A 114,731-nucleotide genomic window follows, 5' to 3' on the forward strand; every position below is an offset into this window, starting at 1 on the left:
AAGGCCTGGAGCAGACTGGTCATTTGAAATGATGACTCTGGCTGCTGCCTGGAGAGTGGACTATAGGAGCAGAGTGGAACAGGGGATTAGCCATCTAGGTGAGAGAGGAGGGCGGCTTGGACTCAGCGGTGCCTGGGGACTGGGAGAGGAGTGCATGGATCAGAGAGATTTTAGAGGGCGGGAGGTGGGGGAAGGAGGTCTACGAGAAGGAGGCCTCCAGGATGTCCCAGCTTTCTGGTGTGGGTGGCCGGCTGGATGGTGGTGGCCTTCATTGGAGTGGACAGCAACAAGGGGATGACTAGGCTTCATAGTGGGCTGCAAGGAGGGGGAGGCAGAGGTCAGGAGTTCAGTTTGCATGTACTAGATTGAGGGGCTTTGGGCAGGTTGAGTAGGCAGCTGGCTGTGTGGGTTGGGCTCAGAGCAGGCCTGGGCCCATGTGCTGACCTGCTGGCTCCAGCAGCACAGCCACCCTCCCAGGTCCCCAGGCTCAATCCTCAGCAACTGTAGCTGCTTTCTGTCCACCCCCTACCCACCTCTCACAGGATGGGCCAACTTATCCTCTTTATCTGTGACATGGGAACAATAATAGTGTCTCTCTCAGGGGTAGTTGTGAGCAGTAAGTGAATTAGGACACAAAAGATACTGAAAAGGCACTAATCACCGTTAGCTGCCTCCCTCCTCTCCCCACAATACAAACATGTTTCCAGCACCTTCCATGGACCAGGCTTGGTGCTAAGATATCTCTCAACAGCCCGGTCTTGAACTTGTCACACTCCTGCTCAAAATATCTTTAATGTTTCCCACCCAAAAGGCTGGCCACTTTCAGACCCTGCGCCAGCTGGTTCCCAGACCCTTCCCAGCCTCCCTCCCCATCACCCAGATGCCACCCCCTGCCCCAAACACACATCCCACTTCCCACCTTCTCCTTCTCAAGTGCTGTTCTTCTTTGCAGACACCTGCCCAGGACCCTTCTCCTAACCCCGTGGGAGGTGAGCCCCACTTCTCCAAATTTCTGCAGCACTTCCTTTATGCTCCTCTTCCGATCCCACCACTCCCAGGATTCACTGGGCTTCCTTTGACTCGTCTTGACTTCCCTTTCCCAAGGCATCAGCTCCCAGAACACAGCCAAGCACCCACATTTCATCATGGCGGTGTCCCAGTGCCTGGCATCGTGCCCAACCTGCCACAGGGCTCAGTCCATACTGAAATATGAAGGAAATAAACAGAACCTCGAATGTACCGTTTTCATGTGGATCCATCTTATCTTCCACAAAGGCCAGAAAGGCCAGAAGGTCACCCTGTCCTAAGGACAATAAACCCTTTCCCAGAAGCTGCTCTGTGAGACAAAGTCCAGCACAAGCAAACAGAGAGCAGTGAGGCCTCTGGGCCGCCTGGTCGTATCGGGGTCACTGCAGGCAGCATATCCCACCCTGGGCCACAGACTGGACTGACCAGGGGCCCTGTCTGCCCAGTGTGTTGTGGCTTGTGGGGGACAGGGAGGGTTTGGACATGAAATTAACTCTGTTCCTCTGTCATTACATGACGGGCTTGGGCTTTGGAGTCTGAAAGACCTGAGTCTGAATCTCTGTTTTGTCACTTGCTGTGGGGCCATTGTCCCAGGGGCACCATGAGGGCAAAGTTAGACAATAAAAGGCTTAGAGCAATGCGTGGCACATATTCAGCGCTCAATCATGAAAACATGTCATCATCGTCTTTATCTCCCCTTTACCCGCGGGCTTTCCTGCCCCGGGGGAAGGACGGTGAAGCTTACTTCTGTTCTTTCCACATCTGGTTGAGAAGGTTCAGAGAGATGAAGCTACTGAGCTAAAGCCTGGGTCACTTCCCCTGACGGCCCGGACCACGTCTGACAAGCTATTGCCATGGGCACGTCTAGCATCGTGGGCGTGCTTAGACGTCACCCACTTTTTAAGCCACCGTATCTGCCTCCCTGGCTAAAGCATGACTGAAAAGTTCGTTGATGTTTAAAAATTTTTGAAAGTAAATCCTAATGAAGTTTAGAAATCCATTTTTATTGACACATAATATTTTACATGTTTCTGGGATACCTGTGATATTTTGTTACATGCATAGAATGCGCAACGATCAAGTCGGGGTATCTGAGAAATCCATTTTTCACTGGGGCTCCTTGCCACATGTCACCATACCACCGGTGCTGCCCTCTGCCAGCCCCAGGATGAGCTTGCGCTGGCTGAGTGCACTTCTATGCCGAGTGGCACAGGCTGCAGTCTGGTTGGGAGTTCGCACAGCCCAGAGCTGGGCACCTCCCCAAGCAGAAAGCTTTCACTGCTGATGTTCAGTTTCCCAAATTGTAATATTTGCCTTCACCTTGTCTAATGTTTAATCCCTGTTTACCCAGCACTGTGTTGCTTAATGGTCTGAGGGAAGCGACAGGGCAGCAGGAGCCTGGAGACCATGGACGGTGCCATGGGGCTGCGGGTGCTGCTGTGCGTGTGTCTGGTGTCCCTCCTTGCCCTGCAGGCCATGCCTGCCCCAGGCCAGGCTTCAGGCAGGTCCAAGGGCAGTCAGGTATGTGGCTAAGCCCTGAGGGAAGAAACAGGCAGCTAAACCTGGATGGGGCCCGGGAGGGATGAAGGATCCCCACTGCAGAGGCCTGGGCCACCCCCGTCACCTCAACCTCCTCTGACTGGAGAGGTGACATCCCAGCAGCATCAGAGGATGGGGGGAGGCTGAGGGGCAGAGGGCGCAGTCCATGCTCCACCCCCCACCCCTGAACAGGTAGGCCACGGTCCCCTCAGCATTCCCACTCACACTTGCCCTGGTTTTGTTTTGCAGAAGCGACAGGCTGTGGACACAGTGAGTGAGAGTCTTGGCAAAGGGGTCTGTGATGGGGCCCTTATCACAGGCTTGCTCTTGTCCATCCCTCGGGGGTACCGCTCTGTCAGTGCCATGGGCAGAGGGAACTCCCGTGTCCTGGAAATGGGGGCTTGCTCCCTTGTCACCTCACACCCCACTTCACAGTCTCAGGCAGAAAGCAGGGGTCTTCCCAGGAGGTCTGCACTGTTCCTCCAGCATCTGGGCACCTTGCACCGGAGCTGGGTGCTGAGCCCCAGTATGACAGAGGGGTCCCTCACTGGCTCAGAGGGCCCTGTCCCAGCCATGGCTCCCTCACATCTCACTGTAGACTGTCGATGGAGTGTTCATCCGGACTTTGAAAGTCAACTGCAAAGTCACCTCTCGCTTCGCCCACTATGTCATCACCAGCCAAGTGGTCAACAGTGCTGACGAAGCCAGGGAAGTGGCCTTTGATGTGGAAATCCCCAAGACAGCCTTCATCAGTGACTTTGCCATGTATGTGCCCTGGCTGACTCCTACACCCGGTCCCAGAGGTGTCCATTCACTGGTCCCAGCCTAAGCCCATGGCTCAGAGCAGCCAGACAGTGCAGAGCGTCTCTGCATCTCCAGAGAGTCACAGACCAGCCCTGGCTCCGAGGGGAGGAAGAAGCCCTTTGGGTCTGATCTTGGCTCCCATCTTGGAGAGCAAGCTGGGTTCTCTGACAGCATGTTTTCAGCCCAGAACCCAAAAAGCAGAGGCCAGCATCTGAGGCCCCTCGCTCCTCTCTGTGACTGGGCTGCCCCCCAGGCCCCCCTGGCACACCGCTGTGGGCAGTGGAAGGCCGGTCAGGAGATGCCCTCCTAGGGGGACTCACACGGACAGGGCCTTGCCAGGGTCTAGGCTCAGCACACCCCCAGCACAAGGGGCCTGTGTGGCCCAGGAGCGGTACCTCCCCTGAGGCTGTTCTTCCTTCCCTGCAGCACAGCAGATGGAACTGCATTTGTCGGGGACATAAAGGACAAAGTGACTGCATGGAAGCAGTACAGGAAAGCAGCCATCTCAGGAGAGAATGCTGGCCTGGTCAGGTGAGTTCTGGGCCCTGCTGGCCTGGTCTCCAGGGCTGCCCTCCCCAGCCAGGATGGATGTGAGGCCTGCAAGGGGGCCCTGATGGGGAACAGACCCAGAATGACAGAAGAGTGAGCAAACTGCCCAGATGAAGATGCTGGCATGAGTGCACTGAACAAGGCTGGCGTGCAGTTGCCCTTTTTCCACACCTGCCTCGGGGACAGGTGGGCCCCATCCTTGGGCCCTGACCCTGACCTGCTCAGACAAGGGTGAGGGTCAAGGAAACCTCAGAGCAGCACTCAGGAGAAATTGTTTCTGAGGGTCATGCTTTAAGTGACAGGGCTCCACATGTCACTTACACTTTGCCTGTTTTGCCTGGCCTGTCCAGGGCCTCGGGGAGAAATATGGAGCAATTCACCATCCACATGACCGTCAGTCCTCAGAGCAAGGTCACATTTCAGCTGACCTATGAGGAGGTGCTGAAGCGAAGCCTTACACAGTACGAGATTGTCATCAAAGTCAAGCCCAAGCAGCTGGTGCATCATTTTCAGGTAGATCCGCAGGTCCCGGGGCAGGGCTCCTGCCTCTGTCTCTCCCTCACCATTGGTTCAGCACCCACCAGGCCTGTGAACACAGGGAAGGGGACTGACTCCTCAGGGTGAGCTCTGATGGGCTCTTCCGGGCAGGGAACTCCCTGAACCCTCAACTTCCTCCCCATCTCTGAGCCTCAGTTTGCTCATCTGCTAAATGGGGGATTTCTGTGGGGTCCCAGAACTGCCACAAGGATCACAAGAGATACTGAATGTCCAGGTAATGTGTAAGCCAGAAAGTCCTGAGCAGCCTGAGGGGCTGGAATCATCGCTGGCACCTGAGTAGTGGGCAAATTGAAGGGTGCAGGTATGGGTACCTCCATTGGGTAAATATTTTCAGACTGCCCACTGTATGTCAGGCCCTTTGCCGAGGGCTGGTTGGTCACTGCACACAGTGGGTAGCCAGGATACATGCTGGCTCTTGGCTGAGACTGGGTGATGGCCCAAATGGGAGCCCTGGTACAGAATTTGCTTCAATGATGCAGATCGACGTGGACATCTTTGAGCCCCAAGGCATCAGCAAGCTGGATGCCCAGGCCTCCTTCCTCCCCAAGGAACTGGCAGCCCAGACAATCAAGAAGTCCTTCTCAGGGAAAAAGGTATGTAGGATTGCAGGGGATAGTGGCGGACCCTCTAGGGGCTTCTCGGCCTGGCCCATCCCTTATGGAGTGTCCAGACTTAGCTTAGGGACTGTGCAGGGGCTGCAGGCTGCCCTCAGGATGGGAGAGGCAGGCATCACGTGGTAGATGTCCCTGGGGAACTCAGCACTCGTGATTCTCAGAGCAATTTAGCAGAGCCTCCATGCTGAGGTGGGGAAGGCGCCAGCTCTGGCTCCACCACACATGGCGGCATGGTCCAGAGTGAGTTGCTGGCTCGCTTGAGCCTCAGTTTCCTCTTTGCCTGCCTCAAGCACGGGAAAGAGTATTCAGGGAAGCATCCAGCACGTCAGCAAGCCTCAGGTGCTGTTGTGGATCGGACTCTAAGCTTCAGCTTTCTTGGAAACGTAATTAAGTTTGGAAAGGCCGTTGGCCTACCCAACGACTTGTCCCTTGCCCCCTGTTTGCAGGAATCCCAGAAGTCCCCTGCTTGCCACCACCCCAGGCTCCTGGAGGAATGTGGGTGGCTCGGCAAGTACCTGCTTCCTGATTGCCCTCAACCCCAGCCAGGAACACTTTATTTCCCACCTCGTTTATGTAGGGACTCGATAGCAATTCGTTTAAAAGAAGTATTTCTTACCGTTTAGGGGGGGTTCCTTTTAAAGAAAATGTGACACCTCAGGGTGTTAGCAAACATGCTTGCTTTCCGTGGGGAAAGGGGGTGGGTCTTTGTCTGCCTTCTTCTTTTTTTTTCTTTTTAATAGAGACAGAGTCTTGCTCTGTCGCCCAGGCTGGAGTACAGTGATGCGATCATAGATCACTGCAGCCTTAACCCCTCGGCTTAAGCCATCCTGCCTCAGCCTCCAAAGTAGCTGGCTACAGATGCACACCACCATGCCCAGCTAACTTTTTAATTGTTTGTAGAGATGAGGGTCTCGCTATATTGCCCAGGCTGGTCTTGAACTCCTGGCCTCAAGCGATGCTCCCTCCTTGGCCTCCCAAAGTGCTGGGATTACAGGCGTGAGCCACTGCCCTCAGCAAGGGCCCCTGCCTTCCTAACAATTCTTTTCAAGGCTTTTCTTTTCTTTCTTTATATTATTATTTTTTTTGATGAACCTGTCTCACTTTTATAACAAACAAAAATAAAAACAGAAAGTTCTTCAAAGAAAACATAGAGAGTACAGAAATATAGAAAGTATTGAGTAAAAACCATCCCTGGCTTCCCTGAGCACCAACACCAGCTCAGACCAGACCTCAGCGTCCATTCTCAGCACTTCCTTCTGGTCTTTGCTCTTGGTCAGCACAGGTGGGTTTTACTTTCCAGCGCAGTGTTGTAGCCTTGCTTTTTCACTCAACAGTTTGGGCTGACTGATGTCTCTCATGCTATCACGCTGCTCTTGTTTTGTTCTTATTTATGTACCCAAAGTGGTGATGCTAATTATAGAAAATCCCAATGATTCAGAAGCATATAAGCAATGGATCTTCTCTCCTGCCACCCGCAGGTGCGCTCTCAGCAGCTAGGCGAGTGGACACCAGACCCATTTCCGTGCCCACGCAAACATGCACACACACACACACACACTCTCACACATACACCTTCTTATGTTGTCTTTGCAAACATCCTGTTTGCAGCTGAACCAACCAGTAATGGTTCACGCCCCGATGGTTCTAGGGTCACGTGATTTTCCGCCCCACTGTGGCCCAGCAGCAGTCCTGCCCCACGTGCTCTACATCCTTGCTGAACGGGGACTTCAAGGTGACCTATGATGTCAATCGAGACGAGCTCTGCGACCTCCTGGTGAGCCTGAAGCTTCTGGCCCGACCCAGCGGACAGGCAAGGGATGCTTGTGAGAGAGACCTCGCTCATTCTCCTCTGTTTCAGGTGGCCAATAACCACTTTGCCCACTTCTTTGCCCCCCAAAACCTGACGAACATGAACAAGAACGTTGTTTTTGTGATTGACATCAGTGGCTCCATGCAAGGCCAGAAAGTGAAGCAGGTAAGCTGCAGCTTCAAACAGCTCGCCCAGCGGAAGCTTCTTCAGTCCTGCTGTTCACTCCGGGCCAGTTTTTCCGCCAAAGGCTGGTTTGGGCTTTATGCTGGGTGATTTGACAGGGAATCCCAGCAGTTAGGGGCTCTGGATTCAGCACGACTTCCTCACCGTGCAGCCTTGGGCAAGTGCATTCATCTCTCCTCAGTGGCAAAGATGGGAATAGTAACGGTGCCCGCAGGGTCATGGAACATCCCCATGGGGATGTGCTAGAAGAGGACACCTGTGCACAACAAGTGCTGGGGACAATTATGGCGGTCCCTGGAGAGGCGTCTTGTAGCAGGGCACAGGCCACTGACCACCGTGTTCTGACTGCCCTGTTTGTGGCGCAGTGAAACCACGGCAAGACAAGCAGAGTTCTAGAAGCACGGCCTCCTAGGGCCCTCTTTCTTAATCCTGCCCCTCCCAAACTCCTGATCATTTCTTTTCTCCACGCTGGCTGGGTCTCTTTGTCTTCCCCATCCCCCTCATCCACCCCAGGGCCTGGCAGGACACTCCTCCCTCAGGCCACCTGGCTGTCCTGTCCATCCTGTCCTGCTTATCCGCACTGTACATCTCTGAAATGAGCATCTGGAGTTGATGGAAGGTGCCATCCTGGGGCCACTCTGGGGCTCTGTTCCTCTACTAACTGTCCTGTCTTTGCAGACCAGGGAGGCGCTCCTTAAGATCCTAGGGGACATGCAACCAGGGGACTACTTTGACCTGGTCCTCTTTGGGACTCGAGTGCAGTCATGGAGGGGCTCACTGGTGCAAGCATCCGAGGCCAATCTGCGGGCAGCTCGAGACTTCGTGCAGCGCTTCACCCTGGATGAGGGTAAGTAAGGGTGGAGGGTCTCAGGCCACCTTGGTGTCACTTTTATCCCCTCAGAGTGAGGGCATACACTGATCTGCTTTTTCTCTTTTGCAGCCACAAACCTGAATGGAGGTTTGCTCCGGGGAATTGAGATCTTGAACAAAGCTCATGAAAGCCTCCCAGAACTCAGCAACCATGCCTCGATTCTCATCATGTTGACAGATGGCGATCCCACAGAGGGTAAGCACCTTGAGGGCTGCTTTAGGAGGTGATGATCTCCTTGTTACTAGAGGCATTCAAGCTGAAGTCGGAGACCCAACCATTGGAGATGCCATCAGGGGGCAGAAAAGCTCAGGGTAAATTCAAGCACTGGCCTAATAACACAGTTCAGACGACAAAGTCTGCAGGAGCTCCAAGGCATACCTCCTGCGAGTTGAGAAATTGGGGATGTTTCTGCATGCGTGACCTGTGCTGCACAGGGCCCAGGAGGAAGGGCAGGATTCCTAGATTGAGTTTAATGAACTATTCATCACTGATGCGTGCTGAGCACAGGACGAAGGTCTGAGACAAGATACGAAGGAAATGAGACATGTCTCTGCCCTCAAGGAGCCCAGCAGGGTCCACTGGGGGAGGCAGGCCCAGGAGCTGACGTTCTGCTGAGGGCCCTGAAAGAACAGGGTGTCATGGGGCTGTGCAACTACAGACAAGGGCAGGGTCTGGAAAGGCCTCCTGGAGGAGGTGACTTCTGAGTTCAGTCTGGAGAGAGGAGAGGGAACAGGAAGGGATCTCTGATGGAGGTGGCAGCTTGAGCAAAAGAAGGTGTGTGCACTGGCAGGGCCCTCCCAGGAACTGCAGGCATGAGCAGAAAGGGGGGAAACAAGGGTGGGAAGGGAAGCAAGGCCTTGCAGACTGCAGCAAGGAGCCTCGAGAGGGCTTAGAGCAGAATCAGGTCTGCCTGTGATGGCTCCTCATAGATGGGCAGGGTCTGCAAGGAGCTCCGTCAGCAGCTGTTGCAGTCCCCCAGGTAAGCCAGGAGGAGGCGATGCCTCAAGATGCCCATGGGGACTAGGAGTGGTCTGAGATGGGAGGCTTGCACCCCAGGGAGTGTTCCCCAGAGCCCCCTCGTGCGCCATATGCCTGCGGGCTGGCACCCTGTCACTGCCCAGGTATATGGCTGCAGGGGTGACGAACCGTTCCCAAATCCTCAAGAACATCCGTGAAGCCATACGGGGCAGGTTCCCACTCTACAACCTGGGCTTCGGCCACAATGTGGACTTTAACTTCCTGGAGGTCATGTCCATGGAGAACAACGGACGGGCCCAGAGAATCTACGAGGACCGTGACGCCACCCAGCAGCTGCAGGTCTCTACCCCCCAGCCCCCATGTACTGCCAACGGCATGCCACGGGGAGCCTAGCCGTGGTGGCCACTTGCCCATCAGCCTAGCAGAGCAGATAAAGCTCTGGCAGAGAGGTCAAATCTGCTGCGTGACCTCAAGCCAGTTACTTAACCTCTCTGAGCTTCAGATTCCTTCTCTCAGATGGGGATTCCTGACACCCCACTTTGTGGGCAGGCTTCCCATCGGGTGCGCAGGGTCCCAGTTCTGAGGCTGCACCTTCCGTCCCTGCAGGGTTTCTACAAGCAGGTGGCCAGACCCCTGCTGGTGGATGTGGAATTGCAGTACCCCGAGGATGCTGTCTTGGACCTCACCCAGCACCACCATAAACAGTACTACGAAGGCTCGGAGATTGTGGTGGCCGGGCGCATTGCTGACCACAAACTGGGCAGCTTCAAGGCCGATGTGCAGGCCCGTGGGGTAAACAGTGGGCCCTGGAGGGTGGAGAGACAAGGCAGCACCCAGAGGCTCCAAACCCACGCTGTCCCAGCACTGCCCACTCCCAGGGGCCTCTGTTTCCCCACAGGAGTGCCCCCATCCCCACCCATGCACCCCCATCAATCAGGCCTGAACACAGAGGCATCCTGGGGCTGGACAGGCTGGAATGGGGCCAACGTGCCCACGATTAGCGGCAGTTATCTGTTATTTCTCACATCATTCCCCTCCGGGTGAGAGAGCAAGAAGCCAGCCTCTCCCTTCTCACTTTACATCCATTTCCTGAACACCTACTGTGGACCAGGCTTTGTGCCATGGCATAGTGCTTGTGTGTGTGTGCATATGTGTGGTGGGAGGGGGGCACAGGCATGTGAGACCTGGAGCCCACCCCCCAGGGCACAGACTCGAGCCCCATAGTGTGACTGAAGGTTCGGAGCTCAGGTTTTGAGTGAGGAGAGCTGAGCTAGATCCTGACTCCACCCTGACCCGGCTGAGTGTCCTTGGCAAGTGGGAGGTCCAGTTCTCTGGGCCTCAGTTTCCTTTTGTATACCATGGGGGTATTACTGCACTAGAGTGTCGTGTGGAGTAAATGGAATAATTCATCTAACACCCTTATGCAGTGCCTGGTGCATAGGACGTCCTTGGGAGGTGGCACCCCCTGTTATTGTAACTGGAGAGAGAAAGCACCTTTGTGTGCTGTGGCAAGGTGAACGGTGCAGCCCCCCTGTAAGTTGCTGGGCATGTGGAGGAGCAGGTCGTGGTGGAAACGGCCGAGTACTTGCTGGCTCTCCCCAGGGAGGGTAACTCTATGAGCCCAGGGTCTGGTCCTTCCGTCCCAGGCGATCCGCAGGGCCTAGGCCAAGCCTGGCTTACAGAGGGTGCTCGGCAAGCATTTGTAGAAGGGATGAATGAATGAATGAATGAATGAGGATGAGGAGGACAGGCTCAGGAAAGCAGGTGATGCTCAGAAGGAATTTGCAGAGGGCAGATGATAATGGGGCCCCTCAGAGCCTCAAGCACCAGCCAAGGGCTGCACTTACCATTGCCTACACGGCCTCTGCCCCACTCACCTCCCAGGAGGGACAAGAATTCAGGACAACCTGCCTGGTGGATGAGGAAGAGATGAAGAAACTGCTCCAAGAGCGTGGCCACATGCTGGAGAACCATGTTGAGCGCCTCTGGGCCTACCTCACCATCCAAGAGCTGCTGGCCAAGCGGTACGGCCCCATGGAGCCCAGGGGGGTGCTGTCCACCCCAGAGTCCCCCCCTCGCTCAGATGGGAACAGAGAAGGGGTGGTTCTGGGCCTCTGAGGTTGCGAGTAGGTCAGATTTACTTTCCTCTGCTGCTTTGCTCACTGGGTTAATATCAACCAGTCGGTCAACAGTGTGTGCAGGCCGGGCAGGGACACAGGGCAGCCTGCTGTTCACCCCCGTGGGGGCTGCCCTGGGGGAGCTGCTGCTGCCGTGGGGCTGCCCTGGGGGAGCTGCTGCTGCCGTGGGGCTGCTGTGTCCAGACGCATTTAACCCTCACAATGTGTAGGGGAATTCCCTCATCATCCCCATTTCACAGACCAGCAAACTGAGGCTCAGCAAGTTTAGACCACTTGACCCAGATCTCAGAGCTATTAAATTCTCTGTGATCTCTGAGGCATACCCTTCAACCCTGCTGCATCTTCAGATTTTCTCTGTGGAAGGTCATTAAACCCTCAGGTCCCTGAGGTCACAGCCACCGAATGGGGCAGGTGCTTAACACACGGTTGTTGAATGAATGAATGAGTGGACGAACGGGTGAAAGGATGAGGGAGTGCAAATCCGTCATGGCCTGGGCGGTGAGGCTTGGAGCCGGCTTCCGTCTCGCTCACAGGATGAAGGTGGAGGGGGAGGAGAGGGCCAAGCTGTCGTCCCAGGCCCTGAAGATGTCGCTGGCCTATCAGTTTGTGACCCCGCTGACGTCCATGACCATCAGGGGCATGGCGGACCAGGATGGCCTGAAGCCTGTCATTGACAAGCCCCCAGAGGGTATGGGCAGCGGGAGACTGCAGAGGGGGAGACCACGGGCCAAAAACCTCCTGGGCTTTAATTCTTTTCCCTTTCTTTCCCTTCCAGATTCTCTGCCCTTGGGTGAGTTCTAAATGGCGTTGGTTTGGGGCGGGGCTTCGGTGGCCGGGCAGGTGCAGGGGCTCCAGCCCCCAGGCATGCAGCTCCCACTCCCACACCTTCCCTGACTCCACTCCTTCTTCAAAGGCTCTTCCCTCCCCTGGACACCCTTCTCCACTCGCCAGCGAACGCTTTGTGCCTCATGAGCCTTTGCTCAGCCTGAACCCCCAGCAGCCTCCCTGGGCCCTCCGCGTGGGGGTGCATGTCTGTGAGGAGGCGGGACCCTGGGGGAGGTCTGAGACCCCCAGGAGAAGGGCTGGGCCCAGGCCTGATGTGGACCGAGCTGCATGCCTTTTGTGTGGGGCACCGTGGGTGACACTGTCCTCTATGTCCTTGTCTTCTACAGAGATGCTGGGACACAGACGGAGTGAGTGGCAGTCATCCTGGCGACTCACATCTCTACCCCTTTCTACTCCGCACACTCCTGGCCTCCAGCCGTGTATTCCGTCCTGACCAAAGCCCCGAGGCTTCCTCCGTCCCTCACTGGGAGTCCTTAGGACAGCCCCCTGGACAGCCTGGCCTCCCCACCCAGGCCCCATGGGAGGATACAGAGGCGGGCCAGCCAGCTGCACTGGGCCAAACTTTTGTCCCTACATCCCAAGAGCCAGTCAAGGGCATGTGATGCTCAGTGGCCACCCTGCTCCTGTGGCCTGAGGCCAGCCCGTCTGGGAGGGAGGGGGCATCAGAAGAGGGGCCAGCAGGCTCCAGGGTAGACCTGGCCTTCCCTTCTAAATGCCATTCACTCTCGCCCACCAGCGTTCGTGCTGTCAGCCTCACAGCCTTCTCCTACGCACCCCAGCTCCAGTATCAATCAGTTGCCCGACAAAGTGACTGGTGGTGAGTCCTTGGGAGGGTCTGAGGGATGCCCCTGCTCGGCACCTGCCTAGTTGAACCCTTGCCCCTGGCCAGCCCCATCTACCCAATGCCCAATCTAATGGACTCCATGCTGTGCCCCCAGTGGACACTGACCCCCACTTCATCATCCACGTGCCCCAGAAAGAGGACACCCTGTGCTTCAACATCAATGAGGAGCCTGGTGTGATCCTGAGCCTGGTACAGGACCCCGACACAGGTACGGTGGCCGTCATGCCTCCGCCAGACAGAGCAGGGCCCAGGCTCTTCTGCCTGTGACATCCAGCCACAGACGGACTGTGGCCAAGGCCTCCATTGCCCACTCCTGTGCACCGTCCACCTGGCTGGGCTCCACCTGCCGCTTCTCACCTACCTTCCTGGCTGGCCCCTACACAGGGCTGGCTTCAGCAGCGTGTGACCCGTGCAGGCGTACAGGGGCTATTCTTGGAAGGGCCTCGAAGTGGGTTTAACGCTCTTCTGTTGCCTTTTGAAACCCTTAACGATTTGTTAGGAAGAGGCCCTTCATTTTTATTTCCTACTAGGTCCTACAGATTGCGCAGCAGTGCTGCTCCAGCTTCCCCTACACACGGCTGGACAGGGCCTCAAAGTCCCTCTCTCCCGGCAGTGCCCTGGTGACCGGGAATGACTCTCTCTCCACCACACGCCCCCTTCCCCCTCCTCTCTCCCTCCCCGCAGTCCAGTCAGTCAGTCAGCACATGCTTGTTGAGCACCCGCTGGGGCTGGGGGTGCAGTGGGAACCAAGACAGGCTTGCTCCTGCAGAGCTTGGGGAAGGCAGAAGGCGAACAGTGAGCACCTTCTGAGGGGGTCATCTCAGGGCTGTGCTGGGACAGTGAGGGCGGGGAGGGGCTGCTGGGCCGGTCAGGTCAGGGGAGGCCCTACTGTGAGCCCATCCCTGTGTAAGGGACTCAGGCCACAGAGAAGGGGCAGCCCCAGGTCTGGTCCTCAGGGAGGCAAGACCACTGTCCGGGCCCGGAACCGAGGGCTCAGTATGGGAGGCTTAGCGTGGCAGGAGAGGTGGAGCAGAAAGGGGGGTGGAGTCTTGAAGGCCCCACAAGAGGCAAGACACTCAAAGATGGAGTGGCATGGGTTGGAGTGGCACGGGTCGTGCCTCCCAGGAAGGAGGCACGGCTGGCAGGCCTCTCCCTGACCCGGACGGCTCCTCGCCCCACTGCAGGCTTCTCAGTGAATGGGCAGCTCATTGGCAACAAGGCCAGGAGCCCTGGGCAGCATGAGGGCACGTACTTCGGACGGCTGGGCATTGCAAACCCCGCAACGGACTTTCAGCTGGAAGTGACTCCTCAGAACATTACGCTGAACCCAGGCTCGGGAGGGCCCGTGTTCTCCTGGAGGGACCAGGCTGCGCTGCGGCAGGATGGGTAACCGCCGGGGCTGGGAGGGGAGGCAGGGGGAGGCGTGACACGGGCTGAGGGCTCGCTGCCTGAGCCTGCAGGGCTCCGGCCCCTGAGCCACGTTGGCGGTTGACAGCCACGTGGCCTGTGCAGACACATCCATTTCCCTTGGCTCCTGGACATGTGCTCTGGGCCCAGCTGCCTGTGCTCACATGACATCCTGCCCTCAGTGCCACCCCACCTCTACCAGACAAAGCCAGCTCATCCTCACAGGCCCGGCATAAAGGCCACCTCTTCCCTGAAGCCCTCTCTTCCTCTGCTGAACAGAGTTCTCTGGGCTGCCCCTGTGGCACCTGTCATAGTCTTCCTTGTGCTTTTTCCTTCCTTCGCTCATTCAATCATTCAACAAACTGCCGAGCACCAGAGCCTGATGCTGGGTAGCTGAGCTTTAGGACGAGGTGGACAGAGTTGGGTGTAGAAGACACAGGTTACCAGTGGGAGTCAGAATACAGACTCTGATGTCAGGCTGAAATCTAAGTCCTGGCTCCACTGCTTACCAGCTGTGCCACTTTGGGCAGGTTACTTAACTTCTCTGAGCCTTGGTCCTCACAAGGTCAGAGTGAGAACTGAATGATGCAGTTTGCATAGGAGGGCCTAGCACCAGGCCTGGCTCACTGTAAGGGTCCCATAAACAACAGCAACATGTGGGGAGGAGCATGGAGGTGGTAACAGCCCACCACCTGGGAGTGAAGACCACGGGGGGAGGGGACTGGACATAACAGCTGGGGCCTGGAGCACGAGAGCAGCTGAATGGAGAGGGAAGCAGTGCAGCCACACCTGCCCTCATGACCACCTGGCCCCGCAGGGTGGTGGTGACCATCAACAAGAAGAGGAACCTCGTGGTGTCCCTAGACAACGGGGCCACCTTTGAGGTCGTCCTGCACCGAGTGTGGAAGGACAGTGCGGTCCACCAGGATTTCTTGGGCTTCTACGTGCTGGATAGTCACCGGATGTCTGCCCGGACACATGGGCTGCTGGGTACGGCTGCCAGGCGAGCAGAGTTGTGGGGCAGGGTGTTGAAGCCAGTCGACTCGTGGGTCCTGGGGCTGCGGGGCAGCTTTGCAACTGGGCACCAAGACAGGCACACCCCCAATGTGGCCTCCAAGGCTCAGAACTCCAAAGACGGGTTGTCTTGCTTGGTAAGGATCTTGTCCCTCAAAAAGGCTGCGATCAAACACGCAGTGAAACAAAAGCTTAAGTGAGTCCGGGAGCAGGTGCAAGGAGAGGTCCTAATAGCAAACAGAAAGGTCCAGAAGGTTCCCAGGGACCTTGTGAGTGGGGTGGGTCCTTGGCCACAGTGCTCCTATGTGGCCTTCCTATGGACACTGCTCTCCATGGGCACCTGCCCCTCAAACCTGTCTCCCCAGCCAGATCCCTTTGAAATTGGTTATAAAAGACGGGAGGTAGAACCACCTGGAAATATATCTGCTTCTCTACAGCAAGTGAACTAAAGGTAGCTTTTTTTTTTTTTTTTTTTTGAGACAGAGTCTTGCTTTGTTGCCCGGGCTAGAGTGAGTGCCATGGCGTCAGCCTAGCTCACAGCAACCTCAAACTCCTGGGCTCAAGCAATCCTACTGCCTCAGCCTCCCGAGTAGCTGGGACTACAGGCATGCACCACCATGCCCGGCTAATTTTTTTTTTTTTTTGTATATATATATATTTTAGTTGGCCAGATAATTTCTTTCTATTTTCAGTAGAGACGGGGTCTCGCTCTTGCTCAGGCTGGTCTTGAACTCCTGACCTTGAGCGATCCACCCGCCTCGGCCTCCCAGAGTGCTAGGATTACAGGCGTGAGCCACCGCGCCCGGCCTAAAGGTAGCTTTTGATGCCAGGACTTACAAGAATTAATCAAGCCCTTGAAAAAAGTATTCAAGCAGCTCCGTAAACCCCTGGTGAGCACCTACTGAGTGTAAGCTCCAGGTGGTAACTGCTGCCTCCAATGTGTCTTTCCAGGGCAATTCTTCCACCCCTTTAGCTTTGAAGTGTTGGACCTCCACCCAGGCTCCGACCCCACAAAGCCAGATGCCACCGTGGTGGTGAAGAACCGCCAGCTGACGGTCACCAGGTGGGCGGTGCTCCCCAGCATTTCTGCCCTGGGCTGCTTTGCAGTTGCTTTCGGTGGTCTGGGCCTTCCTCCAGATGTCACACGGGTGGGGCGATTTTCCTGGGAGGTGCCACCCTGCAGGTTCCAAAGAGTGACCCCAGTTAACTTGTCTTTCCCCAGGGGCTTGCAAAAAGACTACAGCAAGGACCCCCGGCATGGGGCCGAAGTGTCCTGCTGGTTCATCCACAACAATGGGGCTGGACTGATCGATGGCGTTCACACCGACTATATTGTCCCTGATATCTTCTGAGCCCTCTAGCCGGCACACCTGTCTTCCCCTGGGACCATTGCAGGGGAGGACAGTGTCCTGACCTGCTGCCCAGGCTACACCTCCCTGACCAACCTGGTCCCGTGTCAAGCACCCCATGACTTCCATTAAAGAGAGACTGTGTCCGCCCCAGAGCTGGCTGCTTTCTGGGAGGGAGGATGGTAGGGAGGCAGCTCAAGACACTGCCCCTCAGAAGGGCTTAGGGGTCACAGCGAACTGAGGGATGGGAGAAGCAGGTTGGAGGCTGGGAGAGGAGCCCACGCCAGCTCTGTCCCCTGAGTGCCCCCTGCACACAGCTCCCCGCTAGGCCCAGGAACCAGTGGACACTGGCAGCATGAACAGCCACAGCTGACCCAGCGCTGCCTGTAGCCAGGCATTGTTTTAGGCACCTCACCTGAATTCAGTAAGTCTGTGCTCCCAACAACCCTAGGGGGCACATTCATCATGCCCATTTACAGCTGAGGAAACTGAGTTGGGTAGTTTTTCCAAAATTACTCAGCTAGCAAGTGGCAGAGCAGGGGTTTGAACCCGTACTGTCTGATGTCAGCATCTGTGCACTTAACCACCCCCATATGAATACTCCAGTCAGCTGGGGGGCTGATGGTCAAAGCCTGTTGGGACTTGGTTCCGAATATTCCAAAGTATCACTTAAAATGAACATGGGACCAGCCTGAGCAAGAGCGAGACCCCACCTCTACTAAAAATAGAAAGAAATCATATGGACAGCTAAAAATATATATAGAAAAAATTAGCCGGGCATGGTGGCTCATGCCTGTAGTCCCAGCTACTTGGGAGGCTGAGGCAGAAGGATTGCTTGAGCTCAGGAGTTTGAGGTTGCTGTGAGCTAGGCTGACGCCACGGCACTCACTCTAGCCTGGGCAACAGAGTGAGACTCTGTCTCAAAAAAAAAAAAAAAAAAAAAATGAACATGGGAAAGAACTGTTATAGGTGGATCAGGCTCCTGAAGAAGTCCCACCAAGAGTGGGAGGTTGCACTGTTGGGGTCAGGGCCTCTCCCTCAGTCCCAGTTCCCTGCTGGACTTTGCAACCTCTGACAGCCAGGCTGGCACTTTCCAGAGGCAGTGACTGTAAGTTTGAGGGACCAGGAACGGTACCCCTCCGTCTTCTCATGAGAATGCCTGGAACTGCCCCACTGGGGCTCCTTCCCTTGGCTTGGCCTTGGGGCCCAGTTAAAATGCAACATCACAGGGAGAACCCCCACTTTGGGGAGGTGGGTAGGCCTCCACACACTCCTTTCCACAGGCTTTCTGCTTTTGCTCTGCTGGCTTCTGCCCAGTGTCCCCTACCAATGAGGTCCACAGGGCCCAAACCAGATGAGGCCTGGCTTTGAGGGCCCAAATCAATAACACAAATGCCGAGCTCAAAGGCTGCCCCAGGCCTGGGGCCTCATCTTCCCCTCCTGTAGAATAAAAGTGAGATGAACCTGAAGATCTCTTAGATTCCTTCTAGTTCTAAATTTTTCAAGATGACTCTGGTTCCCTTCAAGTCCCCGGTCCTCCCTTGGGGCTCTAGACAGCTTCAGAATCCCTACTTCGTGTTGTCCCTCTCCCCAGACTCCACACACTTGGGGAGGAGGCTGCAGTCTGGGTGCAGGAGGATGGGAGCAGCTCTGCTGGCAGCTGCAGGCCCGTGAGGAGGGGCCATCGGGCAACACCAGGCAGCAGCCAATGAGCAACAGCCTCGGCCACCCAGCGGTCAGCGGCTACAAGTGCTGAAAATGACCATGTGCACGGGACGTCCCAGGAGCCAGGAAACAATAAGACTGCAGCTCTGAGGGGTCGTCTCCCCACATCCAGGTGTCGGCACCTGCTGGGTTTGGCCCCGTCAGCCTGGGCTTGGCGCATGCTGCAGTGGGGATTGGCACGAGGGTTCAGGAGGCCTGAGGGAGACAGGCACCGCCCAGCCAGCTCACGCCCAGGCAGCGGCCTCTCGGCAGCTGCATCTGTCACTCGGGCATCGTTTCCCTGACTTGGCAACTCTCTGTCATTGCTCTGTGGCTTCTTCCTCTTCTAACCACGAGTCCACACTGTCCTCGTGGCTGCCACTGCCTCATGACTTCTGCTTTCTGCCCTGTTTCTCTGCTCCCAGAGCTTTCAGCCGAGGCCGTGGCACAGTCCGTAAGTTAGCTGTCCTGGGCCCAGGCATCTTCGTCCACTCTGTTCAGTAGTGGCCCACCCAGGGGAGGGTCACAGGGTCAGCTTTGCTCAGAGAAGCCATGGGTGTGGTGCGCATGTGGCAGCGGCCCTGGAGGGCTGGGAACTGGTGTGGCTCTGGGAAGACAGAGGGGAACGTGACATGGCTTAGCCTTCCAGGAGCTCTGGGTCCAGAGGGGGCAGTCAGAGGTGAGCTCCGAAACCTCAACATATTAATACAACGACAAAGCAGGCCCTTGGGGGCTTGGGGCTAGGAGCAGGGCTGCCCCCTTGTCCATAGGGAACAGAGGAGGAAGGTGGCTGGAGGGGAGGCCCTGTGCCCAGAGAAGGGGAGGGCACGCCAGTTGGCGGAGAGCACGTTCAGAAGAGCCAGGTGGAGCCAGATCACAGAGAGCTGGGCCCGCAGGACTTGGGGTGTGCCCTTTCCCTGGGGCCCTGGGAGCCACAGCAGCCCCAGTGTTGTGAGCCCAGTGAGGGGCTCAGTTGCAGAGGTCCGAGTCTGAAGGTGATGGGTCTGGTTTTGCGCCCTGGCTGCCTTGAAAAGGGAGAGGCTGAGATCTAGGGGGCCAGACCAGAGGCTGTATCAATGGCAGGGACAAGAGGCGACAGTGCTGAGATACCGTTTGCTCTGAAGGCAGCTCCACACCTGTCTCCATCACCCACACCAGGGAGTCCCAGGGCCCAATGTCAGCACACAGTTTCTGCTCTCCTGAGGGCCTCCGTGTTCCCCCGTCAGGAGTGAAGCCCCAGTGCTGTTGCCGGTGACCACCGGCCCTCTTCAGACACACATCTGGGGACTGTAACCCCGCCCATGCCTGGCTTCCCGGAGGAGCTTCCCGCCCCCGCCCCTCCCATTCCCACTCAGGTCGCTGACCCTGCTTGGAAAACACCAGGCCAGCTCATATAAGGAGTGTGGGCCTGGTCTGTGTGCTCAGCAATGGCATCTGCTTGGTGGCCCTGCCTGGTCTTGGCTCTGCTCTCTGGCTTGGCAGCCTCTGGCTTCCCAAGAAGCCCCTTCCGGCTGCTGGGGGTGAGTCTGCCCCTCTTCACCCTCTGGGCCTCAGTGTCCAGCGGGCATTGGGGTGAGAGGAGGCAGAGGGCTGGGCAGTGAGAGCACTGGGCTCAGCCAAAGCCTATAGTAACCTGCCGTCTAACCCTGGCCAAGGCTCTTAAAACTCCCTGAGCCTCGGTTTCCCTACCTGTCAAATGAGCAATGCACTGGGAACCGCTCACCTCCCTGAGGGCTGTGAAGGTCCTAGTCTTAGGCGAGTGCAGAGGCCTCTACAACATGCTGAGTTGAGCCCTGCAGGGTGTGGTGGGGGTGTTCTGGGAGGAGGTTGGGGGGCCAGGGAAAGGCAGAATGAGGGACAGAATGAGGTGGGTATGTGGGGCATAGAGAGGGCTCTGGGTTCAGGTCTCCCTGCCCTGTTTCCCCGGGTAACCTGGAGAACTGCCCCTCTCTGGACCTCAGTTTCCCCGTCTGTTCAGAGTCCTTCCTGCTCTGACATGTGGCTCTGGGAGGGCCCTCAAGCGTGTGTGGAGGGGGGCGCTGCTGAACCCTGGTCCCAGACCACAGCCTGCTCCCAGGCCATGTGGCCTTGGCCTTCGCCTAACTCCTGTTTGTTTTTATCTTTGCAGAAACGGAGCCTCCCGGAAGGGGTAAGGACTTTCTCTGGGAAAGGGGCCAGCTGGGGCAGGGGAGGATGGAGCTGGTTGCCCAATTGCTGAAGGTGTGGGCCATAATAACAGGTCCCTCACAACTGGCAGACTGGCTCACAGCCCCCTGCCCCAGCAGACTCCTGCACGACACAAGACCCCTGGGAAAGAGCACCGCACAACTGCGGCCCCTCCCACCTCATGGGCCCCCACCATCATGGGATGCAGCCCAGGAGGGCCCCACCAGGCATCCCTTCCTTCCACAAACACCGAGCACCTGTTGGCACCTGGCCCTGTGTGCAGGGCTGAGAACACAGTGGAGCGGTGCCTGTCACCCTCACAAAGCACCTTTATACCCCTGTTTAACCCAGACATCTGCTAAAGCCCTCTCAGTCCAACACCACTGTGGGAAGGAGGGTGTCCAGGAACCCCTTAGCGCAGGAAATAAGTCCCTGTTTGGGAGACAGACTCTGGCAATTATCGAAGGACACGGGAGCCTGCTGGGGTATGTGTGGAGGGGAGGGTGGGGTGTGCGTGAGGGAGTGTGGGGTGTGCGTGAGGGAATGTGGTGTGTGCGTGAGGGAGTGTGGGGTATGTGTGAGGGAATGTGGGGTGTGCGTGAGGGAGTGTGGGGTGTGTGTGAGGGAGGGTGGGCTGTGTGTGAGGGAGTGTGGGGTGTGTGCGTGAGGGAGTGTGGGGTGTGTGTGAGGGAGTGTGGGGTGTGTGCGTGAGGGAGTGTGGGGTGTGCGTGAGGGAGTGTGGGGTGTGCGTGAGGGAATGTGGGGTGTGTGTGTGAGGGAGTGTGGGGTGTGCGTGAGGGAGTGTGGGGTGTGTGCGTGAGGGAGTGTGGGGTGTGTGTGAGGGAGGGTGGGCTGTGCGTGAGGGAGTGTGGGGTGTGCGTGAGGGAATGTGGTGTGTGCGTGAGGGAGTGTGGGGTGTGCGTGAGGGAGTGTGGGGTATGTGTGAGGGAATGTGGGGTGTGCGTGAGGGAGTGCGGGGTGTGTGTGAGGGAGGGTGGGCTGTGTGTGAGGGAGTGTGGGGTGTGTGCGTGAGGGAATGTGGGGTGTGTGCGTGAGGGAGGGTGGGGTGTGCGTGAGGGAATGTGGGGTGTGCGTGAGGGAGTGTGGGGTGTGTGTGAGGGAGGGTGGGCTGTGTGTGAGGGAGTGTGGGGTGTGTGCGTGAGGGAATGTGGGGTGTGTGTGTGAGGGAGTGTGGGATGTGTGCGTGAGGGAGGGTGGGGTGTGTGTGTGAGGGAGTGTGGGATGTGTGCGTGAGGGAGGGTGGGGTGTGCGTGAGGGAATGTGGGGTGTGCGTGAGGGAGTGCGGGGTGTGTGTGAGGGAGGGTGGGCTGTGTGTGAGGGAGTGTGGGGTGTGTGCGTGAGGGAATGTGGGGTGTGTGTGTGAGGGAGTGTGGGATGTGTGCGTGAGGGAGTGTGGGGTGTGCGTGAGGGAATGTGGTGTGTGCATGAGGGAGTGTGGGGTGTGCGTGAGGGAATGTGGGGTGTGCGTGAGGGAGGGTGGGGTGTGTGTTAGGGAGGGTGGGGTGTGTGTGAGGGAGGGTGGGGTGTGTGCGTGAGGGAATGTGGGGTGTGTGTGTGAGGGAGTGTGGGATGTGTGCGTGAGGGAGGGTGGGGTGTGTGCGTGAGGGAGTGTGGGATGTGTGCGTGAGGGAGTGTGGGATGTGTGCGTGAGGGAGTGTGGGGTGTGTGCGTGAGGGAATGTGGGGTGTGTGTGTGAGGGAGTGTGGGGTGTGTGCGTGAGGGAGGGTGGGGTGTGCGTGAGGGAATGTGGTGTGTGCGTGAGGGAGTGTGGGGTGTGCGTGAGGGAATGTGGTGTGTGCGTGAGGGAATGTGGGGTGTGCGTGAGGGAGTGTGGGGTGTGTGTGAGGGAGTGTGGGGTGTGTGCGTGAGGGAATGTGGGGTGTGTGTGTGAGGGAGTGTGGGATGTGTGCGTGAGGGAGGGTGGGGTGTGTGTGTGAGGGAGTGTGGGATGTGTGCGTGAGGGAGGGTGGGGTGTGCGTGAGGGAATGTGGGGTGTGCGTGAGGGAGTGCGGGGTGTGTGTGAGGGAGGGTGGGCTGTGTGTGAGGGAGTGTGGGGTGTGTGCGTGAGGGAATGTGGGGTGTGTGCGTGAGGGAGTGTGGGATGTGTGCGTGAGGGAGTGTGGGGTGTGCGTGAGGGAATGTGGGGTGTGCGTGAGGGAGGGTGGGGTGTGTGTGAGGGAGGGTGGGGTGTGTGTGAGGGAGGGTGGGGTGTGCGTGAGGGAATGTGGGGTGTGCGTGAGGGAATGTGGGGTGTGCGTGAGGGAGTGTGGGGTTTATGTGACGAAAGGTGGGGTGTGTGTGAGGGAGCGTGGGGTGTGAAGGATGAACAGGAAGAGCCAGGGGCGAGTGTTCCGGGGCAAACCTGGGCATGGTTGGAGCTCCGGAGACGGGAGTGGGTAGGACAGGTCTCACCGGCTGCAGCTGTGTGTAAACAGATCGCAAAGCAGAGCTAGCACCAGAGTGATGGTGGCCCACTGAATGTGGGACTGGGAGGACGACAGGGGCCTCAGAACCTGCACAGGAGAGTTTGGAAGGGAGGACAGGTTGCAGACCTGGTTCCCCAGTGACCCTGCCTGGCTGACCCCTGCCCACTCTCCCCCAGGTGGTTGATGGCATCGAGGTCTACAGCACCAAAATCAACAGCAAGGTGACCTCCCGCTTTGCTCACAATGTCGTCACCACAAGAGCCGTCAACCGTGCAGACGTGGCCAAGGAGGTTTCCTTTGACGTGGACCTGCCCAAGACAGCCTTCATCACGAACTTCACCTTGTGGGTGCCACCATGGCTGCTGGCTCTGGGCTTGGAGGGCAGGGTCTGGCCCGGTGTGACCCCCACGCCCCACAAACTCTGTTTCCCTGCAGGACTATTGATGGCATTACCTACCCTGGGACCGTCAAGGAGAAGGAAGTCGCCAAGAAGCAGTATGAAAAGGCTGTGTCCCAGGGCAAGACAGCCGGTTTGGTCAAGTAAGTGCAGACCCCCAGGCCTCTGGAGAACATCTGGGTTTCAAGGGCATTCAGACCCGTGAACAAGAACAGCTATTATTATTGTTATAGCAAACTGTGCCCTATTTACATTGTCCCATGTAGAGCTGGAGAATGGTTAGGGGTTTCCCTAACCAAAGGTCTGGGACTTGAACCCAGGGCAGAGGAAGGGGGGCTCATGCAGTCTTTGGGGTTCACCGTCTTGCTCCTGGTTCAGGGCCTCCGGGAGGAAGCTGGAGAAGTTCACCGTCTCGGTCAACGTGGCTGCGGGCAGCAAGGTCACCTTTGAGCTGACCTACGAGGAGCTGCTGAAGAGGCACAAGGGCAAGTACGAGATGTACCTCAAGGTCCAGCCCAAGCAACTGGTCAAACACTTTGAGGTAATCCGTGCTCCTGCAGCTCCTGCACCAACTTCAGGGGTGCAGGAAAGAACCCAGGGGCAGACTCAGACCAGGGTCAATGACAGAAAGTTCTGGCCCCTGGCTTGGCTGAGGAGGCTTGGAGGAATCACAGCAGGTGGGGCCGAAAGGAGGAGGCTGGGCTGGACTTGACAGACCCAGATCTGGGGCTGGGCCCCCCAGGGCAATACCACAGGCTGCCTCTGCCGTGCTCATAACTGAGTACATGGGCATCTCACCACTGAAAGCCAAAGGCAATGCCTTAGTGGTAGAATCTGGCAGGTGGTGGAAACACTCTGGAATTGGGACACCCTCTACAAGCCCTGTGGTCATTTCCTGGTGGGAGATCCCTCAGCACTGCCCTAGAGGGTCCCTGCATCATCACAGACGCGCCTCAGTCCTGTGGGACTTGTCCTGGAGGCTGGCCTCTGCACTGCCACTGAGTGACATCACCTCCCTTTGGCTGTTCCAGATCAACGTGGACATCTTCGAGCCCCAGGGCATCAGCACGCTGGATGCCAAGGCCTCGTTCATCACCAATGACCTCCTGGGCAGTGCCCTCACCAAGTCCTTCTCAGGGAAAAAGGTGGTGTAGACGCCCCTCAGCCCGGGGTCAGGGCAGGAACGCTGGCGCCGGCAGCACAGGCCGTAGCCCACAATGGCTGAGGCAAGCGTGTGCGTGTTGGGTGGGGGGAGGGCAGTCTGCAGCCATCGCCTTCCTCCTGGCCCACTTGGGTCCAGAGTGAGGATGCTGCGGGGGGCTGCTGATGACCTGCCAGAGGAACTGGGGCCTCGGCTGTGCTGGGGCACAGGGGGACAATCCCACCTTGGGAAGTGGACAGGGCAGGGGTTATCGTTCCTGTTTTACAGGTTAGGAGACCAAGGCCAGAAAGAGTCATTCAGATCTACTGACTCCACACGAGGGGCGAAAGCTTAAACAGAACTCACTCTTGGGGCTGGGTGGTTGGCTCCAGTCCCTGAGGCCCCCAGCTATTCCAGGGACCCCATTGACAGTGGACGGCAGATGAACAAATGTTTATATAAAGAACACACCTTGGGGCCGGGCGTGGTGGCTCACGCCTGTAATCCTAGCACTCTGGGAGGCCGAGGCGGGTGGATCGCTCAAGGTCAGGAGTTCAAGACCAGCCTGAGCAAGAGTGAGACCCCGTCTCTACTAAAAATAGAAAGAAATTATATGGACAACTAAAATATATATATATACATATATATACACACACACAAAAAAAAAATTAGCCGGGCATGGTGGCGCATGCCTGTAGTCCCAGCTACTCGGGAGGCTGAGGCAGTAGGATCGCTTAAGTCCAGGAGTCTGAGGTTGCTGTGAGCTAGACTGACGCCACGGCACTCACTCTAGCCTGGGCAACAAAGCGAGACTCTGTCTCAAAAAAAATAAAAAAAATAAAAATAAATAAAGAACACACCTTGGACATTCAGTACTTCAGAGCTCGGCCCGAGGAGCACGCACTGAAGGCTGCTGGCTTCTGCAGGGCCCACCCGAGGGCTCCCCCAGGCTGAGGTCTGCCTAAGGGCAGGCCCAGGCCAAGCTGAGCAAGGTCCTCCATCTCTGTCCCTCAGGGCCACGTGTCCTTCAAGCCCAGCTTAGACCAACAGCGTTCATGCCCAAACTGCACAGACTCCCTCCTCAATGGAGATTTCACCATCACCTACGACGTGAACAGAGAGTCTCCGGCCAGCGTACAGGTACCCGGGCTGGCCAAATCATCATCATGGTGGTTGGGCGAGGGCTGGTGTGGGGCAGGGCTGCAGCCACATCTAGTGACATCACCCTTGATCCTCAGCCCAAGGCTGAGTTTTCCTATGTGACATGGGACAGCCAATGGCCCAGAGCCTTTGTACAGCAGCCCCTCGAGGGTGGGAAAGGGACATCTTTTGCCCAGACTGGTGAATGTCTGGCTTTTATCTGCAAGAGCAGTCAATGTGGTATTGCTAAAGGGACACGGCCTCCGTTGCTCTCCCCACTTTGCAGATAGTCAACGGCTACTTCGTGCACTTCTTTGCACCTCAAGGCCTCCCAGTGGTGCCCAAGAACGTGGTCTTCGTGATTGATGTCAGTGGCTCCATGGCTGGCCGGAAAATCCAGCAGGTACCTCCTTAGTGCAAGTGGCAGAGCCGGGGGTTGTGGAATGGGGGAAGAAGAGATTTTTTGTTAGGTAGAAAAAGCTGATATTTGCAGTGAATGAGGAGAAAGGGTAAAAGAAGGCTCAAGGCCTCTGCCCACTTGTGTGGCAAGCCTCAGCTCAGCCTGCGGACGCAGGGCACGGGCTCCACCGCTCTCTGCCGCTGCTTCTCCCACTCCTTGTCTGTTAGTCAGTCTCTCTCTTCCCCAGACAAGAGATGCCCTCCTCAAAATCTTGGACGATATGAAGGAAGAGGACTACCTGAATTTCATCCTGTTCACTGGCGATGTGACCACCTGGAGAGAGCATTTAGTCCAAGCCACTGCTGAGAACCTGCAGGAGGCCAGGGCGTTCGTGAAGACCATTGAGGAAAGAGGAAGTAAGAGCAGAGGAGTGTGGATGGGCCTCCTTGCAGCTCCCCTCTCTGCCCTGCGCAGCCTGGTTCCCTCCTCCTCATGGGCCTGCTGGTCTCAGGCCCAGCAGAACCGAGCTGGGAGGAGAGGTGGGAGTCGGCAATCCTCAGGCTTGAAGACAGGCTACTGGGTGGCTTCTCTGTGGTCCAGGGAAACCCATTCTTTTTGTTTCTAACCCATAATCCTGGTGCCCAGAAAGTCCCAGCAAGCTAAAGCCACAGCAAACCCTTCTTGGCCCCATTTCTTAGGGAAAATCATCTACACCAGTCCTATCTCCTCCCAGCGAGAGGGGCTGGGAGTCCACTGGACTGTTTTCCAAATTGCATTTACAATCACCACGTGCTTTCACCCCCATTTGAAAGTGAAAGTCCTGTGTGTGTTCACGCACTGATCCATGCAGTCCGGGCTTGCTGAAGCCGACGGGGTCCTTGGGCACGTGGGCAAGGCCTGCAGTCCTGGCCTCCTCCACCCCAGCCTCCCCGCACACTGGCACCCTGAGGACACCCTCACAGTGCTGTTTGTGTCCCAGTGACCAACCTCAACGATGGGCTGCTGAGGGGCATCGGTATGTTGAACGAGGCCCGGGAGAATCACAGAGTCCCAGAGAGGAGCACCTCCATTGTCATCATGCTGACTGACGGGGAAGCCAATACTGGTGAGGAGGGCGTGTGTAGCTCTGCACTGGAGCAGGGCACCTGGCCGCTGCTCCTACCACTGTAGCTGGCTCACTGGAAAACCTTGGGCAGCTCTTCCCAGGGTCCCCCATGGCCTGTGAACCCTTCGAGGGCAGGGCCCTGCCTCCCTCTGCCAAGGCACCCCACCATCTGCCCTGCCAAGGGCCTGTGGCCCTGACTCCCCCAACTCTGCATGTGCAGGGGTCAGCTCTCTCCAGACAGAGCTGGGCTAGCCAGTCCCCAGGGCTCTGGCTGGAGTGTGAATACCCCCTTCTCCTACAGGTGTGACAAATCCTGAAAAAATCCAAGAGAACGTGCGAAATGCCATCAAGGGCAAGTTCCCCTTGTATAACCTGGGCTTTGGCAACAATCTGAATTATAACTTGCTGGACGCGATGGCCCTGGAGAACCATGGGTTTGCCCGACGCATTTATGAGGATTCCGATGCCGATTTGCAGTTGCAGGTATGCCTTGTCTCGCACACTTCCAGGAATGAGAAGCTCATTGCGTCCTCAGGCAGCTGTTTCACCATGTGACAATTTCAGTTATTAGGAAGAGCTTCCTCTTGTGTTGAAATCTACTCTAACTACCCCTTATCCATCAACAATAGTTCTGATTTTGTCCTCAGGCCACACAGAACAGCCCTGCTTCTTCAGTAGGATCGTCACATCAAATGCAGGACATATGGTTAACTATGAATGTCTGATAAACAGTGAATTCTTTTTCAGTGTAAGCATGCCCCAAATATTGCATAGGACATTTTGTTAGTTTCCTGGGGTTGCTATAGCAAAGTACCACAGCCTGAGTGGCTTCAACAACAGAAATGTATTGTCTCCTAGTTCAGGAGGCTGGAAGTCCAAGATCAATGTGTCAGTGGGTTGGTTTCTTCTGAGGGTACATAAAAGGCCTGGAACGGAAGGAAGTGCTCTAGGCCTCCTTCCTTGGCTTGTCGATGGTCATCTTCTCCCTGTGTCTTCCCACATCTTCCCTCTGTGTGTCTGTGTCCAAGTTCCCCTTTTTATAACGACACCCGTCATCTTGGATTAGGGCTCCCCTAATGACTTTATTTTGGATACTCTATCTCCAAAAAAGGTTAAATTTTAGGGGTACACAATTCAACTCATAACAGATAAACTAAAAAAATATTCGTTGTTTATGACATTCAATTTGACAGGACGTCCCATCATTTTGTTTGCTGAATCTGGCAGGTAGCGGCACCTCCACCTCTGCAGGGCCCCCACGCCTTCCCCTGTCCGTCTCCTGATGGCTGCTCTCCCGCCCACATCGCCTTCTGCTCTGCCTCTCTCCCTTTCCTCCTTGCTTTCGTTCCAACAGACGTTGCATAAATACTTTCTATGTGCCAAGAACTCTGTTTTTTCTTTCTATTCTCCCTAGTGTCTACCTAGGGTAGGTGGGGGGCAGGGAGGGCTCCTGCAGACTGCAGGGCACAGTCAGGGCGGCCAGGCAGAAGCGAAAATCAGGAGCCAGGACTGGCCCAGCCTGGGGGACTGACGACGTGCTGCGGCATCAGTGGGAGCCCACCCACCCCAGCCTCTCCGTGCCTGCCCTGGGGCCTGACATGACCCGTCCCCTCCCCACCATCTGAACTCCAGGGCTTCTATGAGGAGGTGGCCAACCCACTGCTGACAGGCGTGGAGGTGCAGTACCCTGAGAATGCCATCCTGGACCTCACCCAGAACAGTTACCAGCACTTCTATGATGGCTCTGAGATCGTGGTGTCCGGGCGCCTGGCGGACGAGCACCTGAACAGCTTTAAGGCCGATGTGAAGGGCCATGGGGTGAGCGGGGCTGGGGCCTGGAAGTGTGCTGGGCCAGGGGACCAGCACCAATAGGGCTCCAGCCTCTTGGCTGACAGCCCAGGAGTGGTGGCCCCGAACCTGGCCCACCTGGCTCCAGGCCTCCAGCCTCTGACCTCCTCCCATCCCTGCCCCAGGCCATCAACGACCTGACCTTCACGGAGGAGGTGGACGTGAAGGAGGTGGAGAAGGCCCTGCAGGAGCGGGATTACATTTTTGGGAATTACATCGAGCGGCTATGGGCCTACCTCACCATTGAGCAGCTGCTGGAGAAACGGTGAGCTGGGCCCCACCCTGCCCCAGCGCCCACCTGTGCCTGCACCTGTGCTGGCTGTGCTCTGAGGGAGCCCGACAGGAGGTAGACACGGCCACACCCCAGGGAAGGGCGCCCCCGCACCTAGTCCCAGCTGTCCTACCCTCTTCTTGGCCCAGCCCCGGGAACTGTTTGCAGAGCCATCGGTAAGGAACCCTGTGTCCCCGCTCCCTAGCTGTCAAGGCGCAAGTGGGCCAGCACGCAGCCTGGGAGTGCCTCGAGGGCAGGGAGGGCCTCAGCACCCTGCTCCCCCACCCAGCTCGGCCCAGGGATGGCAAGGCGGGGCGGAACTGAGGGCTGGAACCCCAGCTCCCAGCTCCCCGAGGGCAGAGCCGCGCCCTCTGGAGAGGGCAGTGTCAGTGTTCACTGAGGTGGGATAAACTATAAAGCCCCCGCATGGGATCTGGCTCTCGGCATGCAGACGCTGTCACGAGTGACTACTGTAGCTCCGTATATTTCATAGGTGGGGAAACTAAGGCCTAGGGAAGAAGCAGGGCTTGAACCAGTCTTTTCTGAGCGCCGGTGGGCTCCACCCGGGGGGCCCCCACAATAGGAGAGGTGGAGGCGGGGCCGTGGCCGCCCCTGGGGCTCCTGGTTTGGTTCTGGGAGCCAGTGCAGGGGAGGCAGGCAGGGAGCTGTTCTCTGGGCTGACCCTCCTGACCTGCCCTCGTCACAGCAAGAACGCCCACGGCGAGGAGAAGGAGAAGCTCACAGCCCAAGCCCTGGACCTGTCCCTCAAGTACCACTTTGTGACTCCGCTGACCTCCATGGTGGTGACCAAGCCCGAGGACAATGAGGACATCGCCGACAAACCCGGGGAAGGTGGGCACCGGGAGTAGAAGCCAGAACCTGGAGGCCTGCCCTAGGACCCTGGGCCCCGGCTGCCCAGCAGAGGAGTGGGCCAGGCATGGGGAGAACCAGACCTGCCAAAGAGGGGCAGGTCCAGGGGCACCTGAAGAAAAACTGGCCAAGGGCTGGGGAAGGTTGTCTGGAGAGAACGAAGCCGTCAGCACGGACAGTGGGGCATGGGGTGAATAGAAGCCACTGCATCTCTTGAAGGGATGTGAGTAAGGGGGCACAATGCCCCGGGGCCATTTCAAGGAAGAGGGCTTAGGCTGCAGCATGGAAGGGCTTAGGTAGACAAGAGGAAGCACTTCCAACCTGGAACAGGCAACCAGGCACCTGGGGATTGTGAGAGGATGAGGCCCTGAGAGCTGGAGGCTGGGACCCAGTCTCCTCAGCCAGACCCCAGACCACCCTACTCAACAGGGGTCCCAAATGCCCACTGCAGCTGGGCACAGGGCACGTGCAGAGTTTGGTGTGGGGAGCCACAGGGGGCAAGGAGCAGCTCTAGGCCAGGCCAGACCTCTGGCTTGCAGGAGCTCCTGCTTCCAGGGGCACAGCTGGCTGCCGGGAGGCTGGTTGGCCAGGCAGCAAGCCCTGGGCCCTGCTCAGGCCACTGCATTGGCCCTGACACCAGTAGTCTGTGGCTTCTAACTCATTTCTCCTCTTTCTCCCTCTCGACACCTGCAGATGCAGAAGGTAAGCTGGAGCCAGTCGTTGGGGGGCATCATGGAGGAGAGACGCAAGGGCACCGAGGAGGCCTTTCCAAGCCAGCTGGGACAGCCAGCCTGGGGGGCCTCAGGACACCCAGGCTCAGGTCCAGCTCCACTGCTCAGCCATGACTCTGCCCCTCTCTGGGCCTCAGAGCCCTTGTCAGCTGATTGGGGGTGGCTTCCCCTGCCCAAGGAAAGACTATCAGTATGAGAGTGTTCTGTGACCTGCACATCAGCCTCTAACCCCACAGCGACCCTCCAAGAGGGTCCTTTTACCATTCCCACTTTACAGTGAGGAAACTGAGGCACAGAGCGGTTAAGTCTATTTGCTCAAGGACTTAGTAGGTGGCTGAGCTGGGGCGTAGGCCAGGACCCATGCTAGGGATTACTGGGGATCACAGTGCTTGTACCCCCCTAAAATTGGAACATCATTCCCAAAAGCCCCCACCACCGGGCAGGGCCTCCCCAGTCTCTGTTGGCCTGACCCACCTCCCTCTATAAGGGGAGCTCATTTGGATGGGGTCGTCACTTTCCCCCCAGAACAGCCCTGACAAATGTACTGGCACATGTGTGTGCATGTGTAGGCATGTATGTACATACATGTGCCTGTGTGTGCATGTGCATGTGAGTGGGTGTTTTACTACCATGGAGCAATAGTCAGCTGTGAGCCTCACTCACCCCAACTGGGGGGTGGGGAGTCAAGGGTTGGGGGCAGATGTCTGCTGTGAGCATTACTCAAGAGAGAGAAGCTGATGACTTAATGGCTTGCCTCTTAGCTACATCAATATGCCCTACCTCTAGCATGTAAATTACACTCCTATTGCCACCGGCCCTATAAAGAAGTTCCCTGAGCATTGCCCCCATTTCTGAAGCCTAAGCTTTGGGGTCACATCTCCACCTCTATCTGCCGGAGTTGGAGCCCCACTGGGGACTGGACTGGTAGCCCTAGTACAGGCAGAAGACACAGGGTTGGGGGAGGGAATCCCTAGAGCCTGCTCACGACTGCCCTTTGGCTTCTTTTAGACACCCCTGTCACCCCCTCCGGAGCCTTCCTGAGTGAGTACATGCTGGCCGCTGCAGCCCTCCCTGCTCATGGCCCAGAGCTTGACCCTGTCTCGTTCCCGTCTGTGGTCTTTCCTGAATCAGCACTCTGGGACAGGCAGAGGGACAATGTATCCTGAGGAAATTGGGGGTGGAGAGGGGCGAGAGCATTAGGGAGAGGAAGGGGAGGGGTGTGAGCCAAACCCTGGGTGGGGGTCCTGGCACCTCCCTAGGGCTGCTTGCTTAGCTCAGCCCTCTCCCCCTTTGCAGCCCAAGTCAGCTACCTGCATCCTCAAAGGCCCTACTACTACGGTGAGTTCCCTGGCTCCTCCTGGGGGCAAGGGAACTGTCCTGGGCACAGTGCTCCTGCCTGTCTAGGAGTCCAGCCCATGGGGCCCCGGAGGCTGGGGAGGCCCCAGGTGTAGTAAGAGGTCCCAGGAGCCAGCCCCTTTTCTGATGTGCCCCTAGTGGATGGGGACCCCCATTTCATCATCCAAGTTCCTGAGAAAGATGATGCCCTCTGCTTCAACATTGATGAAGACCCAGGCACGGTGCTACGCCTCATTCGGGACCCGGACACAGGTGGGGGCTGCAGGCTAGGGCTGGGGCCAGGGGTTATTCCTGAGAGAGCCTGGAGCCCCAAGGGGGCACATGGATCAGGTCTTCACTATGCCCAGGAACTCATCCATCTTCATATACAGAGCACTCCCTGGGGTGGGAGCTGCCCAGCGCCATAGGCTAAGTCCCCATGTGCCAGTGCTATTGGAGAAATGGTTAGGGTGAATGGGCAGCCTGGGCCTGGGGGTAGGACCCAAAGTGTGTCTGGGGAATAGTATTTCTCTGAACACCACTCCCTGGCCGAGGCAAAAGACAGATCCACAGTGTCCCAGCAGGATCCAAACCTAGATTGTTTAGGAACAGACAGGGTTGGGCTTTGAAGTCCTGGTCTCTCCTTGGGGTTCCCACTCTGCTTCCTCTCAGCAGATCTGGTTGAAGGGGAAGGCACACCCCAAAAGGCCAGCCTGGACTCAGAACTTCTCACTGGTCTCTCTCCCTGCCCGACTCTCTCGCAGGCCTCACAGTTAATGGGCAGATCATTGGCGACAAGAGAGGCAGCCCTGACTCTGAGACCAGAAAGACTTACTTTGGAAAACTGGGCATTACCAACACTCAGATGGACCTCCAGATTGAGGTGACAACGGAGAAGATCACCTTGTGGAGTGGAGCTGTGCCCAGCACTTTCAGCTGGCTGGACACAGTCACCATCACACAGAATGGGTAACATCCCCTACTAGGTCCACAAGGGCTGCCACAGCCTGAGTGTCTAAGGAGGCTCTTGAGGGATTTGAACAAATCCCAGGAAAGACTGGTTGCCTCAGAGTTCAGTCCCAGGCTACAGGGGAGGGTGAACAATCTCTGGGGCCCTGTCAGAGCCAGAATGGCAGCTGGACAGCTCACAGGCCTGAGCTTGAGGGAAGGGCTGGTTGGGGGAGAGCACTAGGTGGTGATAACAAGAATCCCCTTTGGCATCTCCCATGGCTGAACTGTGAGTCCTCAAACTCCCCGGCCTCTCCTGTGTCTTCAGATGCCCCGGAGCCCAGTGACAGGGCAGGAGTGCTACTCCCATTGAGGCCCACAGAGGGGTGGGACCTGCCTGAGGTCACACAGGACAGCAGTGACTGAGCTGGGGCTGGACCCAGGCTTCTGGACTGCTGCTTACTAAGGAGCAAGGATCCACTCAGTGGAGACATACACAACACGCATGAGGCATCCTCTTTCCAATGCTCCTGAGATAGTTTCTGGAGTCCATGGGCTCTCGGGTGCCATGTGCAGGGGAGGCCCTACCAAGACGCCCTTGATTCACATGCTCAGTGTCATGGCCACTGGGCCCCACAGCCACCTGCTGACCTCCTCTTCTCTCGTAGGCTGTCCGTGACCATCAACAGGAAGAAGAATATGGTGGTCTCCTTTGGAGATGGGGTTACCTTTGTGGTCGTCCTGCACCAAGTGTGGAAGAAACATCCTGTCCACCAGGACTTTCTAGGCTTCTATGTCATGGACAGTCACCGGATGTCAGCACAGACACATGGGCTGCTGGGTATGGAATGTTCAGACTGCAGGCTGTTCAGGCCAGATAGCAGCATGGGAAAGACATGCACAAGGCCTCCTTAGGCACTCTGTACCCAGCTCATGACACCCCATTCAGCCTTTGCATCAACCCTGAAAGGTCAGTGGCTGGGTTACCCATGGCAATGGCCAGGGGCTGACAGTGTGAACATTTTCATTCCCAGGGCAATTCTTCCACCCCTTTGACTTTGAAGTGTCTGACATCCACCCAGGCTCTGACCCCACAAAGCCAGATGCCACCATGGTGGTGAAGAACCATCGGCTGACTGTCACCAGGTGAGAGGGTCCCTCTGACACCCTCACTCTGCCCAGGCACATTTTCCTGGTGGGCTCTTGTCTTCTATGGGGTACTCTTATTTCCATTTGAGGGAAAAGCCTAAGCTTGGCCTCATGAGAAGAGAAATCATATGATTTCATTCTGGACCAAAGAATTCTGGGCTCTTAGAATTGCCAACTTCACACCCTTTTTCAACCTCAGGTCAATGGCCACAGCAGCCATTTTGCCCACCCTGTGTATTACAGCCTCTCTCTTCTTTCCCCCAGGGGCTCCCAGAAAGACTACAGAAAGGATGCCAGCGTCGGCACGAAGGTCGCCTGCTGGTTCGTCCACAACAATGGGGAAGGGCTGATTGATGGTGTCCATACTGACTACATTGTCCCCAACCTGTTTTGAGTAGACACATCAGCTCTTGTTGAAATGCGTTTCCTGCATCTGCAACAGGGGTGCAGAATGGGCCCTGTGGGAGGGGCTGAGACAATAAAGCCCAGATTGGAAACCAGAGAGCTACCAGCCTCTACATGCCTTCATGAGCCTCTGCTCCAGGGAATAGCTGGGATCCTAGACAGCCCAAAGGAGGGGAAGGCTGGTGGGAAGCCAACTTCTTGGGCCTCTCAACTGACACAGCTAAGAGACAGATTTGGTTAGAGGTGGCATTATGGGGAGTCAAATATATGATAGTTTGGGAAAGGAAAATCAAGAATTGACTTTGGAGCAAAGGGGCTCTGAGAAGTCAGGAAGGATTGAGTACATTTCAGTGTTCAGGAAGGTCGTAAGGAAAGTAAAGAGATGTGGCTCAAAAGCTCTTATCAGGACCTTCAGAAGTAGAAAGTGCTCTAGGGAAGCCACAGCCCTAAGTGAGGATGTCATTCACCCCTCCATCTATGCACCCACTCATCCATCCATCCTACTATCCAACCATTCCTTCAACCATCCATCCATCCATCCATTCACCCACCCAGCCACCCATTCACCATCTGACCATCTGTTCACCCACTCATCCATCCATCCATCTATCCATCTGTCCATCTATTTGTCCATCCCTCCACCATCTATCCATCCATCCATCCACCTATCCATCCTACCATCCATCCATCTCTTCAGTCATCTGTCCCTCCATCCTTCCATCCATCCACCCACCCACCCAGCCACCCATTCATCTCCAACCATGCTTTTACCTACCCATCCATCCTACTATCTATCCATCCTTTCAACCATTTGTCTGTTCATCCATCCATCCATCCATTCATCCACCCATCTATTGATTCAGGAGATGAACACAATACCCTGGGCCAGGATCTGGGAGCACACAGCTTAGTAATCCAGTTCCTATGTTCATGAGTGCCCAAGTTTGCCTTGATCTGGGCCAGGCATCTCTGGAATCCTCCAATTTCAACTCATGGTGACCACTTGCTCTAACCTTCCAATGAATCTTGATAGGGTAGGGGATCAGAGAGAGATTCCTGGAGAAGGGGCTCTGAGAGATCTTCAGCCTGACCAACCCTCTCCCACCTGGACAACTGCAACTGCCCCTTCCTATGTCTCCTTGCCTCCCTTACTGCCTTCCAGAGAGAGCTTTCCACAGAGCAGAACTGATCACCACTCCTTGCCTAAATCCCTACAAATGACATCTTCCATCGATTGCTCTAGGGACCAAGACAAAAGTCCTTCCTATGGCCTCTCCAGCTCCCCTCACACACCAGGAGCACCCCTCACTTTCTGGGTTCCAGACACACAGGCTGCTTCCACTGTGCAAACGTGACTGACCCCTCCTGCCCTCCTGTTCTCTCTGCCTGAGGGGCTGAGGGGCTGCTGGGCAGGGGTTACCCCATTGAAGGAAGCAGTGGAAGCTTTGATGGCAGAGCAGGGGGCACAATAAGGCTGGAGGAGGCTGGAATCAGACTGGGGAGCGCCATGAATGTCAGTGGGCAGGGGTGGTGGCATAAAGCCATGGTCACTAGAAAGTTGTCCTACGTCCCACTCCAGGGGCCCCACAGCCTCTCCCTTCTGCTGGAGCCAGAACTATAGTTTTCTGGGGTCCACACTGGCCAGGGGCCTGGAGAGGGGATTGGAGGGCAGGAAGGGTGGTCCAGGAGGAAATATTTCTCATCAGAGAAGACCCTCAGGTGGCTACAGGATACTACTGGGGGATCAGTGGCTCTTACTGCTCTAGGAAGCCACTTGAGATGTGGCTCCTGTCTTGAAGGCACCCATGGCCTCAGGGTGAATGTGGCAGGGGTATGGGCTGGACTGGCTAAAAGGGCCTAGGCCAGTGAGGGGACGCCCCAGAGTGGGCAGGCCCCGCCATCTCATTCAATCCTGGGCTGGCTGAGGAGCCACATAGCTTTCAGCCAGTCATCTTGAGGTCAGTTTTCTCATCTGTGAAATGGGGAGAATGGCCCTGCTGACGGAGGGTGTGCAACGGCATCCTCAGTACAGTTTCTGGTCCCGCTGAAGTGCCTATCTCTGCCCTGCAGCTCCAGGTAGCAGCCATGCCACGCAGGTTGGGAGAAAGGCAAGAAGAGGTCCCCAGCCAAAATCCTGTCCCCTCTCCCCCACACAGGCAGGGAGGCCCTTCATGCAGGCAAAAACCAGGTGGACTCTGTCCTCTCCCAGTCCCACATCAATACTAGCTCTGCCTGTCCCTGCCTGCAACCTGGCTTCTAGGACAGGGGCCATGCTGTGTGGTGAGGTGTGCACGGCCCGCTTGGCCTGGCCCTCCCTCTCCCTCCACCTCATCCAGCAGCCCCTCCTTCCTTCACTGTCCCTGAACTCAGCACAGTGTCCTGGCTCTAGGCCTGGGAACATGCTGTTCCTGCCACCTGGTGTCCTTGCCCTCCTTTTCCACTGAGCTAACTTCTCTTCTTTCTTCAAACTCATCCCCAACAATACCACCTCCACAATACTAGCCTTCCCTGATGGCCCCTGTCTCCCTCCAGGCTTCTGCAGCACCGGGTCATTTTCTGGGTGGCAGCTGTCACAATAGGCACTGTACCTGTCATGTGCCCAGTGTACCCACAGCACCCCCAGGGCCTGGCTCAAGCAGGTGCTGGAAAGCACTTGGTGGACAAAAGAGTGAAGAGCACGGATCGACTTAGGCTGTTGGCAGGGAGTACCCGGCCCTCGGTGCTGGCAGGGCCAGAAAGTCAAGCGTGACTCCTCTGCTGTTGCACAAAGCCTGCAGCCCGGACCAGCTGGCCGTGTCCCAGAGGGGTGAGCTTGGGGTGGGCACTCCTCTCTGTATGTCACAGCTAGCCCCACAGCAAATCCCCGCTGAGGCTCTGGCCTGCGGGCCTCTGAACAACCTTCACAAAGTGACTCAGCCTGAGACTCCCACTTGCCAAGGAGGCTTGATGGGGAAGCAGCAGTGCAGGGAGCAGTGTTTCTGTGTGTTGGGAAAAACTGCTGCTGGAGACCCCTCCCACTGGCCTGTCCTCTGACCCTTCTAGAAAGACCCACTAGGCAAACACCCTCCATAGCTGGGAAAGAACATTTCCCTGATGATCTAGTCTGTTTCCTCTTAGCAAGCAAATGAGCTCATTTTCTGCTTTACCTTGGCTGCCAGGAAGCTCACAGCAAAGCTTCGTGCTCAATCACCACTGCAGCTTCCCCTACCTTGTTGTCTCTGATTTAACTGTCCTCCTGCTTGGCTCTTTTCTTTCATTCTCATACCCATGGATTTTGGTTTTATTCTCTTTATGGTTTTATTCTCTTTATGCTTTGTATTTGTAAGCCACAGACTTGTGTCCTTTTTTTTTTTTTTTTTACAAGAAGGAGGAGTAATAATACATTTTTTAAGTATGCTTTGCCTGTGCAGAAGCTGGGTGGAATCTTTGGGGTGCCTAACCCTGTGGCATGAACAGGAGAGGAGACATCATAGGATTTAGAGTTGAGGACTCAGATCACCCCTATCACACTAGAGGTTCCTGGGAACAGGCCCTTGTTCCCCTCTTGGGACGGGGGACTTGTCTCTGTGTCTCCTTTGCCTTCTAGTGCTGGCTTTTGTACCAGGCAGTGAGCAGACAGGCCTGTTCCTGAGCACAGGTGTGGAAATCAAATTGTGTAAGCAAATTCCATTGCAAAGGGGCCCAAAAGCTCCCTGAGAAAGTCAGGGAGTTGGACTACAAAGGATTCTCACCCAGTTCACTCTTTTTTTTTTTTGAGTCAAAACTGGTTTTCACAGTCCCAGTGACCATAAAGCAGACTGGACCTCTGTTCCTGGAGAATGTTCTCCAGCCCTAGGCCCCTAGCTGGGAGCTGGAGTGACATATTACATAAGTGGTTTAATCTCAGTTTCCCTGTTTGTAAAGAGGAGTGATTGGACGGAGAGCTCTGCATGGACCTTGCTGGCCACAGGCCCTTGAGAGCTGACCATGGAAGATTCCATGTTCCACGATGCTAAGTGTTCAGGATGCGATTCTGAGGCCCTGGGATTCGGCCAGAGAGAACCAGAGACGCCCACTCCCTGTGCTCGCACCCCCTTTCTTTATTTGTAATGAGGGGGAATCCCTTCCCCCATCGTGGTCCAGGCCCACAGGCAACCCTGCATTTGCAGGGTGGCAGCCAAGTGTACATAGCAGGCACAGCTCCTGTCACCAGAACTACAGCTCCACAGTCCAGCAAGAAACCTCTGTTCCTGGGGGCCCCACCTGGTAATCCACCTTGAGCTCTCTGGGATGGAAAGACAGACAGACAAGTGGTCAGTAAATCTTAGCTGTGGTGGGAAGAGAGGAGGACAGCTAGGGACAGGAATGTAGAGGCTGCCGAGTCCCAGTGTCCCTCTAGAAGTCCTTCCAGCACAGGCCAACAATGCCCAGTCACCCAGAGGGTATGGCCTCCAGAGTCCAGGGCTCTGAGAGTTTGGGGTGTGAATAGGAAAAGGTTCCTACTGTCCCCAACCAATGTTAGTGCTCTCGGGCCGGCATGTTTTCTGCGGGTCTGAGTTGGCCACTCTTTGTGGGGTCCCTGAGAGCTGGCCTAGACATGTCTAAGACATTAGCCTTCCACCTGTTTCTAGTTCCCGGGCAAGGACAGAAAGAGTGGGGTCCTGCAGAGCCAGCTCCTGGCCTCTCCATCCCCACCCTGCCCCAGCCAGGCTCAGCGGCCTGCCTGCGCTGAGTCACCTCGTAGCAGAGTAGTCACTGCCGTGAACCCTCAGGGTGCGTCTGCTGTCGTCTGACGCTTCTGGGGATCCCCAGAGCACCTCCTGGTAGAACTGGCCTGAGGTACAAAGGGCGGGTCAGCAAGCCATAAGGACAGCCCGGGAGGCGTGCAGGGCAGGGACGCTGCCTGTTCCCGGGCAGAAGTGGCTTCTGAGGACCCCCTGACCCTGGGCCATGGGCAGAGTACCGAGGGTCCCGCTGACGTGGCTGGAGAAGCGGTCAGTGTCGCGCAGAAGGACCCGGAGCCCCTCCCCAGGGCCATCCCAGGACAACAGGCCAACGGTCACTTTGTCTGGGCCGCCGAGCAGCAGGAGACCCATCTTGTCCATGGTCATCTTCAGGCTGCGGAGAAACCCAGCATCCTGGGCAGGAAGGCGGGGACGCCTGCACGGGCGCCAGCAGTCGGGGGCGGTGGGCTGGCCTCCCTTCTCGTCAGGACGCCAGTGTGGCCTTGGGGGGGAGTCCCTTCAATCTTTTGGGTTTCAGTTTCCTCAATGGTAAGACATGACCAAAATCAACTTGATGATATCTGGTTTCCCCAGCATTATTTATAATATTAAATAATTATTCCTTTCCCTCTGGTTTTCTTAAATTTGGCTTCTCACGAATTAGTTTTATGTGATTTAGGGGGTTTCTCTGATGACTCTATCCCTTTTGCTTTTAGGGCTGGTGCCACTTTCTTTTGGTGGCTGGTATTTAATCGTGTGTTTCAATGTCTAGAGGGTAAGTCTCTTCTCATTCTGTCTCCTCGTTTGTTACAATAATCTTTGAGATTCTTGCCTTTTTGGTTTTCTCATGAATCTTTAAGCACATTGAATAAGACCCTGCTGTTAACCTGAAGTTAATTGAAATGGAATCGCCCTGAACGTACGCTGTCCTGTTGATTCAATTCAAACTAGAGATGTGGTCTATTTTTATTTATATCTTCTATAGCCCATGCAAGTATTGGGACCTTCTATCACTACAATTCATAGGATTCTTCATTGCATTTTCTCGGCATAGATGTGCTACTGATTTTTGGGAATCTATCAGATAACAAGAAACGTCGAGACCTTGAAGCGATTGGGAAGGTTCTCAGATGACCTTGCATTTGCTGGGTGTGCATTCGTTGGTTGAAGGGAGACGAGTCCCCGCCAAAGGGCCCAGTGGGGTGACAATGGACAAGGCTCTTCACACTTGGGAAAGACAGGCTATGGCACTGGCTGGGGGCTGGGAGGGCACTGCCTGCAGAGGGCCAGGCTCTGCAGACCCTCCCCGAGGCCCCTGCTGATTTCTGGAGCTGGAGAGCCGCCCCTGAAAGGCCCACAGTGGGGCAGCCACGCCACCCAGAAGAGGTCACCTTCTGCCTCCACTACCCAGCGGCTGCCCAGTATTTGAGGCCAGCTGGACTTGTCCCTCCTCACCAGAGCTCCAAGAGTATGTGAGGACAACATTTATAACCTGCCCTGTGGACAGTGTTCTCGGGCTTCTCACTGTGGGGTACCAGCAGGCACCACATCACCTACCTGGTGGCGCAGGGCTCCCCAGCTCCACTCCCTCACTGGGATCCCCCGGCCTTCTGGCTGTGGGCTGGGATGGTTATCCCTAGTTATTAGTGCGGAAGCTGAGGCTCACAGGGGCTGGGTGGCCTAACCAGGGCCACCCAGGATTCACAGCAGAGCCAGCTCCTACCCACACTGTCTCCTGCACGGGATAGTGACCCAGGCCAACTGTGAGGGGCAGCAGGTCCCCAGAACAGCTCCTCAGTGCTGTGTAGAGCCGTAGGGGTACAGGGCTTCTGCATTTCTGGCCCTCCTGCGAGTGTGGCCACTGGGCCTGTGGCCTCAGGCCACCCGTCAGCACATCATCAGCCAACGAGGCCTGCAGGGTCACCCTCCCCCCCGGGGGCCTCCAGAGTGGGGCTTACCCGGGCATCACCGAGAACAGCGTCTCCTTCCACTTGTACACAGAGTTTCTTCGGTTCCGAGTGACCACTACGTGCTCAGGGGACACATGAACCTGCAGCTGGGGGTTCTTGAAGGTCACCTTGATCCATGAGAACCCAGCCGCCTTCTCCTCATACTGGCCAGTCACCTCAAGCCCTGAGAGGGCAGGACCAGGGAGGTCAAAGCTGTGGCCCCAGCCAGGGCTGGTCACTGTCCTCACAGGGAGCCCTCCCTGAGTCCATCCCTGGAGTTCCGCACCAGCTGCCTCCTCAGGGGACAACCCTTCCTCAGCATTCCTTCCCACTGGGCGCCCGGCCCCACAATCTCTGCACTCATCCTTCATCGCATGTGGCTTTGGAGGGGCCCCCAGCCCTCCGTGACAGCCACCCTCAGATGAGACCTCTGGGAAGGGAGGTCTGGTCTCAAGTCAACAGCTTTCGTGACTCCCCCATGGTGTGCCTGGCTCTGAGCTAGAGGCCGGGGCCAAGGGTGAGACAGAGAATTGACGCTCCTGCCCTCAGGGGAAGGCAGCCTGGGGGATGAAGTGGGGGACCGTGTGGATCTGGGAGGAGCAGGGCCGCCGTGGCCGTCCCGTGGCTGTGTGGTTCTGCATGGCGCTGCGGAGCACCTCCGCATCTGACCCGCCACCTCAGCTCAACCAGTGAGGCCCTTCCCGGAGTGAAGGGGCAAGGCCCGACAGGCGCACACACCTCCGCCTGCCCTTCCCCTCGTCCACACCCTCTGGGGTCCCATCTCTCGGGGCTCTGTGCTCGGCGGGCACCAATCCCTCCGTCTAGAACATCCTTACCCCTTCCTCTGTCATCTGCCAAGGCCCTGCCACTCCTGCGTGAGCCCACGCAGCTCCCCTCACCCCCAGGCAGCCCTGGCCTGCTCCCCGGGGCTCACTTATCTGCACCCGGGCCACCCGGACCCGCACGTGCGGCGCCCAGTGACAGGCCTGCAGCGTGGCTGCGTGAATGCCAGTGTCAGGGCATGAGGGCGTGACTGTGCCATGATCGGGGATGGGCCTGCCCGGGGCCAGGTCTGTCCACGCTGTGCGTGTCTCTGTGGGCGGGTAGTGAGCAGCTGTGAGTGGTCTCTGGGTCTCTCGAGGTGGACGAAGGGTGGGCATGTCTCACCTTGGTCAGGGTCTGAGAGCAGGTTCATCGGCCCCCGAGAGTGCTTGAAGTCCACACAGAGCTGCTCCACGCTCTGCCCAGGCAGCGGCAGGATGGCGGAAGGAGCCTGGATGGGGGCTGGGACAGCGGTGCATGGCTCCTGGGGCAGGGAGAGTGGGCTGGGGGACAAGGGTGGGGACGGGGGCTGAGGGGGTTGGCAACTTACCTGGGTCTGGGGCTGTTGTGGTTGTTTCTAAAAGAAGAAAAAGTCTGGGTTTAGGCTGCCCTCCCTGGGGGCAGGAGGGCTGAGGGGTGGAGTGGTGGATGGGTGCCGGGGCTCCCTCTCCGCTTCAACACTGTGACGGGTTCATAGACACCTCCAGGGCTCTCCCCTCCCAGGGTCGCCCCATTAGGACAAGAAGCTACTCCAGGGGCTCTGGCCTGGGGGACACCTTTGATTTTTATATCCACACCACGTGACGTAGCTCGTCCAGGATTTGAGGCGGCTGATGGCGCTGAAGCAGGCGTCAGTGCAGCAACGTCGGGAAACAAACGGGGAGAAGGCAGTAAGCGTTCAGAACAAGCACGTCCTCCAGCCGGCCCTGCCACCTGCCGCCCGCCAGGCGCCAGCCCCTCCAACCCCGCCACACACACACCCCACCTAGAATAGCCTCCGCTGCGGAGATTTTCAACCAGAAGAGCACGCTATCAGGGCAAACGCCGAGGAGACAGGCCTAGCCTGGCTCTGCGGCTGTGTCTGAGTACAGACTTGGGGATCAGACACAGTTCGAGGGGCCACAGTTGGCTTTGTGAATGGAGGAAGCCCTCCCTTTCTAGAAGGTTTCATCATGAGTCAGCCTCCAGAGTATAGTGAATCCTATTCAGTGAAAATAAAGGAGAAGTAAAGTCCTGCTTTGTGGAGGGGATGTCTGAAGTCCACAAGCTGGGTGGGGGAGGAGGTGGCTGGGAGGAAAGGTGGGCGACGACTGCCCCGAACAGCCCCACCGTGAGCCCTCTTGGTTGGTGCCTGCCCCTCCAGGGGCCAGGGGCCCCTCTGTACAGGAGTGTGGGAGAGGCTGCTCTGTCAAGGCTTGTGGCCTGCCCACCCAGGGACAGCTGGAAGAGCTCACACTGTGTGGTGGGGTGCAGGAGAGCTCATACCCGGGAGACGACATGCCAAGGACCAGGCAGAGGGGTGGCTGGTGGAGAGCTGGGAGGGCGAGGGCAGCCCCCCGGGAAATGCTGCTCCCTCGTGCCCTGGATCGGGCCGACCCACGATCACTCAGCATCATGCCACACAGCCACTTCTCTTGCCAGGCCTGGGGCTTCATGCTTTATCTCACCCTACTCTGTGGGGGGTTCGGTGATCGCGGTAAGGAAACCAAGGCCCTCAGCAGGCCAGGAAGTGGCTTACAGAATGCCAAGGTTGGTAGTGCATCTTCCCAGTTTGCAAGAGCAAAATCAGGAGCATGCGGAGGTCCCGGAGGTCCCGGGAGTCCACGCATCTTTGAGGAGGTGTGAAATCCAAACCCGAAACTCGGCGGGATGCCAGAAACTCCACCTTTGGAAAAATTGACACATTCGGAATTCTCTGAGGCAGTGGGCGGGTCCTCACAGCCAGGGGTCAGGACCCTGCCCCCCGGGGTGGGATGTGGAGAGGGCAGGCGGCTCCCCTCTCCCACGCCGGGAGACAACGATGCTGGAGCACCAGTGGGCCCCCCCTGCGGTACCCCTCAAACTACCTTGTGCACTCCATCTTCTTCTATGGGCAAGGGAAGGCTCTGCAGGGCTGACTCCTAATCAGACACACCTGAACTTAAGTTCCAGGCCTGTCACCAGCCAGGTGAGCCAGGCCAGGCACTCCCCCTCCACAGCCAGGGGCCGAGGTCCCGTCAATCTCCCTCCCACGCCCTCCTCCTTTCCCACCTGTTATTCTGGACTGGCGACCTCCTATGACATGAGATCGGAAGCGAGTGTGACCTGGAAATCAGTGAGACCTGGGTTTGCTTCTTGGACCCAGCTTTCTCGGGGGCGGGGGAGGGGGGAATGGGGATTGTGTCCCTAGTGTCAGGGGTAGGGCCTGAGGGGCAGCCAATACGTGAATGAACAGGTGACTAAATGCACCACGTGCTTGGTCAGATGCCATCTCCTGGCAGTAAGGCTGGGCTGGAGAGGCCTGGGGCAGACCTGGGCCCTGGATAGTGACCTCAGGGGGCTGGTTCCCTAGGCCCTGTGTCAATGGACCACCACATAGCCCAGCTTTTGAAGATATTTGGCCTTTACCTGAGTGGACGTTCTTGTGTCTATTTTCTGGATAAAACAAAGAGAGAAAGAGAGAGAAAGGAGAGAGAGAGAGAGATTATCAGGGTGGTTTTGATCAATTTGAAATGCTTATGCTTAATCCTGCTTCCCAACCCCAGAACTACACAGTGCAGTGAATTTGGGGAGCCAGGAGACCTGGCCTCAGTTTTCTCATCAGTGAAATGGGACGGGTCTTGGGGGCTCCTGGGAGTCTGAGGATGGCAGGGTCGGGGCCTTGGCTGGCTGCAGGGGATGGCACGGGGAGAATGCTGGGTCCAGCCCTGCCGTCTGGGAGGCTGGGATCCCAGCCTCCACCCACCGTCTTCCGCGGGTTTCTCAGCAACTTGAGACTGTTCTTGGCCTTCGGGTTTGGTGACCACCATAGATGTGAGAGGAGTAACGAAGCTGTAGCGCAGCGATAAGTTGAGAGCTCGGGTCTCGAGGGCCTGCCGTTCGGCATCTGACGCGGAAACACTGTAGGGTGAGGACATCGGAGCTCAGGAGGTTGCTGGACGCCAGAACAGGTTCTCCTTCCCAACCAGCCCCTTCTGGGAGGTCCCCTGGGGGAGTCAGGAGCTCAGACACGACGTCAAACCATCCTCTCTTCATGTCTAGGGGATGCCTCATGCCAGCCGTGCCTGCCCCACCAGTGACAGGTGTGGTGTGTGTCCTGCAGAAGTGGCCCATGAGGGCTGGGGCCACTGTCACCTTTGCTCTAGCAGTTGCTGGATAGTCAGGTACGCCCAGAGTCTCTCCATGAAGTTGTGGAAGATATACTTGGGGCTCTGGAACTCCTCCTCCTGCTCTGCCACGCTGGACTCGGTTTGGAAGGTGATGTTCTGTGTATGCTGAAAAGAGGGGCCCAGTCGGGGCAGGAGCAGTGAGGGCCTGGCGTCTGCACCTGGCCTGGCACTTCCGGCTCTTCTGTGATTGGAGCTGGGGCAGGTCCCAGGCACTGACTGTGAGGACTGCACTTCCTTTGAGTAGAGTGGGGGGTAGAGAGGGAGTTTGGGGGTGCAAGGGGCTCCGTCACAGAGCCACCAAGGATGAGCAGGAGGTGGAGATAAAAGGGAGCAAACCACCCCGGGTGCAACAAGGCAAGGGCAGGAGCTCAGATTAGCTGACCCTTGGGAGAGAGGGAAACGAGGATGGGGTCAGAACCCAGATCAGAGCAGGAGCGGCAGCAGGAAGGCTTTGCAAGTGCAATGCGGAGCAGGAGGGGTCCCCAGATACTGCCCACCCTTACCTCAAAGATGGGGCAAAGGCACAGAGAGGGAAGGGCCTTCCCCAGCGGTCAGTGGCAGAGTTGAGACTAGAACTCAGGTGTCATGGCTCTGGGGTTGGGGCCCCAACTACCCCAACAACCGTCCCCTGCCTGAGTTAGCCCCTCTGCTGGGGCTGGTCACTGGGGGACAATGACAGGGAAGCATGTGCCCCAGCTCTGTGTGGACTGGCTGCTTCCACCCCCAGGGAATGGCCTGTGGTCACAGGCTGACCCAGCTCGCAGCCTGGGAAATGGGCTCTGAGGCCAAAGGACCCCCAAGCCTCTCTTGCCGGAGCTCTCCTGGCAGCCGAGAGACCTTTCTACAATGTGGATCAGATCCTGCCCCGGCTGGCACCAGCCGCCTCTGTCTCTCGCCCAGGGCACACCTGGGCAGGTACCTGGGCTACCTGCATGGATTTTGCCCTGTCCACATGTACAGCTATTTATTTGATGTTTTTCTTTAAATTAACTTTAAATAGACTAGTGCTTTTTACTTGGCCTTATCTCAAGTAATATCTGTGAAATCTTAGGTCTGAGGTTTGAGTCATATTTTTTAAAATACACATTAAAATAAATATATAACTACTAAAACAAAGACACGTCTGTCTGTGAACTACCCTGAGTCACCTTGGGTTCCACTCTTCGGGAATGTGTGGCCTCCAAGCTAGTATCAGCTGCCAACACATACGGAATTTTTACCAGGTTAATATCTGGACCAGATATTAATCACACAGGGACTTTATGAGGTGGGCATGTGACTTACTCCCATTTTTACACAGGAGGAAACTGAGGCACAGGGAGGTTAAGTGACTTCTCCAAGTCTCACCTCTGGGCTGGGTTTGAAGCCAGGAGGCTGCCTGTGCCGGCAGTCATGGCACTTGGCCACTTCTCCCGACACAAGGACCTGGGCCCCTGACACCCACTGCCACTCTCCCCACATGTGCTGCCCTCCTGCCACACAAGCCCAGAACATTCCTCCCTCGCTCCACCATCCGGGGTCTGCCCTCCTCCTTCTTATCCCTCAGTCTCAGCTGAGCCTCCACCAGGAAGCCCTCCCTGGTCCCCCGGCCAGGTTGGGGCCCCTGGCACTGCTCTCCTGAGTCCCCGGGTCAGATCCGGCCTGTAGCTCCTTGTTTGTGTGAGGATGAGCCAGGGCTGTCTCTCCCCTGAGCACAGGGCGAGGTCAGCCTCGCTCATCACTGTCTCCCCAGGACCTGGCACAGGGCGGGTGCTCAGTTTCCCTTTGTGGAATGACAGGGGCTGACTAGCAGGAGGCAGAGAAGGCTGGGCCAGGACGGGGCGCCGTGTGGTGAGCGGGGTTTGGGACCCTGCTGCAGTGGGGCCCGGGGCAAGTGGCCTGCTGTGTTGGAGCTCAGTCTGCTCATCTGTGAAATGGGAGCAGCCCCCCTTGCCTGAGTGCAACCTCCGAGGGCAGCAGGAGATGACAATTGGGAAGGAATGTCTGCTGTCCCCTTGTGCTCACAGGTGCACAGACTGAGTGCCGAGTGCCTGCCTATTCTGGTCACAGCACAGGTGGTCTCATGAGAATCACTACTTTGTCTCATTGAATCTCTGCGGTGAACCCAGGCAATGGGGACTGGCGCCCTCCACAGGCGGCAGAGGGAAAACCCGAGGCTCAGGGCACTGAGATGAGGAGCTTGGTGCGTCTGTGATTGGAACCCGGCTGCTCTGGCTGCAGAGGGGGTGGCTGCCCCAGCTGCCCTTCCCCTCCAGGATGGCTTGGCCACACTCACCGTCTGCCCGCTGACTCTGGCTGACAGCACATCAGGGCTCTGGTCCCGGAGCTTCCCAGCCACCACCATCTCCGAGCCCTTGAAGAAGAGCCGGAAGTTTTCCCGCGTGACCTCGTCCACGGCATTGCTCGGGTACTCGAAGGCCACTGCCGTCAACAGTGGGTTGGCCACCTCCTGGTAGAAGTCCTGCAGGGCAAGGGGGTGTCACGAGGGCCAGGCTGGAGTCTTTCCAGCGCTCTGTGCAGTCCGCCCCAGGCACTCTGGCACCTGCAGCTGCAGGGCCGAGTCCGAGTCCTCATAGATGCGCCGAGCCAGGCCGCCGTTGTCCAACGCCAGCTTCTCCAGGAAGGCGTAGCTGACGTGGAAGCCGAAGCCCAGGCAGAAGACGTTATACCGGCCACCTATGGCTTCCCGCACATTCTCCTGGATCCTTGCAGGGTTGATCTCCCCTGGATCCGTGGGTTTGGGAAGAGGGTGAGAAAATAGTGATTTGCTCAATGGATATTTCTGGAACCTCAGAGCCAGAGGGGCCTCAGCAGCCCCACTCCCTGCCCCAGGTCCCACAGCAAGCCCAGGTGCAGGCTAAGCTGCTCCCCGGCACAGTGTGCCCTGGAGGTGCCGGCAGTGCCCTCACCCTCGGTGGGGTCGCCGTCAGTGAGCAGGATGATGAGGGAGACGCTCCCGCTGGGCAGCAGCTCGTCCCGGTTGCTGCTGTCCAGCAGCTGCACGGCCATCTGCATCGCGTCGTTGATGTTGGTCCCTGAGGGGCACACGCTGTCAAGGTGGCTCCCAGCCAGGTGCCCGGAAGCCCCCACTGCAGGGCCGCAGAGGCACTCACCTCCGAAGGCCTGGATGTCGGAAGCGAAGCTCCTGGCCTCATTCACGTTCTCCACTGAAGCTGGCACCAGGGCCGGCTTCCACTGGGCTGCTCTCCCGCTGAACACAATGAGGTTGAACTGGTCTTTGGAGCTGAGGTCATCCAGGATCTTGATTAGGGCTTCCCGGGTCTGGTCAGGGGGAGAGGAGAAGGAGCTCAGAGGGGTTTCTTGAGGGCTCATGTGACCTTGGGCTGGCAGCCCTGGACTCCTGTCTGGGGTGGGGACGTGGTGTATGCTCTGGGGGCAGAGGCTGCCCCATGCTCTGGCCAACCTTGGCCCCTGGAATCCCCTACCCAGGAGGATGCAGGTCTGCTTGCTGGACCATAGCCGATGGTGCAAGAGGCCTAGAAGTTTTCAGGGCCCTGTCCTGGCCCAGGGGACCCACCTGCTGGATTTTCCTGCCGCTCATGGAGCCGCTCTTGTCAATGACGAAGACCACGTTCTTGGGCATTGTGGACAGGCCCTCGGGAGCAAAGTAGTGCACAAAGTAGCCGTTCTCAATCTGCGGCCAGAGTGAGACCACACCCAGGTGATCAGAGCTGCAGCCCTGCCTTGCCTGGTCCAGCCTCCTGGCCCCAAATCCTTGGGCTTCTATGCTCCCCTTGTTCCAACCCCCCATCTCCATCCCACTGCTAGTCTCCCCAAATCCTCTCCATATTTCAGGGCTCAGCCCAGCCCCTCTCCCACAGAAGCTTTCTTTGCTCACGCACAGCTCACTAGAATGCTCCCCACAACTTTATCTCCTATTTGTTTTGGTATTTGAGGCAGCTTATCCTAAAAGGTTCAGACACAATAAACCTGACATCCATCATAAGAGGGAAGACTTAACAAACAAGGAGTAAAAGGGAAGCATAATAACGTCAGAAAATAATATGAAAGAAACTACTGCAGTTGAGCACAAAACTAAGCTGTGAGCCTCCTGGCAGCAAAGGTAAAGAGGGAAACCCCACAGAGAAGCTCTTCATAGAGACAAACTTTTCTGCCTCTGAAAAGGATAGTTTCAGGGACAACACAATGAAACTGCTTGTTTTCTATCTGTGCCAGGCCCTGGTGCACACTGCTAAGCAAGAGTGGTTATTTTCCTCTGCTAGACTACCCAAGCTCATACCCTTGAGGGTGGACAGATTTCCAGGTTGCCCCGCTCTTTCCTGGAATCTACCCACCTGAATGGAGCCCCCTGAGTGAGTCCGGTTCACATCATAGCGGATGATAAGGCTGCCATCCAGGACTGTGTCCTGCAGCTTTGGGGTCTTTTGCTTCTGGGAGAGCGCTGGCTTAAACAGGATGTGAGCCTGGAGGAACAACCGGGCTGAAGTTGGGAGGTGCAGCAAGGCCAAGCCAACACCACCATCTACCCCGTCTGTATACTGGGAAGTCCCAATTCCGGGATGCAGCCTTGGGTCAACGTTCCAGGGAACTTTCTCTCAGGCTGAGCTATCGATGTCCTGCTTCCATGCAGGGGAGAGGGTGTGAGAGAGAGTGCCCTGTTCCTAGAGCTGTGCAAGCAGAGGCTGGGCTCAGGCCGTGTGGGATCCAGCTATCTCCTCCTCTCCACCGGGTCCTAGGGCCCTCACATCAGTCTACTCTCCAGGTCCTTCCCCCACAGATCTCAGTGCTCATGCGGGGACCCACTGTCCTTCTCAAAGGCCTTGCCAGATGACAGCACAGACACAGAGATCCCAGAAGCCCCTCCAGCTCAGAGAATCTCCCCAACTGTCCTTCTGTCTGGAAATCCAGGCTCAGGGCTGGACTGAAGCCAGGGTCCTTGGCACGCCACCTGCTGACCATGGCAGGCCCACCTTGGTCGCGTTCTGTGAGATGGTGAGGGCATCTACCAGCTCGTTGGTCACAAAGGTGCTCTCTGTCTCCAGAAAGCTGATGCCCTGCGGCTCGAAGATGTGAATGTCCATCTGGAGGCAAGATGTGGGCACCGGGTCAGCTGGGAGACTGGGCTGGGACTCACAGGAAGCTCAGGGGCGGGGAGGGGTTGCCCTCAGCAGGGAAAGGGTCACCCAGGAGGCCTCCCAGGAAGAGGTTGCGCCAGGTACCTGCAGATGCTTGACGGGCTGCTGGGGCTGCACTTTCAGCAGCAGCTCATACACCCCCAGATGCCGCCTGAGCAGCTCCTCGTACACCAGCTCGAACGTGACCTTGGCAGAGGGAGCCACGCTGACCGACACCTGGAACTGCTCCGTCTTTCTCCCGGTGGCCCTGGGAGAGGAGGGCGTCAGGCCTGCCCCTCCAGGCCAGATGGGGTGAGGCTGCTGGAGGTGGGAGCAAGGCCAAGGGCCGAGGCAGGGTGGCTCTGTCTACACCACCCGCCACGCCACCCCGTCTCTCCCCACCGCTCACTTGACGAGGCCGGCGCTCTTGCCCTGGGCCACCGCCGCGCTGTACTGCTCCTGGGCTGCAGCCTTCTCTTTGATGTTCCCTGGGTAGGTCACGCCGTCGATGACCCTGGGGGCAGGAGAGCCTGGTGGGAGGGGGCCGCTCCACTGCCGGGCACAGGGCGAGGGCGGGGCCTCCAGAGTGCGCCAGGCCTCACCTCCCGAGGCGTGCGCAGTATCAGTGATGTGGAGGAGGGAGGCCGCGGAAGGCAGGGCTGGGCTGACTTCTGCTCTCCCTTTACCTGCCCAGGCCGGCCCCACATCCCCACTTGCCCCTTCCCCGTCCCAGACCGGTCCCAGAGCTGCCAGTTAATCACCAGCAGGAGCTTTCTGAGCTTGTGCCCAGCCCTGTGTCCAGCCCCGTGGGGCCAGGACTGAGGAGGGAGACACAGGCTGAAGGCTCTGACCCCAGTCCCCTGCGCTGTCTGCATCCTCCCCCCGCACAAGGCAGGCACTCTGGGGGGGCGGATCTCTCTGGAAGTAGGTTTTGGACAACTGGTGGTTGGGATTCCTGGGGGTGTGGACGGGCTCCCACCTTCCATCGTAGGGGCTGAGAAAGAACTGCCTGAGCTGTTTCTCTGGAAGGACAATGACTTCTCCAGAACCCCCTTATGGGGTGAGTAGGGCCGCGCCTGGTAAACATACGCCTGCTTCCTTGGGGTGGCACAAAGGGATGGGAACGTGCAGGCTGGGTGGGAGGGGGCGCAGCCAGGACGCCGGGACCCCACGGCCCCCCTCCCTGACCTTCCTGGTTATTGTTTAACTCTGGGCCAGGAGCGGGGCCGGTGAGTGGGCAGCGGGGCCGGTGAGTGGGCAGCGGGGCCGGTGAGTGGGCAGCGGGGCCGGTGAGTGGGGAGCGGGGCCGGTGAGTGGGGAGCGGGGCCGGTGAGTGGGCAGCGGGGCCGGTGAGTGGGCAGCGGGGCCGGTGAGTGGGCAGCGGGGCCGGTGAGTGGGGAGCGGGGCCGGTGAGTGGGGAGCGGGGCCGGTGAGTGGGCAGCGGGGCCGGTGAGTGGGCAGCGGGGCCGGTGAGTGGGCAGCGGGGCCGGTGAGTGGGCAGCGGGGCCGGTGAGTGGGCAGCGGGGCCGGTGAGTGGGCAGCGGGGCCGGTGAGTGGGGAGCGGGGCCGGTGAGTGGGCAGCGGGGCCGGTGAGTGGGCAGCGGGGCCGGTGAGTGGGCAGCGGGGCCGGTGAGTGGGCAGCGGGGCCGGTGAGTGGGCAGCGGGGCCGGTGAGTGGGGAGCGGGGCCGGTGAGTGGGGAGCGGGGCCGGTGAGTGGGGAGCGGGGCCGGTGAGTGGGCAGCGGGGCCGGTGAGTGGGCAGCGGGGCCGGTGAGTGGGCAGCGGGGCCGGTGAGTGGGCAGCGGGGCCGGTGAGTGGGCAGCGGGGCTGGTGAGTGGGCAGCGGGGCTGGTGAGTGGGGAGCAGGGCTCCCCGTCCCGGGGGGACAGTTCCCGGTACCTGGGGCTCCTGGCCAGGTCAGGGAGCAGGAACACCGCCCTCTGCTTCCCTGTCTGCTGCAGCAACAGGGTCTGGGTTCAGAGAGGGGTGGTGACAGTGCTGGGCTCCAGGCAGATGCCATGGCAACCTACCAGCCCTGGCACCCATGCCGAAGCCGGCACAGCCAGCGAGGCTCACGGGGCACATTGGGCAGCACAGACCTGGGCTCTGGGGTGGGGAGTGTGGGGGCTGCTCTGGAGTGGGGGACAGGTAGGGAGGGAGGGAGGAACCAGCTACAGGGACCCCAGCCCTCTATGGCAGTTCGGCCGTTTCCCAGAGGCCCCAGGGTACACTGGGGACCCCACCTAAGAGACACTTCCTCTCTGCCCTGCCACTGCCCTGCTGTTTCTGGGAGCAGCCTCTCCCCTGTCCTCAATCACAGCCTCTCCCGGGGGGCAGGGACAGACATTCAGCAAACATTGCAAAAGCGAGTCAGCAGAGGACAGAGTGAGTAAGGATCATCACTGGCTCAGGGTCCACAGAAACCCCAGGCCGAGCAGAAACACCCTCTGTGGCACCCCAGTCTGGGGCAGCCAAGGAGGACCCCTCCTCAGGGTGACTCTCCGTTGTGGGGCAGTCCAGGGGGTTAGGATGTTTTCCATATTCTGAGCTGGAATCTGCTTTTTGGTGACTTGCTCCTGCCTGTCTCCTCGCAGGCACAGACGCAGAGGCGTCACGGTTCTCCGCCGGCTGCCTGGGCAGCACTTGGGGACGGCGGATGCAGACAGGGAGGCGTCTCTGCGAACCGACGGTTCCTTGGCAAAGCTGAAGACGCACCCTGCACGCCTCCCTTCAGGAAGGGGGAAGATGGGGCGCAGAGCAGACGGGGTCGCCGCGCTGGGGGAGAGGATGAGGACGCGGGTGGGGGGCACCTACATGGAGAAGTTGGTGATGAAAGCTTTCTTGGGCAGCTCCATCTGGAAGGTGGCCTCCTGCACAGTGTCGGCCCTGTTGACCACCCGGCTGGTGACGACCGTGTGGGAAAACCGGGATGAGACCTTGGAGTCTACGGTGAGGCTGTAGACGTCGATGTCATTCTGCAGCAGCGAGGGAGAAGGGGTCGGAGTTTCATCGCTGCCCCAGCTCAGGGCAACACTCTTCACGCGTAGACCAAGCCCTGCCTCCAGCCCAGCTAAGCCCCGGACCCGGCCTCAGGCGGAACCCAGCCAGGCAGTCACACATTGTGATCTAGGGGGGCCCACAGTGTCCCTTGGAGAACAAGCACGCAGTGGGTGGTGAAACCTGAGCCCCAGTGTCTGGAGGGGATGTCACACTCATCCTTTGGGCAGAGGCGAGGGCCCTGGTGGGGCCAGGGAGCTTTGTGCGCAGGCTGAGCCCTGCCCAGGGGAGGGCAGTGAACAGGTCCTTTGATTTCCGGAGGCTGTGGCCTCCATGTAAACTGGGGCAAACAGCTCCTGCCAGTCCCCTGCCAGGGGCTGTGGGAACTGGGAGAACCTGGAGGTAGGTGAGGGGCCAGACTCTACGAGCCGGGACTCTTCCTCTTTGTGCCTTTCCCCCGCAGCGCACCCTCCCCCAGTTCTGCCACTCACATGCCCTTTGCCCCAAGGTCTGTGGTCCCCTGGAGGAAGGACATATGTGCACCCACGCAGAGCCTTACACACCGCTGACCTGCCCACACATGCAATGCTCGTGTATGCACCGTTGTCTAGCTGCACACCCGGTTTAGCACAGAGGTGCTGAGTGGCTTGTTTATGTGGTCGAGTGTTTGCTCTGCGCCCGGCATTGTGCTAAGCACTTTATAGGTGTTATGGGTTTGATTTCACGACAATGCTCTGAATAGGTTCATTATTACCCTGTTTTACAGATGAAGAAACCGAGACATAGCATAAATAACTTCCCCGAGGTCCCTCAGCCAGGAGCCATAGAACTGGGCTCAAAACCGGATTTCCTCATCTGTAAAATGGAAAAACAGGATCACCCCTTTTATTAAGTGGGAGGATACCTGTAAGGCCCTTGGGCGGTGCCTGGTGGATGGTCAGCACCTTTCCTTTGCACACACACACAGACACGCCTGCACGCACGGAAGCTCTCCCCCACTTCCCAGACACGTTCTCTTGTTCCCCAGCTCACGCCGCCTGCGCACAGGCACCCGTGGACGCCAGCTACCTTCTGGGCAGTGTTGGTCTGGAGGACAGCCAGCAGCCAGAGCAGGACCAGCATGAAGCCGCAGGTGTGGACAGTGGCTGGGGGCTTCATTGTGGCTCCGGTGGCCACCAGGCTGCTTCTGAACGGAAGAGCAAGTGGGGAATGAATTAGTAACTTGCTTCTGCCCCGCCCCTGCGGGGGCAGGTTCTGAGAAATTGGGATCTTTAAGCCAAAAACTGCAGTGGCCTCAGATAAGCAGGTAAATGACGAGTGTCCGTGAACCTTGGCTGGGGGCAGGAACATCTACTGAGGAAAGGCAGGCTCAGGCTGGACTTGGGTACTGGCACCCCTTCTGAAGGATCCAGAACCTTTCCAGCCTTCACACCAATCATTCCATCACAGAGGGGGCAACCGTGAAGATGCCAGCCTGCTGGGAAACAGGGATGGCGGGGAAGACTAGGGCTACAGGGCCAGCCCAAGTGGCATCCCGGAGAAGGGGGGCCTTGGCAGCCAGCGGAGTGTGACTGGGCAGTGGGGGACCCGGAAGGCATCCAGAGGCCCTTAGAGGTGTCTGCATGGGGTAAGATCTACTGGGGCCAAGGCAGGATAGATATGCCTCATTTCTGGAGTCCAGGGGCCCCCAAAACAAGACCTGCAATTTGACAATACAAAGTGAGAGTTATAAAGATACTCCGTCCTGTGGCCCAGAAGTCTTGATGCAGGGAATGTACTGACAGGAAAGCATGGAACAGAAGAGAGAGCTAACGGCACGAAGAGCTCCTGATGGGGCGATTGGGTATGGAGGTCAGTTGTGCCAAGGGTGCCTGTGGATCACTGCTTGAGAGAGGGCAGAATGCCATTGTCATGACTGGCGTGACATGCCACAGCTCAGACCCATGGGAGTGCTGGAGTGCTGCCCAAGGGCCTGGGTGAAGGTCTCGGTGACATTTTAAAAAATAAAGTTGCATTTAATAAAGTTGACACATTCCTTTTGTAACAAACAGTAAGAGAGGCCGGGCTCGGTGGCTCATGCCTGTAATCCTAGCACTCTGGGAAGCCGAGGTGGGTGGATTGTTTGAGCTCAGGAGTTCGAGACCAGCCTGAGCAAGTGCGAGACCCCCGTCTCTACTAAAAAATAGAAATTAGCTGGACAACTAAAAATATAGAAAAAATGAGCCAGGCATGGTGGCGCATGCCTGTAGTCCCAGCTACTCGAGAGGCCGAGGCAGGAGGATCACTTGAGTCCAGGAGTTTGAGGTTGCTGTGAGCTAGGTTGACACCATGCTAACCCGGACAAGAGTGAGACTCTGTCTCAAAAACAAACAGACAAACAAAAAAACCAAACAAACAGTAAGAGCATGAATAAATTGTAGGCACTCTGCAGCTGGCACCCGTGTTCCCTGGTGGCTCTGACAAGGCCAGCTCCTGAGTCTGTGGCCACAGATGGGTAAAGATGAGTCATAAAGTGTGGCCAAGTGCCAAGTCGTGGGTCTGGGAAGGAGGATCGCTCAGTGACACCAGCCTTGGGGAGGGCCAGTCACCATGGGGGCCGACACGGGGCTGGGAGGCAGTGGGTGGCTTCCAGAGGCTGGGGAAGGGCTTTCTCCATCAGCCCTGTCTCCATCAGAGCCGGCAGCATCTGGCCCTGGGGAAGGGCACCATAGACTCTGGAGCTATAATATTTCTATGGCTGCAAGTAAATGTCCCCCTTCCTTGGCATGACTATGGCCAGAGGTCTCATCTCTGTGCTCACCTATACTGCTCACCCTTTGGCTGTGGATATGACTGGGACTACACAGGGACACACGCCTTCTGTATCTGGGGAAAGAGCCTCCCCAGGGTGCCCAGTGAGCAGGCCCAGGCCCTTCCTCACAGAAGTCTGCTCCCCTGGGGCACAGGCCATGGGCCCGGCCAGAGCTATATAAGGCCAGGCTGGCCAGGGCCGTGGGAAAGGCTCTGAACAGTCAGCTCCATCTGCCCCCCGGGATAGGCAGGCCTCAGCCCCGAGCCAGGCTCTGCGAGCCCAGGTCCTGCCAGTCCAGAAATGAGCCACTGCCACCGTTAGCATGTCCATGGTCTTGTCATCACACTGGAGCAAGTTCTGAATCTTACAGTTCCACGCACACAGGGGACACAGGACTGAAGAGGGGCGATCACACTGGCCAAGAATCTGGCACTCCCATGCCCCAGGCAGCATGGTGGGGGCAGGCTTGCCCTGCTATTTGGAAGAGGCAGCGGTAGCTCAGGGAGCTGCCTGCCCCTGGCCAGAGAGGAACCTCGATCTGGCTTTGTCTTGGAGGGGGCGCAGCTGTTAAGAAGGCAGCGAGAACAAGGGTGCAGGGGAGGGAGCTTTGAGGTCCCCAGGTGCTGCAGAGCCTTGGGGTCCTTGGAAGAAACTGAATGGCTAGTGTAGAAGGCAGAGGAGGATCGAACCCCAAACCCGACCTGCTCCACCCTGAGCAGTGTCACTGTGGCCTGGTTATGGGATAGGCTCCAGCTCAACTCCCTGTCACATAGGAGAAACTGAGGCTCAGCAAAGAGTCTGGTCTGAGACACACAGTTCAGCACCGGGTCTCCGCGTCCTAGGCTCCTTCTGGCATGTGGCATGGCCATGATAGCACCTGTGCTATCCCCTGGGGCCCTCCCAAACACCTGGGGAAAGGTACAGGACATGTTCCACACCCCACCCTTCCTCCCGCTCCCCTGTAGATAGTGGCCTTGGCCAGTGACCAACCGACACGCTCGAAAGGCTGGGGCCACTCGGGCATCCTCTTTATTGGTGCTGGAGCAGAGCAGGAGGGGAGGGTGGCAGCCCAGAGACGGCGGGGGAGAAGGGGTGTTCTGGCATAAAAAAAGAGTTCTTGGGAAAGGCTGCTGTGTCTAGGTGCTTGGGTGGCGAGGGGCGTGGCACGCACTTCTCAGCCAAAGACACTCTTGGCGGGTCCTGCTTTCGGCTTCTCGAAGACAGTCTCTGTGCCCGTGCGGGAGCGGCTGAACACCGACGGGGCGGCCGAGCCAGCTTGCTCTGCGGGAGGAGGCACAGTCAGCGGCCCGGGCTGGCTTCCGGGGAGGGGAGGCCCCTTGTGTCACGAGCACCCTCTCCTGAGCCCAGGAACTCTGGACTCTCAGAAAAGGACCCCTAACCCCCTCCCCCGACCACTGACACACATCTGTGCCCCAACCCCCAGCCCCAGCGGACCGCAGGACACTTACCACACTCCCGCATGACCTGGTAGGTCTTGGACTTGATCTCCTGGTTCTTGGCCAGGCTCCCTCGGGCCCCCTTCAGGTCCTCCTCCTTCACAGGGGGGCGCTTCTTCTTGATGGGGGCTTCCTGAGTGTCAGCCTTGGAGACCCCAGAGTCCTATCTTACCACTGGAGGCCTTGAGGCGGGGACCCCTTTCCTACCTCTGCGCCTTGGCCAAGACCCCTCTTCTCTGCTCACTGAACTCAGGCTGATTCAAGGCCTCACTCCTCTTCCAGGAAGTCTTCCCGACTACACCCCACCCCTGTGTCTCCCAGCTCTCTTGGTCTGAATTGTCCATCTGCCCTTCCCCCCAGACTGGGAGCCCCTGGGGGTAGTGGCCGCTGTGCCTCACACGGATCTGCCTGAGCTTGGCTGGGCACAGTGGGCAAAGGGGAAGGGACTGGCTTCAAGGGTGGGCAGTCCTAGGGAACTTGGTCAGTTCCAAGACCTGCTCACTGGGTGGCAGGGGGTCCCTTAGGGATTGCCCCTCTCCCAAAAAAGTGCCAGTGTTTACTTTGTTTTTGGGGGGTGAAAATAAGGTAGACTGGGACCAGATGCCCACCAAATTACAGTTGAAAGTCAGCACCTCCCCATGACAGGAGGGGACAACCCTTCCCCCCAGGCAGGCTGATCTGTCGGTTCCTCCCGTGCTCACCCTACTCCTCAACCCCAGGCGCCTGTGGGTCTGTGGCCTTATTCCTTCTAAGCCCTGGGGGCAGGTGCAGGGATTCCTTCCCTCGCTGGGGAATACCCGGGCACAGAGCTGCGCACCCACAGGCACAGCCTCATGTGTCTACACACACACAGATGCAGCCTTGTGTGCAAACGCAGAGACAGATACGGCCTCGTATACAAACAGAGACAGATACAGCCTCATGTACATCCATATTCACACACACCTCGTGTACACAGATAGCTGCATGTGTACGTACATACATACACAGATACAGCTTCATGTGTACACACCCACAGAGACAGATACAGCCTTATGTACACACCCACACACACAGGGTGCATGACTGCAGAGGCCAAAGCTACAGATGTGCATAACTGTACATGCTGAGCTCTACAAGCAGCCCCCTCACACACACACAAAGCACAAGCAGAGATCTATGTAAGCCCTACACGTATTTCTCCCCATCCCTCCTAACAAACCACAGAATAGCACCAAAGCCGTGCTGAACAGCGGTTCCTCAGGGCATCCTCCCTGAGCCCCGGCCCCCCGGGGGCTGCAAAGCCTCCTGTTCATGCCTGGAGCTCGGCTCAACACACAGCTGCCAGCACTGACAGTGTCCAGGTCCCAACCTCCACTCCCTCTGGCACCAGCAGGGCCCAGGCTGGGCCCTCCTACCTGGGACATGGCGAGTGCTGGCTCTGCAAAGGCGCCTCTCCGGCAGGCAGTGGCTGGTGAGGAGATCTGAGCGGGCCCAGCCCTCCGGAGCTTATATAGCCTGCCTGCCCGTCCTGGGACGTCACTCCCCCTGCCCCGACAGGCTCCCTGATGATTCAGGTCCGCACAGCCGTTGGCTTCAGAGTTTATTCTCGGAGATGAGAGGGGCTCTCTGAGCACTGCTGCCTGGGACAGCTGCTTTACTTGCAGGCGGGAGGTGCTGGCCCTGGTGGGACTTGCTGTGTGCGTGTGTGTTTACGGATGTGGGTTCTGGAATGTGTGGCAGTCTGAACCGTTGGTCTGCAAGGGCTCATCGCAGGGTGTGGGGTGTCCCTGAGGAAGGGGAGGGCCCTAGCCCATTGGACCGCTCCGCTCAGAGGTTGTTTTTCTTTCTCTTCCACCCCTTCCCCTGGATTCCAGTAGAAAGAGATTTTCCATCCTTGCAGGCAGCAGAGCAGGAGCTTCCTGTATTTGTCGCTAGGAAGCATTTGCTCAGGACGATGAGCTGACTGGGCCCTCACAGCTAACTCAGCGAGGGGCTACCATTGGTTTATAGGTGGGGAAACTGAGGCCAAGGGGAGCTGCCCATGTTTTTGCTGGGGCCCTTTTTCCACTGTTGGGCTCCCAGTGTAAGTTTAGCAAAGGGACAAAGCGAGGCTGGGGGGGGTAAGGGGCCCAGGAAGGACCGGGGAGGACGCCATGCTCGATGGCGAGGCGCCAGTGAGAGGAAGGCAGGGAAGTCTGGGGCACGGAGCCTCTGACTGAGGTGAGGCCACTGAAGGGGGACCGGCCAGCAGGACAGGATAAGTTGCTGAAAGAGGGAGGGGGAGAGTGAAGCCCACGCCCGGTATTGAGTTGTGAAGACAAGAACAGGCCCGAAGCCTCCCCCAAAAGGTCACTTAGCTCTCCTCTGCTAGAAGCTTCTATACCCCATCCTCGCAGGGGGAAGATCCCCCGGGGCCCAGGGCAGGTCGCTAAGCCTGGGGTGGGTGTGGGGAGTGATGTGGGTAGGAGGTCAGGGCCCCGTCAGATTAGACATACCAAGCTCCTTTCAGTTTGTGATGGAGATTATTTTTATCCTTGAAGGCTTAAGGCAGATGGAACCCAACCAGGTGCTGACATTTGGTTATCCCAAATGCCACTCCACTGCTGTCATACCTCGGAGCCCACCCCCACCCCTCCACCTCCAGCCCGGTGCCAGGAGCCCGTGTGAGGACTGCCAGGCTCAATGCGAGATGAGTGCTGACACGAGGAATGCCCAGGAATCTGAATGCAGGCCAAGGGCAGGCTGGGCTCCGTGAGGGCCCTTCCACCAGCTCCAGGGGCACCACAGATGGCAAGGGATGCCGTGGCGCTGCCCCACAGCTGGCTCCACCCAGGGGGCACCTGCCTTCCAGCCCTGTGGCCTCAGGGACACGGATGTTCACTCCTTTCTCCCAACTCAACTCCCGCAGGAGGGGACTAGCTTTAAGTCTTATTAGCGAGGAAGTGGAAACGGCAAGAGCACGCCTGGTTTCTGCCCTCAGCACAGCTTGGCTCCCACCTCTGCCACGAGGCTACGTAAGGTTCATTCTCACTCTGCTTCCTGGGAAGAACCTTCTAATTCACTGGGAAAATTTTTCTGACCCCACTATGCTGTTTCAATTTCAGAGAACACACAACCAACAACCACAAAAGTGATGGTTTTTTTTTTTTTTTAAAAACCGTAATAAGATGTCAAACTTTATTGTAAACCACTTTACAACGCAAGTACATCATCTTCCCTTTCATTTCAAAAATGTGTTCCCATAATCGTAACACCCCCACTGGATGGCAGCTGAAGTGGCCATGGTTTTGCTCACATAGGTCTGACTTCTAATTAACTTCATGAAAAAAAAAATCAAATTTAAAGCAACCAAACGAACCAACCCACCCAGGAGCTCAAGGTACTCACGGTAACATGGCAGACCACAAGTCCCTGACCAAAAAAGCAAAGCCCCTCAGAGCTACCAATGCTTCACCAGTGAAACAGAGAGCTATGCACTCTTAGCTGCAAGCATGTGAAACTTTAAGAGCCAGCCCCACACTCCACAACGTGGCTGCCCTGGCTGGTGGGAAGCTCCCGGAGCTGCCTGTCTCGGCCTGGCTGCAAGACGGCCAGTGAGCCGCAGTCTGGAGAGCAGAGCGGGCTGCCGGCCGGGCACTGCTGCCCCCAGGTTCCGGGACAGCCACTGGATGTGGACTCGGGGCTGTAGCTTACACACCTACTCTGCCTAAGGAAGTTAAAACTTGGATTTGAGCCTTTTTTATATTTTCCCTGAAGAAAGGGGCACGACAGGTGACATTAACCTATGACTCTCTGTTGCCAGGGCAGGCCCAAGTTAAAGCCTGAGGCAGGAGGCCACTGGCGCGGCCGGGGCTGAGGAGCCACAGACCTTACCTTGCATGTGTTTCTGCTGAGCGGACTAAGCAGCCACCAGCACTGCGATTTCACTGACATTCCCCCCACACCCCTTGTCCACGTCCCTCTGACAACAACGGGAAAGAACAGCAACGACTGCCTCTTCTGCTCAGATATGACAGTTCTACCTCATCAGCTTATTTCCATTAGTTACAGGAAACTTGCTCATGACCTTGGCTTTCCAAGTTTCCATCACCGGTGGCTTGGCCAAGGTCCGGATTTGGACAAATCATAGATAGCACACAGTGTCCAGTCGGCGTCCCGTCATTTCTCACACACGGTGACGCAAGCCACGTGGCTAGGTGAAGAGCTGCACCTCGTAAGGCACCTTGGAGCAGGTGGTGAGGAAACTCATCCCTGGGAGGGAGGGCAGCTCAGGAGGAAGTCCCGCCCGCAGCCCTCTCACGCTTCGTGGGACGAGGCGCCACACAAGAGCCCCCAGTGACTGCAGGAGGCACTCCTGGGGATGCAGAATCTCGTGTGTATGTGTGTGCGTGCGTGTGTGCGTGTGTTCACACACGGGAGGAGGGGAAGGCCAAACGCAGGGGCCACACTGTCCAGCCCCACACACTAAGGGGTCCCCTGTGCTCAGACGCGCCGTCAGATCGCCATTCCTGGGTAGCCGGCTACACAGCTGCAGCTCAGAGACTAAAGCCCTTTCTGAAAACCAGGATGCAGGGAAAAACCATCGCTCACCAGCTACCTCTGTCCCCCAAACCCACTGCTCAGCAGGAACTGGGAAGAGCCTTCAGATGAGACCGCCCGAGGTCTACATAACCCAGAGTTTTCACCTTTCACAAGGTGAAAATTACCGCTCTCTCACCCCTGCTCTCTTTTGGAAATGTTAGGAGCCCAAGACTGAAAATGAAGCTCCAATTCTGTGCTCCAGGAAGGTGGAAGAAACAGCTGCAGGGACAGGCTGTTCAAACAAAAGAGGAGCGGAGGAATTAGAACTGAGCCAGGATGCCACGAGGAAGATGCCAGTCCTGGTCATCCCGAACTCGACTCGTATGGCCTCCTGGCTCCAGCCACTCTTCCCCACGAGGGGACTGACCGGCAGGGAAAGACTCACCACCACAGCTGGAGGCGAGAAGAGAGTAAACGTGAACAGGAGCAATGCGGACGGAGATGACTCCAGTCTCAGCCGCCGTCTGGCCTGCCCCTCCTCTTGCCCCAGGCCCACACTGGCAGGGTCGCCTCCTATGCACAGCTATGCTGCCCGCTCCTCTCAGCCCCCTGGCTCTGCACTCCTGGAGGAAGATGGGCTGTAATGCCTCCTGCCCCCGGCTTGCCCGAAGTCCAGGACAGGAGGGCCTGTGAGAGGCAGAGGACAGCCCCAGGGTGGCTGGTTTAACAGCTGGGCTTACATGCCACCATTCAGATCCCGTGTGTTTAAGTAAAACATGTTTTTCTGTAGGTCTCAAAGAAGGCTCTGAGTGGCTGGCGTGGCCTCCCCTGCACTTGTCTCACTAAGGCCCGGGCTGCCTCCCTTCCAGCTTGTACCTTAGCAGTGGTTTCCTGTTTCTAAACATCCATGTCTGCCTGTGGGTTGACAAACCACTGGGCAGCTCCTTCCCCAGCAGGGAAATCGCCGGGGTCAGCCCATTCCACTGCCACTCGGCAAACTCCCAAAGCCACGGGGGCCTAGGGCCATGCTGAGGAGTGGGGCCATCCCCCAAGGGACACAGACTAGAGGCACCTCCTCCTGCCTGTGGGTGTAGAGAGCGAGCTCTCTCCCACGTACCCACCCAGCCACCTCACAGCTTTGGAGGGGGTGAAAACCAGCATCCCTGCCAGGCCGACATCCTCCAGACCGCTGTGCAACGTGAGTAGACGACAGGCACCAGGGCCGCCTGAGAGGAGGCTCCTGGACGTGGGCCCAGGGCTGGCTCTGAAGGCTGCGGCAGCAGGGCTAGGAGGCCGACACTGTTTTAACTAGAGATCTGGAGGCTCTGCAGAGAGGCAGGGAACACACGGGAGAGTGGCAGAGACAGAGAGGACACAAAGAACTCTCAGGTTCCTTTCTCGGTCAAGTTTCACCAAGACCTCTAACCTGCCAGCAGACAGACCAAAGAGCTCATGGGCCCTGGGCGGCGCCCGTCCCATTCCACATCTTGTCCAGACCAGCTGCCCCGTGCTCAGGCCTGATTCCCTCCCTCCCGAGGACATGTGCCTTCTATGGTAGGACACCATCCAGCAACATCCCAAGCGAAAACTCCCAGATTTTTCCTCCCACCAGCTCACACCCCATGAAAGGCAAACAAACCCATTTCTTTGGGGATTAAAAAGAGTTTTTAAATACAATAGTATGAAAATATAACTTAAAAATATAAAAGTCAAACAGCATACGGAAGACTTAAAAATCTCTGTTTTGCCCATTAGTCCCAAAGGTACTTTGTAGGAAATAAACACATACTCAAAAACCAGTAACACGGCCACAGCTCATAAAACCGGCTCCAAAAATCAATAGTTACAAAAGCCATTTTGAGTAAGAAAGCATTCCGGTTCTGACTTGGTCAATGAGTGACTTTTAGCCCCAAACGCGTCACGTGCTCACACTGCCCGCAGCCTGGCGAAAGGACCCGCCCGCCGTCTGAGTGTGCCTGCTTCCTTCCACCTGGCCACCCAGTCGGACACAGGGCAGGGCCTCAAGGTCCCTTACAACACTGCTCAGGACAACAACAAACAAACAAAACTCCTCGCTTGCATATTTGGTCGGTGTTTGTAGTGCAACTGAGTGGGGGACCTCAGCCCCTGGCCCCGCAGGCGCTGGCTCCTCTTCCCTCTTGGCAGGTCACAGTAGTCTGGGGGCGGGTAGAGTGGGCAGAGAGCAAGGAGTGGAGGTAGAAGAGGAGGGGCAGAGAGAGGAGGGAAGGAACGACGCTGCAGACCTGGTGGCCGGTGGGCCCCGCCCGTCACCCCCAGCAGGGGACTGTGTCATACAGGCAGCCCAAAGCGGTGCTTCTTTTTCTTCACAGGCTTGAGGGGGGTCAGTCTGCGGAGATCCTCCTCCACGTCCGACTCCTCCATCTCGTCGTCGGCCGAGATCAGGATCTGAGGCCGTGCAGAGGCAGGGTCTGAGTCACCACCTGCAGGCCTTCCGCATCCGCCCCACCCAGACCCTGTCCCCTCAGGGAGGCGAGTGTCTTTAGAAGAGGGGGAGGCCCCTTACACAATGAGACACGCGGGCCCAGCACAGACCACATTCGCTCCAAGGACAGTCACGGGCTACTGAAACCTGTGCCGTGTCAACAGGCCCCGCTTCCTCCACTAACGCTCCCCACTTTTCCATCCAACCTCCAGCAGGAACCAAACCCCGATCAGAGCAACCTCAGCAGGGACCTGCAGCCTAACGTTCTCCTGGGGAAAAAAGCTCAGTCTGGGCACATGGAGTCCCAGGCCCTTCAAGTTGCCTTAAATACAGCAGAAGCAAAGCCTCTTCCAGAAGGAAAAGAAAACATCTGTGAGGCACACACAAGTGGGGCTTCCAGAGCTTCGGAGTGGCTGCTGTGAACCAACCTCGTACCTTCTGAGGACAAAGGGGAGCACTTCACTTTTCTGAGCCCCGAATGACTTGGCTGTGCAGCTGGGTCACCTCGGACAGACACGTTCATTCCAGACACCCGCCAGGACGCCTGCCTGGCTCCTCAGACCTCTGAGCACCAGGGAGAGACTGGCACGGCCATGTAGGGACAAGAGGTCCAAGGCCCACCTGCGCAGGGGAAGCAGCTCCTTCAGGCGTATGGTGTGACCGCCTCTCTCGGGCTGTCCCCTCGCAGGGCTTCCTGCCTCCAGTCAAGCCCTGACTGGCACAAGCACGGCCCATTGCTCTGCCTGGATCACAAAGCACCTTGCCCATCCAGCTCCGACTCTGCCTGTCCTCACTTCTCGTCACTTGTCCCGTATTCTGGAACACACGCCACACTGGCCACAGTGAATTTCACGCTATTACCTAGACACTAAATCATGAGACCATCAACGAGCTGGTTCTGCCTATGGCACTGTCTGTCATTCACCTAACGCTCACCAAACTCTCACGTCACAGGCCCTGGCCACATTCTAGGGACACGCCCCTAGAGAAGACACGGGCTTATCCTCTGTCCTACCCATCTCTCGTCTTCCACAGCTCCCTCCAGACTGCCAGCATCCCCCCGAGTTCTGCTTGCTTCTGTCCCAGAGTGTTTCGCCTGCACCTCACCTGCAAGTCTCAAGGCCTCTTGGGGGAAGACGTCAGTCTCAGCCACTTCTGTAGCTGCCACCCGCAGCACAGGGCTCAGCACACCGCGGGGACTCCCCAGGGCCTCCCACGAGTGGGCCCCGCCTCACCCTGCGGCATGCAGGTGTGGAGTGAGTACTGCGGGCTGGCCGAGGCTGCTGTGTGTGACCAGCATCCTCCCCTGAGCTCCAAGCTTAGGAGACCGGAAAACCAGGGGAGACGAGCTTCCTCCTGTGAAGTCTGGCTACTCCTATGTTTTAGAAGTTTCCAGCTGGCTTAGCCAACACTTCCCTTGCTCTTTAGTGGTGGGCAGGGACTCAAACACCTTAATGCTTGAAGGTCAACCATCAGGCCCGTAAGGGGCCTTGCCAGCTCCCCTGGAACGAGGCAGCCACTCTGCGCCTGTCCTTCTCCACTGGCAGAGGGACTGTTGGGAGCAAGCCGGCCCCACGGGGCAGCAGAAGCAGTCCCAGCTGGGCGGGAGCGGTCCCTGCCCTTGGCTGTTCTCTGGCTCAGACTCTCCCCCCCCACCCCCACCCCGACTGGCACCATGACTCAGCACTCGAGTGAAGACCAGGGACCTCCACGGGCCAGGGGTGGGATGGCTCAGGCCCCAAAGAGCTAGGGAGGCCCCTACCTCAGACTCAGACTCCTCGTGGGACGCGGCCCGCCGGTAGCGGACCTTGCTCCCATTCCTCGAGTCCTGGTTGGCTCCCCTTTCTTCTAGCTTAGCTTTCGTCTTCCCTTTTCTCATGAGGAAATTGTCCACTACCCAAAACATCAAAGCCTGTGGGGAAGAAGAGTGCAGGTTACTCCGGGAGAAACCACTCTGCAGAGCAGAGCAGCCCTCAGTCCGCCTGTCCCCACGCCCCTTCCAGAGTAGAAATTCCAGACTACGGACAGGAAAACCTCACCTAGCCTCCCACTATCTCCTGGACGCTTACAGATTCCCAATCTCTGTTTTCTTTCCTTCAGTTTTCTTATCAGAGAATGGGCAAGAAGCTGCGTGCCCTAGTCACTCCGAGGGGTTTTGCTGAGCTAAAGGACGGGACAGCCTGTCTTGGGCCTGAAACCCAGGTCTCTGACACCTGCGCTGGGGCCCTCCCCACAGACCCTGCGCGGCGGCTGGCACTCTCGCCATCATCTGCCTGTCCCAGGCTCCTTCACCATCTCTTCTCACGATTTCTAACTTCTAGCCATGTGTCCACGAGTTTCTTTTTGAGATCTGTGCTCTGGAATAAAGGACTGGGTACATTGGAAATGATCCTTATCTACAAGCTGGTGCTGTACAGGGGATGGGACTCTCTGGTGGGAGGTCCCCCAGGAGGCAGGACAAGACAAAGTTCCCAGGACCCTCCATCGCGCGCAGGAGCCCTGGAGCGGGGACCTGCCTCTTGAGAAAACAATCCCACCATTTCCAGGTCTGGGATGGGGGCTGGAGGTGGCAAATGGTCACAAAGAACGACCTGAGGGCTATAAGGTGAGTTTTCTCTCAGACTCAGAGCGCTGGAAAGGAACCCTGGAAGGCAGGGCACAAACTGGGGTAAAAATGCAACATGGCACTGACGTTGACAAAGAAGGGGACGATCAGCATGACGATGGCCAGTTTCAAGTCTGGGTTTTCAATGGGATTCAACAGGGCCACCTGTGAAGAGAAGTGGACTCAGTGAGGCGGGGAGAGGCCACCAAGAGAGCGCGGGGTGGGGTGGAGGTGGCTATGCCCCTGGGCCCCTAGAGGGAGCTTAGCTTAGACACTGCCCGGAGCCTGGTGGGAGCAGCACCTCTACCTAGTGCTGCACGGCCCCCCAGATGGGACTGTCGACGAGGGACCCCTTGGGGACCACACTGAGCAGCTGGTGCTCTCCCAGCCTTCCCCTTGGTATGGACTTGCGAAGTGCAGTAGGCTTACAGCCACCAAGCCAGGGCAAAGCAGTGCCCCCCGAGAGCGGAGTGTGGGCTTACGGGGCGTTGGAGGGGTGAACTCAGTGGACACTCATTAGACTGCAGCAATGAGGTGCCAGACCGCTTTCCAACAGAAATCCTGCACCCCAACCACCCCAAAAGACAACAGCTCTGAAAAGCCTTAGCTTATTTTCTTAAAAAAATAAAACCCAGCCACAAATAAAACCAAAGGGAGGCCAAGATCTGAGCCAATTGCTCTTGAAGGCTTTGGCTTGTTTCGTGTGGGTGTGCAGAGATGAGCCATGGAGGCTTATCTGCACAGCGCTGGGGCTGGGGGTAGAGGCCAGGGCTTCAGGATGTTGGTGGGCACAAATCCTGGAAACTGCCTGTGGCACCAAATGGCTCAGTGAAACCATTAGCAAAGGCAGGCATGTGAGGAGGTCATTTGCCACTGCAGAAACATTTATAGTTGCGAGGCCTGAAACTAGCATCAGATGGTAAGCAAGGCGAGGGCAGGCACTGCATTTCATTAGCTTTGTATATCCCAAGGCTTATGCTAGAGCAGACATTTATATGAATGAAGTGGATGGAGGCTAAGTCAAAGAATGACAAGTTAATGCTCTTACGAGTAGCTGCCATAGCAGACCAAATTCAGGGTACGTTCATGGAGTTAAAACAAACAACTGTGGTTTTCCACTAAGGTTGGGGTGTGTGGGGGATGGGGAAGTGCCGTGTGCTTAGCTCAGCAGGGAGAGGCCAAAGCAGGGCGAGAGGCAAACCTTTTTCCACTGAAGTATTAACAGGATGATGAAGACGACAGATTTTTCAAAAATCATGATCACGATGTAAAGAGCGCACTGCCCGACCCAGGCTCCACACTGCAGAGGGTCTCCTGCAGGGACAGGCGGTGCTCAGTCACAGGGGACCCGGCATCTGGCTGAAACACCCCCCTCGCCCACGGCTCCTGAGCCTTCACACCCCCACCCGCACCCCAGAACCCTGGCTCGAAGGGTGCTTCATGAGCCCCCAGAGCGCTAAAAATGACCTCACCCCTAACAGATAAATGCAGTGTTCTAAATAAAATCAGGAATTCATTTGAAGATACCAAAATGGTCTTTCTTTCAAGAGATTCTAAGATGGAATTAAAAAGCACTAAAGTTAGTAAGTGCTCATTGCTAGAGCCCAGAAAAGCTGCTCTGTCTGCCTGTTGGCAGCAGAGGCTGTGTGAAGCAAGACTGCTATTATTGTCCGCTGTTGATTTTTCCAGTGACTGTGCTGCTGCCCCTCCTTTCCTCCGTCCGAGAGTGGACTGACCTCTGTGGATGATGAAGGCAGCGTCAACCTCTCTGTGTGTCTCCCACCTTCCCACCTCCCACCCATACCCCTCTCGCTGGCCGTCCCTGATGCCCTTGCACTGAGAGCAGAAATCTCATTCTGGACGAACTCAGATTCCTACTGCCTAGTGTGGATCACCCCAAACACCCTGGCCAGGGACGAGGAAGAGAAGAGAAGCCCTTAGGGCAAGGAGGTGGGAGTGATGGGCCCAGGCCTGGCTCTGACAAAGGCTCAACTGTGATCCCTTCAGTCACCAAGCTTGAGAACCGAGGAACCCCACAGTACAAGCTGGGGACACTCAGGCCCTGCGGTGCCTCCAGAATGATTCAAAAGGTACTCAAAGGACAGGGACCAGCCCCTGCAGGGAATGATCCTGAGACACGCAGAACCCTGGGGTGGGCCTGGGAGCAGGGGAGACACAGGGGAGAGTGGAGTGTGGAGGAGGCTGCCTGGGGCTCCCCCTGGAAGCTCTGTTAGGATGGCCAGAAGAGGGGATAGAGGGTAACGTTTCAGGGGAGGCAAAGGCCCTAATCTAGGCTGTGAGAAGAGAATTTGGCTCAAAGAGAAATCTCCAGCTTCTCATTTGGTTCTACTGTTTCTGTAGCAATCCTGTTCAGGCGCCCAGGCGGGGGGCCCCCAGCCCGTCCGAGCCTGCCAGCTGCACACAATGCAAGCACAAGTGAATGCCATTATGCAACTGTAATGGACAAAACACCAGGCCATTCCCTTTTCTGGAAAAGCCCGGGAGAAGCGTGGCAGAAAGCATGCAGAAACACGAGTCGCCTCTTCTGAGGTCTTCCTTTCTACTTTCACTTACGGGACAAGAGATGTTTGAGCCAAAAAAACATTTCAGAAGCACAACCCCTCCTTGATAGACTGCTAATGGGGTTTTGCAATCCTTTCAGTAAATCGCCTGACCTTATTGAGAAAAGTTCTCAAAAACAACAGATGAAAGTATTTGTGAAAAGCCATTAAGAATGAAAATAGTTAGATAGGAAGCGCTACTAGGAAATCTCTCCGATGGGGCCTGGTGTGTTTCGGAGGCCGCAGAACACGTGGCAACACTTATTTACTACCGAAAGGACGTCTGCGGGCTCAGTGTGCTCACTCCATCTGCTCTTAAAGTGACTGACAAAAGAGGAAACTGCTTTTCCTCCTGTCTGCCTCATGTTGCTCCAATGTTCTCAGTTTTTTGCCGCATAACTTAGCTGCAGCTGCTTCTTTTCTCATTTAGATGCTAAAATAAAATTCAGAAACATGGCGAAGAAAGAAAAAAAGCATCTGTAACCCCACTCTGGGGCATCATGTCCTCTGGTGCACCCGGATGGCGGCCACGGTGGGGTGAGTGCACGTGTGCCAGCGTATTTCCTGACTCCTGTGTCCTGGGAGTCTCTCAAACGCTCCCCAGGGCCTCGTCGTTACAGGGCAGACACGGTGGACCGGGTTGGTATGCCCTGCTTCTTACCGCAGTGGACAACCTCAGGCACATGCGTGTGTTGCTGGTGTTGAATTATTTCTGCAGAATAGGGGCCAAAAGGAGGGAACATATCTGTGCTGAGAGGCTTCTAGAAAGCGTTTGGACAGGGACGGGTGGCAAAGCCCAGGAAGCACCGTGCCCATGGGGCACAGACCTTTTCCCTTCTGCATGGGAAGGAGGGGCCTGGTCATCAGACTGCGGACACTGGATCCAGTCTTGCCCCCCAGGGCTGTGTGGCTGATTTCCCCGAGTCCCACGCTCTTGTTAGCAAGCTCATGACCTTCTTTTCTAGGACGAAGGGAAGCTACCTGGAAAATAAGCCCCTCCTCTTCATTTAGCTGAGAGAGCTGTGGGGCAAACATCAGCGGTCCCTAACCTTTTTGGCACCAAGGACCAGTTTCATAGAAGACAATTTTTCCATGGACAGGGCAGGGTGGGTGAGGTGGGGGAGCTCTGCGGCCCAGTCCTAACAGGCCTTGGACTGATTCCAGCCCACAGCCTGGGGGCTGGGGGATGCAGGCCTACAGGGAATTACTGCCTCAAATAGATGAGCAGGTTAACAGTTCTGGGAGGTGGAATAACATCCCTGCAAAGAAGCCTACATCTGAATCCTTGGAGTACGCGAATGTGTAATGCTACATAGCAAAGAGGGAATTGTGGCTGCAAATGGAATTGAGGTTGCTCATCAGCTGATTTTAAGATAGGAAAAGTATCTAGAGTGTCCAGGTGGGGCCACAGGACACTTTAAAGTGGCAGGAGGCAGCGGGAGGGCAGAGCAATGCGATGTGTGGCTGCTGTGGAGACAGAGGAAGGGGCCACAAGCCAAGGCGTGCGGGCGGCCTCCCGAGGCTGCAGAGTGCAGAAACGGTCTCCCAGGGCCTCCAGAAGCCATCCCTACTGGCACCTGCAGTTTACCCAGTGAGACCCATGTTGGATTCTGAACGATAGAACTATAAGGTAATCAATTTGTGTTGTTTTGAGCCATGAAGTTTGTGGTAGTTTGTTACAGAGCAATAGAAAATGACAGAAATTGTCAGAAATAGAAAATGACAGGTGGCAGGCAGATCCACCTCAGCACTGGCCAGCTACCGTCGAGCTGATCCTTTCTCAAAGGGGTCTCGACAGCAAAGGAGTAGTTATGAGCACTGTTCCTGGAGGTGGTGGAGGGCTCGGGTGTCCCTGCGCAGCTGGCACGAGGCTCCCCTAACCACGCACTGGGTGAGCTCCTGCGTCACTTAACTATGCTGGGTGCCTGCTCTATAAACGAAGATGCTGCTGCGCTGGTCCACACGTGCTGTGGTCCATTTCTGTCCTGCAAGCTGAGGAGCGGATGACTCGGAGCTTCTGAAAAGCTTTCCCTGGAGCCACAGGAGGCACACGCTGTGTGCTGGACACTATCTTAAGTCAGTGACTCATCAGGCATCAAGTAACGGGACTAAGAAAAGCCCTCCCTGAGTTCATCTCCCCTCAACGGAGACAAACAATTACTTAACATTTCTAGAAATACCCAAGGCATTCACAGCCAGCCCCACAAATTGGCTCCCCTTTTAAACTGTCAGGCCCTTGTGAATCTTTAGCGATCTAGGAGTGAGTGGCCCTTGGGCCCAGGGCTGTGAGCTCTCTGGTAGGCGTGACCAGGAAAGGAGAGAGGGGATCCAGAATTCCATCCGCACTCCCTCTCTCTTGTCTCGTGTGCCCCTCTCGTGGCAAAGGCTCCACTGATGCTGCTCCAACTGGGAGGGGGAGCTCCTGCCTGCAGACAGTGGGGCCAGCTGTGAAGGTGGGAAAGAGCCGATGTTACCCCTTAAGCCTGTCCCAAAACCCCAGAGGGCAGTGAGGGCCTGAAGAGGCACCTCTCACCAGCAGCCCCTGCGGAGGCCACATCCAGCTGTTTCTCACACTCAGAGCCAGCGCCAAGGCAGCTTCCTACCTAAGCTGTCTCCCAATGGGGTCTGAGATGGGAGTGGGTCACAGCCCGGTCAGCATCCACAAGTCATCTGTTCCGAGCCGTGTCTCTGAGTGAGGATGAACCTCGTGTCCCTGGTGACTGTACATGCCAGATTCTGGGCTGGGCATGAGCCTGCAGTTGGGAGACAGTACGGCAACCTGGTCCCCGAGGGGATGCACCTGCCAGCACTGGCTGTGTGAGCTCTATTCTGCCAGCAGAATGGCCCGGTGATGGGACAAGCACAAATGTGCAGCAATGAGAGGGGCGGAGCTTTGCACCTCTACACAATGAGAGTTGTCCCCATCTCTCTAATGTGGTGGGCAGGTGCTGTGGGCTCTATGGGAAGCCTGGCAGAATGACGTGGCCTTGTGGCCCTGTGGGTGGGACCACTGGTGCCCTCTGGTGGAAGGGGCAAATGTCTGGCCTCCTTCCAAGTCTAGCGTCTCCTGGCTCCTGCCACCTTCCCAGTCACAGATGACAGCCTCAGCAGTGAGGCGGGCACCCACGCCCACAGGAGGGTGTGCTCAGGCCCCAGAACCAGCCTCACCAGCAGCCCCACCACCAGCTGGAGACAGCTGCCAGCTCCTGAGCCTTTTCTGGAACCCTGTGTCTGGTGGGCTGCACAGGGCAAGGAGCAGACCTCCCAGCAGTCCCACCGCGCCCTGTCCAACGTCCACGGCACGTTACCGTATTCGCCAAAGCGCAGGGACTCCCACTGCTGCCACTCCACCAGCACGCTGACGGCACGCACGCCCACGTAGATGAGCAGCATGCCCACAGTGGCGTCCAGGAGGAAGTTGATGAGGTACCTGTGGGCAGAGGGTGCACCAGCACTGTCAGCGTCGTGCCTGCTGAGGCCGGAGGTCAAGGCTGACGCAGTGTGGCCTGGAGGGGCTGACCGGCCCGGCGCTTGCTCGAGCTTGTTCGGGGCTGGCCGAGTTAAGGTGCCCGTGCAGCTCTCCTGCCCCTCAGCTCATTGGGAGTCAAATGACTTGACGGAGGGGTGGAAATGGGGCAAAGGAACTTAAAAACCCTCAAGTGTGCCTGCCAGGCAAAGGTTCAACGCAAGACAGAGTACCTGGAAGCAGCCAAGGAAATCAACAGGAAAACAGAACATAACTGGGACAAACAGACCCATCCTACATTCTGTCCACGCCCTGACAGTGTGGCTCACGCGAGGCCACCAGCAATGCTGCTGCACTGGAGCACTGCAGGAGAAGGCTCTCTGGGGGCTCTAGACAAAGGGGGCAGGGCCACGTGGCCCTCACTCACTCCACCTGGAGTCCGGTGCAAGTAATATTTTTATACTTTGGAAAGAGAGCTTTATTCCCCTTAGGAAAAGGCAAGATGGTGGGAGGAAGGAGAGGAAGAGGGCCCGAAGGGAATGCCCACACTGACCACCTGTCCTTGCGGTCTGTCTCCATCTGTCTGACAGAAACCTTTCCCCTCACAGCCGTCCTCTCCCAAGGGCCTTGCACCCAGATCCAGCGGAGCTCCACCCTGCGGTAGAGGTCACTGGGCCAGGTACTGACCCTCTGTGCCACCACATGGCTCCGAGATCCTCGCAGGTAAGCTTCAGGACACAAGACCTGACCACGGCAGCTTTCGAGTTGCTGAGGCTTGAGGCATTTGATGAAGCCCGGCCTCGGCCGTGTGCACAGCACGCTCTAGGGTCAGAGCAGCGCGAGAATCTCTGTGCAGAGGGAGGGGGCCGCATGTCTCCTGCCTGCCCTTCCTCTTCAAAATCACAAGGGGTCACTCTCAGACCAGAGATGGCGGGAACAGCAACAGCTTCCAAGGCAATTTCTCCTCTGGCCCGAGGTTACACTGCTCTGACACTTAACTGGTGTCCAGAGCTTCTCGCACCTGAGTTCTCACACCTGAGACCCATCCAGAAAATGAGGACATGGACACCGGAGGTACATATATGCCTTACATTCATTCACTCACTCCCCGAATATTTACTGAGCCTGCTGTGTGCCGGGCCCTGGCAGTAAAGAAAGTCCTGTGCTCTGTACTTAAAACAAGTGAGACCGGCAGGCAGCAGAGCACCATGGGTGCTGAAGCCAGACTGGTGGGGCCCATCACCCCTGAGCCATGCGACCCTGCAGTTATATAGAACCTCTCTGTGCTTCAGATGGGGATAATCAAAGTATCTATAATATACGGCTGGGCTGCTATGAGGATGAAAGGAGACAGGAGACGGGGCCGGGATGAAGTGTGAGCCTCCTTTGCCATTCCATCTGCTCAGAGCAGAATTGTTCAGCAAGGACGACAGCATATCGTGGCCAGACTAAGGTTGCAGACAGATGGCTCTGGGGGCTGTGTGGAAGGCACAGTGCAGTGAGAGGGCAGAAGAACCCCTGGCCTCTAGGTCAAAGAGGTCAAGAATGGTCAACAACAGTTCCGACCCTGAGTGGCTGACACCAAAGAGAAGCCCTGTGTGTCCTGGTTCCAGCACACTTGCAGGGTGTTACCTTTCCTTGCCAGGGGCTGCTTGGAAACTGGGAGACAAAAAGGCAACATAAAATCAAAGGACAGAACTTGGATTGATCAGCAGAAAGCCAATGCGTGGATCATGTGTCACCATGCAAAGCCCTGTGAGCCAACTGACAGTTGTCTGTGAGCTCAGACAGCGTGCACAGGTGATCTCTCAGAGGAACACAGAAGAGAAAGGGGAGCACCTCTCCCCAAGCTAGAGGGAGCAGGACCAGCAGCGAAAGCAAGGCCAGACTACATTTTGAATGGAGGGGTGAGTGATGTTTGCAATGTTTGTACTCAAATGCGAACCACTTACAGTGAACAAGGGTCCTCTTCAGTGAGATCTGCTAGGTATACATTTGCAAAGTGGATGAACAGCATTCCTATGGCTTGTTTGGAAGTGTCTAAAAACCTGTACAAAATAGAACCAGCACTTGTTATCTGCCTGACAGGAGGGTACTATGCAATTTGGGGAAAATGAGACATCTGAAACAGGAAAAAAGCTGCCAGGGAGACCCCAACCTTCCAATTACTAGTCACCTCTTCCTGGGGCCTTCAGTACTAACTCAGGCCTGGCATTTCAGCCAACTTTCAAAACCTTCAGTAACACTGCCTTTGAAATCCCTAAAAGGCCACTTGTTTTTATTCTTTTGGAGACAGAGTCACCCTGTCACCCTGGCTAGAGTACACTGGTGTCATCATAGCTCACTGCAACGTCAAACTCCTGGGCTCAAGCAATCCTCCTCCCTCAGCCTCCTGAGTAGCTGGGATTACCGGTTTGCACCATCACACCTGGCTAATTTTTCTATTTTTTTGGTAGAGACAGGGTCTTACTCTTGCTCAGGCTGATCTCAAACTCTTGACCTCAAGCAATCCTCCCACCTCTGCCTCTCAGAGTGCTGGGATTACAGGCATGAGACACCCCGCCCAGTCAGGCCACTATTAATCATATTCAAAATACATGTTTTTAATTTTTCATTTTGTAACTTCAAAATAAAATGCTAGATCACAGCTTTGCAATGAAGCCCAAGGTGCCCCCTATTTTAAAGAGCCCCCATTTGACTTCACTCACAGTGAGCTAAACTATTTGCAGGATTAACAAGATTTGCACAAATCCAGTGTTAGAGGTGGATCCCTAAACAAATTCCAGCTGCTGCCATTTAAACAATGGGCTAGATTAGGGGTATGCAAACTTTTTCTGTAAAGGGCCAGAGTCAATATTTTAGGTGCTGCGGGCCATATGTGTCCTATCTCAACTGCTCAACGCTGCCATCGGAGCTGGAGCATGAAAACGGCCATAGACACGGCTATTCCAGTAATACAGATTGGCCTGCAGGCTGCAGTGTGGGCTAGGTGACAGGCGTTTCAAAAAAGAAAAAACAAGGGTGTTAATCTTTGGGACACCCTGTCACCCCATCCATGTGGCAGGAGCATGGTGGTGACGGTGTGTGCCTTCAGACTCTTTTCTGCCACACTCATGTCTGACGTGGCCACTCACGTCTGTGGCCAAGGCACCTCTTGATTGTGGCCGCCTCTCTTGGCCTCCCAGTTGGGCATCAGCCCCAGGCTCTCAGGACCGGAACCAACTATGGAGATTATCCAGATCAGCTCTGTAACCAAGGCTAGAAAATCATTCCCTAAACTCATGGGAGAGGAGGAGTTACCAAAGGACAATGTGTAAGACACAGAGAGCCCCAAATCTAGGTCTTCACCAAGTCCCTCCCCAGAGCTGAGGTGGGAGTCACACATTCTAAAGTTAAATACCTAGACTTAAACCAATTGGGAAAAATAAAAGTAAAAATTAGCGACATTTGACAGTAATGCATTTAAGAAGAAGCAAGAACACGCTTAAATTTTTATGAAGTAACCTTTTATCACTGCAGTTTATTGAAGTTTCCTTTGAAGGAGAAGGGATATTTTGCTAGGGCAGATGCCAGCCTACCGAGGCAGCTTCTTGTGGACACTGTGCTGTGTTGAAATGCTATTTCCTTCCAGGTGATTTATTTTCTTGGAGTTTTACCTTTGGAACCTACACCTGAAGCTGTACCACAATTTTACAAAGGAGAAACTGCCAGTGCAGGATCGTCCTACGTGAAATAAATATATGCTTGATAAATATCTCAAAATATAGATAAGAAATACACATATTTGGTCTCTGCTCTGTTTCCTGGTATGGTGCTCCTAAACCCCCCCCACCCCGTGATTTCCTGAGTGACAGGGGTGCTCGGAGCACGCTTTGTTCTAATATTTGGTCTTTGACCCCAGTTCCTGACACAGAGCACCTAAATAAACCCCCTGGAACTTCCTGGGTGACAGGAGCCTTTTGTTCAAATGAGGTGACTCTTAGTGGGCTCCTGGACAGCTTCAGCATGGGCTGGTCACCAGAAAGACCAAGTCATGATGAGAAGCTTGGAACTTTCAGTCCACTCCCACCCTCCAGGGAGGAGAGAGGGCCCAGAGACGGAGTTAATGATCAATCGCGCCTACGCAATGATGCCTCCATAAAAATCCCTCCACTACAGGGCGCAGGGAGTTTCTGAGCTGGTGAACACATCCACACACTGGGGCCCCAGATCCTGCACCTGGGACCCTTCCTGACCTCGGCCTTTGTACCTCTTCATCTAGCTGCTCATCTTTACCCTTTATGACAAACCAGCAAATGTAAATAAAGGTTTCCCTGAGTTCTGTAAGCCATTCTAGCAAATTACTGAACCTGAGGGGGGCTGTGGGAGCCCCCAACTTTGGAGCCAAGTTGGGCAGAAGTGTGGACTGTGACTGGCATCTGAAGTTGGGGGCAGTCTTGTGGGGCTGAGCCCTTAACATGTGAGGGCTATACTAAGTCCAGGTAGTATCAGAATTGAATTAAATTATGGGACACCCTGTTGGTATCTGGAGAGAGAGAAAATTGGTTGGTGTGGGGAAAAAAAATCCCATACGTTTGGTATGAGAAGTGCTGTGAGTAGAGAAACAGTTTTCCTTTATCTTAGGACCTCGAAAGACTAGTTTTAGGGAGAGGAGTATTTTCATGGCATGGCTGGCTGATCTCCAAATTTAGATTGCCTTCTGCTTACACACACAGACTACAGAATCCAAGAATTCAAACCTAATCTAACAACAGGCAGATACAGATGCAGGAGCCTGCAGCAGGGACTCTCTGTGTTACCTTCTATCTTTCAACAGTGGAAGCAGAGTGATCATAAAATAAAGGCAGGGATCAAAAGTTATCTGAAGAAATAGAAGTGCTTTATATTATCCATAGTTCCTAATGATTAACTTGACTAAGGGATCCTAGACACGTTACACATCATTTCTCATATTCCATCCCCTCCCCACTCCAATACCACCCCAGATAATCCCCAACATTGTCAAAAGCATCCCAGGAATGAGTTAATACGTAAATACATACCATATCCTCCACGGACGTCTTTCATGCTTTGGTTCTCTGAAGCGTTTGACTGAAAGACAAGACAGACACAGTGGTTTTCCAAAGCAACAACATAAAGCAAAGTGCATGTAACAAGTAGGGCTACCAGTCTACTCACTGTCCACCTAAGTTAAGGTACTTTCTCTTTCAACATGTGATAATATACAATACACCCACTGAGGCCCTATACTGCTGATGACAGTATGGACACTTCAGAACTGGACACTCAGGAAGAATGACTCCTCACAGCCTGTGACAAGGCCCACTCATACAAGCACTGGTAACAGCAAGGTGGAATGTAGCTGCTTCCAACTTCAGGATTTGTTCTGTTCAAGGATAAATCCATCCAGCCACCCAAATATTTACGAAGTGCCTACCCTAAGCCAAGCACTAAGGACATAATGGTAAAGTCAGTTGTCTAGCAACTAGGGGGACAGACACTTAAGCACATAGTGTGGTAAGTGCTAGAGAAGAGGGAAGTCTGAGGCAGAATGATGGGACAAGGGAAGGATGGCCAACTCCACCTGCCTGGAGGAGGGCAGCAGTCAGGACAGGTTTCCCTGCTGGGAGATGGGCAAGCCAGGCCCTGAAGGCCGGCAAACAGACCATGATTGGAGGGGATGGGGAGAAGACACATTCTGGGCGGAGTAAGCACCACAACTTCCTTAATAGGTACAGGGAAGTAGCAGGGCAGAGTGTTTGGCATAATTCAGTTTGGCTTCAACACAGCAGGTAACAAGGGAGCGTTCTGTGGGAAAGGCAGGTAACAGGGTGACAAATTGAACAGGTGCCAAAGAGGAAGGGGATGAAATGCTGGGCGAAGGAGTCTGGAATGAATCCTGTAGGAAAGGAAAAGCCAGGGAAGAGTTCTAAGCAGAGTCACAGACGTGTTGAACTGTGTTGTAGAAAGGCAGCTCTGTTAATTGAGTAGATGATGGATTTCTGGGGGTGGACAGGACCAAGGAAGGACACTGGCTACGGCCACTAGGTAGCGGTGCTCCCGCGATGGAACAGTCAGCAGGAGTGGGGCGCTCATTTAGCAGCAACCTGCTTGGCCTCAGAAGGCCAAGGACTCGCCAGTTTGACACCTGTACCTTGGGTCTGCAGACACAAAACCGACTTGAATGAGAGGAAATACAAAGACTTGAAGCTACACATCCTCCATTGAAGGCTTGCACAATGATTCTGTCTACTATAACAAGCACTGGGAGTGTTGCCTGTAGGATGTTTTCCCACACAACAGTGCTAAGGAGGACACAGACAGCGACAAGCCCACAGAGGATGCCTCGTTACTACTGGTAGCAGGCAAGAACCAACTTCTGGCAGAGTTCCAAACTGCCAATGAGGGTGCAGGTGGAGAAGGGAGAGAGGGAGGGAGGAAATGGTACCCAAAGCAATAAACCTCACTCTGAATAAATACAGGCAGCCTGCACTTTGCAAAGCAAGGGCTGCCTCTACAAAGAATTGAAATAGCAAGTCTGGTATATAGGGAGACATGTTGATAGAGACCAAAAAGCAGGTGGAATTGTAAGGAGGTCTGTCATTTCGTTGACACATTGCAGATCCAAGACATCAACAAGGCCAAAGAATCTAGAGTTGAGGCCAAGAGGTTCTGCTCACCCGAATAGCTCTCAAAGGCAAGAGGCTCCTTCCCAGGCGTATGCCAAGTCTCCCTCGGGGCAGGAGGCTCAGGAGGGAGACATGGAGGAAACTGGGGCAAGACAAAACCACCTGGAGGGAAAGCCTCCAGTCAGAGCCAGAGCCGCTTCATGCTCATTTGTTCCTCTGCTTCAGGGGAATCTGTCCCCAGCAGTATAAAAGACATCAAACATATCCTGAGGACCTCATTCCTAGGAGATACATGCCAAAGTAACAGACTGCCTGCAATTTACTTTCAAGTGGTTTAGAGGGAAAATTATACATTATATATTATAATTATATATGGCAAATATATTATAAATGGTATAATTATAATACAATATAATTATATGTCTATTGTTATAATCATACTATATTAATATGATATACAGTGAGAGAGAGAGAAGCAAATGTGGCATTATGGACTCAACTGTGCCCCCCAAACTCGTACGTTGAAGTCCTAACCCTCAGTACCTCAGAGTGTGACTGTATTTGGAGACGGGGCCTTTAAAGAGGTAATTAAGGGTAAATGAGGTAGTATCGGCCCTAATCTAATGCTACGGGTACCCTTCTAAGAGGAGTTAGGACACAGGGTGTGAGTGCACCAACAAAAGGCCACGTGAGAACACAACCTGCAAGCCAAGAGAGAAGCCTCAGAAGAAATCGTCCCTGCCGAGTGACACCTTCATGTCAGACTTCCAGCCTCCGGGACGGTGGGAAAATAAGTGTCTATTGTTTCAGCCATCAAGTCTGATATTTTGTTATGGCAGCCTGAGAAAACTAACACACATGGCAACACAATAATTGGTGAACCGAGGTGAAGGAGGTTTGGGTATTCATTACACAATTATTTAGACTTTTCTGTAAGTTTAACATTTTTTCCAAATAAAAAGTTGGGGAACTAGGCGTGGTGGCTCATGCCTGTAATCACAGTCCTTTGGGAGGCCAAGGCAAGAGGATCACTTGAGGCCAGGAGTTCAAGATCAGCTTGGGCAACATAGTGAGACCCTCTCTCTACAAAAAAATTAAGAAATTAGCTGGGTGTGGTAGCACGTGCCTGTGGTCTCAGCTACTCAGGAGGCTGAGGCAGGAGGATCACTTGAGCCCAGGGGTGGAGGTTGGAGGTTGCAGTGAGCTATGATTGCGCCACTGCACTCTAGCCAGGGCAACAGAGTGAGACCCTGTCTTAAAAAAAAAAAAAAAAAAAGTTGGGCGAAAAACATATTCTAGAAGAATGAACTAGTGTAACCATTCAAAGGTCAGCTGGGCAATGTCTATCAAAATTTTAAATGCCCATGCCCCTTTAATCTGCAATGCATTTCCAGGTATGCATTCTACAAATTTTTTCCTGCAGACACATCAGGATATGTAAGGATATTCACTGCAACACCGTCATAACAAAAATCAATGTCTGTCAGTATGAGGTTAGGTGTATATACCATGGTACTTACATCCAGTATAAAACTAAGCAGTTGCTAAAAACAAGGTAAATCTATATGGAGTAATATAGAAAGATTTCCAAATTATATTAATAAAGTATAGAATAATATGCGTACCATGATTCTATTCATGTCCATTTTGGATGTATAAAAATTTATGCTGGTATTATGCATATTTTTTTCCTAGAAGGATATATAAGGGCCACCTTTTTTTTTTTTTTTTTTGAGACAGGATCTTAATTTGTTGCCCAGGCTGGAGTGCAGTGGCATCATCACAGCTCACTGTAGCCTCCACTTCCTCGCCTTAAGCGATCCTCCCACCTCGGCTTCACTGGGATTACAGGACCACACCACCATGCCCGGCAGCTACCTCTGATGAAAAGAATTATGGATCAGGAAAGTAGCCTCTTTATATCATTCTGAATAGTTAAAACACTCTTCCATATTCACTGCTTTTATTTAAAAAATTGAAAAAGAAAAGCAAACCTGTCTCAGAGACTGGAGCTCATGTAGCAGAGTGGGCTGTGGGAGAACCAGTATGACCCACAGTCAGGCTTTGGGCAGGGAAGGAAGACTGTGTGTGCAGGAGCTTGGCGCCCTGCGGTAGCCACACGTAGGAGCACCTCTGACAGAATTCAGAATGATTCCGATTCTTCTGGATAGCAGAAGCATGGCTCCTGCCTTCTTCCTCTCCATCTCCTATCCCCCTTCCCTAGAATATTCCAGAGTAAAAAAAAATCTTTTTTTTTTTAATTAAAGGAAGAAGAAATATTAAGAGACCTTCTACAGATCTTATTTGGTAAGGGGAAAAACACAGAAAACTTCATTTGTCCGTCCCATCATGTTATCGAGGGGCCCGCTGTGCAATGAGCCCCGTTCTGTCCCGCAGGAGATGAAGCACACAAAACCCCCGCCTTCTCTGCAGTGGGGGCTGGAGGCTGGAGGTGTGGGTTCTGCCTCGGCCTGTGCGTGGTGGCTGAGCTCTGGCTGCTGTGCTGGGAGCAGCCGCAAGGGACTACACGGAAACAGGGAGCAGACCACGGTAACCCAGGGCCAAATGTGGGGGGCTGGCCCGGGCAGCGGCAGCAGGGGAGGGGAGGTCAGGCTCTGGCCCTGGGCATTTGCTGACAGAGTGGACAGCTGGGAGAGAAGGAGGATGGCCAGGGCTGACTCGGTGGGAGGTGACCCCGTTCCACGGCACTACAGGTTCTGAGGGGTGGGGTGGCCCACAAGGGAGACACAGGCTTCCCTGAAGGTGAGAAGTGCAGAGATGGCAAGCCAGGTACCCAGCCCCACAGGGACAAGCGCTCCCTGCGGGGGCCTGGCAGCTGCCCCCTCAGAAGCCAGCCACCAGGAGGCTCACAGAGGCTCAGGCAGAGCTCTGTCTGGGACAAGTGACCTTTCTTCATCAGTGGCGCTTCTGCAGGATGGAGAGAACTCACTCAGAGGGAGCCGGAGGCCACCGCAAAGCGCAATCCATCCTTTCTAACCCCAACTCCACCACCCACCCCTGAGGCGGAAGGCTGGGGGGAGGCAGGCACACCTTAAGCACAGGTCAGCCTCAGCTCAGCCTGCCAACCAGACCTGGGATCAAAGGCTGATGGAGGAGCAGCTAACGCCTGAGAGAGCCCCCAGCGAGCAAGTAAAGGTGAGAGGGGAGCCACACCGCCCCGCGCACGGTCCCATTCCGAGCGTCAGTGTGCGGCATGCTCCTAAGCAGGCTCTCAGCCTTCGGTACAGCTCTCCTGAAGACAGGCATGGGGCCCCACACCCTGAAAAGGAGGAGTGTCCAGAGCCTGGGCTTCAGAGCCAGACAGAGCCCAAATCTAGCTCTGTGACTTTTGGTGAGAGAAGACAGGCGGAAGGGCCAGCACTGAACACATACTCAGGAAAGCAAGCCTCATTCTGCCATGCCTCCTCTGCACTGTCTTCCTGCTCCTCCTCTCCTCATCTGCTCTCCTTACTCCTGGGGCTGAGCCACCCCCTCCTGATCTCTGACATGCACGTGACCCAGGGTCTGCCAGCTGCAACCTAACCTCTCTACACCAACCCCTCCCTCCTCCTCCTCCAGGCAGCTCAGGGGCCCAACCCTAGAAGGACCCTAGGATCCCCCAACCAGCCCTCCTCCCCTGGCTGTCCTCCCAACGCTCCCAGGGCTCCTCTGTGGCTCTCTTCCACCTCCCATGGTCCTGTCCTCCCCCCACAGCTCCTCTTCTTCCTCTTGACTCTTGGGGAGAAGTTCCCCTCTCAGGGCTTCAATGCCAAGGGCTTGCCAGCCTCCACCTCAGCCCTGGTCTCCTAGTGATGCTGCAACCGCAGGCTGCCCGGCCTGCTGGCCCCTGCTAGTCCTGCTGGCCTTGCCATTTCCTCGTAGAACAGAGGTATCCTCACCTCCGGGGCTCCTTACTCTCCTCCCACGCAACTGTCAACCTCCCCTGCCAATTCCTCAATTTAAGAGTCTTCTGGATATGCACTTTCTCCATTTCTACCACCAAACTAGTCCTGGCCCTCATGATTTCCTTCCTGTGCCAATGAGACTGCCTCGTAACAGCCTTCCCTGCTCCTGGTCTCTTCAGCTACCTTCCCACGCAGCCACGGACGTCCTTGCCCTCAGGGAACTTTTGGTCTAATTATGCTGCACACCCTCTAACTCCCCTAAAATATAGCTCTCATCTTCTCCGACCTTAGCCTTATTTGAATTAAAGTACATCTTTTGGAAAAGGTGAATATATGGAGCATATAAAATTCTTTACATTTTTTACTAAGAACGAGTACATTCTTTTAGTAGTATTTGTATGGTATATCTTTTTCAATCTCTCTTTTTTCAACTCTGTATGTAAAGTGGGTCTATTATAAGCAGCATATAGGTGAGTTTTGCCCCCAAAATCTAGTTGGCAATTATAGTAGTTGAATGGTGGTGCCCAAAAAGATATGTTCAAGCCCTAATCCCCAATACCTGCAAATGTGACCTTATTTGGAAAAAAAAGTCTTTGCAGATACAATTAAGTTAAAAATCTTGAGGAAAGATCATTCTGGACTAACCAGGTGGGCCCTAAATCTCATTACAAGTATCCTTACGAGAAACGGGAGAGTAGAAGACACAGGGAGAAGAGAGGGCCTGAGAAGATGGAGGCAGGGACTGGAGTGATGCAGCCACAAGCCAAGGAATCCCTGCAGCCCGAGGAGCTGGAGGAGGCGAGGAAGGGTCCTCCCTGAGGCCGCTGGAGGGAGCATGGCTCTGCTCACACTTCCACTCTGGCCTTGGGGCCTCCTGAACCGTGAGAGAAGAAATTTCTGTTAAGCCAAGAAGTTTGTGATTATTTGTTATGGCATCTCCAGTAAACTAACAAAGATTTTTTTCTCTTTTTCTTAAAAAAATAAAAAAACAAACAAACTCAAAGATTACAAAACATACTCAGTGTAAAGTCTCTTTCCATCTGAAACCCCCAGGACCTCTGTTTGCCTTCTCGGGGCCAACCACTGTCCCCCACCTTACACACCCGTCCAAGGACAGGCAAGGCAAGCAGACAGATGCACAAATTGTCTCTCAGGGAGAAAATGGTAGCATGGTTTACACACCCTAACCTGAAACCCCCCTGCCCCTGGGAGGATGTTTCACCTACTGTACACGTGGCTCTACCTCTTCTATTAGGCTACGTGGCATCCCACGGTGTGGCCATGCCATCTCTTAATTCACTCTACGAACACTGCTGCCATCAATGGCCCTGCCATGTGCTGTCTCTGCGTGTGTGGGTACATATCTGAGGAGTAAATTCCTAGAAGCGCATCAAAAGTTGGCCGGGCGCAGTGGCACATGTCTGTAGTCCCAGCTACTCAGGAGGCTGAAGCAGGAGGATTGCTTGAGCCCAGGAGTTGGAGGCTGCAGTGAGCTATGATCACGCTACCACACTCCAGCCTGGGTGACAGAACGAGACTTTAACAAATAGAAATAAAAAATAAAGTGTAATCTTGAAGCAGCAAGGTAATCACAGACCTCACAGTGGTCACTTTAGCTCTTAATGTTTCAAAAAGAGACAACAGAAGACCCTCTGGATCACTCTGCCTCACAGATGGCAGGAAATCACAGGCACAGGCTCTCTGCTGGGACCTCAGAATGTGAGCAGGTTTCCCAACTCTTGGGATCTGGGAGCTCTGGAGGCCGTGAGCATGCAGAAGTGCACGCTTTCTTATTTATCCCTGGGGGAAATACTCCCTTTCCAATGACCTGGAGCCAGAAAGACACCACACTTTTGCAGCCCTCTGCCCAGTGTGGAATGCTGCTGATAGAACTTCATTTCTCAAGCTGCACCAAGGGCCAGTGCCCCGTGCAACACAGGCTAACGTCGAAGGTGACAGACTCTAAGCCAGGGCAAATGGTAAGCAGTCCCACCTCCAGCTCAATGTTAGGGCCAGCTGGGGACCAATTCATAAGCCAGGCAGTGTGGACCCCGAGTCAGAGTGTTGTCCTTGAGTGTCCGACCCCCCAGTGTAAAGGGCATGGAAAGTGGTGAGGGAAGGGGTGATCTGCCCGGGATCACCCCAGCAGTCAGCGGAGGAGTTGGAATAGAGCCAAGTCACCAGAGCCAGGACTTCTTCTCTAACCAGCACTGGCTGGGCCAGTGACCTCGAGCCATGCTTTGTTGGCCCCAGGAGCCTAGGACCCCCCTCCACACTTCCTGATTAGGTCTGCAACGCTTCCAGAGGGCAGAAGCTGTGCTGGGAGGTGAGCAAACCCACCCTTGCTGAGGGAACCAGCCATCAAGGAAAAATCCAGAGGTGTTTCTACACCTTTCCTAAATTATAAAGAAACATCCCAACAGCCAAGTCCCATCCCAAACCTCCTCAGTAGTGCCAAAACCCCAGAGGTACCCAGGGACAAAGTCCCCGGAAGTCACTGAGGTAGATCGCTGGTTGCCCCCCAAATCCATTCCCCGCTTCCTTGCTGAGAGAACTCCCTTAGTCGGCAGCTGCAAGGCATGCTTCCCGGCCTCTCCCGCAGCTGCGTGTGGCCGAGCTCCAGCCTAGGAAAGCTTTCCACCCAGGCCGGGCCACTGTCAAGGAGAAATGGAGGTCCAGGCGATTCTTATGGGAAGGAACTAAGTGCAGTCAAGTGCGGGTGGCTGGAAATCCAGTTCCAGCTTTATCAAAATGTTACGATTTTAAGCCAGTCACTTAACTTTTCTGAGTCCAAGTTTCTTCAGTTGTCCACTGAATGGGGTCAATGTGGGGAGAAAAGCAGGCAGCTGCCATCAGCACTGTCACCACTTATTAGGTACTTACTACAGGCACTTCCCATCACTGCTTCTAATCTTTATGACAATCTTGCAGCCCCATCTTACTGATAAGGTCAAACAGTCTGCCTAAGGCCCAAAATGGCACCACCAGGACGTGTATCTAAGTCCACCCGGATCCAAAGCCCACAGTTCCCTGCCATCCTGACGATTACAATACACAGCTGAATGTGACCATCCAGCAGCAAAGCAAGAGGCATAAACGTAAGACCACAGTGTTTCTGGTAGGGACATCCCTCGAGGTGGCAGAAAGGGTGCTGGTCTGGTGCTCAGGAGACCCCCTTCACTCCCATAGGTTTTCCCAACTCCAGTCCTCTTCCTTGAGTCCACCCCGACCCTGGAGCGGAGTGAATGGAACTTAAAACCCTCCTGTGACAGAGAGCACAACGCAGACTTTGTAAGCTGGTGACAAGGGCCCCCGTGGCCTGGCATCTCCCACCTCGGTGCTGTCACTCGTATTGTCCCCTTAGCTTAGGAGGGGCCCCACATTTCTTTTCCTGGATAAATCTGAGGCATCTTCCTTCATTCCGCTGCAACTAAGTGTCCCTCTCTCCCTCCGGCTCCCCAAGTCTCCCATGCACACCTTTGGCCTGACACTTCATGTGTGATGCTAAGCATTTGTCTGCTCTCCCACTGGACGATTAGTTAAGGAGGCAGACAGGAACCTTGTGTGATTCACGTTTACACCCTCAGCACTCAGCCCCGTACCTGGAATGAAGCAGATACTTAACTACTCAACTGAGCAAGCGGAGCAACGCGTGCTGGCACTCCGGCACAAGTCAAAGGAGGCAGCGCTTAGTGCCTGCGTGTATGAGCTCTGGGTTCAAACCCTTGCTCCAGAACCTACTGTGGGACAAGGGAGCATTGCTTAACCTCTCTGGGCCACAACTGTTCTCTAAAAAATGGAAGAAATTATATACCCACCTCATAGGAGCAGTAATAAAATAATACAGAGTACTAGAGCTGTGCTTTGTATTTGCCAAGCACATGTCAGCAAGAAGTAGCAGTGGTATTACAGCTAGAGCAAGAATAAATCCTCAAGCACAAAGCCCAGCTGCAGAAAATAAGAAAGCACACACCTGTTTACAATCTGTGGATCCAGGGCCTCCTAAATGTCCTTCTTTTTTCTTTTCAATTATATTAATGAATCATTGTAATGAGTTTGGAAACCAGAGGGAGAGAAAAGTTATCTAAAATGTCATCATCTGAATACAACCACTGGTTGTGGTATCACTGCGATTCTGGTTCCAAATCTCCTTCTAGCTGCGCAGACCAAACAGACTGAACCGATACCAAGCTCTGCTCTCTGTTCCAGGTCTGTGGGCCTCCATGTGCCCCTAAGGCTGGCCGCTGGAAGAACTCTCTGCTGGTGCTCTGAGAGGTGAGCACATAAGAGAGGTGACAGAGACAACCTGGGCGAGAGAAACAGAAAGACATCAAGGTTCTCAAGCTCTAGGCCTGCCACTCTCTGCCCGGAACAAGGGCACTAGTGACTACGTAAAGCGGACACGTGGAGGCAGAGAGGCAGGCACTCCTCAGGCGGCGCAGCCCAAGGGCAGGGGCATGGCAGGTGCCGGGGAAACACTGAAGGTCTGACGGGAAAGACATCTCATGCCGCTCTTGGCTGACAATAGGAGACACACCATGAAATCAAGTTGGGGATGCTGTAGGATTCCCTCTCTAATCAGAGGGAGGCAAAAACTAGAAGTGACACATCACCCATTCAGTGAGTGGGTGAGACACCCTGTCATCATGCTACAGTGCAATAGGAACAGCAGGCTGGTGCCACCATCCACGTGAACTGGCTGACCCGGCGCCCACAGGGGGAGAGTGCCGAGGTCATCACTTGGCCAAGAAGCTCCCTCCATAGGGCACTGTGGAGCTCTGAGTAACCATGTCCTCTCTCACCAGAACAACTGGCGGGAGGCCGGGAGGTGCCTAAGGAGACCTCAGCACCTTCTCAGCACTCCCACGGGGCTGCTTCCCAGGCCCCTTGCTTGGACCTGTCCACTCGGGACAGTGCCTCAGGCCCTGGGTCTTTCCCAGTCCCCAAGCAACCTTCACACCTACCCACCCCGCATCCTGCTCCCTGCCCGTCACATGAGGAAGCAATTCAATCGACTACTGCCACCTCCTGTCACATAGGATAGTGACTCATGATAGCTTCACATGCTCAAAAACAAGACATTTTAATGCTGGAATTTCAGATACCAAAAAAAGGGTGATGGAAAAGCTATCTTTGAACAGGGACCTTTTTAACAACCCTCAGGAATCACATCACGTGGATGAACGTCCACATGCCTGTCCGGCTGTGAATGCCACATGACTCACATCTCCTGCTGAGTTGGCAGCGTCCAGACCTGCTCGGTCGCTACGATCAACAAGCACCGTGGCGGGGTAGAAACACCCTGGGGCCTGCAGGACCTGCGGGGCCAAGCCAAGGCAAACCAGCACAGGACTCTGGTTTCAAACCCACTCCCCCTGCCCCACCACTTAGCCTTTCCCTGGGCAGGGACAGCAGAGGGACAGCTTCACATGCCACCTCCCATCAAAGGTCCCACTCAGTGCCACACTCCATTTTACGTAATAGGATGGGACTACTGTTTGTCCATTCAGCTTCCACACAGCTGTTGGTGGGGTGTCCTTAAAATATAAATAAAATTATGTCACCTCCACTCCACTTAAAACTCCCATGACACATAAATTTGTCAAAAGCCAAACTTTACACTTAAGATCTATGCAAATGGTCTTAAATGATCATTATGTAAATGATACTTCTATAAAATTAAAACACACAAACAGAAAGCCCTCCCCTGCCCTTCCACAGCAGGTACAAAAAAAATGCGGGTCCTCCTCTGGCCGGGGTCCCACATGACGTAGGCCCCGCCTCTCCTCTGACCGCAGCCGCCTGCACTCCAGCCACACGGGCCTTCCCTCGGTGCATCACAGCCCAAGCCCATCCTGCCTCTGCTGCACCTTCCGTCTGGAACACTCTCCTCCCAGCTCCGGAACACTCAGTGAAGTGGCTGACCCCTTTTCACTCCTGTCTCAGCTCATGTCACCTCATCTACAGGTGTACACGTCCCACCTTGCCCCATCCCCTGATCTCATTTCTCTGTTTTCTTCACAGCATGAATCTCAGAAATTCTCACGTTTTCTTATTACTGTCTTCTCCCCACTAGAAGATAAGCTCTGCAAAACCAGGAACTTCTGTTCTGTTTACCCCCTTTACCTTTAGGGAGCCTGGCTAAGAACAGGGAGCTAAACAATACCTGTTGAACAAAGGAATTCATGCCATCTGTCACTTAAGTCATTTATTTAGTGTCCAGATATTTATTTTTAATTCAACAAGTTCCATGAATTTTCGTGATACAATCTCCCAGAAGCATGGTTTGCAAGTCAGGAGTCCTGCAACAGGACTAAAATTGGTTTGGTTCTGGACAAAGCAAGCTGCCAGCAAGACTGTCAGAGGACGACTACTCCAAACTTTTCTTCCTCATCATTATCGGCAAGGCAGGACGAACCAGCCAGTCACGGTTTCCCTCACCACAACTGGCCTTAAAAGCAAGAACCAGATAATCTGGGTTTGTAACCAGCCTAAGTGCCCATAAACCCTTTTTGGTAAGGATTTGCTTAAATCCTCCTTCACGGACGTTCGACCGAAGGTTGAGAGAAACGATAACTGAAAAAAAGCTAAACTGTCTAGCAAGAAAACACGCTTCATTCTCTGAACACAGGCCTCCTTGGAGCCCCTGCTTCCCGCGGCAGCAGGGCTGCGGTGCCACCGCCAAGGACAATGATCGCAGTAGGAGTGAGGGGCGTTCCCACTGCGCATGTGTTCCACAGGGCATTCTGTTTGATGGAAAGAAATACGAATGGCTGATAAACACATGAGAAGATAACCAACCTTAATAACACTGATTTTAAAAATGCAAATTAGTAATTACTTTCACCCAGATTAGCAAAGATTAAACCTTTTGGTGAGGGTATTAGGAAACAGGGATTCTTAAACTGCTGACAGAAAAGTAAGTTGAACAACTGCTTGGTAAATGTGGGGAAGTAGATTTGTGATCCTGGTCCCCAGAACACCCAGGTAAAGGGGGGCATTAAACTGGTGTCAGGGTGGCCTCAGTGAAGGGAGCCTTCTGGAAACCAGGTGCCCTGGAGGCAGAGATGTTAAACACGCTGCTCTGTGAGCTCTGGGGGAGGAGGGGGGGAAGAGGCTTCCAGGATGCTGAGTTTGACCTAAGATCCAAGAGGAGCTGCAGACCTGTATATACTCCTTAATGAGGGCTTGACTGTTAGTGTACGTCCTTTCTGAACACCGATGGAAGCCCCACGTATAATCAGGTTGTCCTGGAAGGACCCTACCCTGTGAGCCAGTGTCCCAGGCAGCTGGGAAACCCACAGAGATATGCTGCAGCTGCTCCTGCTTTGTGTCACCACTGTGCTGCTAACCTGTATTCCACAGACAGACAAATCGAGGCATTTCGTCTAATCTCACAGAGCAGTGGTTCCCAACCTTTTTGGCACCGGAGACTAGTTTCATGGAAGACAGTTTTTCCACGGACGTGGGGGGCAGGGGGGAGGCAGAGCTCAGGCAGTGATGCAAGTGATGGGGACTGGCTGTAAATAAGGATGAAGCTTCTCTCGCTCACTCTCTGCTCACCCTCCGCTCACCTCCTGCTGTGTGGCCCAGTTCCTAACAGGCCATGGACCAGTACTGATCCACAGCCCAGGCACTGGGGACCACATTCATAGAGGACGAAGATGTATGCGTGTGTGCGGGAGTGCGTGCGCGCATGTGTGTGTGTTCGCTATCAATCCACAGATAAACATGAAAAGCTGCGTCAGGTATTTTGGCAATATCTATTACAATGTTAAATGTTTATACATTGTGAGACCCAGAAATTCCACTTCTAAGATTTTCTTCTTTCGTTACATTCACACAAATGCCCATGAGTCTGCATAAGAGCATTCCATGGGGCACTGTCTGTAAGAATGGAAGACTTAAAAACTACCTACATGTCCACCGATAGGGAAGGTACTGATCATATGTTACGATCAACTGTTAAAAAGTAAGGCAGAGATCATATACTTGCAATGGGTGAATTTTATGGCACATAAATTATACTTCAAAAAGCTATTTAATAAAAAATAAATAAATGGGACCTGAAAGCTTCTGCACAGCCAAAGAAACTGTCACGAGAGCAAACAGACAACCTACAGAATGGGAAAAAATTTTCACATGCTACACATTCGATAAAGGACTAATAACTAGAGTCTGTTTAGAACTCAGGAAAAACAGCAAGAAAAAAATCAAACAACCCTATCAAAAAGTGGGCAAAGGACACGAACAGAAATTTTTCAAAAGAAGACAGAAGAATGACCAACAAACATATGAAAACATGCTCAACATCTCTAATCATCAGGGAAATGCAAATCAAAACCACAATGAGATATCACTTAACTCCAGTGAGAATGGCCTTTATCAAAAAGTCCCAAAACAATAAATGTTGGCGTGGATGCGGAGAGACAGGAACACTCATACACTGCTGGTGGGACTGCAAACTAGTGCAACCTCTGTGGAAAGCAATATGAAGATACCTTAAATAGATACAAGTAGACCTACCATTTGATCCAGCAATCGCATTATTGGGCCTTTACCCAAAAGAAAAGACATTCTATAATAAAGACATTTGCACTCAAATATTTATAGCAGCACAATTCACAATTGCGAAGATGTGGAAACAACCCAAGTGCCCATCAATAGATGAGTGGATTAATAAAATGCGGTATATGCATACCATGGAGTACTACTCAGCTATAAGAAACAATGGTGATATAGCACCTCTTGTATTTTCCTGGATAGAGCTGGAACCCATTCTATTAAGTGAAGTATCCCAAGAATGGAAAAATAAGCACCACATGTACTCATCATCAAATTGGTTTCCCTAATCATCACCTAAGAGCACATTTAGGAATGACATTAATCGGGTGTCGGGCAGATGTGGGTGGGGAGGGGATGGGTGTATACATACATAATGAGTGTGATGCGCACTGTCTAGGGGATGGACACGCTTGAAGCTCTGATTTGGGAGGGCAGGGGGGCAAGGGCAATATACGTAACCTAAACTTTTATACCCCCATAGTATGTTGAAATAAAAAAAATTTATATAAAAGAAGCTGTTTAATAGATCTATCTGCACTGAAATGGAAAAATGCACATTATGTTAAATGGGGGGGAAAAAGCAAGTCACCAAAACAGTAAATGTGTAGTGTGAACCTATTTTTATACATATAAAAAGAGAAATTTAGAGGCATATACGGGGTGGGGGTAAAAAAGATAAAAAAGAAAAAAGAATAGAGGCATACACAATAAACTGTTAACCATGGTTAGGTCTCTAGGGGATGGAATTACAATGAACTTTCACTTTCTATGCTATATATTTTCATAATGTTTTAGTTGTTTATAGTAAACATGTATTACTTTTATAGTAAGTATAATGGTCTCTGCTGCTAAAAACAATAATTAAAAAATGACTAAACTACAATTTTGCACATTAGGTAATTAACAGCCTTCCTCAAACCCAACTCATTTAGAAAATTTCCCTCGGAGAGAAAAGCTACCAGCAGGCGGAACTCACTAGAGATGGGAAACGTGTCACTTCAGCCGGCTGAGTCCACGTCCAGGGGGCTCTAGGATCACTGCTGCGCTGCTGGTCCCGGTGGGCACAGGCCCCTGTGCTCCTGTCCTCCAGGCCAACAGGCATGAGTTAGCATAAAGTGTTCATGGTGTATGTTTCCACTTTTTGGGATTCCCCAGTTTGAATGCCTTTTAAAAATTAATCAACCAACAATTCCAATTGTGTTAGATAAGAGGCCCTTGACTATAAAAAGTTTTCTTTATTAAGAGAACTGACCTTCACCACCACCTCACGGTTAGTCAAGTTTTAGAAAAAGGCACAGCGCTGGAGCCTGCATTTCTCAGAGGTAACATGTGCAACCTGCCCAACCCCACCACAGACGCTGACCCTCAACTCAGGCAGCGCAGAGCGGACACTTGTCTCTCTGCCTCCTCTGGTCAGAGGGGACACCCACAGGCCCCATCACACAGTGAGGGGAGTTCCAAATCGCAGGTTAGAGTTCTATCTCTGTAACCCAAGGCTCTGACGCGATTCTGGCTGCTTAGGGTGGTCCAAACTTGGCAGAGAACAGAACATGTAACAGGTACAGGGAGGGGCACTTGTGATGCTGTTTTCACTCCTCCAACCTAGAAGGAAAGGGTGGGGCTCTTGGGGTCCACCTGCCAAGAGTTAAGCCCAGGAGCTAAAGGACTGGACACAAAGCTGCCAACTCATTTAACTGGGCCACTCAACTGTAAGAATTTCACTAGGGGAAAACCCCCATGTAGTGTGTTTCATTCCTAAAGATGACTCCACTTGCCTTCTTACCATCTGGAGGTCATACACTTTGAATGCCATTCCCTGGCAGGGGTGAAGGGGCCACCCCTCCCTCACCCAGCAGCCCTCGTGAGCACTGATGGGTTCTGTGAGCAGCCGGCTCACTTGGGGAAGCCGTGTGAACCTGGCTGGCAAGAACGGGCCCAGCCCCGACATGGTCCCCCCAACAGCATCCTGCTTCATCTCCAAACACAAACAGCCTCCTCTGCCACCTAACCCAATATGCATTAAACTGAGTTCCACGTGGATTTCTGAGACAGCCTCATCAGATAAGATATTATCAACATCAGTAATGCTGATGGCTTTGGGCACTCGAGATAAATTAACTCAATCATTCTTCATTTAATCCTAGAAAGTGGATAGAATCATCCTAATTTTCAGATGAAGAAACTGATGCTCAGAGCAGTTAAGGAACTTGCTGAAGTCTGCAGGCGGCAAGTGGTAGAGCCAGGGCCAGAACCCAGGCTACTGCTGACCCTCATGCCCCACTTAACAGCCAGGCACCAGCATCGGGACCAACTTGAGCCTGGCCTCTTGATACCAAATGCACAGCTTGTGAAACTCAGACCTCTATGTGCAGTCCAGACAGCATCATCAAAAGTCAAGAACAGCCTCTAAAAGAGAACTACTTTAGAAAACTGAAATTAACAGCTGACCCTTGAACAACATGGTCTGAACCGCATGGGTCCACTTATATGTGGATTTTCTCCTGCCTCTGCCACCCCTGAGACAGCAAAACCAATCCCTCCTCTTCCTCCTCCTCAGCCTACCCTATGTGAAGACAAGGATGAAGACGTTTATGATGATTCACTTCCACTTAATGAATAGTAAATATATTTTCTCTTCCTCATGATTTTCTTAATAACATTTTCTTTTCTCTAGCTTACTTTATTGTAAGAATACAGTATGTAACACATACGGCATACAAAATATGTGTTAATTGTTTATGCTATTAGTAAGGCTTCCAGTCAACACTAGGCTATCAGTATAGTTAAGTTTTGGGGGAGTCAAAATTTATACGTGAATTTTCAACCATATAGGGGTGGGGTGGGGTGGGTGGGGGAGTCAACTGTAGATGGAAAAACAATTCAAGAATGTTATTCTATGCTGATGGTGGTTAATATATGTATAATACATGCATGGTCCAAAATGTCAAGGCTTGTGGTAAGAAGTCAACTCAAGTCTTCGTGCAGGTTAAAAGTGAGAACATTTGCCCACTGAAGTTCACTGGAACAGGGCAGGGGCCACTCTGGCTGAGGCTGTAACAGGTCTCCTCTGACAAGCCCTGTCTGGACAAACTATTAATAACAAGTGTAAATAAATGTGTGCTGTGGCAGGGGCCACATGACTCGGTGCTGGAGGGGAAAGAGCAGAGGCCTGGGGGGCAGGACACATGGGTTCTAGTCCTGGCTCAGCCTCTGCCCTACTGGGAAGTCTCAGGTGAGCCATTCAATCCCTCCAGTTCCACCTGTGCATGCATCCTTGGATTAAGTTATCTGTATTTTTCCATTCTAATAACTGATGATACGGTGTGAACTGTTCTGCTGTGGAAGCCAGTCAGCCAAGGTGGGCCTCAGTGAGCCAACACTTAGCACCTACTGTGCACCAGGCAGCGCTAAGCACCATATCTTGTTTAATTCTCATGACCCATCCAGACAGTAATCATCTCCCACATCTGGAGGACAAGAAACAATCTCAGAGGGATAAAGTCACACAGCACTGGAAAAACCACCATAATGTAGCATGGTGGTCATGAGAGGCCAGGGCTCAAATTTAAGCAGTTTGATGCCATAGTCCATGCACGTGACCACCTCCATTCCCTGGTCTAAGAACCCTATAGTCCTAGCTATACCTCCTCCTTTCCCTGGTCTATGAGCATTCCCTTTGAGTGACAAGCACTTGTCTACCTAGTTGTCTGAAGAGCCTATTTAAATGCATTTATGTCCTAATAGCATTGAACAGAAACATCTCCACTGTTTTCCCAAGGGCATGCACCTAAAACCAAGAGAAATTGGCTTTTTATGAAGCTACGTAAACAAGACAAGGGCAAGTCCAAGTTCAGAGGACCAGCTCCCCAGAGCTTCAGAAGGCCACACGGAGGGAGTGTGTGGGACTGCCAATAGCATGGCGGGCGACCAGTCTTCATAGAGGCTCCTACCGCTGTGCAAGTGAGGAGATGGAGCAAGAGCATCCCTTGGCCTTGCGCGGATACATTTACCCAAGCACAAAACCCTTCCTCTGGGAACACTGGACTTTACCTGAGAATTTCATTGAGGAAAGTGAATTAGTAAGCACCCTTGGCAAAACAATTAATGGAAGACCAGCTCTTCTCTTGACACCACAGTTATTAAATTACACATAAGACCTTGTCCCTAGCTCCTCAGCCCAGAGAAGATGGCACCCAGAGTATTCTCTTCTCAACCAATACAAGTTGTGTAACCAAACAGGATCTGAACAGAAGAGAACAATAGGGCTCATTTCCTGAGGCCCCAGGCCTGGGAGTTAGGCAGCAGAGCAACAGAGAGCAGCCAGGAAAGTCTTAACTACCATAATCACCTGACCCCAGGAGGCTTGGAACCTTAGATGAGGAACTCATGACCCAGTAGGAGCTAAAGTATCTGCAGCCCTCCTTGGCTGGCAGTGGGAATCCCATCCAGAGTGGTCTGATGGGCACTTCAGGTACCCTGGGGTTCCTCAAATAGCTATTTTTACCTCTTCTCCACTTAGGAGGAGCAGGCAGACTGGGAGGGAGGAAGAAGTGATACATGAGAAGCCTGTATACCAGTATAGGGAGAAATTCAATATTAATAAACCAAGACTGAGGACTGGAGCAAAAGCTGCCTGAGGGAAGGCAAGGTCTCAGTCAAATTAGGATTCCTAAACTCTCAGAGCTCAATTTGTTCATCTATCTACTTGAGTCCTTCAAATTTTCTTTCCATGAAAGCACTGGAAGAACTACCATCATGTGGCATGGTGGTCATGAAAGGCACTATCAAATTAAGTTTTTCTGCAGTCCTTAGCCTATCATGCAGAATGCACAGTGAGTGGGCAGCTTGCTTACAGAACGAGTCTCAGAGGAGGCCTGTCTCCCAGCCTCTTTCCTTGAGCGCTACAAACTCCAGCTCCATGGGGTGAAGGGAGGCCACTGAGCATCTGTGGTGCTCAGGAGCTCTGCAGAGGGACTTGCTAGGCGATGTTTTTGGAGTTGTCTCACAGCTCTTTCTTCCTTGGTTCCAGCCTTCCTAAAAGTTTAGAATGGATAAAACCCTAGAGAATCAGCGTGTCCTGGCCCTACTAGTTCTTATTTGAAACAGGCCTGCCTACTCTGAATGTTCTGGCTCCTTCTCAGAAAGGCCAGGCACAATTCAGGAGAGTCTGGGAAGAAGCGGGGCGCAGGGCCAGGTGGGGCCCTCCAACCTGTCCTCAGACTCTCCTACCAGGCCACAGTGCCAGTGGGTGTGCATCAACCAGACAGGAGTCCCAGTCAGCATGCATCCTTCGGACTTGCTCTTCAACCAAGCTATCCGCAGGAGACCTAGCTAAGCGTCTTACCACACCTGATGCAATGCAAGAGGAGCCAGATGTGGGTGGGCAAGGACAGAACCAAAGAAAGCAGAATTAAAACTCTCTGTCAAGAAGTGACCACACAATCTGCTGTAAGAATCAGGAGAGTGGTGACTGTGTCTTAGCACAGTCTAGGGACAGGGGAAGAGAAGGTGGCTGAGGAGAAACCCACTGGGATTGCTTACTATGGAGAACAAAGACTTTGTCAAGCCCCATTAGCACATCCTCCCCCTTAGCATTTGAGACTGAGCTCCTGGGGCTGCTGGTACCTTTGAAAGAAGTGTGTGTGTGTGTGGGGGGAAGACCCATCCCTTGCCTCCTTACAAAGAAGGTCCTGAAACAAAGCCATGCAACTGAAAAGACTGAAAACGTGTAGAAAGGCACCATACACAGACGGAGCAGGCTCCAGTTCAATCATTAGCCCCTGTTTGACTCCCACACGTAACTCAAAGGCTCATTATACAACCTAAATAGTCTGAAATGCATCTTTGCTCAACAATCCAGTGTGGACTGTAAAAACCCAGATTTCTTACCAGGTAAAATACAAGCAGTGAGCAATCAGGTAGGCTTGCTAAAGGCAAGGCAAATATAAGAATATGACAAACTGCCTCTGTGAAACCCTTAGGACTGAAGAAGGAGCCGACTCCGACTCCGGTCCTGGATGAGATGTGTGCTGGTGTCTCTGAGCCTGTTTACCTTTACGAGCTCAGGAGGAACAGTAACACTAGAACACACTCCTGGCATTCTGGCTCACCAAGATGAAAAGCAGTTAAAAAGCTCTCACTTTCCACTCAATACGCAGATACACCTGAATGAATCTTTGCCCACTCAGCATACAAGCCTAGAATAGTTACTTACTCAAGAGATCTGTTTTTTTAAGTAGACTGTAGACTCCTGGAGGAGGATCAAGTCTCCTAACTTTTCTCACACTTGGCCTTGCTATATTATTTAGGTCATTAAATATGAAATGTCCAATTTTGAATCAAAAGTTTAGTTTATTATATCTCAAACAAGAAACAAAGTACAATTAATCAAAGTATGTGCCTAAGCTATTGAAAGTTTTGTCATCTTAACGGTAGCTTGCTTATGCCAATAGTGAAGAAGTCTGGAGAGCGAGAGGCTATGAAATTATGAAAGTTGTTTTCCACCAGCTTGTTGAGAATTGAATATCTTTCCTTGTAAGAAGTGGTTCAAAGCCTGGAAGAAGTGGTAGTCAGTTGGTGCAAGGTCTGGTGAATACAGTGAATGACAGAGTTTCCGAGTCCAGCCTCTATAGTTTCAGCAGTATTGTTTTTTGCAACATGGTCTTAAAAGAGGATTGGCCTGTCTCTATTGATCAATCTTGGCTGCTTAATCACAAGCATCCTCATCATTTTGTCCAGCTGGTTGCAGTACGCATCTGCTATAATCGATTGACCAGGTTTCATGAAGCTGTAGTGGATAATACCAGCGCTGGACTACCAAACAGACACCATTAGCTTTTTTTAATGAATATTCAGTTTTGGACTGTTTCGGCACTTCATCTTTATCCAACCATTGTGCCAAACGCTTGCAATTGTCAAAAAGAATCCATTTTTCATCACATGTAACAATACGGTGTTACAAATGGTTCACCTTTATATTGTGACAGCAAAGAAAGGCAAGCTTTGAGACAATTTTTCTTCTGATGCTCATTTAATTCATGTGGAACCCATCTATCCAGCTTCTTTACCTTGCTCATTTGTTTCAAATGGTCCAATATTGTTGGAATAGTAACGTCAAACCTTGCTGCTGATTCACACGTAGGTTGAGGTGGATTCGCTTCCACTACAGCTCTCACAGCTCATCATTATCTACCTTGGTCTCAGGTCACCCACATGGCTCATTTTCAAGATTAAAATCACCAGAATGGAACTTCTCAAACCATCGACACACTGTGTGTTCAATAGCCACATCTTCCTAAACACTTCGTTGACATTTTGAGCTGTCTGTGCCGCATTGGTTCCACGATGGAATGCATATTGAAAAATAACACAATTTTTTTTACTTAACCATGTTTTCACAAAAATTGCTCTTAAAAAATGTAATCACAAGCCAGTACGTGTGTTTGAAAGAATGAGGATGTACCTTCACAATAAAAATGAAACAAGAAGCATCAAAGTGAAATGTCAGAGACATCAACTGTCAAACTTAGTATTTAAGGAAATCGGACATTCCATACACAATAACCTAATAGTTTTGTACACTATGTCACAGATTACTCCAAAACTTAGTGGCCTAAAACAACAAACATTTAATATCAACTGTGTTATTCTGACTGACAGTCTCTTGGAAGGCTGCAGTCAAGCTGTCAGCCAGGGCTGCATCATCTGAAGCCTTGACTTGGGCTGGAGGATCCACTGCTGAGAAGGCTCACACAAGTGGCTGTGGGTTGGGGTCCTCCGCTCCTCACCATGGGGTCTCTCCACAGGACTGCTCAAGTGTCCTCAAGACATGGTAGCTGGCTTTCCCCAGAGCAAGTGATCCAACAGGAAGCAAGACAGCACCCCAAGATAGAAGTCATAGTCTTTTTATCTTTTTAATAACCTAATTTCATCCCACATATCATCACTTCTGACATGTTCTACTTCACACAGACTAACCTTGATGGTGTGGGAGGGGACAGTACAAGGGTATGAACACAGGAGTGGGGATCGCTAGGGCCTGTCACGGAGGCTGGCTGCCACAGGTGCCATTCTAAGTTCTCAGGAAATTTTCACTGAACATGGAACAGGTGCGTATTTCAAGGGGGAACTGGACACTGCTGTTCTGCTTTCAATTCAGTCTTGGCTAACACTCTCATGCTCACTGCTGACCTACTTGGCTAACAGCCCTCCAAGGTAGGAAAAAACAACATGGCACTAGAAGTAGTCACCATGGTGTTTCTGTCCACCCCTTAAGGATAGTCCCTTTCCCCTAATCTACTTCAACTAAGGTGTCCTAAGTACCTTTTCTCATTAGCCCAAGTAAAACAAGGGCAGCCTGGACCCAAATTGTGCCATGGAGGCGTACAAAGAAGGGCTTAGGACCTGGCATTTACAGTGTGCCACAGCAGCACAGGGGAGGTGGGGAAAGGTGCCTCCTTTATGAACAGGAGGCACTGAGATCACATGACTTCCCAGCACAAGCCTAAACCCCGCTGCACTGCCTTTTGTTATTGTGCTGGCAGCAGTTGTTAACGCAGGAAAGCAACTCAGTTTCTCCCAAACTTACGTAATTTGCTATAGTCACACTTAACTCTTGAGATTGTAACTAAAGATGTCAAAATTTATAAAGGGGCCCGGGAGCTGAGTCTGAATGGCCATCATAAGGACTGGAGCTACTTGCTTTGGCCAAGGAAGGATCAAAGTGCCTTCATCCATTTTTTTAATCTGCCTTCATTTATAAAAGATGTTTCTCACTGGATATAGAATCCTAGGTTGATAGGCTTTTACTTTCAGTGCTTTAAGGATGTTGTTCCACTGTCTTCTGGCTTGAATAATTTGACAGAATGTATTAGTTCTTATGTTTATGTCCCTGAATATAATGTCTTTTTTCCCCCCTCTGGTTGCTTTTACAATTTCCTTTTTATCACTGTTTTTCAACAATTTGATTATGAGGTGGTTTAGTGTGATTTTCTTTGTGTTTATCCTGCATGGGGTTCATTATACTTCTTGGATCTGTGAGTTTACAGTTTTCATCAACTTTGGAAAATGTTCAGTTATTATTTCTTCAAATACTTTTCTGCCTTTTCCTCTCCTGCTTCTTCTGGAAATCCAATTTCATGTAGACCTTTGATATTGTCCCATGGGTCACTAAGGCTCTGTTCATTTTTTTTCCCCAGACTTTCTTCTCTTGTGTTTTAATTTATAAAGCTTCTGTTGCTATGTTTTCAAGTTCACTATTCTTCTATAGTCTAATTTTCTGCTTATAAGTCTATGAGGTTTTCAGAAATTACATTTACAGTTCTAGAAGTCTGATTTAGTTCACTTTTATATCTCCCGTTGTGCTCATTATGATCCAATTTTTCTTTAAGACCTTCAGCATATTTATCATAACTTTTAAAATCCTTTTCTGGTGATTCTCTAATCTCTGCGAGTTCTTGGTCTATGTACAAAGACTGACTTTTCTCCTGATTAAAGGTCACACACAGTCCCCTGCTTCTTCATCACATGTGTAGAAATTTCTGATTGGGACTATACACTATGACTGTTAGTTACACAGTTAAGTGTATAAATTTTGTCTTCTTTTAATGAGTACTGAAGTTTGTCTGGGCCAACAGTTCAGTTTGTAGAGTAGCTTGATCGTTTTGAAGTTTTTTTTCCCTTTCTCTTTTAAATCAATTTTCAGGTACAATTTACATAGCAAAAATGCACTTATATTAGGCATATAGTTCTGTGAGTTTTGAGAAACATGTACACTGATGTAATCCTACTACAATCAAGATATAGTAATTTCCACCGCCCCCAAAATTTCTTTCAAGTCCCTTTGCAATTAATTCCACCTCTACCACCCCAAGGCAACCATTAATCTGCTTTCTGTCACTACAGATTTCCATTTTCTAGAATTGCATACAAAAGAAGTTATACAGTATGTGTTCTTTTTATCTGGCTTCTTTTGCTCAGTATGTTCAGCCATGTTGTTGCATGTGTCAGTAATTTATTCCTCTTTCTTGCTGACATTTATTCCATTGTACGGACACACCACAATTTGTTTATTCATTCATCTATTCATGAACATTTGGGTTGTTTCTAGTTTGGGGCAATTATGAAGTTGCTAAGAACATTCATGCAAAAGTTCTTTTGTGGCCATATGTTTTTTCTTGGGTAAATCTCCAGGGGAGAAACTGCTGAGTTGTATGGTACATGTAATTTTCTTTATAAGAAACTTTCAAACAATTTTCCAAAGTGGTTGTACCATTTTGCATTTCCACCACAATGTAAAACAGTTCCAAAATTCATATTCTCTTCTACTCTTGGTATTGTTAGTCAGTCTTTTTAATTTTAGTTGCTCTTGTGGATACATATTGGTGTCTCATCATTATTTTAATTTGCATTTCCCTGATGACTAATGATATTGAGCATCTTTTCATGTGCTTAGTGGTCACTGTATATCTCCTTTGGAGAAATGTCTAATCAGTTCCTTTGCCTATTTTAAAACTGCCTTGTCTTTTTTCAGAGTTATAAGAATTCTTTATATATTCTGGTTATAAGCCCTTGGTCAGATAGTCATACTGTAAATATTTTCTCCCGTTCTGTGGCTTGCCTTTTTATTAACAGTATGTTTTGAAGAGCAGACATTCTTAATTTAGGTGAAGTCCAATTTATCATTATTATTTTTAATGGCTCAAGCTTTTTGTGTCCTAAGAAATCTTTGCCTATTCCAAGGTTACAAAGATTTGCTCTTATGTTTTTTTCTAGAAGTGCTGCTACAGTTTTCATTTCTACATGTAGATCTGTGATCTATTTCTAGTCAATTTTTGTGTAAGGTATCAAGGCTTGTTTTTAAGCTTTGTATTCTTTTCTCTAGAGCTAGGTAAGACCTAATCTTTGGGCATGATTCTTTTGAGGTGTCAACTGAATGCCCCAGGCGTTCAACAAGGTCTCTTCTTTTTATCTGGAAAGACCTCAAATGTCTCCCAAAACAGTTCTGCTTACAGTTCCCCAGCAGCTGTTTTTCAATGTGCTCCCTGAGTTGCACCCTATGCAACACAGATTTGTTCATAAAAAGTCTCCAGGAGACCCCTAAGCAGAGGTCTAGAGCTTTTTCTCTACATAGCTCTTTTTTCTCCATATTGTCCCCTGCATAGTCCAACTGCTTTGGCTTCCTCAACTTTGTCTGCTCAACTCAGCAAGACTGCTGGGCTCTGTTGGGCTCTTCCTCACTGCTCTGAGATCTGAAAATTGCCTCCAGGCAGAATGTGAGTGGGAAAACCATAGGGCTCACCTCATTATTTCTTTTCCCTCAGGGATCACTATTCTGAGCTGCCTGTTGTCCAATGTCTACAAACAGTTATTTCATATATATGGGCCTATTTTCTGGTTGCATATAGAAGAAAGGCAAGTTCTATACCAGTTACTCCTTCATGGGCAAAAGCCTACCCATCCACTTTTGCCCAGGCTCAAGTGTTAAATTTATCCACATAGGAAAGATACATCTGGCTTCATTGACAAGCCCTATAGATTCCAATCTCAAAATGAAAAGCCTTCGCTTTTTCCCAGTCCCCCATCTACCATGTCTACTAAAAAGATTGCAGCAAGGCTCTCAGTGAAAAACCAAGCAGGTCAGGGACAGTAGGAACCAAACGATGCTGAAGACCTTCACACGCAGAGGAGACGGGACCCAGAGAGGTTAGAGAAGCAGCCTGTGTCAGGCAGCACATGTGCACGTTGCACACGGCAGGCAGGAGGGCAGAATGGCAGGAGGTGGAAAGCCCCAGCGCTGGAGTAAGACCCACTGGCTCTGAATCACAATTTGCCACTCAGTGGGCGCTGCAGCCTTAGACGAATCAACTTCTCAGTGTCTATTTCCCTAGGTGCAAAATAGGATAAATGAGCACTCATCTTACAGGACTAATAATGAGGAGCACATGAGTTAACATATGTAAAGCACTTACAGGCCTTGGCACATAATGAGCACTTTACAAATGTGACTCAGCATTGTCACCAGATAGTTACCAGATCAAAAACTGGCCAAAACACCTTCACTCTGTATGTGTGACTCCAACCTCCCAACTAGGGGAGGCTTTACAAGGAACACTGAAAACAGTGTTTTTACATTGTCTCAAAACATCTTCCTCTAAATCAGTTATCAATTACAAAAGGAAAAGTTGTAACTTCACGGTGGGGAGAGATGGAAGAACCACCTTACTCAAGTCATCAAAGAGAACTTCATCAACACTGGGATACACAAACACCACGTGCCTCAGGTTATGATGCACTGAGGAGGCCACAACATCACTGATGCAGCATCCCTGCTAAAAATACATAACCTGAATGTAATCGGGAGAACATATCAGACAAACCCAATCTGGGGCATTCTACAGAATCACTGGCCTGTACTCTTCAAAAGTGTCCAGGCAAAGAAAGACAAAGAAAGGCCAAGGAACTATTCCAGACTAAAAGAGATGTGACAACTAAATGCAAAGTGTGACCCTGAACCATGAAAAAATAGCTATGACAGCATTCAGGCAATTGTTGAAATGTGAATATGGACTCTGGATGGATAACAATATAGCAATGTTAAATTTCCCAAGTTTTGATCATCATACTTCGGTTATAGAAAAGAACACCTGCGTCCTTAAAAAACGCATGCTAAAGTATTTAGTAGTTGGAAAAGAAAAAGATCTCAGTCTCTTCCGGCCTCCCAAGAACAAATTGGGACCAGGGTACTTCCCCAGAGTATCCCCATGTACCCGCACAGGCCAGCACACCCCGCGAGGCAGCCCAGACCCCAGCACAGAAAGGGGCAGAGCCAAGCAGAGGCCTGCTCTGGACAGCACTGACTAGAGGTCCTACAAGCTTCAAAGGAGAAAAGCATGGGCTAGGTTCCTGGTCCAGGGTCACACTTTGCATTTAGTTGCCACATCTCTTTTTAGTCTGCTGGGGCTTTGCCACTGGGGCTTCTGAGGCAGCGGAGTAGATTCCAAGCCTGCCATTTCCACTGTCGCCCCCACCCTCGGTCTGGCTCTGGAGTGAACAGGGATCCAGAAGCACGAGAGACCGGAGATGTGGGGTGTGTGCTGGGGTCCTACAGACACAGTACGAACAGACTTAAGCGTTTTTTCTGCATACCCCAAATGCATTTCTCCTTCTTCCCCACCTAGCTACATCCTATCCATCTTACAAGAAACTTTCCTTAATGACCTACTCTGCATATGACTTTGTCAACAAGAAAATCAAGAAAAAGCACCAAAGCTCTTGATGCCTATCAATGGTTGGTGATAGAAAAAGCCACAAATACCTGGCACTAAGTCTTTAAGTTTTAAAGCCAAGGAAAACACTGGATGAGCATCCCCTGCCTTTCCCCACGTCCTCCAGGGCCCCTTCCTGGTGCCACCCCACCCCAGGGGCGCACCATGAAGGCCTACCCTTGGTGACGCTGAGCTCACCAGCTCCTGCCTCCTCCTCCCCAAAGTGGCTTGAGTGGAACTTGCTGAGAGCACAAAATGCCCTCTCGAATGAAGAGGATATTCTCAGCCAAACGAAACAGCAGGAAGAACGTGTCTGGTGATAAGACAGGATTGCAGTAAGTGAGAAGTCTTTCAGAGGCACAAAAGTGACTTCCACAATCCTGCTGTGGGAGGTATAGGATTTCTAGAAGGTACTGACAACTGGAGTTCTTGTCGGAGATGTTCTGTAGCCAAGCCCAACTCTACCAAAGCCTGGGACCATGCTCCGAGTGGGCGACAGGGGTTCCCAGGACTTGCCCAGCCTGTCATTACTCTGTGCCCACACCCGACAGCTGTACAAAATCGAGGCTGGAATAAATTCCTACAGATAGAAGCTCTCCACTTTCTCTACATCTATGTGGAATGTGGCAGACAGTCAATAAAAGCTCCTTAACAATAAGGGACTGCTTCATTTATTACCAAAAAGCAAGGTCTCCAGAGCCAAAGAGCCTCGCTCTACCACTTGGTGGCTGTGTGACCTTGGGTGGGTTATTTAACCTGCGACTCAATTTCCTTGTCTATAAAATGGAGGCGTGAGGATTACGTGCCTGGCACTGAGCAAGCGCAGCTCATTTGCCCACATCGTCACCACCAGCAATCTCCAAAGGCACTGCCAGGAGGACAGGGGCTGGGAGGTTACCGGGCCCCCATTTCTTCTCCAGCAGCCCAAAAGATACACAGTATATGTTCCACAGTATATGTTCTGACCACATTCGATCTAAAAACTGCTTTAAAAGAAAGGTTCTCAAAGAAATAACCCAAGTGGAGCATAAGGTAAATGCAGACCCTGACTTGACACCCTGCCATCTAATTCACCCTCCTGTTTACGTGCACCTGTTAAAGAGCTGGGCAGTGAATCCTCCGCATACACCACCTCTTTCCTAGGGTCCTCTGCTCCCACGCCCCCCAGCCCGATTCCCTCCTCCACAGACCTTTGCTCTCAGCACTCCCTCCGTGTTGAGAGCCCCTCATACCTCCTTCACCTTCGGCCTTGTGCTCAGGATACTTCCCCAACTCTCCAGGCAGAATCCCTCCTCCCTCCTCTCAAGTCTGGTCAACTTGTACAACCCTCTTCACACTGCACTGGAATTACCTGCCAGCCCACCTACAGCCTGCTCTGGCTGTGAGCCCCTCCACGACGGGGACTGGGTCTCAGCTTTTCTTCGTCAAGGGAGCATCCAGTACCACGCTTGGCACCCAAGTACTTAATAAATACTAATAGTCCACGGTTCTTATACTTTGGGAACAACATACTGACATTCTAATCTGTTCTTCTAGAGCTGATAAGAGTTTCCACAAACTGAACAGATGCAGTGCTTCTCAAAAAGGGGTGTTTTTTCCCCCCAGGAGACATTTGGCAATGCCTGGAGACATTTTTGGTTGTCACAATGAGGGGTGCTACTGGCATCTAGCGGGCAGAGTCCAGGGATGCTGCTAAGCACCTTATAATGCACAGGACAGCCCCATGCAACAAAGAATTATCTTGTCCAAAATGCCAATAGTGCCAAATTTTAAAACCCTGGATTAGATGGGTAGCTTTCTTAGCGGTGGAGTAATGTAAAAGAGACTTGCCAGCTACTTCCATGCATACATGAGGAAAAGAATAATTCTTAAGGGTAACTCTTAAGATTAACGACTTTCCCTATAGTCATTCAGCAGCAGGGAAACAAATGCTGTGAAAATCAGCAGGTAACCTGAAACCACCCAGGGCCTTGGAAATCCTTTCCTTCCCAGTTAGTAAATGGACCCCTGTACTCACCTCCTCTGCTGCAGGGTGGAGGGGTGGGGGGTGTGCCTCTGCCTCAGATACTAGATCTTAGCCCTGGGGTAGGATCCTCTGCACCGCTAAGGAAAACCTTCATAAAAGCCCAGGCCAGAAAAGCAAATGTAAGATGTAACTCATATATGCATGAAATGATTGGTAAGTCACTTCAAATTTGTACTTTTAGTGCTATCAACAGCCATAAAATGATAATACTTTGGACATAAAAATAATTATTAAGAAAGAAAATCAGAATTGTTCAGATAGAAAAAAAATGAAGTAGCCACAGATAGAGTGATCACAAAGCACACCTGTGTGGAAAGAGGGATGAAGGAAGGCAGACAGGGACAGAGGAAGTGGCTAGGAGTGCTCGGAGTCTGAGGGACCCAGCTGACATTTCAGCTCTGCACCTAGGAACCAGGAGACCTTGTGCAAGGCACTTCACCTGCTCATTGTGCTTGTTTATAAAATGAAAATAACCCCTTCCTTACAGGGTTCCTGTGAGTTTATCAAGCGCTGAGCACAAGAGCCGGCACACCAGAGACTCAGGAAAGAGCAGGCTGCAGGGAAGAAGCTGGCCCTCGTGGCCAGCCCCACCACCTACCGCCAAGGCACTTGGGGCGAAATAAAGCCAGTGACTCAATGCAGGCTCATCACCTGGAAGTGGGGCAGCCCCAGTCCACTCACGGCCCTCTCAAAGCCCACGTGGGGCTCTACAGGTGAAAACACAAGAAAAAGCTGGGTGAAGGAAGGAGATTATTATGACTACTAAAGCCAACTGTTTTCAGGACATGCTAATTTGGAATTCGCATTCACTGTGATGGCTGGGTTAAAGTGTTTTACTCTTATGCACCCTATGAAGAGGTCTAAAGGTAAAGACATTATACAAACAAGAAAGAAAGGGAGACGATTAACCTAATTCAGAAAATGAGTTCCTTAAGCACCTGTGAAATGTTCTTCAACTGAACTCATGAATGCAAATACTGTAGTAATAAGGATGAAGACATCACCCCTCACCCACACCCAAGGAGGGCCTAATACGTGCCTGACACTGATCCAGCTTCCTTACAGCATTCTTTCTAAGCTCCACAGCCCCAGAAAAGAGAAATTATTATTCATGTTGTACTGGGGAGGAAACTGAATCTTTGAGAAATGCGGAAGTTGTGCAGGGCACTGCATGGCAGAGGCAGAAATGGAAGCCTGCTCAGACCAAATCCAGAACCAGGGATCCTGCTATTTTTAACCACCCGTAAAACTCCTTCATCACACCGTCAACTTCATGCAAATATACTAATTGCAAATGATTTTAAACAGATGATCAAAGCAACAGAAGCTTGACAGGCCCCTATAGGGAAACCTTGGCCAACAGAGCTATTTAAAGTTTAAAAAATGCATTTGATGAAATTATTTTACAACTTAGATTGTCCTCAAATTCAGACAACTTCTTGTCCCGATTTTATTCTAAATTAATGAAGTCACAGGATAAATAAAGTAGTAAATCACCATTATGAATAAATGCTACCAAATTAATTGGTATTTAGAAAACCTGAAACTTTCTAAAAGTCAAGACTCTGAATGCTAACATTGGCACACTACTTTCCCCCTTGGGCACCATCCCAGCCTGGAATGGAAAAGGGATGTTCTTCCCTCACCTGGGCTGGCATTCCAGAAGGACAGGACACTGACATTGAGCATGTGTTGGGTGCAGAGACTCATGGGCTCTAGCTGCGATTCAGCCACCACTGTTTCTTTATTTTACCAGGAGGAGATACTGGGTGAAAGCTTACTGGGGAGCAGGGTATTCACATGATCTCAAAGTATTGCCAACATAGAGATCATTTATGAATTGCTAAAGGGAAGACATACCTCTATAAGGGAGAGGTTAGGAGGTCTTCCACCCTCCACCAAGTAATTAACATTATTACTAATAGTGGGACAGCCTGATGTCACCTGCCTCCTGGTGAAATGTAATATGGAACACACAGTGCTGCTTATAGAGTGGGTTCTTGCCATAAAAAAAGGTTACCCGAATCTAATAACTCCTCCAGACCAAATTCAGGAAACGGGTCAGTGCAACAATTTAACATCACAAAGAAACACCAGACAACTCCAGAATATGGGATACTCTACAAGACAAGCAGTCAGGCCTCTTCAAAGTCAGTACCATTAAAAAAAAAAAGTGTGCATGTACAGACGCATGTATAGATGAAGATTCTTCTAGAAGTAAAAGTGACTGAAAAATAGAACCAAACACACTGTGTGCACTTTGACTGGATCTTAATTTTTAAAAACTCCAGCCATAACAGACTTGTGAAATTTGGGGAAATATGATTATACACTGGATGTGAGATATTATGAAGTTATTAATTCTCCTAGGTGTGATGATGAAATTGTGGTTATGTGGCAGATTGTCCTTATTTAGCTGAAGTATTTAGAGGTAAAGTGTCATGCTGGTTACAACATACCTTCAAATGGCTCAGCCAAAAAAAACCATAAAGAGATAAAGCAAATATGATAAATGAGAAAGCGGCTGAATCTAGGTAGAGGGCAGACAGGTGTTCACTGTACTATTTTTCTTTTCTATGTTTGACATATTTTAAGATAAAAACTGGGGTGGAGTGGGGAGAGATGACTGTAGGAAAGGTTGTGCCAACACAAGTCTGTCTGCACAGGGCAAACAGGGAGGCCAGTCCACCATGAGAGAAAACACCAGGGACTCTTACTTGACATTAAGATATCAAAGCTCGGTGGACTGGTTTGTGATTTTACTTGGGCCACAGGAAAAAAGCTATCACTTGTCAATGCCAGCAGTGTTTTTGTCAACACCGACACATTTCTCCCAGCTGGCTAGTCCCCATGTCTGTAACACGAAAACAGGCAGGCAGATTTATCCAAGCTCTCAAAATACTTGTTTTGTTAAAAACCAATTCTGTCTGCACTTCAGCCCAGAACCCTGACTGTGCACGGTGAAGGCGGCTTGAGTTTGCTTTGCGCTCGCACGTCCTGAGAGTAAACACTCCCAAATGCCAACACACACACTGGCCACTACTGACCTTTGGCTGATAGCGGGGCGACTACCCTGCACTGGAACAGCTTGCTGAACTCCAGGACTGGTCAGCTCTGTTCTGTTGCGACTCTAGTCTGAGCGACTTCATCAAGTCACAGACTATAGACAGAGCCACCAAAACACGAGCAACTGCTCTGCAGACAGATCATGACAAAGTGCCCTCGTATAAAGCATTTCACCCAGTGGCTTTCAGTGACATTCCAGAAAACCTTAAGTGGTAAGTATCTTTATAAACTTGCCCCTGAGTCTGTTCAGCTTTTGTTACATGCAGAGGGCACCTTAGCTGGAGCCTTTGGAAAGCCCACCAACTTAACAAGGCAATGCTGACACTGTCACGTGCCTGCGGATGGTGACCTGTAATGGTATGTTCATGTAGCTTGAAGAATGGGCTACATATATGACCTGGCACCCACACTCTCAACTGCCTGGACCGAGACAGTCTGTAAACTCACACAATGAGGCAAAAAGCCCATCAAAGCCCCAGAATGAGAAATCCTTGTAAGAAATCCTCCCCAGAGACATTAATACATGTGAGAAATCTTCCTCCAGGAAAAAAACCACCCAGGGAAAAAACACAGCAATTTGTAAGTGGAGAAAAACGTTATTTTCTGGGTAGAGAAATAAACATAAAGACAGTGGTCTGAGGATTCACTGGAATCAGGGATGTGAAGTGAGGAAAGTTACCTCACAGCTTGTCCTAGAGAACGGAGCCGGAGCCGGAGCCGGTCCAACAGGAAAACTGAACAGTGCCTGTCCCCAGAACTAGGCGAGCATCCTAGAAGGGAGGCGCTGAGCTGACTGCCTCCGTGGGGGGCAGAGGGGCGTGAAAGTACTTGGAAGGGAAAAGACTAAGACCTCAAAGAGGATAGGGGCTTAGTTTACAATGCTTAGACAAGACTGATTGGCATTTAAAATATGCTCAAAGACGATAACAGAACTGAAGAAAGATGGCGTGGCCTGATCTTAATGCACCATGATGTCCCTCCCTCAAGGGCTGCAAGGTGGACACTCTTATCATGGGAGCCTGGCTTTAGAGATTCCCCTCCTGGCAGCCCCGCCAGACTGACAAAGCAGACTCTGTGACTAGGAAGACTAAAAGCCCAGGACAAAGCCAATGAACTCACAGATGTACTTCCCGACACTGCCTCCACCCCTTTCCTTTTCCCCCGGCAAAGTCGATTCCAAGTGTAAAGCAGCCCCTTAGGGACTGGCTCCTCTTCCCAGCAGTTCAAGAAGGAAAAGCACCACAGTTCTATTTCAACAGGACCAAGGGATCTGAGAGATAAGAAAGCCAATTCCCTTCCTGGGTCCTAGTCGGTGGGATCCTTCTTGTCCAGCTGCGTCTGCCTCTAGGTAGCGGGATGAGGTTCTCACTCTCATTTCCATTTCGGTGCCCAGGGAAGACACAGCTTTCCAACTCGTCCCTCCATCACTCCTACCCACATCATCCCAGGACCTACCAGCCATTTCCACAAGCTCCCTCCATGTCAAGCCTCTGAGCAAGAGTCTACTTTCTAGTCCACAGAAAGTACCAACCTCAGTGGGATTTGCACATGTGCTCACACTGAAGACTAAGGAACGAAGTGTGTCCCTGAAGACTCCACTCTGAACACATTCGACCGGCAGACTTCCCAGCTGCAAGCAACTCTGCCCTGTCATAATCACATTTCCCTCTCTGAATCACAAGTGTCAAACCCCAAGGGATAAGCCAGGCCATCGGCATCAATCAAACCCATGAAAACAGCCAGAGCTAGGGTTAGATTAGGGAACAAAATAAAAATTAGCCTATAGTTCCTTTAGAGAGAAAGGAAGGCAGGCTGGAGGAAAGAGAAGTGGGAGGAGTGTGAAGACCCACTCACATGTCTTTTGAAAACACAAACGATACAGTAAATGCACCCAAGTCAGCAGCTGATTTTGGCTAAGTTGTCACAAATCATTACTGCGGGAACAAGTGGGTATTTGTTCAGCAGAGCAAACAGCAAGGCAAGTAGGGACTAAAAAGGAAAGAAGTGGTAAACATATACAGTTGGACACTTGTAAGGCTTATCAGGGCCAGGCAACCAGAAGAAAGTGGTGTCCAAGATCAGAGCCTCTCCAGGGTTCCCTAAAGCCTGGGAGAATTCACCCAAAGAAACCCTCCTGTTATAAACAAGCAAGGCAGCCACTCCAGCCTTGGACCCTACAAGACATGTGCACACAACTGCAGGATCCCTCCCTGGTACCAAGGAGCATACTTTCTGCAGAAACTTCCCACTCTGCCCATGTGGGGAAGTTTGAGAACAAGTCATTTTTTGAATTAATGTCTCTGTACAAATAGGTATGATGTTTTCTTCCCCCTAAAATGCAATCACAGGGGCACTCCTAGACCTATGTGCCCAATAAAGCTGCTTCTTACTTTAATAAGGGGAAGGATGTACTCTAAGAAAAGCACAACTTCCCACCCTACAGCACACATGACAACAGGGTGGAACTTCTAGTTTTCCAGAATAGCCATCTGGGGCTTCCTTCTTCATCACAGACTCCTAAGGAAGGGCCCCTGGTGACTTAGCACACGGATTCTGAGACCTCCTTCCCTATTCAGCCACTAGGTTGTCCAAGTTTCATGGAAAAGAAGGAAACTTAAAATATAAATGATAAAAGTGGGTTGGGAAGGAAACAGCCAGGTGAAGCCTGAGATGCGACTTAATTAGGAAGGCTTGGGACAGAGATGAAACAGGTGGGCCTGTTGTGGAAGAAAGGAGAGGAAGGAAGATATCTGGGGGAGAGGGCAGTCTAGGTGGGTCTTGCCCTGACCAGAGAAAAAATAAAGCTCAGGGACAAAGACCATGAAGTGGGAGGTGGGGAACAGTGGTACTGGGAAACGGAAGGTATGTCCCTAACACTCCAGGTATTGACAGGGATGCAAGGGTAGTAGGGTTTAAATGAGAACGAGATGGAAAATCCTTGAAGAATGAAGGTGCATAAAAGAGCTCAGCATCAGACGGGGGATTTAGGGATGTAGGTTCAAAGCAAGGAGAGGCTAAAAAGAGCCTTTGAAATGGGACAGAGAGGAAGATGCCACCCTTGGGGTCACGACTCCAGGCTGGGAAGTGGGGAAACCTTAGTTCGAGATGGCAACATGGCAGGAGGGCCAGTTTCAGGTGGGCATCTCTGAAGAGAGACATGTAAGGTGGAGAGGGGCTGGATCACTCTTGGCTAGAGGCTACAGCGATAAGGAGAGAGGCTCAGGACTCGGGGTCCCGGACTACCCTCTAGTCTGTAATGTCCAGCATGAGCTCGCGAGGGAAGAAGGCATCCCCGCCAAAGGACCCGGGTCCTCAGGCCTGAACTCTTCGGACAGGAGGAGCCCCGAGGCGGGGCTGGGGCCGGGCCCGGGGCTGAGCGCGCAGGGCCTCAGGAGGGGCAGGGGTCCCAGACTCACGCATCAACGTGCTGAAGGCCACAACGCCGAGCAACCCCTGCAGGAAGATGCCGAAACTGTGCATTAGCGCGCCGCTCTCGCAGCGGCCCGCCCCGGACGCGACTGTGGAGGGCGGCCCGCCCGGCAGTCCGCGGCTCGCGTTCCCGGCGGGGCCCTGCATGGCGGGCCTGGCGGGAGGAGCGCGAGGCGCCGCAGCCCGCCCGGCCTCGCTGCCTGCCAGGGCCGCGCCACCCAGCTCGGAGCCGGGAGCCCAAGCCCGGAGCCGGTACCTCCGCCCGGCGGCCGACTCACCGCCGCGCGTAACCCGACGTCTGAGATAGCAGCGCCTGATTGGCCCGATCCGGCGTGGGGGCGGGCCTCTGACGCTCCGGCTCTCCCCGAGGGGCGGGGCTCCCGCCCAGGCTACGGGGCGGGGTCGTGGGTCCCCGCCCGCAGGTAGACCGACCAGGTGAGTCGGGTTGCGCACGCGGGACTGAGGGCCCAGGGCCCAGG

The 114,731-nt window shown here is 53.7% G+C and overlaps 5 protein-coding genes across 14 annotated transcripts; 2 read left to right on the plus strand and 3 right to left on the minus strand.

Annotated features, from left to right (window-relative positions):
* Positions 1-2,389: 2,389 nt before the first annotated feature.
* ITIH1 (inter-alpha-trypsin inhibitor heavy chain 1) lies at positions 2,390-16,683 on the plus strand. 4 transcript variants are annotated; one of them, XM_069475868.1, is made up of 22 exons: positions 2,390-2,547; positions 2,815-2,835; positions 3,164-3,330; positions 3,796-3,900; positions 4,269-4,431; positions 4,956-5,069; positions 6,739-6,864; positions 6,949-7,065; positions 7,762-7,930; positions 8,024-8,149; positions 9,090-9,271; positions 9,539-9,724; positions 10,817-10,956; positions 11,604-11,758; positions 11,846-11,860; positions 12,243-12,263; positions 12,653-12,733; positions 12,855-12,968; positions 13,945-14,146; positions 14,985-15,157; positions 16,133-16,244; positions 16,404-16,683. In XM_069475868.1, the coding sequence occupies exons 1-22, from the start codon at positions 2,434-2,436 to the stop codon at positions 16,531-16,533; spliced, it is 2,733 nt and encodes a 910-aa protein (XP_069331969.1). In that variant the 5' UTR covers positions 2,390-2,433; the 3' UTR covers positions 16,534-16,683. The 4 variants fall into 4 exon arrangements, with proteins under 4 accessions (XP_069331969.1, XP_069331970.1, XP_069331971.1 ...); XM_069475869.1 differs by lacking the exon at positions 11,846-11,860; XM_069475870.1 differs by lacking the exons at positions 2,390-2,547; positions 2,815-2,835 and having other exon boundaries at positions 3,311-3,492.
* A 2,963-nt stretch (positions 16,684-19,646) lies between these two features.
* On the plus strand, positions 19,647-34,684 carry ITIH3 (inter-alpha-trypsin inhibitor heavy chain 3). 7 transcript variants are annotated; one of them, XM_069475873.1, is made up of 22 exons: positions 19,647-19,754; positions 20,363-20,383; positions 23,024-23,190; positions 23,283-23,387; positions 23,623-23,785; positions 24,276-24,389; positions 25,400-25,525; positions 25,812-25,928; positions 26,173-26,341; positions 26,905-27,030; positions 27,332-27,513; positions 28,663-28,848; positions 29,004-29,143; positions 29,856-30,001; positions 30,713-30,721; positions 31,759-31,791; positions 32,053-32,088; positions 32,245-32,358; positions 32,850-33,054; positions 33,702-33,874; positions 34,068-34,179; positions 34,447-34,684. In XM_069475873.1, exons 1-22 carry the CDS (start codon positions 19,662-19,664, stop codon positions 34,574-34,576), a joined length of 2,667 nt encoding a protein of 888 aa, XP_069331974.1. In that variant the 5' UTR covers positions 19,647-19,661; the 3' UTR covers positions 34,577-34,684. The 7 variants fall into 7 exon arrangements, with proteins under 7 accessions (XP_069331974.1, XP_069331973.1, XP_069331976.1 ...); XM_069475872.1 differs by lacking the exon at positions 31,759-31,791; XM_069475875.1 differs by lacking the exon at positions 30,713-30,721.
* Positions 34,685-38,646: 3,962 nt separating this feature from the next.
* Positions 38,647-54,716, minus strand: ITIH4 (inter-alpha-trypsin inhibitor heavy chain 4). Its single transcript, XM_069472048.1, has 25 exons — positions 54,589-54,716; positions 53,338-53,498; positions 50,935-51,039; positions 50,631-50,793; positions 50,382-50,492; positions 49,746-49,874; positions 48,968-49,084; positions 48,543-48,711; positions 48,339-48,464; positions 47,972-48,153; positions 47,705-47,890; positions 45,395-45,534; positions 45,006-45,160; positions 44,669-44,695; positions 44,312-44,365; positions 44,128-44,181; positions 43,800-43,946; positions 43,516-43,595; positions 42,838-43,090; positions 42,612-42,638; positions 42,407-42,523; positions 41,249-41,423; positions 39,530-39,684; positions 39,304-39,400; positions 38,647-38,851 (listed from the first exon to the last, which is right to left on the minus strand). Exons 1-25 carry the CDS (start codon positions 54,676-54,678, stop codon positions 38,782-38,784), a joined length of 3,090 nt encoding a protein of 1,029 aa, XP_069328149.1. The 5' UTR covers positions 54,679-54,716; the 3' UTR covers positions 38,647-38,781.
* Positions 54,717-57,321: 2,605 nt separating this feature from the next.
* Positions 57,322-59,174, minus strand: MUSTN1 (musculoskeletal, embryonic nuclear protein 1). The gene is made up of 3 exons (XM_069472049.1): positions 59,166-59,174; positions 57,781-57,931; positions 57,322-57,592 (listed from the first exon to the last, which is right to left on the minus strand). The coding sequence occupies exons 1-3, from the start codon at positions 59,172-59,174 to the stop codon at positions 57,486-57,488; spliced, it is 267 nt and encodes an 88-aa protein (XP_069328150.1). The 3' UTR covers positions 57,322-57,485.
* STIMATE (STIM activating enhancer) lies at positions 57,850-114,514 on the minus strand. Its single transcript, XM_069475879.1, has 9 exons — positions 114,240-114,514; positions 78,410-78,458; positions 75,320-75,415; positions 73,210-73,331; positions 68,542-68,654; positions 67,428-67,505; positions 66,498-66,647; positions 59,166-64,698; positions 57,850-57,913 (listed from the first exon to the last, which is right to left on the minus strand). The coding sequence occupies exons 1-8, from the start codon at positions 114,397-114,399 to the stop codon at positions 64,582-64,584; spliced, it is 885 nt and encodes a 294-aa protein (XP_069331980.1). The 5' UTR covers positions 114,400-114,514; the 3' UTR covers positions 57,850-57,913; positions 59,166-64,581.
* Positions 114,515-114,731: the final 217 nt, after the last annotated feature.

Source organism: Eulemur rufifrons, chromosome 7 (assembly GCF_041146395.1).
Source record: "Eulemur rufifrons isolate Redbay chromosome 7, OSU_ERuf_1, whole genome shotgun sequence".
In the NCBI taxonomy this organism is placed as follows: Eukaryota; Metazoa; Chordata; class Mammalia; order Primates; family Lemuridae; genus Eulemur; species Eulemur rufifrons.

Bases quoted from the DNA above. Each gene is read 5' to 3' on its own strand.
- ITIH4 (XM_069472048.1), bottom strand. From the start codon at position 54,678: ATGAAGCCCCCAGCCACTGTCCACACCTGCGGCTTCATGCTGGTCCTG. The intron at 49,875-50,381 runs GTGGGCCTGCCA...TTGTTCCTCCAG, and splicing joins TCTCACAGAACGCGACCAAG to GCTCACATCCTGTTTAAGCC. The intron at 45,161-45,394 runs GTGACAGTGGCC...CTCACCCTACAG, and splicing joins CAGCAACTGCTAGAGCAAAG to TGTTTCCGCGTCAGATGCCG.
- ITIH3 (XM_069475873.1), top strand. From the start codon at position 19,662: ATGGCATCTGCTTGGTGGCCCTGCCTGGTCTTGGCTCTGCTCTCTGGC. The intron at 32,359-32,849 runs GTGGGGGCTGCA...ACTCTCTCGCAG, and splicing joins CATTCGGGACCCGGACACAG to GCCTCACAGTTAATGGGCAG. The intron at 33,055-33,701 runs GTAACATCCCCT...CTTCTCTCGTAG, and splicing joins GTCACCATCACACAGAATGG to GCTGTCCGTGACCATCAACA.
- ITIH1 (XM_069475868.1), top strand. From the start codon at position 2,434: ATGGACGGTGCCATGGGGCTGCGGGTGCTGCTGTGCGTGTGTCTGGTG. The intron at 12,264-12,652 runs GTGAGTGGCAGT...CTCGCCCACCAG, and splicing joins GATGCTGGGACACAGACGGA to CGTTCGTGCTGTCAGCCTCA. The intron at 14,147-14,984 runs GTAACCGCCGGG...CTGGCCCCGCAG, and splicing joins GCTGCGCTGCGGCAGGATGG to GGTGGTGGTGACCATCAACA.
- MUSTN1 (XM_069472049.1), bottom strand. The intron at 57,593-57,780 runs GTAAGTGTCCTG...CTCCTCCCGCAG, and splicing joins CCAGGTCATGCGGGAGTGTG to AGCAAGCTGGCTCGGCCGCC.
- STIMATE (XM_069475879.1), bottom strand. From the start codon at position 114,399: ATGCAGGGCCCCGCCGGGAACGCGAGCCGCGGACTGCCGGGCGGGCCG. The intron at 73,332-75,319 runs GTAAGTGGTTCG...CTCTGCCCACAG, and splicing joins GAAGAGGACCCTTGTTCACT to GTACCTCATCAACTTCCTCC. The intron at 66,648-67,427 runs GTCAGTGCCATG...TCTTCCCCACAG, and splicing joins TCGTCCCCTTCTTTGTCAAC to GCTTTGATGTTTTGGGTAGT.